At 39.9% G+C, this 127,945-nt stretch overlaps 3 protein-coding genes across 6 annotated transcripts; all 3 read right to left on the reverse strand.

The window, feature by feature from the left end:
* Positions 1 to 4,357: 4,357 nt before the first annotated feature.
* Positions 4,358 to 18,064, reverse strand: scaf1 (SR-related CTD-associated factor 1). 4 transcript variants are annotated; one of them, XM_044101381.1, is made up of 7 exons: positions 17,869 to 18,064; positions 14,414 to 14,501; positions 8,517 to 11,977; positions 7,945 to 8,027; positions 7,416 to 7,721; positions 5,704 to 5,832; positions 4,358 to 5,580 (listed from the first exon to the last, which is right to left on the reverse strand). In XM_044101381.1, the coding sequence occupies exons 3-7, from the start codon at positions 11,908 to 11,910 to the stop codon at positions 5,422 to 5,424; spliced, it is 4,071 nt and encodes a 1,356-aa protein (XP_043957316.1). In that variant the 5' UTR covers positions 11,911 to 11,977; positions 14,414 to 14,501; positions 17,869 to 18,064; the 3' UTR covers positions 4,358 to 5,421. The 4 variants fall into 4 exon arrangements, with proteins under 4 accessions (XP_043957316.1, XP_043957317.1, XP_043957318.1 ...); XM_044101382.1 differs by lacking the exon at positions 17,869 to 18,064 and adding an exon at positions 16,760 to 17,827; XM_044101383.1 differs by lacking the exon at positions 14,414 to 14,501 and having other exon boundaries at positions 17,869 to 18,051.
* A 2,099-nt stretch (positions 18,065 to 20,163) lies between these two features.
* Positions 20,164 to 94,355, reverse strand: abcc1 (ATP-binding cassette, sub-family C (CFTR/MRP), member 1). Its single transcript, XM_044099786.1, has 31 exons — positions 94,165 to 94,355; positions 87,301 to 87,477; positions 80,721 to 80,849; positions 79,933 to 80,070; positions 78,079 to 78,204; positions 77,337 to 77,398; positions 76,188 to 76,319; positions 75,386 to 75,613; positions 74,247 to 74,424; positions 70,261 to 70,422; positions 70,061 to 70,153; positions 69,745 to 69,948; positions 69,501 to 69,647; positions 65,896 to 65,983; positions 65,183 to 65,252; positions 64,917 to 65,043; positions 59,190 to 59,366; positions 58,478 to 58,645; positions 57,621 to 57,795; positions 57,337 to 57,409; positions 56,099 to 56,225; positions 53,435 to 53,642; positions 50,950 to 51,260; positions 50,647 to 50,846; positions 47,444 to 47,570; positions 47,215 to 47,316; positions 45,822 to 45,968; positions 45,569 to 45,727; positions 41,568 to 41,734; positions 28,449 to 28,643; positions 20,164 to 23,207 (listed from the first exon to the last, which is right to left on the reverse strand). Exons 1-31 carry the CDS (start codon positions 94,210 to 94,212, stop codon positions 23,099 to 23,101), a joined length of 4,554 nt encoding a protein of 1,517 aa, XP_043955721.1. The 5' UTR covers positions 94,213 to 94,355; the 3' UTR covers positions 20,164 to 23,098.
* A 4,134-nt stretch (positions 94,356 to 98,489) lies between these two features.
* LOC122821604 (dentin sialophosphoprotein) lies at positions 98,490 to 111,308 on the reverse strand. The gene is made up of 6 exons (XM_044099679.1): positions 110,698 to 111,308; positions 108,093 to 108,213; positions 107,800 to 107,975; positions 106,615 to 106,703; positions 99,647 to 99,779; positions 98,490 to 99,304 (listed from the first exon to the last, which is right to left on the reverse strand). The coding sequence occupies exons 1-6, from the start codon at positions 111,159 to 111,161 to the stop codon at positions 99,274 to 99,276; spliced, it is 1,014 nt and encodes a 337-aa protein (XP_043955614.1). The 5' UTR covers positions 111,162 to 111,308; the 3' UTR covers positions 98,490 to 99,273.
* Positions 111,309 to 127,945: the final 16,637 nt, after the last annotated feature.

Raw genomic sequence — 127,945 nt, forward strand, 5'->3', positions numbered from 1 at the left:
ACCCCAGTTTCGCAACTTTGACATCCAAAATGGTCACTGTCTATAGGCATTTGTGCTGCTAAAATGTACAACTACAACAACAAAAATTGATACAGAATAGGTATTTTGGCTTTCCAAAGCCATAAAATGTGTTTTGTTATGACTTATTCAATACAGAGCAAAATTTAATGTGATCACACCTGCTCAGTAAAATGAAACAATTATTTCAATACTTTACTTTTGAAAACTGATTTTCTTCTCACTCTTTTATTGTAACACACAGTTTGCTTTGTGAACACTGCCATATTTCCAAAATGGCAATAAATAAATAAATAAATAAATAAAATACACATTAAATGTACTAATATTCAATTTAACAGTATGCTATTTGACTAATTTGAGACTTGTTTACAAATGCAGATGCTACTAAAAAAAAAAAACATCTCCTTTATGTGACTAAATGTTAGTTTGGTATAAAGTGCAGGTAATGTGCTAACAAAGACTAAGTTAAGGAAACACAAACATACAGCATATAGAAAAAGCAGAAAAAAAGGTTTGATGCCACATTGTGAAAAATAAAGACTAATGGATCAAAAATGTCCTTTAAAAAACTGTAAATGTGACTTTATAAACCAAATGTTACAAGAAATTCATAAGAAACTTTGACATCAATTTTCTTCCCCTTTAGCCTGAGAAGAACATATTTGTTTAAAAATTATGATATCTCTCTAAAGAAAATTTCTTTGTGGTCCGCACCCACAAAGAAACTGAAATATTAGTTTGATATGTATGAAGTGCTTCCTGTAACAACTTTTTTGCTAAAGAAATTCAAAAATGAATATCAATTCTTGTGCTCTTTGTGACTGAGATTGTGAAACAATGCGTCTTTTTTTCAATTGCAACGTCACTAAAGTTTTTAGAAAGATTTTCAAAAGTGGATATTGCACAAGAAATCTGTTCCATCCTTAAGTTTTGATAGAAAACAATTTGGTCTAACAGAGGATGAAGAGTTAAATTATGATGTTAATGATTTAATCCTCTGGCTGAGTTTTTATTCACAAATAACGTTTTCTAAAATTTCTCCCCATCTTCAAGTTATATAATTTTATTTTAGAGAGCACTTAAACATCTCAACATCACAAAAGCCCAATCTTTATATCAATATGTTAACAGCTTCTTTTACTTTCTTCACAGTTAGTGTGACTATTCTTTGTTTCTTCTTTTTTCTGTTCTGTTTATGTCTAACTCTTTTATTACTAATAGGCGCAGGTGTTATGCCGAGAAACGCATGCCTGCTGAGTATTGCATCCCCTGTCGTGGGAGCGCGCATTGCTCTAAACTCTTGCATATCGATGAGAAAACGGACTGAAATATGACCCGAAGATGAAACTTTTAAAGATACCCGTAACATTATCCCGCACTGTAAAAAATGAACTTAGGGGGTTATCAGATTACAAAAGAATATCATGTACTTTTAACTAAATAATTTAATGTTTCAAACAAAAACGTGATACAATCATGTTAGATAAACAAAAAATTCAACAACTTCACATTTATGAAATTTAATCATGTTGAGATAACATGATTCATTATAGTCAGACTGATATAGTGCTGAAGCCAAGTGAGATCACGGGATGTCACACGAGTTCACGCGAGACAATCGTTTTTGTCTCAACTTCAATACGTTATTCAAGTTGAGACAACTTGACTAAGACTAAATTGTGATTCAATTTAGTCAGATTCATTTCCTTCCGAAGAGGGTCTAGCGAGATCAGGGGATCACGAGAGATCATGCAACATCACTGTTTTGCGCCTGGAAAGACTTAGTTACACATTAAACTATAGATATTTGTTTTTCTCTGCGGGGCACTATTGGCATTTAAGAACTGCACTGTATCAGTGCAGTTCTTTCTTTCAGCATTTAAGAACTGTAAAAAAAGTATTTAAAAAAAAAAACACTTTTTAAGAAAAGTCTTTTAATTAACGTTATTAAATCATGGAAAGGATTTCCACATGATTAAATAGCTTTCTTTCAGCATGAAGCATGTTTGTTGAGCTAACTTAATTTTCATGAGTTGGATCAACTTAATAATTATTGTGAAGGTATCACTGTAAGTTGGTTTCTCCAGTGTGCTGTGGTGGTGCAGGGGTTTAACACACTGCACGTTTGGAGGCCATAGTCCTTGACACAGATGTTGCTGGTTCGACTCCCGGTCCTGGCAACTGTCTCCTCCTCCTGTCTGCCTACTGTCTCAAAAAAAAATAGGAGCCACTAGCGCCACAAAAACTCTTTGGAGAAAAAAAAAAAAAGTTGGTTTCAACTAAATTGCCATTAATCTTAGTCAAGTAAATTATTTGGTCCGAAGCTTTGCAAATTAGTTGGGCTGGCTCTTTTAAATTACATTGGGTCCAACTATAGTGAATGAGTTGAATCAACCTTAATAAATTAAATTGAGCCAACACATTTGCTTTAAATTGGAAGAACCATAATAAATTAAGTTGATCCATCACTTAATAAAATAACCAAAATAACATAAGTTGAGCCAACACAATTGCTTTACCTTGGAATAACCTTAATAAATTAAGTTGACCTAACACATTTGCTTTAAATAGGAATAACAGAATTACATGGTGCTAAAATAAAACAAAGTAATCAGGTGGAAATCATTTCTATGATTTTTTTATGTTCATCCAAAGAGGTATTTTTTTCAGTGCATATGGTTTGAAATTTACGATTTTCTTTTAATACCATAATAGTTTATAGGATTACAAAACAGAGGCCCATTATGTAGAACATTTTATATCATCCTTAACTGTCTAGTCTATTAATATAGGGGGATGCATTTTAATTACTGAGCCTGCCAATATTTGTATCCCCTGTCTATTGGCCTGTTGATATGAAACTTATAGAGGTAGCTCAGAGAACAAGTGTCATTACGTAGAAAAGGTGAAAGCTTAATTAACTCTTTATTTCTCCATTTTAGCAGGGAGATACATTTTATGGCAAAGCCTATTATTAGCCTGCCGATATCTGCATGCCCTCTCTATTTTCCTCAAATGTTATGCTATTGATATGAAACTCATACCAGCAGATGGGAACATATGTAGAAAAATTATTTTACTTTTAACTCTTTATTTCTCCATGTTAGCAGGGGATGCATTTTTTGGCAATATGAATTTTGTTCCTGCCAATATTTGCATGCCTTCTCTATTTTTCTCAAATGTTATCCTATTGATATAAAAATTATACTAGCAGTTAAGGGAACAAATGTGATCATGTAGAAAATGTTATTTCTTTATTATCGCTATTGCAAGGATACTGAAGGAAATAAATCTGACAAAGCTCCTCCTGACACCAATACATAGAACGGACATATTTACCGGGCCGCGCTATTTCTTGCGCGGCCCGGTACCAATTGGTCCGTGGCCCGGTGGTTGGGGACCACTGGCTTACAAACGGGATAATGTTACGAGTATCTTTTAAAGTTTCGTCTTCGGTCATATTTCAGTCCGTTTTCTCATCAATATGCGAGAGTTTAGAGCGATGCGCGCTCCTGCGACAGGGGTGCGATTCTCGGCAGGCATGCGTTTCTCGGCATAACATTGGCGCCCCAGCTCACTTTACGGCCCTGCCCGTCCGCTGGTGCCGCCAGACATTTACACAGTCTGCATACAACTCTGACAATCCGTGACTGACATCTCTCTGTGCTTATACATGCAGACAAAGGTACAAATAAAACCTACAGCATTGAGATCTGGATCAAATCTATAAGGCTCCAGATCGCATAACAGTCACCCAAAGGTTTACGCACATGTGGCAGCTTCGGGTAGGGTTGGAATCATGAACCGGTCTGACTTTTGAAAAAGGCTTCTACTCTTATCCGGTCCAGGTCTGAACCAATTCTGCCTAAAAATTAAATGAGATTTCTGTATTTGTCACCTTTTATAGAAATGTGACGATGTTTTCTTTCTAATGGCGTTGGGATGGAAAAAAAAGGACATCGGGTCCATGTCGGTTTACAGGTCCTGGCCAAGTGCTCACCCACACTTTGCCCAGAGCAGATCATTTTTGCTCAGCTCGAAAAATAATTGCGTGAATCTGTTTTTTTTTTTTTTTTTACCCTGTGAGCAGTTCCGGCAGGTCGAGCGTTTTGTGTGTGTGTATGTGGTTTGAAGAACTGAAGAGCTGACGGGTCACCCGGTTGGACAACTGTTTAACCCGCTACAAACACGGTGTTTTTTATACCGTCGATCTCTGTATACAGCTGTTCTTAGGTTGGCTGCAGGCATTTATCAGTCTTTTACATTTTTCCAGACTCCAGTTTTGAAAATGGAATAAAATCCATTCTGCCATCTAAATGATCTATGTAAAGCTGCCTTCTGCATGTTCCCCACTGACAACTTGACAGAGCCACCCTTCACAGTAGGAGGCACAAAAACAATGAGTTAAGAGGCTAATACTTTCAGGTTATATATATTAACTTGGCATGCCATTGTGTGGGCAATATCAAATTAGGTGGTTCGTGAGTGTCTGTTAAATGAGGCAAGTAGTCCTCAGCCTGAAAAAGAAACACTGTAGTAGAGGGTGCGAAATACACAAAAATATCATAATAAAATGACCACAAAAAGTTGCAAAACTATTTTTTTACATTCCATAGGATAACTCCACTTTCTGTTGGTCCGCTACATAAAATCCCAATAGAATAAGCTGGAAGTGGAGATTGCAGTGTGGATAAAGTTCAGAGGAAATACATACTTTTCCAAGGCACTGTAGATCTTTTTTTTTTGATACTTCAATAAATGCTCTACAAAGTCAAAATGCTGGACAAAAGCCAATGGAGAAAACAGCGCGTTATAATTTTAGTTAATTTAAAGAGACTTTTGTGTGCGGACCTGAAATAGAAAAATCAAACAGTACTGCACAGCAATTCTCAAGCAATGTTTATATTTGGGAATCCAAGTTATTTTATAAAGACATTTAGTGATTTTCCTCAACTTCTGAACCACATGCACACAATACATAGAATAAAAAGAAGTCAGACAATACAATGGATCTGAAGTGTCCAGCTCAGAGAGGTGTGATATTGTCTGTGTGAAGTGTATCCTTGAGCATTGTCCAACTGATTATTGGTGAGTGGAACAGAGTGGTGGAATATCTCCCTTCTCTATTAAAAAGCCAGAACATCTGCTCCAATAGATAGAGGCAACAAAATGTAACTTTCATAGAAGTACTGGACTGCAGCTAATCACAGTCAGCAGAGTTCACTTCCAGGAACACTTCATTCATGATCAGGACGAGTCATCTTTACATATAACATAGAAATAAGAGAACAGGTGGCATGAATGTGTAGATACAGTTTCCAAAACAATAATAAAATAAATGAAACCAGTCACAGTAGTGCTCAGACGCTGAACTGGATGGTTGTTACAAACAGACTTCTCTCAGGCAGAGGAATGCAGTGTTCCCTGCTCCCTGTCTTCTCGCTCTTCTTCATCCATTTTGCGTCCGTGTTTCCGGAAATATTTGTAGCGCTGAACGTACAGTTTTACGAGGTTGCTGACTTTGACTGGGTTGATTTCTCCAGTACGGCTATGGCAAATCTGAGAGAAAAGCAGATAGTTAACCCTGGTTTTAAATGAATTAATACCACAAAACTTTACAATCTTGCAAAGATTTAAGAGGTTTCACTTTTTTCATGCAGTGATTTGGATGCTTACACTGACCTTATGCACAGCCTTTCTGAGGATGTCTTTATACTCTTCCTTATTGATGTCTTTGCGCTGGTAGTAAGGTTTGATGGCAAGCTTCACCTCCTCCACTGCCCGCTCTTGGGTGTGCAGCTTCTTCAAATACTTAGAGAACGAAGTAGTAGTCATTTTAACAAAGCTGCAAAATTTATGGAATACAAGCATTGTAGATTTTACTAATCAACACTGTCAAAAATAGAAATACTCCAAGGAGTACATACACTCTACCAATATTTTACAAAAATAATTTAATCAATTTGATGGGAAACAATTCACAAAGTCCCAAAGATGGGTACAAAAGTTTTTGGTATTATTTGAATGTATGTGGTGTATATATACATTTGAATCTGTTTCCATATATGTAGCTTATTTAAAAAAAGAATTATGCTTATAAAAACATTAAAGTCATGTAATGTTGTTCAGAAATCTACTGAACATTTTCTGTAGGGTTCGTTTGGTATTAAAAATCAATCTGTCCAGTCCAGGACCAAAATTAAGTCCTTTAGGATTGAATAGGTAGATCTATTCAGTGAGTATTACCAATGTGAAATGGTAGAGAACTGTAGCGTAAAGAAACGTACAAAAAGCTGACCCTGAACTCATGCAAATACCCTAATTTTACACAAGACTTCTATTCCACATATTGTCTCCTGAGATCACGTAAGTGATTAGGAAGATGTGTCAAAATGTGTAAAAAATGTAGAAACATTTAAATAGCATTTTAATACAGATTCTCTAAAATAATGATGGACACCCTGGACAGAAACCCCAGGTGGTATCTGTCCAGGGTGTCCATACTATGTGCACTTGGCACCAGGACACCCGAGGCTGGAGTTCAATGATCAATTTTGTCATTTCGTTGCAGATCCAACATCATTCGTTGGATCTGCAACCACATGTCAAGGACATGTCAAGGACACTTGGGTGTCCTACACATGTGCTCCAGTGGTGGGGAGGATGCTGGTCAGACTTGGCAGGTCCAAACATGTTATGAGGGTCTGCTGGGAACACCTGGCAGAGTCTCCTATGAGACAGAGCTTTCACTCCCACCTTCGGGGGAACTTTGAACACGTTTCGGGGAAGGTTGAGGACCCTGAGTCTCAGTGGACCATGTTCCGCGCCTCCATTATCGAGGCAGCTTATTGGAGCTGTGGCTGGAAGGCTGTCGGTGCCTGTCGTGGCGGCAACCCTTGAACCCGTTGATGGACACATTCGGTGAGGAATGCTGTAAGACTGAGGAAGGTGTCCTATAGGGCTTTTTTGGCCTACGGGACTTCGGAAGAAGCTGATGGCTACTGGCATTCCAAACGGCTCGGATGGTTACTGAGGCAAAAACTAGAGCGAGGGAAGAGTTTGGAGAGGAATTGCAATTTGAATTGCAATCAAATCCAAACCCTAAAGATTATCTACCCTATTTCCTCTGCATTGTGCTTAAGCTTTAGTGATCAGAAGTTTGCGTCCACTCATCATGGGAATGATCAATGGTGAAATTAACACATAAATAAACCCTGTAGATCTAAGCATAACATTTACAATCAACATATTAGCTTTCTCAGTTGTAGGAATAATCATGGCATTCCTGTTCGAAATGAAAACAATTGTATCATGTTATACTTTTCTGGTTTTATTCTTTTTACTAATACTGTTAGTATTACTGCAGGCCACTGTATAAAACCACTTAGTCATACCTTATCTGAATCTTTGTTCTCATTTTCCCATCTGGCTTCACCAGAGCTCCCTGTCACTCCTGACAGCCCCACAGGTAGCATCGGCGGTGGGGTCTGTGCACATCCACCTCCTAAGGAGGGATGCAGGTGAGATGGGGGCGTTTTGGTGCATCCCACCAAAGGAAGAGAGCTGTGGAGGATGAACTGGGCTGGGCTCAGACCGGCTGGTGGAGGCACAGTGGGAGGTGGAGGGATTTGGGTGGATGAGGAAGTTGAGGAAGGAGGAACGTGATGCTGGGATTGGTTCTGGTTGGAATGGGACAGAATCTGCATATGCGAAACCAAATCAACGAACAATTAGAGGTTACTTGAATTGAACGTAAGAGTAGCTGTAGATAGTTCATTTTTAAAACTTTTCCTAGGTATGTTTTTGCCAACATCTTGAATATATAGTTTTTTTGATTTTGTTGAATAATCACATTTTTATATTGTACATTGCTTTATAAAGTTTATAAAAAACGACTGAACAGCAACAGCCTTTCTCACTCACCTGACTGGTTGCTTGAATGAACTCCTGTGCTTTTGCCCTGCTGGCAATATTGGCCTCCTCCATTTTGAAAAGTAGAGCCGTCACTGACAGAATAATAATTTACACAGGTGAGCATGTATTCCCAAATATTCACATACAAACATAGAAATATAATATTTAGAAGTTTAGAGTTTATAATTGTGAACTCTAACAACTCTTCTATGAATTATGATCATTGGGTGATGGTGCCTAAGGAGGTAGGAGTTGTAACTGGTATTATCCTGGTTCGAACACACGCTTTCTCTGTCCGAGTCGTTGTGTCCTTCGGCAAGACACTTCACTCGCCGTGCTTGCTGCTGCTGGTGGTCGTAGGGTGCAGATTGTGGGGCAGTCTACCTCAGGGCTGTTGTGCTAGAACGTAGCTCAGTGTGTGAATGGGTAATGTACTGTAGTAGTGTAAAGTACTTTGGAGTAGATAATGCTACATATAAGAACATACCATTTACAATGGTATTCAAATGTTCAAGATTCATGTTTCTGAATAATTCAGAAGAGCATGGCAAGGTTCTGCTCAGGCAGGAGTACAAACTTACATGCTAAAACACCTCCAGTTGTACAGTCCACTCCTGTCTGAAGACTCCAGGGCAGAGTAGTTGCTGCTAGTGGAGGTGGAGGAGGTGGTGGTGGCAGCTTACTGGCAGAAGAGGAGGATACTGAGGACGAAGAGGAGGGGTCAGTGGAAGAGAGCGACAGCGAAAGGGAGGTGAGGCCTGCTGATGAAGATGAGCAAGGAGGCGAGGTCAAAGATTTTGACACGTCTTCTGGAGGGGGAGGCTTTACAGTCTGCGTTGACAGGGTACTTCCAAGGCCAGCTCCCTGGGAAGTAGACAGGCTCGATGGACTGGAAGCTGGGGGAGAAGGGCTATTCTGATTTGGGCAGTCCTCAACTGGAAAAGCAGGCTCTGGTGTCTTACAACTACTGTCCACGGTTTGAGAGTCAGGGGAAGACTCTCTGGTGTCCCGCAAGGGAGCATTCGATGGAGGCGGTGTGTGTGGTGGAGAGGAGGAGGGTGGGAGAACACTGGTGGAAGAGGATGTAGAAGAGGAGGATGAGGAGCAAGGCGGAGGGCCAGCTTGACCTGTATGTGGATTGACTAATTTATTCCCCTCTCCAACAGCTGATGGAGCATCAAAGGAGGATCCAGTCCAGCCTTCTAATGTGGATTTTTTTTGGTTCCTTTCACCAGCAGTCATACCAGCTGTTCCAGCTTTTTTACTGTTTTTCTTAGCTAAGCGGCGGCGACGCTTGGTTGCCAGAGACGATGAGGGGGAGGATGCAGAAGAAGAAGTAGATGTGATGGAACTTGGTTTTGTTTTTTTGGATTTCAGTCCAGCAGGGTTAGCTAACGATGATGGCGGCCCCGACAGGCTGCTTCGTTTTCCCATACCAGCTAGATCTTTACCTCGGCCACCTAATGACAGGGGCTCTGAGCAAGGCTTCAGGAATGGAGACCTGCTTTCATTGTCTCTACAAAAGACTACAGCAATAGAGCCTCCAACCACTGAACCCCCTGCTCCTGCTCCTGTGCCCCCTGGACCCAAGAGATCCATGCTTAATTTTCCAGAACCAACAGAAGCTCCAGTGGTACTGCTCACTCCCTCTCGCACCAAGACCGACACTTTGGACTGAAGTTTACCTTTCCGACTGCTGCTGCTCTCTTTCTTGGATTTCCCAGAACTTATTAAATCTTTTCTGCTGCTTTTGTCCCGGACTTTATCCTTCCCTAGTTTTCTGGCTCTCTTTGCTGATGTGAGACTAGGAGTGATGGAGGTAGGACCTGAAGTCACTGTCAGTGAGGACAGGCACTTCCCTGTTGTTTTATTAGAAGAGGAAGGGGAATCTAACTTCTTTATTGTGTGAGACTTCTTTTTTGAATGACTTTGTCTGGCTTTAGGAGAAGGTTTTGCTTTAGGGCTTGGGATGGGTGGTTCTAAAGGCAGCGCAGTAGGAGGTGTATCCTCCAAAGATGGGTAATCTGAGTCCAAAGCTTCTCCATCTAAAGACAACATATCAATTTCCAATTTGGTGTGATCTGACTCATAGCCGTGATACCTCGGTGGGGAGCATGACCGTGAGCGGCCACAAACACCTTCTCGTTCCTCTGTGTCTTCATTTGATTGCCATTTTCTTCTTTTCCTCTCCTCCGTGGGACGACAAGGAGACGCTGCTGTAAGTCTTGGCGAGCCTGGGACTGTGGTGGTGGTAGTGGTAGTTGTCACTGTAATGGTTCGCTTAATAGCAAAGAGATCAGAACCATTTAGGTCTTGAATTGATGGCGGGACGACAGGGCGACCATCCCTTCTATGTTCCCTTTCATGCTGCCTGTCTCTATTACTTTCCCTCTCCTCCCTACTGCTCTTACGCTTCTTTGGAATGCCCCGCTCTCTGCTGCTTGAGTGCAGTTTGCCCTTCTTTTCCCTTTCCCTCTTTCTAGAATTAGAATCTCGTACTCTCTCATCTTTCCTGTGACTGTTGCTGTGATTATGATGCCGGTCTCTGTCCTTATCTCTGCCTCTATCCCTTTCTCTGTCTCGATGAATTTTTCTGCCCCTATCTTTCTCTCTTTCCCCTTCCCTGTGTCTTTCTTCGGACAGACTTGAAAAAGAGCGTCGAGAGTACATCTCTTTTCTTGAAGAGTGATAGGAGACTGCAGGGCTGCCATGTCGCCTCTTCTTTCCTTTTTGATTGCTGCTTCTACTGCTCCCCCTTGTTTTAACCTCCTTTCCATCCTTTTGTCCTCGTTCTTTCTCTTTGCTCTTCTCGCAACCCTCCTCTTTTCCCTTCTTCCTCTTTTTCCTTTTGACCACCTTTTCCGCTGGCTTTCTTTCTTTGCTTTTTTGTCTGTCGCAATCATTAGAACCTTTGGAGGACTTGTGATTCTTGCTTGTTTGCTCTACCAAGGGTGTGGCAGGAGAGGCAGACATGGAAGCTTGAGAAAGGGAAGGAGGCAGTGGTGGCTGAGAAGACAGGGGGGAAGAGGCAGGAAAGGACAGACATCTTTCCTTCCTCCTGCTGACCAACTTCCTTCTCAAATCCTCCACTGCGATAGCAGGCTCATCTTCAAGCTCCCTGTCATCTTCCCAGTTTCCCTCTGTGCACACAGACACAAACCCATCTCCATCTAGCACGCGCAAAATGCGCTCTGGTTTTGAACCAAAGAATGACATATTGGAAGAATTCAGAGGAAGGGGTTCCTCTGAGGGCCTCTTTTTAGCTCCATCTCTGTCGGCAACTCCAACTATCTCTCCCTCCTCTATCTCAGAATGCTCCGAGTCAATGCCTTCTCTTTGCCCCCAGGCTTTGAAGCTGCTACTTTTCACTCTCCTCCTCAGATGCTGTTGGCTGGTCAGACTGGGACTCAGTGGATCCATCAAAATCTCTGTGGAATCTGGAGGTTCTTCATCTTTCTTATCATTTATTTCAGCAATTTTCTCTAAGACCTCATCTCTGTCAAGCCCATCATCCACATTTGACTGTGGAGAGCCAGTTGGATCAAAAGGATCATATTTCTCCCCATGCCTCTCCTCCCTCATCAGATTTCTCTCTTTCTCTATATCACTTGGACTGTAAGGATTGTACATCCCTCCTTTCCCATCATCTTCTTCACAGCTATTGCTCGCCTGCATTTCCATGTGAGGAAAGCGTTGTACTGAGGCGTTATTGGACATAGATGTGGCAAGAGGTTGTGGGGAAGTAGAAGAAACCCTGGCCACCTCACTCAGACGCGTTACATTGTTTTTATACACTGAGGTATTGGCACAAAGAGAGGGTGATGAAGATAATGGTGAAGACGGCTCAGAAGAAGGAGGTGACGGAGACGAGAAAGCTGAGCAGGGAGGAGGGCTCCTGGCGGTTTCTCCAACTTCAACTGGGGAAAAGGAAGGTGATGACCTCCTTTTGAAGTTTGATGCTGAAGTTGAGTCCATGTGTTGGGAAACCCAGTAGTATAAAGGTCAGCCAAGGCCACACAGCATAAAAGGTCCAGGCAAAAACCTAGCAGAGAGCAGACATGATACTTAAATAACATAATTCTCTTTGTGCTTTGCAGAAGTATTTAAACTTTTTCACATTTTAGGTAGTGCATAATTGTGAAATGGAACAGAAAGATAGTCTTAAAAAAGCTGACAATTGTGATATGCAATTGTATTCTGCTTCCTTACTCTGATACCCATAAATAAATCAATCTAGATCGGCGGTTTTCAAAGTGTGAGGCGCGCCTCCCCTGGGGGGCCCAGAGCACTTTAGGGGAGGCGCGGTGCGAGGGAAAAAATAAACCGGAAAAGCTATCTGCTTGCTGTCTACTGATGTGAGAGAAACGTCTTTTACGCACACGATCAACTCTGTGGATTAAGGAAAAAGTTGGTACTGTGGGGTGCGCGTGTGGAGCGGGGATCAGTGGAAATGTTTCCCCCCTTAGAGGAAGTTTTGGCCAGTGATGTCAGTAACGTTACTGACGTCGGACCACTTTTTTCAGTAACGAGTAATCTAACGCGTTGCTATTTCAAATCCAGTAGTCAGACTACAGTTACTTATCAAAATCACTGTGCGTTACTATCTTCTATTGTTATTTAATCGTATTTCCTCTACTCGTCTTGTCGAGTGACCGACGTCTCTATGCGACAGAAATGTAAACAATGGAGGGAGATGCGCATTTTGTTGGTGGAAAAACTGGAACTATTTTGAGTTTCTGTCGCCAAGTCCGATTATTATAAGCGGCTTTGGGCTTCATTTTTTTTAAAGTCGCTTGAAAATTTAACGAGTTGCTAGTTGCGCCTTTTTGGGCTCGTTTTTGAACGTGAAGTTGCTCATTTGGGCTTGGGAATAAGCAGAGACTCACAATAAATCCCAGAATCTATCCGTCATTAAGGTAGTCTTACTCAGTCTCTCCCTGTCCATCATTTCCTGGATGATCCGTCCCGCTGTGTCTTTGTTAATGTCAAGTTAATATATTAACTCTGAATGACGTCGAGCTTCGCGTTGCGCTCCAGAAAACTGCAAACATCGAGACTAATATGAACAGCGCAATAAACGTGAAAACAGCCACGAATAAACGTGTCCGTAGTTGGCAATAATTATAATGGCAACTTAACGCCACTATAATTATTAATATTAAGATAAGTGTCACAAATCTGTGCAGCCATCTGAGTTGTGGAGCTACAGGAGGAGCTCAGTGCGCTGCGCTGACACCAAACGCAGGGCCGTAACACAGAATCTGGAACCTGGGGGGAGGGGGAGCTTTAAAATCCTTCTTAGAGTTTTCCAGACAACAGTGGACCACACAAATTACTCATGTTTTTAATTTTTTGTACAATCTCCTCTTCAGTTCAACCTTATCAGTGGAGACACATTGTTGATGTACCATTATAAAATAGCTGACAATTAAGTTTTGGCAAAGATCTGTGATTTTCACAGGAGGCAGAGTGTTGTTAGCAGCTGCTGAAAGTAACTAAAAAGTTACTTTTAATGTAACTTAGTTACTTGCAAGTCAAGTAGTCAGTAATCTAACTAAGTTACTTTTTCAAGGAGTAATCAGTAGTCCAATTATAGTTACTTTTTCAAAAGGGGAGGCGGGGGGGGGGGGCGGCAGGCATTGTGCTCCTTGGACGGGGCTCACCCTTTCATACTTTGAAAACCCCTGATCTAGATTATTTGTAAAGCACAATTTAGCAACAAGGCAGTTCAAAGTACTTTACATAATAAAAGCACAAAAAGACAAAGTCAGAGAAACATTACATTTTGCCAAGGCTGTCATTACACAACAAAAATGATGGTCAGTGTTTAATTTATTATGGTTCAAAAGCAACTCGAAATAGAATCCGATGCACCAAACTGAAGTTACTTCATAAAGCTTATTGATTGTTGATAAATTTGTCTACACTGGTATCTCTGACCACTCATTTTAACCCAAATCTTTGCATAAATCCTCTATCAGATTTAAATCAGGGCTCTGTCTGGGTCGCTTCAAAATGTTATGTTTTTGTTATTGGTTGACCATTTCTTTAAAGCTTAAGTTGTGTTCTGAGTCACTGTGACACTGAAGCCACTAATACTGTACAAAACCAAGTCTCTGCGGTTTTCTTGATGTTATTGCAGGCAATCTTGATTATAATCCCTCTTTATGATGTCGCTTTCTCTAAAGCAGCTAATCCTGTCGGTTAAAAACAAACACACACGAAGAATTGTTTCCACCACTATTCTTGACCCTGAGGATAGTGTTCATTAAGCAAGGCTTCCACTTTATATTAGCATAAAAAGCATTCATACCACTTAAAATAGAGTCGCTGAAAATTATTGAGAGCTACTACTACCATCTGAAGAAATGCACCTCTCCCAGTCAAACACTTCCAGAGCCTGGAAGAGCGTCTTAGTGCTGTTGATCAACCTCATGTTCTCACTGATAGATGTGTTAATGAAGGAGAAGCAACTTACCGTTCCAGGAAAATTGTTTATCCGCCGTCATCGGTGTCCATGCTAACTAGACTGAGCATTCATGGCAGCCTCAGTTGTAGTGAACCAGCTGTAGCATATTAGAGAGAAAGGGAGAGGTTGAGCAGAAGTTGGTTGACTGCGCTAAGACCCTCCTGCTCACTCTGACTGATTGTTTCTGACAAAGCAGTGCATTTGTTCAGATGACAACAGACCACAGGAAGAAGTTAGAGGGGCTCAATTTTTTCATAGATCATACTGTCACAACACAGGTTCAGTAAATATGCAAATAACATATTTTTAAAATAAGTTACACACAGCTGCTTTAAAGTTAACTTTAAATTTAACAAAAACAATTTCTTCAAACTGGAAGTATTATTGAAGTCTTGAAGTTGGCCCAGCCAGAGTCCTGACATAAATTTGGGGTATAGATTAGAGTGATGGCAGGGAGGCCATCCTCGAAGCCTAGCAGCATATCATCAACGATAAGCCACTCACGACCAGTGGAAATATGCAAAAATCTGATCAGCAATCATAAGAAGGATTGGAGCGCTGCGGTTTTCCAATTGATAAGAGGACGACAAGTTGAATTGCGTATAAAAGCATTTTTGAAAACAATGAATAGTCCATTATTTTATCTTTTGAGTGATGCCAGACTCATTAGAAGCAAACTTTATATTTTCAAAAAGGTAATTTTAAATCTAAATTTACAAAGGTTATAAATATTTTTTCAGGTTAATTGTGTATGTGCCAGAAAATTCCCACTGCATCTCACCCTAAACACTACATCCTCAGCCAGATCTAGAGAAACTCATCCATGCGTTTATCTTCAGTCGTATTGATTATTGTAACAGCGTCTTCACAGGTCTGTCCAACAAATCAATCAAACAGCTGCAGCTGATCCAGAATGCTGCTGCTGGAGTTCTGACCAAAACCATGAAGATAGAGCACATAACACCAGTTTTAAAGTCCCTCCACTGGCTCCCTGTAGCTCAAAGAATAGACTTTAAAATACTGTTGTTAGTTTATAAATCACTGAATGGTTTAGCACAACAATACATTAAAGATCTGCTGTTGTATCAACCTTCCAGACCTCTCAGGTCTTCTGGTTCTGGTCTGCATCCCCAGAACCAGAACCAAACGAGAAGAAGCGGCATTTAGCATCTATGCACCAAAAATCTGGAACAAACTTCCAGAAAATTGTAAAACAGCTGAAACACTGACTTCCTTTAAATCTCAACTAAAAACCCACTTGTTTAGAGTTGTATTTGAAATGTGATCAATTACAAATTTATTGACGGAATCTGACTTGATATTGTTTTTATTGTTGATTCTATGTTGCATTGTGTTTTTGTGTTTGATTTGATGTAAAGCACTTTGAAATGCCTTGCTGCTGAAATGTGCTATACAAATAAAGTTTGATTGACTGATTGATTGATCCTCACTCTAATACATGGTGCTGGGGGCAGGATCATGCTATGGGGATGTTTTTCTTCACTGAGGACAAGGAGGTAAGTCAACATAGATGACTAACTTCCTTGTCCTCAAGTGACCAATCCTGGTTTACTTTCCAGCAGGACAACCCTCCAAAAATACCACCATTCCTACATTGGAATGGTTTAGACCAGTGTTTCCTAACCCTGGTCCTCAAAGCACACTGCCCTGCATCTTTTAGGTGCATCTTTTCCATGCTTAATATGCCGGATTCAAATAATTATAGTTTAGCAAACATCTGTTAATCAGTAATAAGTTGAAATCTGCTGAATTGAAGAACACAACTACACTCAAGTAGTGTATTAATAAGTATTCTGAAGGTAAATTCAGAATCATGACAACATATTATATTGGATACAAGTCACTCAACTTTCAGGATGAAAAATTACGGATCAAAGGTCAAGCTAGTGTTCCTGCTATATTGCAATAGTAGAAAATGAGCAGCCAGATAGTTTTGCTAAAAGTGATGCAAAAAAGATTACTGTTGATTTGAATGTCAAAATAAATAAAATTGTACATAAAGAAAAAAATGGCAATAATAATGGGATAGACAAGAAATTTTAGATTTTATTATAGCATCAAAAGAGAATTTAGAAAATGTAATAGAATTAAAAAAGAAGATATTATATTGAGGATGACATTTGGTCATACAGGATTAAACAGTACTCTTAAAATAATCAAACATAGTACAGGTTGTTTTAATTATTGTGGACAAATAAAAACAGTACAATATCTTTCTTTGGAATGTGATTAAGAAAGAGAAATATTAATTGAAAAATTAAATAAAAATAAAAGTAAATTACATGTAATTGAATAATTTCAAAGATCATCTGGGTATGTAGTTTCTAGCAGCACCTTTAGTTTTTTGAAGAAGAGCAGGTATTTTGGGAGGAATGTATTTCTTCTTATAATAAAAGATGTCAACCATACACCAATCTCGAAGGTGGCAGTAATGCACCTTAAGCTGTTCGCCAACTGCCAAAAGAAAAAGAGAAAGAAAGAACAAACAAAAGAAAAAAAGAAAAGACAAACAAACAAAAAAAAACCCACCCAAAACATGCAAGGCAAGGTGCCTTGAGGACCAGGGTTGGGAAACACTGGTTTAGACCACAGCATAGGGAGGAATTATCCAGTCTTAAATCTAACTGAGAATCCAAAGTAAGACTTAAACTGATGTTTTTCAGATGTTCTCCAACCAAGCTGAGTGAACTCAGGTTCACTGGATTTTACAAAGAGGAATCTGAAGATATTCCGTTTACAGACGTTCAAAACTGGTGCAGGCAGCCCAAAGGAAGTGCAGCTGGACTTTCAGTGAAAGATAATGTTCCCAGGAACCACTGTCCTACATATTTTCGATGTGTCTCTGTCCTAGAACACCAGATTTGAGTGATTGCACGATCTCCTCTGTATGCCATCAAGTGCTACAGATGCCTGTTAATAGCCCAGTTACTCAGGTTAGTTGTGTAGCAGAAGGGAAACACCTAAAATATGCAGGGTAGTGGTCCATGAGGACCAGACTTGAGAAACACTGCCTTAAAGTATTAGCTCCGGAGGGGAGGGGGCGTTATACAAATACACCAATCAGTTGTCATTTTTATTGGCTAAGCATTGAAGAATGTTGTATCATGTTCCTAATAAATTGCATTACTTTCGGTGTTTATCATACTCCGTGACGGGATCATTACTTTTACTATTGGGGCTAGGGAACCTCTAGCATTTAGCAATACAGACACCGCTGTTAGCATCACTGCTGGCGCCGCCGGTTGTCGGCCTATTCATTTTCATAGCTAAATGTCGCATACATCTAGAAAATACAAATCTATTCCTACTGAAAAAAATAACTTCGTGGTTAACTGATTAGCTCCAATAAAACAATTCAGAATATGAAAACATTGAGCTAGCTGGGTAACCGCTTTACTCTGACAAACCCATGTAGTGAGAATGGCTGTGTGCTAACATGCTACCTTGACTCGAATAGTCTTTAGTCTGACGGCGAATCCTCCGTCGTTCATCCACCTGAACCATTAAATCATCCAAATGATCAAAGTTTTAATATCTAATGTATCAAAAAGCGGAGGAGCCCTGCTCTATTAGTCGCCGCCATCTGCCTTCCCCTGAAGCCGGACGACAAAGAATCATGGGAAACTGAGTTTTTGCGTGTGTGGTCGTCATTCCTGTTGGCTTCCCAATAAAATTTAAGCCCCAAATTAAAAGAAAACATTTCCTTATTACTATTAGACAGTAAAGTGGCCTTTTTGTTAAACAGTACGAATCTATCACTGTACTCAGAAATAGTCTAGGGGCTTATCCCACAGAAAATGAATAATAAAAAAATAGTTTTCTCTTATTCTTCCATCCTTCTGTAATTTACATTGAAGTGATGTTCAAGTTCACAACAGCCACTCTTTTGGAAAAGCACATTTATTTCTTCTCCAACTGTAGTCGGTGTTCGGTTGGAAAAGCATGTGCTTTCACAGTGTATGAAAGATAATAAATGTTTAATTGCGGAAAAAAACTGCATTTGCTATAAAAGCAGCCATATCATGCTGACTATGCTAGCAGACATAGCGTAGTGTGCTTGCAGAGGTTGGATGAGGAGCACAGCTATTTGCCAACAGTGGCCTGGAGCTAATCTTCTGAAAACAGCACTGTTAAGTTCATCCTTTGGATAACTTACATCAGCAGCAAGTACACAAAGTAGTGTGAACATTTAAGACCAAAATGACTAATAGAAATCACCAGAAAAGCAAATAACTGCATAATACTGCAGCTATCACTCTGACTTAAACATCTGGAAACTACACTGGATTTTTCAGATTGGGTTAGTGAAACCTCACACTGAATTTCAAGCAACATGCATGCTGGTCCTCTTCACTCTTCTTCTGGGACCTTGATTTCCAAGTAAAAATACAAATGCTATTTGAGCTACTGAGCAACAGTCCAGTTCTATTTCTCCTTAGCCTAGGAAAGACAAACCCCATGTTGAAGACATCTGTTCTATGTCTTCTGTGTTGCATATCAGAGCAACAGCTTATCTATAGCTGAGAGCCATTTGAAGCTATTGCAGAACTGGAGAGCTCCTTCAGTGACAGACTCTACATCTTAGGTGTACATATGAGCATTACCACACATTCTTTCTCCTCATAGCTGTTAGACTTTATAACCATCACTGCTCCAAACAAACTCAATAACCTCGCCAACTCTGAGGTTATTGATGTTTTCATACACCTCTTCTTGCTCATCTTTAACAAAAACAATGACTATCTTGTAGATTTCTTAAAAGCAGCTTACACAGCTGCACATTTATTATTTTTAGAGTATTTTTTGTATGTTGTAAATTTTCTTTTATTGTACAGTCACTAATTTCTATTTTTTATGTGAATGTGCTTTCTTCCATCTGCATGACACTCTGCTGTAGATACACTGTGGTGGAAAATTACTACAAGTTAACATCTGCTGATCATGTTAATTAAATGCTTGTGAACTCTCACTAAAATAACTATTTGGGTTACAGGTACAAAGTTGAAAGTTGTTTTCAACAGCCTCATCAGAACCAGACTGTCTCGCCCCTTGTTTTAGAATTCCTTATCCTTGGTATAAAACTCATGTGTTGTCTCTGCCAGGCAGAGCTTTCTCACCCAGACCTTCTTCATTATTGATTGTCCAACAAGCGCTCTGTATTGTGCACAATATATGAATAAACCTGAATGAGTGATTTCACCTGACAGTGGTTGGTAAAATTGTTTTTTTCCACAGCAATTTGGTGCCATGACCCGGATCCCTCGACTGGACATCCGAGGACGTCGACGAACAGCATTAAGGAGCCGACCTGGACTAAACTCCAGCCTCAAACCTCATTTAGAATTTGAGAGAGAAGAGGGCTGTTGGTCGGCTCCACGGCTCCAGCACTGGGATCAAGGAACTCATAACCACTGTTATCAGGTGGGATAGTCACTCAGGCTAACAAATTAACTTTACCAATTCTAAATTATAAAAGCTAAAATAGTAAAGAATCCGATAAACCTTTCACCCTGCGGAATAAAGAGTGGTGTTATTAAAAGGAATAAATAGGGTTAAATAAATAAATAAAATAATAATAATAATAATAAAAAAGGAGTGGGTTAGAGTCACCCCCCAATTGGGTAGAAGTCCCAAACAGGTAAAATAGCTTTTTTCCATGACATACACCTTAGTGTACATGACAATGAATTCGTTTTTTAATGGTATGAAATGAACGTTAAACAAATCACTGTCAAGTATTGCTTGGAAACATGCTTTTATTAACTGCAGACCTAAATAAAATTCTCCTTAACAATTATGATTACAAAGCTTTGTAATCATAATTCCATAGGACCAATATTTAATTACCCAATCCACAGATGTTTCCTATGCAAAACACAGCAAAACGTTTTTCACACCAAATCTACAAAACTGTCAAAGCACAAAACTTACTTTGCCAAACAACAAAAAGGAAAGCAACAGAAAACCTTTCAACATAAATAACTAAAGTGTGCTCTCAGTGATCTGATGGCCGAGAGTGAGAGCAATAATCTACCAGTCTGACAAATAAGGACTTTTTGTAATTTTAACCCAGTTCACTGAGATAACAGAGCTCACTTGTAACAGAAGATACATTGGGGTCTTCAGAAGACAGAAGACTCTAATGTATCTATATCACACTATTGCAGAAAAATGTTACGTTTTTTTTCACACGAATAAAACAGAAATTTTAGACAGAAAAAAATTATTTAGTTTTTCACCTATATGGTATTCTAGAAGCTTTTTGACATGCTTTTAGATAACTTTATGTTCATTTAACTTCATGTTAAAACTGAAAGTTCCATGAGAAAAATAATTGTAGAAATTAGAAAACTATTTTTCTGTTTCAAAAGCTTTGTATTTTGTAACATAACAAAATGCAAAAATCTTATCATCTATTATAGTGATGGAAAATCTCTGAAAACCAGTTCTTTACTTGCTCCTGTTACCTTTTTATTATTAATAAAACATATCTTAACATCTGTAAACAATTCAATAAAATTGTATTAATGTCCTCTGTTATGGACATATTTGATACTTTTAGCCTACATGGAAACACTATATGCCATTGAAACCTTACACAGCAAATCACAGTGAATACCCCCTTCTTCCCCCCTGTGAAACATGGGGATGGCACCATCATACTTTCCTTCGGCAGCAACAGTGAAGCTTGACATCCTTGATGACATGGATCCTGTTATAGGCAGCAGAAGACTTGAGACTGAAGTGCAGGTTCACATTCCAGCAACATACAGGAAGAGGTACAACAAATGTATGTTTTAGAGAGGCTTAGTAACAGGCTACCCCTGTGACAGCCTGTAACTGTTCAAAAGTAGTCGAGACATGGTCAAAGAAAATTTGGTTCTACAAAGTGCTGACACAGGAAAGTAGACCACTCTACATTTCACATTCTTATTTTTAAAATCTTTGACAATCATCAGCCCCTTCCTTTTACTTCAAAATGTGAACATCTTTGTGTTAGTTTGTCACATAAAATTCCACTCAAATACATTAAATTTCGTGGCTGCAGAGGGAAAATCTTCAAGGGATGTGCATATATCCTCAAGACCTTGAATTGTGTAGAAGGGATAATAAAAGGAAATTAGTGAGTATCGTAATATCTCCGCCTTCTGATATCATTCTGAATTACTTTGATTCTAATCTTTGAGCTGTTACCTAATTGAGATACCTAACTGCATAATTAGATATTTCACCTCTCATCTTTGTCTTCAAGAAACAAGAGAAGTCCAGTTTTCTTGTACTTGAACATTTCCTAGGAGACTGAGAATCTGCACTAGAGTTAGTTGGCTTCTTCACATTGAAGCCGAATGTTTTCCCTTTTTGAGAATAAAGCAGCTGCTAACCTAGCTCACTTCTCCTGGTTGTGAGACAAATCTGATGCGATCACTCTTGAAGTAAAACACACAGGCATGTGATGGTGTATTCCATTTAACTAGAGAAGGTAGATTGTGTCAATTATGATCAGACTGTAAAAAATGTAGAACAGAGATCTCCTTTCGAGTCTGAGCCAGGGATTTCCAAAACGCTTTTCTGTAAAGTCCAAGTTAAGTAACACGTTGCTGATGCCGGAGTCATTTTCTTTCATCTGTGTCAATATCACAGGGTATCAGACAAAACAGAACATGATTGAACTAAGACCTAATCTAACACAAAGACATCTTTAAGAAAATAAGTTAACATGCATAAAGCTGTTTTGGACTCCTGTGAGGATATTTTGAAAAATGTTAAGTTGGGGTTACTTACCCCATTAGAACAATTACGGACAAAAATAGCAGAAATGAGTAGACACCTGTTAAAAGCCAAAACCATTTAACAAAGTTCACTTCAAAATAACTTAGCTTGATCATTCCAAGTAACTGACAGCTAATAAAAATAGATTGCTATGAAACATTAATAGCGTATGGTCCCTGGACATCCACAGCTATTATATCAAACTCACCTTTCTATATGCACATTCTGCAAAGGGCAACAGCTCAAGAGACTCAAGTCCCAAACCTCAAATACAAGTTAAGTTTCAAGACTTTCCTTCAGAAACTTATGTGCAACACAGGTCCATGTATTAATGTTCATCTCTAGTCTGAGATTTTCAAAGAAGATGAAAAAAATGACAGAAAGAATGATTGTTCCAGAATGCCCAAGAAAATTGATGCACTTATGGGGCTAAGTGAAAGCTGCAAGTGTGTCGCAGTAAACTTGAATGTATGTGTAAGGTTTTAACACAAAAGAGAGATCCATGTATTCTTTTTAACTATCATCTAAAGCTACTTAAAAACTAGGTTTTAAATTATATAAAGCCAGCATTTGGCACATATGGTCTCTGTAGCCTCACCTCAGCAGTGCTAGTGTCATTATGACAGGTCTGTCGGTAACGTGGTGCTCCTTATAAATGTCAGAAAAAAAATGAATTGGTCAAAAACCAGCAGAATGAACAGAGAGAAACAGGCATAAATTAAACCAAATAACTGATGATGAACCATTATGGTGAAACATGTTAAACAAAACCTTCTATCATTAAAATCACTTCACACCCAAATAACTATTTAATTTGCCTGCTGCTCTGAAAGAAAAACAATTCTTCCAGAGAGAGCCAGGGGAGCTGGGATGCTGCTCAAGAAGGTGGAGAGACTTCCGTCTTTAGACCAGTCCAGCATCTTTGGCCATCTTGTAAAATGCTCCCTTGAGAGCGATGAGATTGGATGGAGAGTCAAACTCTGCCATCTCTCCTTTATCCAACACCAAAACCCTAAATGATACAAAGAGTGAAGGTTTATTTTTCAAATTGTACTGTTTAAAACCAAAACAACAAACAGCCAGAAGTTTGTTTACATATTTCTAAAGTATACTAAAAAGAAACTTCTGAGAGTAATCATGAGAGACGTGGTGATCCATTCCTCTTTTAGATATTTATCTGCAACCTTTTTAAACTGTGATGAGACAACTTTAAAAAAATTTAATTTTGTATTTTTCAAGCCATTCAGTGGTGTTCCTTTAGGCTGGCAGTGGTTCTGGTCTTAGAAGTGTCTTTGTAGGGTTGTCAAAATAATTGTTAACTTGATAAGATTGCAACTAGGAAATCTATTTATTGAAAGGTATTCATTAAATGTCAAAATCGACATAAACTGACCCAATTATATTGTCACAATTACATTGCCAATTAAATTGTTGCACTTCTCTGGCAGCGATGCAATAAGAGACACTCAAACCCTCTTGTGCACCCAGCTGTGGCTGACCTTATTTAATATTGAAACTGTCAGTTTTAAACTCTTCTAACATGGTCATTAAATCAAGAATAAAATAAAAGTGACCAACAAAACCACTGTTAAAACGGACTATGAATCAGATCTACAGAGGTAAATTGCCACATGTTAGCTATGCTAATGCTATAATACCAATCTTTCTTTAATTGATGAAAGTAGTCAGGTTTTTATAATTTTCTTCATAAAGACCAGATTTTTAATAAGACTGGTTTCTGGTGCGATGCATGGAATACAACAACCTTTCTTTGCAGTAGGTGAAACATGAGGTGCGCTTATGTTCATAAAGCACAAGTATAGATTTAATGATCAAATGAAAATACATTTTTCATTCAGAGTTCATTGTAGTGTGTACACAAGGAATGAGGATTTATTCTTCAAAGTGCACAGTTTACAATCAGAACAGACACAGCTGGAAGGAGTGACACAAAGTGTGTTTTGCTGTGTGCAAAGTGAGAGTTAGTCTAATAAATTGAATAAAGAGGATGAAAATAAAAACTAAAGACTGGAGTATACACATTGTTTTTCTTTGGCTATTTTTTATTTCTTTACTCTGCTTTTATTTGACAGTGAATAGTGATAAATCTGGTGATTCTTTTTCTGTGTTGGAGATTCCTATGGAGTCTATCCTTAGGCTTCTCCAACTTCCTCAGCATCATACAGTCATCCTTTCAACAGTATACTTTTGCCAATAATTAAAGAAGAGCAGATCCATTTCACTCCCATGTCTGCATTGCAAATAAATCACACATTTGCAAAGCTGAGTAACGCTAGCCCTCTACCAACGTTGTATCAATCCGTAAGGCTATTACCAGTACAATGAAAAGAAACTACAAAATATATGGACACTCTTGACCAATGTGCAAGAGAAAGACGCATGAACAAAATCGATGCTGTCGGGATCGACCCGTATGAGACAGAGAAGGAAAATATGTCAGATAATGAGGAGAAGCTGCCTCTGATCTCATACTGTGACATAATTGGTGAACAGAAACAGTGGGTACACCATGGATGAGCTTCGTGGCCTGAACTCCATGGACCCATGCAATCAAGGTTTCAACAGATTTGTAAAGGACATACAAACTCTTCGTGAGAATTACAAGGTTCTGGTGACTGGCAGAGTAAGTACATGAAATAACAAACACATAGACTAAATCGCCATATTAGCTTGCAAAAAAACCATACTAATTTTGCTAGTTTGACAGTAAAATCAAATTCAAAAATACTTCATTAAGCTCAAAGGGAAATTAAATGTTGTTGTAACTCATTAATTTAGGTTCTTCAAGGAGTTATTGAACATGGTGATGGGTTAGGGGTTAGGGTTAGGGTAGTACAGCGGTTTGTACTAGACTGAACCTGAAGAAGCATCTGAGTGAAGATATTCTGCCTTCCCAAGACAGCCTGAGAAAGAGGGTGTCCTCACCAGGCTTCTCTTTCCTATGAAGAATCCTTCTTTGCATAATAATCTCCAGAGGGTCCACAGTCATTCTCAGATCAGAAACATATATAGACAAAACGCCTTAATATATATATATATATATATATATATATATATATATATATATATATGACGTGCGGTCAGGGGAGGCAGGTGTGGCAGAGCCTCACCTGTCATTATGGTAAAATACTATAAAGTGATAAAATCATTTATATTGCTATTTTCACTCTGTAGTTTGTACTATGAAGAACCTATTTTTCATTTAGTTTAACTAATTCTGGTTATTTCTTTCTTCAAAATGGCTGAATTTTCACAAGCCGGTGAGGAAGCAGCGAGTGACAGTATGACATGAGAGATAATCTGTGAAAAATCTATATCTTCTGCCTTCTCCCAGTGCCATCTAGAAAGAACTAATCAGAGACGAGGGAGTTTTAGTGCTGTCAATCACAATCTCATGTGGCTGCTCACCCCCTTGCTGCAGCTAACGCAGCCTGTTGTGAATGCTCAGGCAAAATATTTGTCTGCTGTCTAGCATAGACAGCAGATAAACATTTTTCCTGTAATGATAAGTTGTTTCTCCACCATTAGCACATTTAGCAGTGAATGAATAAAGTTGATTGACAGCGCTAAAGGCATCCTACTGGTTCTGATTGGTTGTTTTGGTTGGAACGTTGCATTACTTTAGCCAGTAATAGTAGCTCAGGGAGGAGGTGGAGGAGATTGATTGTTTTCACAAATTATCTGTCTCACAACAAACTGGCACGACATGGTGACATTTTTAACAAATATGGAAAAAACATATTCTTTATTAAAGTTATATACTGCAGCTTGAAGTCTAGATTGCTTCATATATATTTTGATGCTGCCTAAGACTGTTGCTCATGGGGACAGATATTTCAGTAATCTAAAACTAATAGAAAAAATGTAAGCAACTTGCATACTGTATGCGTACTGTTGCATGGAAAATTCATGAGCAGTAAATATTGTGCTAGTTATCAGTATTGGTTATCAGTTGCAAACCTTTAAAATTGTGAAGCTTTTGATGGGTCAGACAAACTCAAGAAACGGTAACAGCAGCTGGGCTGGGGGGCGCAGGGGCAATTAAATATTTTGTCATGGGTTCCCAAGATTCCTGGTGAGGAATCCTGAGGATTTACCCGGTGTAAAGCGGGTAAATCTACAGACAGTAGCCAGACTGTCTGTAGACAGTCATCTACAGAAGTACACTACTTTCTGATTAGCTACTTGTCACATTCAACAGGCTGCATTAACGCGCCCAGTCAGGGAAAACCCCGGATTTAGATCAGAGTGGCCACAACGAACACATCACACACTACAGGATGAACTACCTCAGGGGTCTCAAACTCCAGTCCTGGAGGGCCGCAGTCCTGCAACTTTTAGATGTGCCTCTGCTGCACCACCTGAATAGAATAATTAAGGCTCTGGAGAACTGATCTACACAAGGTGGAGGTAATTAAGCCATTTCATTCCAGTGTTTTGTATGTGTGGCACATCTAAAAACTGCAGGACTGCAGCCCTCGAGGACTGGAGTTTGAGACCCCTGAACTACCTGCACCAAGGGACAATCTTAGAGAACGTCCAAAGTTCTAAGATTGTCATAAGGGAAAAATCGGGGCAAAAAATTGTGTAGTGTGAACTATTGCATCAGGTAGTCAATGTGCCCATCTTCTCTATTTAAATCAAATGATTACTGAAGTAATCATTAGATGTACTGAAAATGTACTGAACTGAAGTACATTTTTGTTAATGGCGACTGAGAATCCATTTTATTTTTGGTTGTTTTGTTTATCAGTTCCAGTGTTAAGTGTTCTTTTGAAAATAAAGTATATCTATCTTTGGCAGAAAATCACATGCATTATTATGTCATTTCCATTAAATCAGTGTACAAAGGTCTTCAAACAATATTATTATTAATTTTTGAGACAATTAATCACTCAGCAAAATTTGTTATTGTGACACACCTAGTACAGATTGCTACAGATAATCTTTCCTGCCAACAGCCATCACGATCTTCAATAACTCTTTAAAGAAATGGGGGGCTGCTGTGATGGTGCAAGGATTAAGCACAACCCACATAAGGAGGCCTTAGTCTTCGATGCGGCCATCGTAGGTTCAATTCCCAGCCTTGTGACCTTTGCCGCATGTCTTCCCTCTCTCATTACCTACCTTCCTGTCAAAGCACCTTCAAATAAAGGCCACAAGAGCGAAAAAACAACAACAACAAAACTCTTTAAATAATCTTAATTAATGAGTTACAACAATATTTAATTTCCCTTTGGGATTGATAAAGTATTTTTGAAGCCTTGTGCCTAAAATTAACATTTTAGCTAAGTTTTGATTTATTACCTATGTTTTTCATACTCAATGGATTAGGGCAACGTAAATCAACATTCTGGTGATACAACACATGCTACTGACAGCATATAAGCTAGCTTTAGCATTTTGCCTAATTTTAGTTTATAAAGTAATGTTATCATGCAGAATGGATTAAATTCACGTTAATCGACAAGTAATGATACTTCCCATGCTATAGACTACATTTTACATTTTAGTTAACCTAAGCAATGTTGCTAATTTTCAGCATCAGAATCCTGCGTTCAAACCAACAAGCACTCTTTGGTAGGCCCCTTTTAAATTTCCTGAAATTTTCCAGTTGAGCTTACTACATTGTTTGATAACCTATGTCAACTGGAATGTATGCATGATTGCATACTGCAACTTAGGAGAAATAACTGCTGTACTTTGATTATTTTAATAAACAATGACACTTTTTTGATCTGGGTTTTGTAAGAGGCGTGATACTGGCATAACAACAGTGCACACATCTGATGTTCACAGTGGTCCAATGGATTATCTGGGAGTTTCAGTGTGAACATGTATTCAAAGCCTCACATACATTAAAAATTTGTTACAACAGTGGTGAGAAAGTGGCAGAACTCTACCAAAGAGTTGTGTTGAACTCTTAGATTATTTAAAGGCATGTGGAGTAAGATTACATGTTACAATAGCCATCATAAATAGTGACCTGTGTGATCCTAGTTGTTTGAGGGTCTACCTCATGAAATATATTTGGGTCATCGAATTTGTGACTTAAGTAAAATATGGCGTTTTATACTGTCCTAACTGTCAATCCAGCTACAGAAAACAATCCACAGGACTTATTTTCAGGGTTGGTGTAATCTACAGGTTCTTATGTTGCACAAACTGGAATACACAAATGTACACATCCATCTCAAGCCTTTTAAAATAGTGTAAGTGGTATGCATCAAACCTTGTGTAGTCCATGATGGTGTTAAGGCGATGGGCTATTGTCAGAACAGTGCAGTCGTCAAACTGTGAGCGGATAGTAGATTGGATCAAGTTGTCTGTCTCCATGTCTACAGCAGCGGTGGCCTCATCCAACACCAGGACTTTAGTCTTCCTTAGCACAGCTCTGGCAAGGCACAGCAGCTGCCTCTGGCCCACGCTAAGGGGATACACACATGCAACAAGCACAGAATTCAGCTGGTTGAGCTCACTGTCAATTAGAATGGGCTCCCAGTTACAGTGACATGTAAAGATCTACACATCTACACCTGTTCTCACATTTCATCAAATTAAAACAACAAACGTCCATTTATTTGAATAGTTTAATATGACAGTGAAAGTAGAACATAACTGAGAAGTGGAACATTTTTGACCTGTGGAAATCTAAAAGTACTAGTCTGAATCTACCAAATAGAAAATGGTTGAAATAATAGGCTCATAGATTATAAAAAGCTTAACTAAATAAATAATGGTTTCCCACGTCATACCTTTTCACACTTGTGTTAGCAGTGAAGCTCAACTGTCCACTAAAAATTGAAAATGTTTGCTCCCTTCATGAGACTAATTGCTTATAAATGATTAATCTCTGCTGACTAAGCATGATGAACAACTTTTGAGTAGATTCTTTTCATTATTTCTTTGGATTCCTAAGTAAGAAAATTTAAAACAAGTTTATATCTCATTTTTACCAAGCTGCATCTAGCCAAAGTTGGTGCTTTATAACTGGATGATTTATTTACAATACTTACCATAGACCTACCAAACTTTTTCTTCTTTCATTATTGTCACCAGCATGTAAACTTAAATTTTATTTCCAACAAATAAAGCATATAAAAGATGAGGAGACAGTGAAGAAGATGATGAAAAGTCAGGAGCAGGAAGAGGATCACTGAGGGCTTCTGTGAGGCTGCATCCAAAGTTGGAGCTGTGGCCTCTCCTCCTGAAGAGCCACCCACATTAAGCAATGACAAATAAAAAAATTGTTCACAATCAAATGGATTGTGAACACTTTCACATACAAGCAGAAGTGAATGTGTTCTATTTGATCCTTAAGGGTTACTGTCTTAAAATATTTTTATTACTATGAATTTACATATAAAAAAAATTCCAAAGAAGGGAATATCTTTGGAAATCGCTATTGGAAGAAACGCTGTGGCAAAGATTATAAAATATTAATAACTTCACAAGTATCAAAATTGTCAGAAGAAAAATTGTATATTTTGATATACGTGTCAAACGGCACATATACAAACACATTAAAGATAACCAACAGCAGGAACCGACAGAGTGACTTGCCGAGATCAAGGTGCGTTTAACGCAACTGCCTTGCCCTGTTAGCAGAGCTATGCTGCTCCGAAAACTCAGGAGCAGATTTCAAAGAAGTCTCATTTTGAAAGACCTGAGTGAATAGATAAAGCTGAACTATACTGGCAGAAGTATTTGCTCACCAATCCAAATCATCAGAATCAGGTGTTCCAATCACTTCCATGGCCATAGGTGACAAACATTTGTGAAAGAATGGGTCGGTCTGAGGAGCACAGTGAATTCAAGTGTGGAATTGTGAGAGGATGCCACCTGTGCAACAAATCCAGTCGTGAAATTTATTTCTATTCCACAGTCAACTGTCAACTGCATTACAATAAAGTGAAAGTGTTTGGGAATGACAGCAACTCAGCCACGAACTGCGCATATAAACTGATAGAGTGGGGTCAGCAGATGTAGACGTGCATAGTGCAAAGAGGAAAGAGGAACTTTCTGCATCAGTACAGACTTCCAAACTTCACATGGCCTTCAGATTAGGTCAAGTGTGCAGAGAGTTTCACAGAATGGTTTTCCAAAGTTGAGCAGCGGCATCCAAGCCATACATCACCAAGTGCACGCCAAAGCATCAGATGTAGTGATGTAAAACACGCCGCTACTGGACTCTAGATCAGTGGAGGCGCATTCTCTGTGACAAATTGCGCTTCTCCTTCTGGCAATCTGATCAAATCTCAGTTTGGCGGTTGCCAGGAGAACAGTACTTGTCTGACTGCATTGTGCCAAGTGTAAAGTTTGATGGAGGGGGGATTATGGTGTGGAGTTGTTTTTCAGGAGCTGGACTTGGCCCCTTAGTTCCACTGAAAAGAACTCTGAATGCTTCCGCTTACCAAGAGATTTTGGACAATTCCATGCGCCCAACTTTGTGGGAACAGTTTGAAGCTGGCCCTTTTCTCTTCCAACTTGACTGTGCACCAGCGCAAAAGGCAAGATCCATAAAGACAGGGATGGCAGAGTCTTGGGAGGATATACTTGACTGACCTGCACAGAGTCCTGACCTCAATCCAATAGAACACCTTTGGGATAAATTAGAGCCAGGCCTTCTTCTCCAACATCAGTATGTGACCTCACAAATGAATGATTCTGAAGGAATGGTCAAAAATCCCCAAAAACACTCCTAAACCTCGTAGATAGCCTTCCCAGAAGAGTTGAGCTGTTCTCACTGCAAAAGGTGGACCAACGTCATATTGGGCCCTTTGGATTAGGAATTTGATATGATTTAAGCTCATATGTGAGTTAATGCAGGTGAGTGAATACATTTGGCAATATAGTGTATGAGGATTAGTCCCCCCCTAAATACATCTTAAAACAGCTTTTTGTGACATATTAATAGTGTACTCAGTGTTGCAGTCTAGACCACCTAACCCGAGACCAAGTCAAGACCAAAACCAGAGTGCACAGAGACCGAGACAAGACCAAGACTTTTAAGGTCCGAGACCAAGTCAAGACTCAGACTAGCACCCCGTGCTACATGACATAATAAAATGTGAAACATGATCAAAATTGCTTCTCAACTTGATCTGAGAGATCCACATTCTCATAAAATTACCCAGATATTAAATACTTAGAGCTGAAATAAATTCTATCAATTCAAACACTTCTTTTTTCTGCTTTACTTGATTGGTCTTGAAATAAAATCCCGAGTCCTCAATGTCTGAGACTGAGACCAAATGACTGAGACAAGCTAAGACCATCTAAAACAGTGTTTCCCAACCCTGGTCCTCAAGGCACACTGCCCTGCATGTTTTAGGTATTTCCTTGCTTCAGTGCAGCTGATTTCAATTGATGACTGATTAACAGGCGTTTGTTGAACTGCAATCAGTTGAATCAGGCACATTAAAGCAGGGAAACCTCTAAAACATGTAGGACAGTGTGCCTTGAGGACCAGGGTTGGGAAACACTGATCTAAAAGACTGATCTCGAGCACTACAACACTAAGTGCACTCACCTCCATTTAATGCTTACACCTTTTGTCTTAACTGAGGGTCTGGTCAGATATGACTTATTATTTGTTCATCTCCCTCTATTGGTCTGAAGCACTCCCGTTTTGTGGAGCGAGTTTGCAGTTGTTTTTACTATTGGCAACATTTCTCCCTCTTGATGCTTTTTCCCATGATTGCAGTGTTTTATTTGTGATAGCAGATTTTTTGTGATGGTAGCATTTTGTGAGTGTGACGTTTTGCAGCATTTTGTTTGTGATTGCAGAATTTAGTTTGTGGTTGCAGCATTTTTTTTTTGCATTTGCATGCTTTGGAGTGTGCATCAGACATCTTTTTGCAGTTTATTTACACCTGTCGGCCACTGTAGAATCCTGGTACTTGAACATAATCTTTGCCATGTCAACTCGGTTGTCACTCAATTGTTACGGTGATCTGTGCTACCCATGAATCCATCCTACCTTGTGATAATCAAATCAAATCAAATCAAACTTTATTTGTATAGCACATTTCAGCAGCAAGGCATTTCAAAGTGCTTTACATCAAATCAAACACAAAAAACACAATGCAACATAGAATCAACAATAAAAACAATATCAAGTCAGATTCTGTCAATAAATTTGCAATTGATTACGTTTTGAATACAACTCTAAACAAGTGGGTTTTTAGTTGAGATTTAAAGGAAGTCAGTGTTTCAGCTGTTTTACAGTTTTCTGGAAGTTTGTTCCAGATTTTTGGTGCATAGATGCTAAATGCTGCTTCTCCTCATTTGGTTCTGGTTCTGGGGATGCAGAGCAGAACCAGAACCTGAGAGGTCTGGAAGGTTGATACAACAGTAGTAAATCTTTAATGTATTGTGGTGCTAAACCATTCAGTGATTTATAAACTAACAACAGTATTTTAAAGTCTATTCTTTGAGCTACAGGGAGCCAGTGGAGAGACTTTAAAACTGGTGTTATGTGCTCTATCTTCCTGGTTTTAGTGAAAACGCGAGCAGCAGCATTTTGGATCAACTGCAGCTGTTTGATTGATTTGTTGGACATACCTGTGAAGACGCCGTTACAATAATCAATACGACTGAAGATAAACGCATGGATGAGTTTCTCTAGATCTGGCTGAGACATTAGTCCTTTAATCCTGGAAATGTTCTTCAGGTGATAGAAGGCCGTCTTTGTGACTGTCTTTACGTGGCTCTGAAGGTTCAGGTCAGAGTCCATCACTACTGCCAGGTTTCGGCCTGATCGCTGGTTTTCAGTTGTAATAACTGAAGCTGTGCACTGACTCTAGATCGTTCCTCTTTAGGTCCAAAAATAATAACTTCAGTTTTGTTTTTGTTCAGCTGGAGGAAGTTTTGGCACATCCACACATTTATCTGTTCTAAACATCTGTTCAGTGATTGGATGGGTTCTGAGTCTCCTGGTGACATCGTAATGTAGAGCTGTGTGTCATCTGCATAGTTATGGTAGCTGATATTATTTCCTGTTATTACCTGAGCTAGTGGGAGCATATAGATATTGAATAAGAGGGTCCTAGGATTGAACCTTGGGGTACCCCACATGTGACCTTTGACCTCTTTGATGAGAAGTTTCCAATTGAAACAAAGAAATCCCTGTTCTTTATGTAAGATTCAAACCAGTTAAGCACTGGACCGGAGAGTCCGACCCAACTCTCCAGTCGATTCAGTAATATGTCATGGTCAACACTGAGGTCCAACAGAACCAGCACTGTGGTACTCCCACAGTCCGTATTTATATGGATGTCAGTGAACACTTTTACGAGGGCAGTTTCTGTGCTGTGGTGAGACCGGAAACCAGATTGGAAGGAGTCAAAGCAGTTGGTTATCGTTAGGAAGCTATTTAACTGTTTACACACAACTTTTTCAATAACTTTGCTGATGAATGGGAGGTTGGAGATCGGCCTGTAATTCTGCAGTAGTGATTTGTCTAGATTGTTCTTTTTTTATCAGTGGTTTGATTACTGCCGTTTTCAAAGCCTGGGGGAAAACGCCTGATGAGAGGGTGGGTAGAACATGCAGACAGCAGGAACTGGAGCTGAGTTGACTTATATTTTCCTCTAGGGTTTTATAATTAAGTAGTTGAAATTGGGTCATTTTTCCTGTATTTGTTTTGTTTGGGCACAGTGTTAGTACTGACTTTATAGTGGATGTGCAGATTAATCCTCTGATTTTTTGAATTTTCTCTGAAAAGAAACTGGAAAACTGGTTGCAGGCAGCAATAGACTGAAATTCAGGTGGTAACGTGATAGGAGGGTTTGTCAGCCTGTCAACTGTTGCAAATAAAGCTCGAGTATTGTTAATGTTTTTGTTTATGACATCTGCAAAGAAGGCCTGTCTTGCATGTTTGAGTGTTAAATGATAGTAACGTAGTTTTTCTTTATAGATGTCATAATGAACATGAAGTTGAGTTTTACGCCATTTTTGTTCTGCCCTACGACAGAGTTGTCTTGCAGATCGAACTGTTTGTGCATTTCTCCATGGAGATTTCTTCTTACCAGACACAACCTTCATTTTAATTGGGGCAATGGAATCAATGATATCTGAAACTTTAGACTGAAAATCATTTACCAACTTATTTATGTCATTACAGCTTAAGGGTGAGGAAGACGAGTAGATTTGATTAAATGTTTCTGCTGTGCTTTCAGTGAGAGAATGTTTTGTGATGGTTGCTGTTTGTCCAAGTGGATTAAAGGATAAAGAACTTTCAAAGATAACAGCGAAGTGATCCGACAGGGCGACATCAGTTACAGAGACATTGGAAATATTCACACCCTTACTGATAACCAGGTCCAGTGTGTGTCCTTGAGTGTGTGTTGCTTGTTTGACATGTTGTGTTAGACCAAAAGTCTCTAAGATATTAGAGAGCTTTTTAGCCCCTCTGTCTTGGGGGTTGTCAACATGAACGTTAAAATCACCAACAATTATTAAGCATTCATAATTAATACATACGAGAGATAGAAGTTCATTCAACTGCTTCATGCCCCCAGCACATGGATGCTATGTCACATACTGCTTACTCAGCAGATTTCTTATCAATACATCCTACCTGTCGAAGTCTCTTTTCATGTGTTTTATTTAATTGAAAATAACGTAAGCTTTATTTAATTTATTTTATACCTAGCGTACATTAAGCTGTTGTATTATTTCACGATTTTAGTTTGCATAACAGGAAGCTTGTAAATATATTCATAAATGGCTTTAGTTTGCCGTCTGCAATGTTGTTACTAATCAGGACAAAATACGTTGTTTTGTGGGCTATTTTGTCCCTGTACTTTAAAATATTTTAGTTTCATTATACTTTTTATTTTTATTATTAAACCTTGCCAAGTACATGTTCGTAGCGATACTATATGGGATTGAATTTGTGTAATAGCAATATAATATTAGTGTTTATTAAGCACATCCTATCATTTCAGGTGAACAGTGCCCTGTGAACAGTGACATTGTGGCTGCGCTGCATCTTATAAAGACTAACTGTCAGGAACCAGGGTTTTGTCCCTTTTTGTGGGATCTGCTTTTGTTCCACATTTCCTACTCACCTTTTGTCCACTAGATGGAGCCAGACCCACCTTTTTCCCGAGAGGTGTGCCATTACCTTCCACACCAGTACTCAATCAGCTCATCAGTCCTGGAGTACAAGAGGGTCGCACCACCAATACTTTAACGCTGGAGTGTTAGCCTACCATGGTGCTTTGAGCCCCGACGTGAGCGACCTGAGATTCTTTCCTTGAAAGACCTTTGAGTAATTCCATGTTGTCCTTCCTTCATTTCAGCGTCTCCAGTTTACTCCAGCAGGCAGTCTTGCTACTGGTCTGTCCTCCTTCACGTCCAAGCCTACCTGTCTGCCCTCCACCCAGATCACCTGGAACCACAACAAAGTCGAGACTTCGGACCTCCTGACAAAAACCCCCAGACAAGTTCCCCACTCCACAAGTAAGATTGATCCATTACTGCTGTTAATATTCCCGTCTCCGATTACCTTGAACTCACCACCTCACTTCCCATCCTCCCTTAGTGTGCTGATTGTTTCCTGAGCCATAACCTCCTGGATCAGGACCGTTCCACCTATCCTTTGTTTTCTAAGAAATCAGTGAAGGCAGTCTTCACTGATTTCGTCTCCCCTGTTTAGTGTTCTGCATGTGGGCAAGACAAATAGAACCAAACATGACAGAACACTCCAGCCAACAAACCAGCCCAGCAGACGCTATCAGGACAACGCTATCCGAGCAGCACACTCTCCTACAATCCCACGAAACCGCTTTGCAAGAGCTAAGTACCCGTCAAACCGAAACCAATCAACGGCTAGCGGAACTCACTAATTTCCTTCAAAACTCTGTTCCGCACTCCCCGTCTCCGGAACCTGTATCAGCCCCAGAACCTGTCCAGTCAGCCCAGCCTCTGTTTGCTGAGATCCGACCCCCAACTCCTGAGAGGTTCTCCGGTGACCTGAGCAAGTGCAGAGGTTTCATATTACAGTGCTCTATCATATTTAATCACTCACCTCATAGTTTTACCCAGGACAGTGCCAAAATTGCTTATGTTCTATCTCTATTGTCAGGTCGGGCATTAGCGTGGGCGGAGGCCCGTTTTTTTTCCTCTGCAAATTATGGGTGCACGTTTGAGGCTTTCCTAAAGGAATTTAAGCAGGTATTCATTCAGGATGTGGACAAATCATTCAATTCATGCGAGCTTTGGAAAATAAAGCAGGGATAGCGTACGGTGGCGGATTTCGCTGTCGACTTCAGAATAAGAGCTGCAACATCTGACTAGAACGCCGCCGCTTTAAAAACTGCGTATTTTCACGCCCTGAACGACTATCAAAGATGAGCTCGCTACCTTAGACGAGCCGGAAACGTTAGAGGAGCTAATAAACTTAACCGTCCATCTTGATAACAGAGTCCTGTCCCAGACTAGAGAGAAAAGCCGGAGAGGTTCCCCGGCTAGGACCTATGCAGCCGCTATCTCTATTCCCTCGGTCTCCCCTCCTCCGACTTCCACAGACCCCGAATCTATGCAGGTGGGCCGCACTCGCCTCACTCCGGAGAAACGACGCAAGCGGATTACATCCTGCCTTTGTCTATATTGTGGCTCTCCGGGACATTTCCTTGCCCAGTGTCCGGTACGGTTAAACCCCCAGGTCCGCCAGTAGAGGCGAGGGGGCTGGTGGACCAGTCTATGAGGGATGAATGTCCTCACCTTCTGTTACCGGCCACTTTGATCAGCAATGGTCAGATGTTTCCGTTGTCAGTTCTTGTTGATTCGGGGTGCAAACAGAATCTTATGGATTCAGCCTTCGTTCAGAAAATGTCAATTTAAACTGAACCTTTAACCATTCTGTTAGGTTGGGGTTATTTTTCCTGTTTTTGTTCTGGGTTCTCTGGGAAGCTTCTATTTCCTTTCACAGCCACCTGATGTCACCATTGAGCGGAGCCCCTGGAGAAGTGTGGCGGCCAACCTGTAGATGCACCTGTGTCTAATCGTCAAGAGCTGCGGAGGCGCTTCATAAGGACCGCCTAGCTGACACTCCAGTGCCTGAGTGTTTGCCACAACTGGTAGACGTCTCCTTAAGAAAAGAAACCTTCTATGATCGCTCCTTGTGCTCTGATCGCTCCTCGTGTTCTGATCGCTCCCTGTGTTCCTTCTGTCAGATTTCCTTGTGTTTCCTCACGACGCCATTGGTGTTACCAATCGGTTGCCTTCCTCGTGCACTCACCTCCCTGGTCCCTCCCCGTGGATTCCCTACGCCTCGCCACAGGCTGGGCCTGCTGGCGCTTCATGTTCCGGGAGCAAATCACCGGAGCCCCGCTTGGAAGTCGACCCGCTCTCCTCTCCAACTACAAGGCTTACCTGCTCCCTCTCCAAACGGTAATCCATTTCTTCAGCCACCGACAAAACCTCACTCCGCCTCCAAGTAAGCACTCTCTGAAATATACTCAAAATTATTACCTTGGATCTGTCCCGTGTTTCACTCCGCCTATTCTCATCAACAGTCCGACGACCGTTTTCCTCCATTCCCAGGCTCCAGGACTTTTTCCCCCTGACCCCACTACCTTTTCCCAAAATAAAATTATTGTTGTTTCATACCCCTTCTCTTAGTGCAGGGGTGTCAAACTGCAGTCCTCGAGGGCCGCTGTCCTGCAACTTTTAGATGTGCCTCCGCTGCACCACACCTGAATAGAATAATTAGGTCATTAGCAAGGCTTTGGAGAACTGGTCTACACAAGGAGGAGGTAATTAAGCCATTTCATTCCAGTGTTTTGTACCTGTGGCACATCTAAAAACTGCAGGACAGCGGCCCTTGAGGACTGGAGCTTGACACCCCTGTCTTAGTGTGTTCTTGCATGTGGGTAACCCGGCTAGCACCCAACATGACACATTCCTCTACGAGTCACCGCCATTAATGGTAAAACCCTTCCACAAATACGCACCGGACAAAACCCCTGCAGTTAATAATTTCCGGCAACCACAGCAAACTCGCATCCTTTTTTGTCTTTTCCACGGTCAACTCGCCCGTAGTCCTGGGTTTCAAGTGGCTTAAACGGCAAAACCCTCACATTAATTGGTTAGACGGACATGTCGAGTCCTGGTCCATTACTTGTCATTCATCCTGTCTCCGCTCTGCCATTCCCCCAGGTCTGTCGCTGGCAGAACCACAAGAGGCGGAGCTTCCTGATCTGTCTACCATCCCGCCAGAATATCACGACTTGGCTCCAGTTTTTAGTAAGTCCAAGGCCCTTTTATTACCTTCTCATCGTCCTTACGATTGCTCCATAGACCTTTTGCCCGGTGCTCCACTACCCTCCAGTCGTCTGTATAATATCTCCAGACGGGAACGGGAAACTATGGAAAAAAATACATCAAGGATTCTCTGGCCGCCGGCCTCATACGTCCGTCTTCCTCTCCTCTAGGGGAGGGGTTTTTCTTCGTGGCCAAGAAGGATGGCTCACTACTACAGAGGGTTAAATAACATAACGGAAAAGAACAAGTATCCCTTACCTCTGTTATATCATCCGTGTTTGAGCCTGTTCATGACGCAACCATTTTTTCCAAACTAGACCTGAGAAACGCGTATCATCTACTCCGCATTCGTCAAGGAGACGAGTGGAAGACCGCGTTCAAAACCCCCATCGGCCAATTTGAATATTTGGTCATGCCATTCGGGTTGTCCAACGCCCCAGCTTATTTCCAAGCCCTGGTCAATGATGTGTTAAGAGACTTTCTAAATGTATTCATTTTTGTATATCTGGATAACATTCTGATTTATTCTAAGTCCCCAGCAGAGCATAAATGTCATGTCCGTTTAGTCCTTCAACGTCTCTTGGAAAACAAACTTTATGTTAAAGCAGAGAAGTGCGAATTTTACAAAGCATCTGTCTCCTTCCTTGGTTTCATCCTAGAGGGCGGACAGGTAAGGCCAACGGAGGAGAAGATCCGGGTGGTGTTGGAGTGGCCGGTTCCGGAAACACGGAAACAATTGCAACGTTTCTTTGGATTTGCCAACTTTTACCGGCGGTTCATCCGGAACTACAGCCAAACCGCCCTACCATTAACTGCTCTAATATCCACCAAAACCCCATTCAGTTGGACTCAAGAAGCAGACACCACTTTCAGTCAACTAAAGACCCTCTCCTCTAACGCTCCCATTCTCATCCAACCTGACCCCTCCAGGCAGTTCATTGTGGAGGTCGAAGACTCGGATACCGGAGTGGGGGCCGTACTGTCCCAGGTATCCAGTTGTGATAATAAAACTCACCCCTGTGCCTTCTTCTCTCACCAATTAACCCCGCCATAGCGTAGTTATGATGTGGGAAATCGGGAACTGTTGGCCATTAAGCTGGCCCAGGAGGAGTGGCAGCACTGGTTAGAGGGGGCGGAACATCCGGTTCTGGTTTGGACCGATCATTAAAATTTATCATATCTACAGTCAGCCAAGAGGCTAAATCCCCGCCAGTCTCGGCGGTTGTTGTTCTTTTCCCAGTTTAATCTCTCTATTTCTTACCGCCCAGGAACCAGAAATGTCAAGCCAGATGCTCTGTCCCGCCTCCATGCTCCAGATGATGCAGAAGAGATACCGGCCCCCATCCTTCCTCCCAGCTGCACTGTGGCAGCCATCACATGGGAGATCGAGGACCTCATCAAACAGGCCCAACAAACAGAACCACTCCCCGACTCTTGTCCACCAAACAAGATTTATGTTCCAACTTCTGTCCGAGCCCGTTTCATTCAGTGGATCCACGCGTCCTGCTTCTCAGGACATCCAGGTATCAGTTGATGCATTTCCCTCATTAAACGCAAATTCTTGTGGTCCTCTGTTCACAGAGACGTGAAGGAGTATGTCTTAGCCTGCACAGTCTGTTCTAGGAAGGGTCCCTGGCAAGGTCTATTCGGGGGTTCTGGAGAGGAGGGTCCGTCGGATTGTCAAACCTCGGATTCAGGAAGAGCAGTGTGGTTTTCGTCCTGGTCGTGGAACACTGGACCAGCTCTACACCCTCAGCAGGGTCCTGGAGGTTGCATAGGAGTTCGCCCAACCAGTCTAAATGTGTTTTGTGGACTTGGAGAAGGCGTTTGACCGTGTCCCTCGGGGAGCTCTGTGGGTGGTTCTCTGGGAGTATGGAGTACCGGGCTCCTTGACACGGGCTGTCAGGTCCCTGTATGACCGGTGTCAGAGTCTGGTCCGCATTGCCGGCAGTAAGTCGGGCTCGTTTCCAGTGAGAGTTGGACTCCGCCAGGGCTGCCCTTTGTCACAAATTCTGTTCATTACTTTTATGGACAGAATTTCTAGGTGCAGCCAGGGTGTTGAGGGGATCCGTTTTGGTGGCCTCAGGATTGCATCTCTGCTTTTTGCACATGATGTGGTCCTTTTGGCTTCATCGGGACGTGATCTGCAGCTCTCGCTGGATCGGTGCGCAGCCGAGTGTGAAGCGGCTGGGATGGCGATCAGTGCCTCCAAATCCGACGCCATGGTCTTGAGCCGGAAAAGGGTAGAGCGCCTTCTCCGGGTCAGGGGGGGTGTCCTGCCCCAAATGGAGGAGTTCAAGTATCTCGGGATCTTGTTCACGAATGGGGGAAGAATGGAGCGGGAGATCGACAGGCGGATTGGCGCAGCGTCTGCCGTTAAGCGGGCGCTGTACTGGTCCATCGTGGTGAAGAGAGAGCTGAGCCAAAAAGCGAAGCTCTCAATTTACCGATCGATCTACGTTCCCACTCTCATCTATGGTCATGAGCTTTGGCTGATGACCGAAAGAATGAGATCGCGGATGCAAGAGGCCGAAATGGGTTTTCTCCGTAGGGTGTCTGGGCTCTCCCTTAGAGATAGGGTGAGAAGCTCAGTCATCCGGGAGGGACTCAGAGTAGAGCCGCTGCTCCTTCACGTCGAGAGGGGCCAGTTGAGGTGGCTCGGGCATCTGGTCAAGATGCCTCCTGGACGCTTCCCTGGTGAGGTGTTCCGGGCACGTCCCATCAGGAGGAGGTCCCGGGGAAGACCCAGGACACGCTGGAGGGACTATGTCTCTCGGCTGGCCTGGGAACGTCTTGGGATTCCTCCGGAGGAGCTGGTGGAAGTGGCTGGGGAGAGGGAAGTCTGGGCCTCCCTTCTGAAGCTGCTACCCGCGCGACCCGACCCCGGATAAGCGGAAGAAGATAGATAGATGGATGGATGGATGGATGGATGGATGGACTTATAAAATATAGTGAAGTATTACAGAACATCACATTGTAATGCCATACAGTCAGGACTTTTCAGATGGGAACTACTCCACCCAGGAGGTCAAAACATCAAATGATTAGAAAAAAAACTACAAGAAGGGTTCCATACCTAAGGTTTTCTCCTCCTTCACTACATTCATGGCTGAGTTTGTTGGGTAGGCTAGAGACAAAGTTCTTGAGATGGGAAAACTCCAAAGCCCTCCATATTTCCTCATCAGAATAGGAGTCAAAGGGGTCCAGGTTCATTCTCAAAGATCCGGAGAACAGCACTGGGTCCTGAAAGGTAAGCAGATAGTGATATCAGGATACAGAAGGTGTATTTTTACAGAGTTAGCCTAGCCCTAACCTTTACCTAATCTCTCCTGGGAGGATCTTCATTTGAGTTTGTATGCGGTTTTAAGAAATTTGTCCAATCTAGGTCTGGCCAATATTACCAAAACCCATATTATAATATAACAGGTTAATATATCCCAATAATTGTTAGATTTTTATTTTAAAAATCTGAAATACTGCCAAAAGAGTGATGTGACCTTTCCAGTTTTGTTCATAGTTTCCGCTTGAGCTGTTGTACTCGTTTCTTCACTTCACACCATTGTTTTTTATTTTAATTAAGCAGTTATGAGGCACTGTGGAAAAATCTGAAACTGCTCAAGTTACTCTACAGCAGTGTTTCTCAATTATTTTCTGTCATGTCCGCTATAGAAATCATAACATTTTTTCACAACCGCCCAGTGTCATTCCTTCTCCCAAACTGAAATATCATTGCAAATTTGACAATATTTAATAACTTATTAAAAAAGTTATTAAATATTATTTAATTTAATAATATTTAAATTAAATATAAACCAATATAAACCAATAGTATTATATGACCCGATTACCAAAACAGCTGTTTCATTGTTCTCAGTCTCAAAACAATTTCTCTGTTCAGTTTATTGAGCCAATCAGTAACATTTAATCAAGACTACTAAATTTGAAAGAGAAAAAGTGCAAATGATTCATTGGATGTGTGTTTTTAAAAAATGTAAACATTGACTTCTAGGACTTCCTTGTCAGCTTTTTCAAATGTATTGTTTTTCACAAGATATTGCGTTTTTAACATTTATTGTGCAAAATTTGCAGCAATATTGTTTATATTTCAGCTTGTCAGCAGAAATGCATAACACATTGCATTAACAGTTAAAAGGTAGACTTTGTCTATTTCCTGGACTTTTTCTGCGAGCTACACTTACTTGCTTATGATGGACTAGGGCCAGACTAAGAGTCTTTTTGGTTTGTGAGTTAAATACGAGTAAAGTTGTACAAGAATAAAATCATAATTTTATAGTAAGTCTTCAATACCCTTTGCTAAAATTAGTAATATTGAGAGTATTTTTATTAATGTTTTATAATATGCTTGAAAATCTTTGTCAATACCTTCTATAATCTGTTTTCTAATATTTCTGTCTGTGGGTTTATTATTGAAAAAATTTATTGCGTTATTTGCTTTTTTTTTTGCAAGTAATTTTGTTGCCTTTGGCCCTGTGTCATAAAATGATAGTTTTAGGAATTTATATAGTTTTTCTTCATCTTCTTTATTTATATCCAAAATTGTATTCCTTATCTTTTGGATTTGTACATTGATTTGATCAAGTTGAGTTCTGATTTGCATGTTCTCCGATCTCCCGTTCTTTTAATTTCTCATCTAATTTGTTTAGTTCTTTTTTCCTTCTTTTTCTTAATAGCAGTGCTTAGTGATATAAATTGGGCTCTAATAAGTGACTTCAACATGTTCCACAAAATATCAGGATCGACTTTCCGTCGTCATTTAATTCTAGAAAGTATTTTATTTCTGTTATTATTTTTTTTTAATGACATTTTTATTATTTGGCAAGCTTGTATTTAGCCTCCCTATTGTTTTGTCCGTCTCATATCCGGTTAAGTGTTAAATATATTGCCGAGTAATCTGACAAGTTCTTAGTACAAATTTTACAGCTTTTGACTTTCTGTCAATCATTCCTAAGAACCAAAAAGAGATCTATTCTTGAAAATACTGTGTGAGTGGGAGAAAAATAGGTGATTTTTTTTCTGTTGGGTGCATCTCCTGCCAAGCATCCAGTAAATCAATATCATAAAGGCCCCTTTTTAGCAGTTTACTTTGTGGTGTGGTTGTCCTTTTGTTATTAGATGTGTCATTTTTATTCAAGACTGTATTAAATCCACCTGCACATATTAATATACCTTGTAAATCTGATTAAATAACTTCTAGGACTCAAAAATGTGGGGCATATAGATAGAGAGAAGGGTAATCAATTTCCTTTCAATCCTACCCCGAACCAATATATACCTGCCTTCACTATCTCATATATGCTTAATAAGTTCAAAATGTAGGGAGTTATGTATTAGTACTGCAACTCATCTTTTATGACCTGTCTTGAATGAGCTATGAAAACAATTCCTAAATCAAAATTTTTGCAATTTCTCATGGTCTGTTGGGGACAAATGATTTTCTTGAAGGAGCAGAATCTGAATTTTCTCCCTTTTTATCTTGGACATTACTCTGCTCCTCTTGACAGGGTTATTGAGTCCATGAAGCTGTTCTAATATCACCATTAGTCATATCAGCACACCAGTTTGTACATGCCGACAGTTTGAACACAAAAACAACAGAGATTTAGAAAACATAAAACAAACAGAATGACTTTAGGGCTCCACTATGCTATGCCATCCTACAACCTCTTTTCTTACATTGTAAGAGGAACAGCCCTACTCTAATTAGGAACTCCTTCTCTGCCAAAGACAAGTTCCCTCACCTTTGAGACAGTCATTTCTCCATTAATCATGATCAGAATAATGTTTTAATATGTGAGGGGTGGTAGGAGGGGACTCGAGTGTTAGAACTAAAGAAAGATTACAAGCGTGGGATTCAGATTTTACATAAGTAGTTAGGATCTGCATCAAAACAGCTATTTATACTTGTTCTCATTGGAATTCTTGAACCTCTTCTCGCACACGTTTGGGGCATAACGCGTGCCCCAAATGCTAGTGCGAGCTGGCCCCTTTGTTCCTGTGCATATCCTGGTTGACAGCTGGTTCTTAGTCTGCAGGGTTTGATCCCGGTATCCCCTCTTCCTTATGTCATCCACTGCTTCTGATGCACTCATGTACAGGCATGGTTTGCCTCCCAGTGAATCCTCAGCTTAGTCGGGTATGGTGTTTGGAAACATATTTTTTCCTCTTTGATATTCTTCTTGATGTTTTTGTATTCTTTAAGCTTGTTGTTAAGCTCTGTCGGAAGATTATGCGCAAATGACATCAATTTTACCATCATAGAAGATCTTCTTTCCCTATGACGCTTTTAAGATTTTATCTAATGTCATATCTGTGAAAGATCACCTGTTGTTCTGCTTCAGTTAGTCTAGCACCTTTATTTTGAACGTTCCTACTGACCTCCTTCAGCTTTTTGTTCATTTCACTCTTAAAGCTGATCAGATCCTGCTTGATATTATTTTTCAATGAAATAATGTTGTTTTGCATTTCTTTGATATTGTTGCATACATTCTGGATAGCCTTAGCAGTTGTTAGCTCGCTCTTCTCACTTGGGTCCATGGCCTGCATCATGCTGGCTTTGTTTTCAACGTTTGCTGTCACTAAAAGTCACAGCCAGGCAGGAACTGGCCGTGACTTTTAGTGACCCCTGGTCTCTTTTTTTGATTTAACTTCACGCAAAGTATGTCATTGTGAAGAAGAACTTAATCCCTTTATCGAGTTAGTGGAGTTTTCCTCGTCTCTGATTAGGACAAGTTAAAGATTTAAACCGCCATCTTGGAGACGCTCCTGGAAGTCCACTGGCACATCTTTTGTGTTTAGAATGATAATAACTACTTACATTACAATAGGCCTCTGCAATGGATTCTGTGAAGAGGGGTGGAATGACTCCTGCTTTAGTAAGAAGCAGACAATTTAGGGTGGCAGCCTGGGACAGAATCTCCTTGCTATTGGAAGGCCCGACAGTTGTACCATATAAACACTGCCTCAGCCTTTGTCTCCACTGTAAATCTCCACTGATGGCTGCTTTGCTACAGATGCACTGATCAGGTGAGATTGCGTTTTTGGGTCCTATTTACTCACCTGTGGGATGATGGTGATTCTGGAGCGCAGTTCATGGAGGCCTAGCTTAGCAATGTCCACTCCATCAATGAAGATGTGGCCTTCTGCTGCTTCAATGATCCGGAACAGGCCCAGTGTTAGAGATGACTTCCCAGCACCAGTCCTCCCCACAATCCCTATCTGTTGGGAACCAGCAGCACATCCACAATAAATTCCTACAATGTCCAGTCACAATGAGTACTCCTGAGCTTTTGAGAGCTATAATAAGATTCACCTTCTCTCCTCCGTTAATAACAATGGTGATATTACGAATGGCCAGGTCCAGGTCATGGCGATAGCGCAGACCAAAGCCTTGAATGTCTATGCAGCCCTGAGTGGGCCAGCCAGGGGGAATGGAAGGAGACTCATGTTGCCACTCTGCCTGCGGTCAGAGAATAGACATGAATGCAAATACTCAAATATTTTGAATCACAATCAAGCTCAGCCAATGTCCTAACATGGTTAGGTTTTCATTTGCCCTTTCTCATGACTAAACAGTTGACAGACTGTTTGTTGATGTCACTTTGTTACCTTTTCCAACTATGGTTTCAGAGCATGGTTGCCTTTGTGGAGTGCATATATACCTGAAGCAATGTCAAACTCAAATAGGCAAATTGGCTTAGAAGGCATCGATTTATCCCATTACCCTGAGCTTTTGAAATGATCTGCTCTTTTCTGACATCTAAACTTCCAACTGTTTCCACGCACTGTTCACAGACAATCTCTCCAAAACAGCAGGTCTTCCAGAACAACCTTTTTACATTCTGCTCTTGTTACTAAATGATAGAGTTTCAACAGTCCTGTTATTATCACTTCTGAAGATGGCAAGTCTCCAATTCTAAAAGTAACAGTAATCAAACCATGTCCCTGCATTTTACAAGGTTGTGCAGAAGCATTTCAAAGATCCCACGGAACTGAGGCCAGTGCACAGAGATTATAAAATTCATGTGGCACAATGAACTATGAACATTGAAATGAATGAAAACAACATTTGGAGATATGCATGTGTCTGTTGCATGTCCAGGGCATGATGACGTCGTAGAGTTGGAAAGATAGGTAATCTACTATTGTTAGATCAAGTGAACAATCTGAACTGCCTTGAGATCTCTGGGTATTTGAATGCTTGTAAGTCTTTTATGAAAATGTAAATGTGGTGAGAATAGCTGGTATTACAAGACTTATTTTAGAATTTAACTCAAACCAGAGGACAGAAAGCTCTTTACAACAGAAATAACTTTTTAAAAGGTTCAGGTGACCACTGACCCTTGTAATATGACCAAATACAATCTCTGATGGAAGTTGCAAGCCCATATCACTTGGAGTTGTTTTAATTTATTATTTTTAAGTGTAGATATCAAATTAGGAATGATGCATATAGCAGTTTATAAAAAATAAAAATTATACATTTTTCTAATACCTATTCTTTAATATGAAGTTTGTTTAATGAGATGACAGTAAAATCAATTAACAATATAAAACCCTGGTGGGAGTATTTATTTAAATGTTGCAGTGTTTGAGCCCAAAATCAAAGACAAACCACATAACCACAGAAAAGTAAAAAGGACAAAAGTCAAACCTTAAACATCCCAATGTACGGATAATTTTGGTCCAAAGATTGTTCAGTGTACCTCTTTCTCTGTGCAGCAGTATTCCTTCACCTTCTCTACAGCTATTATATTTGTCTCTACATCAGAAGACATTCTCACGAGCCACGTCAATGAGGCAGTCAGCTGCATACGAAGTAAACAAATAAAGGTTAGGTTAGGTTCTACAGCATATTAAACAAATTTATTAACATTTTGCAAAAAAACATTGCTCCACTACTGGTGCTGAGAACTACCAAAGTGGTACTTTTACCTGCAGGGCGTAGGAGATGGAGAGCCCCATGAGACCTGGGCTCAGTTTATCTCTGGCTATAACAGCAAACAGTGCAGCAAAGGAAACAATGCAGTTTCCTACAAACTCCAGGCGAATTGCCAGCCACCTACACAAATACAAGTTCAAATACAAACAAGAAATATTTACTAATTATAAAAATAGAGATGAAGTTCTGTGGCTGGTGACTTGAGCTTAAACTCGATTGGTCCTAACTAGAGATTGGCCGGTTGTAAATGCAAGAACCCAGTCTTCATTCAGTGATTGTACCTCACTCAGCAACACTATTCAAATTGGAAACTACATTGAAATTCTCTTTCTAGAGCAGGGGTCTCAAACTCCAGTCCTCAAGGGCCACTGTCCTGCAGTTTTTAGATGTGCCACAGGTACAAAACACTGGAATGAAATGACTTAATTACCTCCTCCTTGTCCTCCAGAGCCTTGCTAATGATCTAATTATTCTATTCAGGTGTGGTGCAGCAGAGGCACATCTAAAAGTTGCAGGACTGCGTACGTCAAAGACTGGAGTTTGAGATCCCTGTTCTAGAGAAAGAGAGAGAATTCAGAGGAAAGAAGCACATAAAGAAAGAGCAAAAAAAGCAAAAAATAAAGATCAGACACAGCAAAAGAATGAAAGAGTGTGCAAGATAAAAAGAAAGAAAGGCTTTTAATGGGTTAAAGTTTTATAATAATCCTGTGATGGCTACTGGCCTACTACAATTTTGTGCAAATTTTAGAAACAAAAGGTACTACTCCTATGAAAAATATTCATCCCCTCGGTGCTTTTAAAAATCAGTCTTGATCAAGAAAATTTTACTTTTTTGTACGATTTTTTTCTTACAAATCTAAAATTAATTTACTGAATTCTACAAAAATGCAGCTTTATAGTTTAAAGTTAAAAGCAGTGTCAGGCGGCCCTCACTGCTCAGGTATTCTGCCACCCCCATCATCACACTGTTCCTGCATCCGTGCACTAAACGGTCCAGTTCAGTATGAGTTCAGCAGCAAGTGTTTACATTTTGCTGATATCCGACCTACCAGACAGGAGTTATCACTTCCGGTTTTGCGGGGAATGTTTGGCGAGGACTGTGGGCTTTGGAGCACATTATGTTCTCAAGGTTTATTGAATATGGTTTTAATCTATCATGCAGAGAGCAGCTAAAGGGATCACTGAATAGTACTCAGTTTCTTCTCTCAGTGGGAGGGGCTTAAGTGATGGCATCAAACTACCACATCAATGTGAGTAGGAATGCTTCCTCTTGATGCACGCTCTCTGTCACCTGCTGCCGTGGCAACCTCCTGCACTCTGCAAACTGAGCAGATATTGCGTTAAGAACATAACACTCAGTCCAATATGATGTTAGGATTTTAGGCTTGATATCTATTTTGTGAGTATTAATAAGCGCTCCCCTGCACACAGCGGTGGTTGATGAGCTAATTTTAAACTCTTGTTCTGCTAAAGGCGGTATTTGAGTCGCCTTTTTTTTTTAAAATGGAAACGAAACACCCAGAATTGCGCAACACCTTGTTGAAACAACTATTACTGAGATTATTACTTTTATTGGGTCATTTATTTAAAAACATTTTGGTGATTTTTTTAAATTCTTTAATAAAGCTATAAATGTTTTGGATCTTAGTGAATAAGCGCATCAGTAGAGGACGTGCTGGTCTCAGCCTCCTGGCGGCGTTCAGTTTGTCACCTACTGCCGAGATGGACTCAAAACCTTCCTGCAATTGACCGCTCGATTACGATCGATGTATTGAGCACCCATGATCTAAAACATGCACGGCAGCGTGCCTTGACGACCAGGATTGGGAAACACTGGTCTAGCTAGATTTACACAAGCACTATATTCCTCCCCAAAATCTCTGAAGGTCTTAAATCCCAGGGGATGTTCAGTGCCACCAGGGCCATGCAAAGTCCTTTGTAGGGGCAGGGGCTCAAAGTTAAAAAAAGGGCACATTGAACAAGATCTTAAAACACCGTAAAACAACATAGCAACAACCCATGTTAATCAAGAAACTAATTGGATCATAGTTGGGTTTGTTCACAAATACATCACAGCAAATAACCAATAATCAGTGATTGATTTTAAACTCGGCCAATAAACCTGGTCTCCCTCCCACAGATTCACCTTATTAATATTTAAACATGCTAGTGATGCTGAGGTTCTTAGTAGGAAGGGTTTTAGGGGGCTTTGGGAATCGGGCATTTAGCAGCCTGATTAAGTTAAAGTCAGAAGTTTTCTATGCTGATTTCTGTGTTTAGGGACAAGGCGGGTTTTGTCCCACTATTGTGAGGACAATTATAAAAATATAAATAGAAACTGTTTTTCTAACATTAACATCAGACCTACGTTTTTACTTACAAACCAGTGTATGAAAAAACATTCTTGCCCATAATTTGGTAGTTAGAAACAACAGATCTGCCCCCTCCTCCTCACCATAGACCCAGTGCCTGAACAACATGGGGGCAGAGAAATTTATTAGACTGAGGGCAGCCAATCTAGTTTATTTATGCTAAATATTATTATATTTAGGTAAATATTATTGCTGAGGGGCACAAGCAGACCTCCTGACACACAGAATTAAAAGAAAATAATGAAAAATTGAAGAAAAAATAAATAAACAATTCAAAATGGGGACTAGGGACATCAAGGATAAAAGAGGCAGGGGCTCAAGCCCCCTTAGGCCCCTCCCCATGCCTGATGCCACATGTATCCAATCCCCTGAATTCTCAATTTCTCTAATTCTCTTGAAGTGTCATTTTGCCTTCATGCTGTAATGGTAGCCAGGAATACTAATTAACCAATGAATGGACCTTGCAGACCATAGTTTCTATATACTACAATCACTTGAGACACAGTCACTGCACTCAGATGACTTCCATCTCACCATTTAAGAAAGAAGAACTAATTGCCTGGACCTTTGTTAAATTCAGTCACTTTAAAGGAGTTAATATTTGTGCAATAATTTATTTAATGTTATATGTTTTTATTTAATTGACATTTTGTCAAAATCAGTTTTCACTTTCACATTAAATTAATTTTTCTGTAATTACTTTGATCAAAAAGCAAAACTTTATTTCTTCATGATTGGCTTGTAAAACCTATAAAAAGGTTCAAACACCGAGGAGAGTGCATTTAATAAGAACTAGAGAAGAGAAAAATAGCACGGCTCTTAACCTGTTAGCTACTATGTTGGGGTAGTAGGCCTTCTGGTTGTGGTCTACTCGCTGGTCACTCTCATGGATGAATCGCTCCTGCTCACCAAAAGCTCGAATGACAGAAGTGCCCAACAATGTTTCGTTAAAGTGGGTGTAGATAGGTGAACGGCTGACAGACTCCAGACGCTTTAGTTGGCGAGAAGTTGCCACATAAAACCTCTGTACAAAAACAACCAATATAATGTTAATCAATTTTAATCACGTCTAAGAACAAGTCAGAACTGCACACACAGCAGAAATACAGGATGTATTTTTAACTAACCTGCACAAAAAAGTAGAGCAACCCAAGAAAAGGAATGATGATAGCCACAAATGGTGTGGCAAACAGGATAATGACACAGGAACCCAAAACGTTGAACAAGGATCCCATGAACATTTTAATAATGCTGGGGATTACAGAATCGATGGTGTCCATCTCTTTGGCAAAGCGGTTAACCAGGTTACCACTTGGAGTTTTCTCAAAGAAGGACATGGGTGACCGCAGGACATCATATAGCAAGGACTGGTGGAGGTAGCGGGATGCCATGATGCCCCCAATGGACATGGAGAGGGAATAACCAAAGACTGCTACACCTACAAGGTAACAGTAAAAATTATGACCTTTTATAATGCTGAATGAATGACTTTAAACACAATTCTTTGTAAAGATACACATTAACCCTTGATGTTTTTTCCACCTTCTGTATCACAATCACAATGTGAGACCATGCTGAATACAAAGTCCAAACAGGATTATGTATGGCTTTCCGTCAACATTTGCTTTCTTTTGACAGTCTGTTCATGATGTAAAGAGTGACCAAGAAATTGTTCTGTCAAGCAATTCTACCACTTCAGCTGTTGATATTTTCAGCTCCCTCGCAGTTATTTTCAACCCTCTTTCTGATTCTGTGATTATAGTTCTCTATTCCCAGCCTGTCAGTTTAGACAAACACATTCAATTGGCACAGTTCTGGACCACGCTCAACAATCTCCTCCACTGTTCACAGCCAAAAAGTATTTCCATCGTCCTTTGACCCAAAGATTATAGGATGAGGAAAGCTACTGTTCTTTTGTACATCTACTCCTTAGTTTTCCTCCTGATTTGCAAAGCACTAAAACCACATTTGTTTGTAGTTTTATATTGTCCATCAGGGTCTTACTCTATCTTTAGACCATATCTCAGATTTTTTATTTTATTTAGTGGTAAATACTGAAATCAATATAGTTGAAAACTAAAGCATTCATGTTGACACTGACAGTGATAGCCAAAAGAGTATTTGTTAATAATCTTAGAACAAATTGGCTTTACTCAAAAAATTCTCTATCCTACTCACTATCCGGTTATAATAAATAACCTCCATGTTATTCTTAACCAGGATTTGGTAAGTCCCACATTGAGCAAGTTTCTAGGATCTCCTTCTTTCACCTTCAGAAAATTGCCAAAATTAGAAATATTATGTCCACAAATGATACTGAAAAATAGTTCTGATGGAAATAAAAATAGAGATCATACTTCTCCTATTACAGCTTCTTTTAAATGTCCACGTTCTATTGAATCCAGAATAGAATTTAAGATTCTTCTTCTCACATATAAAGCCCCTGTATGATGAAACTCCATCATCCATTTTCCTGTACTGCTTTTCAGTTTCCATTATTTGGTATTATTTGTTTTCTTAGTTATTTTTCTCTTCATAGAAGTTAAACCTGAACCTGGATGACGGCATCCTCCTCTCTAATCATCCTCCTCTCCTGATCTTAACTATTTTCATGAACATTGAAAATAATCCTACATCACTTCATCTGTTTCTTCTTGTGCCTTATTTTCAGATTTGTCAAAGGCCAGTCGTTCGCTTGTACTCAGCGACGTTCTGGTTCTAATTCTGCTGGAGGTTTCTTCCTGTTAGAGAGGAATTTTTTTCTCTCCACTGTCATGAATGTTCGGTATTAAGGATTGCTGTAAAGTCAACAATACAACACGAGGAACTTTTTCACTCATCCATGAGAGAATGCTGAAAGTCAATAACTCAACATAAATTGCGAGGTTTCCATAAGTTTTATTAATGGGTACTTAAACCTTTTAACTACTTTGAACAATTAATTGAGTTCACTGTACCCAGGCCTGTTGCGATAAACGATAAATCAATTAATCGTACGATAAATTAAAACTATCAATGTCATTTTAATTATTGGCTTTATTGTCTCTTCCAGCCTTTTTCTCTTTCTGTTGATGACACTGAATGAAAAAAGGCTTAACTCCACTGCTCTCCACTGACCCTCCCCTTCCTCATTTCCTTAGTGTAATGCTCAGCGCACACTACACAATCTTAGAGCTGTTGGCCGATTGTTGGCTCATTTTCAAAACCTGAGAGACCAGGTGGTTCAGATGTTCGTTATGTCTGCTCTGGAGTATGTAATATCTTCTCCCATCATCTCTTAAGGTAGCAGTATCAAAGCTACTAAACTAAATAAAAATAACTAATTGATGAAGGCTGTTTCTGTTCTGGGGATTGCTTTGGAACAATTGGAGAAAATGATGCAGGTGGGACTCTTCATAAAATGAAGAACAGTATGGCAACCCTGAGCATCTTCTTCATTAAACTGCTATACAATAACAGTGTCTTTAGTCAAATTCTATTGGTCTGTCACAAGAAATCCCATTAAAATATACTAAAGTATCAACAAAATTCAAAATCTTGACAGAGTATGAATACAAGGCACAGTAAATACTTAACTACAATGCAAACACAGAGCCTTATTTTCTGACTTACCTTGGGTCAGGCCAAAGCCACCGTACACAGCAAGTCTCCTATGTCTGTAAGGCTGAGTACCATTAACTAGCAGGTCATCGGTCCACAGGCTAAGCCAGTAGTTGGAGAACAGGGAGACCAGGTGATGGGTGAGGAACAGCAGCAGACTGATGCAGGACAGAAGTACACCGATGGCTTTCAGATAGGCCCAAAATACAGACAGCTTCACCTAAGGATGGAGAGCATCTAGAATCTGCCACTGATTGCTAAAATATCAGCTAACATTTATGGAAATACAGCCTCTTTCCACTCATTTTTTGTACAGGATGATTTTATGGGTCTCCTTGATAGAATTTAAATAAAATAACCACACCCTCTGACCAACAGGATTGAGGGTTTGATCATCCTTTTTTCCATTTTGCTGCTAAACAGCAATATGAAAATGTGAGCCTAAAAGTGCTTGTCAAGCAACAGTAATGACTATATGGATCCTTCTTCAATAAAATTGATTTCATTTAGTATGCTTGGTCACACTGACATAGTGCTGTGGAGTGTTTGATTACACTGCTGAAGCACTCAGTAACACTGTTTTCCGTTCTATAATAGACATTTGGTAACACTTTATTTGACAGGTTGTGAATGGGCTCTTTGCACCTCAGCTTCCGCGTTTGGGGAAAAGCGGCTCAATTGTTTCCGTTCTATTGAAAATGGCCCTTTACACTGGGTATTTGCAGGGCTTGTCCAAGGTAACAATTAATTATGTACATCGATCCGAAGCCCCAACAAGTAAGCTGGTGAAAGGTTTTAAGATGCAAGCCTCGTTATACGTTCACAGATATGAAAGTGAGTTTTACTTTCTTTAAACTTTGTGGCTAACATTAGCTTTAGCATATGCGAGTAGGCAATATTCTCTGACATTTTTCTTGTAAAAATGTGTTATTTAAGTAGCTAAACATTTTTCATCCATTCTAACGGACAATGATTTTACCTTATGTTCAAGTATACTTTATTGTTGTTAGTGTCAGAGACCAAGTAATGGGGGACTTTACGGTTCGGGCTTTTTGCTTCCGAAGCATGAAGAACAACAATACCATTGCTTAACAGCAGAGCAGCTCTGATGTCAGAGTTCTAGTTCAGCTGACTGTACAGGTTCAAAGTTGCTTGATTTAAAAAAAATATATGGTCCTTGTTATTTAGTTTTATTAGTTTTGCATGCTTCTTGAGAAGCAGGACGGTGTTTACAGCAATGTGTACAGGCGGATCAGTTGCTCGGCTGTCTGGCTCTGGTCTGCTCTCTTGTTCCTGTACACTCACTCTTTCATACAGAAGTTCTTCATGAAAATAACAAAGGGACAGCTCCTTTACCTTCCTCTTAAGGCTGAAGAAGCTGATCTGGAGTGAAGTGAAGGCTGTAAACTTTGCTGTGCAGCGTTAGCTTTAACTGGTAGCGACAAATATTTACAAGCCACCCTCCTCTTAATTCAGGATCGCTTGGAAATCCATGAAAACTTAAAAGCCCATTATATTAGGAAGACAACAAAGTGCATGGTATTGTTTTATTTGCGTCTGAAATACGACTTTGTCTTTTCTAGCTGTCATAGTAACTCAAAGCGGAAAAAAAAGAGCCGCATTTGCGCATGCGGTTGTGACGTCAGTGTGGCAGGTGCAAAGAGCCCATAAGACTGTCATGACACCGTCATAAACATGACATAACACCTGTCATGAACATGAGTTAGTCTTCATAAATATTTATGACTGTTGTTATAAAATATAATTCGATACATCATGACACTTTTAATACAAAGTTGACATTATTCAAAATGTCTTCGCTATGACAACTTGAGCAAAGAACTTGACCATTAAACTTTAGCCTTACTAACATAAAGCTACATAATTTTTAAAGTTTAATCAATAATACTTTTACAACAAATTTATGTCAGATCATAAGTTCTTGGTTAATGTCAAGTTGTCATAACAAAGATATTTTTGTCATGAGAATTTGTTGCGCTCATTACAGTTTAATGAACATCTGTACATTCATTTTCTTTCCTTCCTTAACAGGATAAGTTATGTATTCCTCTATTTCGACTATAAGTAGAACGACACAACTTTACTGGCCATTGTCTTTCTCTGTGTATTGTAGGTCTATTAAATGGGCCACAGAAGCCTGATCCACCATAAATTTTGGGGCAGGCTCAGGCTATAGATCTAAATTCTAGCGACTATTTTCAATGAGTAATTTGCTAAAGCACTTGAAGACTAATCTGTATGTCATGCTCTATTTAAAACAGTCAGAGGGACTATAGGTTTAGCATGAAGAAAAGCCACCCTGTTATAAATAAAATAAATTTGTTATCAAAAGTTATTGTGTGAAGTATAAGTACCAGCTTGTTAACTACTCTTTGGGTTAAGTGCCTTGCCCAGGGAATAGCAACATATAACAGGATAAAACTGACATTGAAGCTAACACCTTCTGATTGCAAGACAACTATGCTACAATTGTTGTTGTTAGGAAACAATGCAGTGTTATATGGAACAAGCTGCTGTCAATCTGAGGCTGTACTTACTCCGTTGTTATGGCCTAGTAACTTCCAGAAGACTTTTATACTGTTTTATAAAATATCATATTCAATAAAGGATCTAACCATTTATATAATACATATTGCTGTTTTTTACTCTACATACCCGCCCAGTACTGGCCTTGTCAGCTTCGGTCAGCTTCCCCATATCAGGGTTCTTGGTCTTCTTGTTCAGTTCTCTGGTATCATCAGTCTCATGGGGCTTTTGGGTTTCAGTCTTAACAGCCGGCTCACTACCCAGAAAAAGGAGTATACAGGTCAAAAAATTCTATATATCATGACAAATGTTTGGTAAAACCGATGTGCCCTAAAGAAAAAAGCAGAATATTGGGGAGATTTAAGGCAGTTTGTGCAACTCTGATATTTACATTCACTTATTATTGAAGAGATGTCATATTCATTTTGGTTGAAACCTGGACTCAGCTGGATGTTCAAACTAGACAATGAGCCCAAACACACATCAGGACTGGTTTTAGATTGGATCAAAGCAGGCTACATGAAGCTTCTGAAGTGGCTTTGAACTCAAACCTATTGAAAAATTATAGACCAGGTGCAAAAGCTACATCTATTCCAAGATATAATCCAGTTCATATGTACCCTAGCATTTCTGGTAAGAATAGTGGTTATGTATCCAGCCAGAACTGGATACATAATAGTCGACACATTTTTTTTTAACCGATGCCTTAAATGTTAATTCATGCTGATGGATATTAAAACGAGGGTTAAACATTACCGTTTTGCTGCTGCGAAGGAAACTAAACCAGGGCTGACGGCCAGAGTTGGAGGAATGAGTCTGCAGTTGAGTACTTAAGTAAGACGCTGTGAGGCTCATCAACGGTGCAGTTACTTCTTTGCATCCTGGTTGTTGCCAAAGAGGTGAATATATGACTTTGTAGGCAGGCCTTTTTCTTGTAATCCTTTCAGTGAACAGCCTTTCTATCACCCTGGATTTTCTGCAGGCAACTTCCTGCATGCAGTCTGAAACTGTCCATGTTGTCAGGGTCCAGGCCCGTTCTTTTTAGAGACATCTTTCTTCCACCAATGCAATGCTACTCATTTCACTGCTCATTTCCATGATTTTATAGACTCCTGTCCTGCAACAGCATCCTACATGAACTGTGCTCCCCTGACCACGTCACCCCGTTCAATACCAGACACAATACAAACTACTCCTCACTTACAAAACCCTCAGTCACCTCACACCCCAATCCCCCAGATCTCACTGACCATTAAACCTCACTAAAGGGCCAAAATAAAAAGACATTAATGCCTGTAATGCATGGATGTAAACCTCAGGTCAGAACTGCATATATAAAGCTTTTCATGTTATCCAGACTCACTCACCCAATAAGAGCAGGTAGATCACCATTTTCTACTCCTTTGGATCCACTCTTTGGTGCAGGGGCAGTTTTTAAATCTAAGACAGGAAGTAAAAGTGAAAACTTCGTAATGGACGGTTTACATATAAATTAGGCCCTTCTACAGACACTACAGGAAGCATTAAGATTAATAACAGAAATACTACTGAAGCCTCCAGATGGCAAAATTAGCAACTTTCTCTGGAGAGTAAAAAAACAACTCCTAGAACTGGCAACTGGAACATGTTGAAATGATGAAATGTTGCTTACCACCATCTTCAGTTTGGTCAACAGTGGCATACGTTCGCAGGAACTCAGCAAAGGCTCCCTCCTGGTCCATTAGCTGTTGGTAGGAGCCTACTTCTGTGATCTCCCCATCTACCATGACCAGGATAAGATTGGTTTGTGGTAGGAAGCTCAATCCATGAGTCACCAGCACACGAGTCTGTACACATACACATTGTTCCAATTAATTCTGCTGCCTATTAATGCAGATGTTTTTGTTAAAACTAAAGGAGATAAGAAAGGACACTTCTAATCAGAAGTTTAAACACTAAGGACATGAACAGCATTAAAATTATGGGCCTTTTGGTTAGTTATCACCATTTATCTTTCATAGATGGGCAAATATACAGCAAACAATAGCCATACGTTTTAAAACCAAGACCTGGCTGCAAAAGTGAAACTTTTGGACTTGTGAAAATTTTTTGCAGATTTTCACAAGTCCAAACAGCTTAAAAAGCATATTATAAAGAATGACACGTATACTTAGATCCTGTAATATTTATTTAAAAATCCAATATCACAAGGTTTTGCAGTCATCAAAAAGGTTCCATTAAAAATTCTGGATGGATACACCTAGAATCGTTTCCATTAGGGACCAAAATGGCAACATTTGCTAAATTTTTCAGCTGGAGTGGTTTGCTTTCACACTGCAATGTGGCAAAACCACAAACCAAGCGCTTTGAAATCCCTGTTCTGTCACACACCTGTGGTGGCACTGCACAAACAACGAATGAAGGAAACAAAATCTTTATAACGAACCTATAAAGAAAACATGAGTGCTTCCTTCTTCATGAAATGTAAACAAAAATGGAGTGGGCTCAGATTCAGGTTTGTTCACCCACCTTGTCCCTCAGTATGCCCTGTGGGCCGATGACATAATCAAAGATGTGCTTTCCAACATGAGCATCAACAGCAGACAGTGGGTCATCCAGTAAGTATACAGCACGGTCACAATACACTGCCCTGGCCAGACTCACTCGTTGCTTCTGGCCACCAGACAGATTCACTCCCTAAACACAGAATGAGTAAGGAACTAAAATGAAAACATCTCAGAGGCTACACAGAATTAATTATTTTTGGCTTTCGTATCACATAGAAAAAAAGAGGGACATAAGCCTGGAGCTGCTTAAATTTGTTTTTCAAAAGACAACCTTATGTGTGACTTAATTAAAAGCTCTTCCTATTGATGATGAGCTGTAATTGAATTGGAGAATATAAAAAGCATTATGTTACTGCTTACATATGAAATCAGCTCCAGAATGAGCTACATTAAAAAAACTTTAACTGAACAAATGCCTAATATTTCAGATAGTCAAAACACCTAAATGAGTACAACCCAGACATTCCTGCAGATATTTAAGTACATTTTTTCAAGGGACAACACTGACAAAAATGACACTTTGACATAATGAAAAGTAGTCTGTGTGCAGCTTATGTAGCAGTGTAAATTTATTCTTCCCTCAAAATAACTACATATACAGCCATTAATGTCTAAATACCATATACTATGCTATTTTAGAGTGATTAATGGACAGAGGGATCCTCAGTCAAAACCTTCTCTCCAATCTCTGTCTCATCCCCTGCAGGGAGAATCTCCAGGTCAGGCTGGAGAGCACACACTTCCACCACATGGTTGTACCAGTCTTCCCTCCTCTTCTGACCAAACACAATGTTTTCTTTCAGTGTGGAGTTCTGGATCCAGGCCTGCTGTGGAACGTAGGCAACAGAACCCTGAAAGCAACATATATGTACACAGATTCATATTAAATCATCTCATTTTCATATTAAGTCTCACATTATTATGTCAGACTACAACCTTCCCTTTAAACCCAGGACATCATATACAGTGCTTCACAAAAGTAATCATAGCCTTTACACATTTTTACACTGTCACATTCCTACACAGAATAGTAGTACCACAAACCTACTTTATTTTATCATTTAATTTTTTTAACAGATTTTATCAAAAATCCTGAAAAGCAGCCTGTGAAGCGTTCATCCAGGCAAGGCAGGGGAATTCTGACATATGTCCTGCTCTCTGGGTGAAATTTACTAGCCAATCTGCCTTCTGCTCTACATTTATGCAAATGGCTGGTCCATATGAGTTTACTGTTGAAACACAGAGCTAGACTCTCTAACTTCTTAATTTGAAAGATTTTTCTGGGTCCATTGAAGAGATGGAATCTTATGGAACAGATCACTGTTGTTTAAGCTTGGTGCCACCTCAAATCTGCTTAGATATTCTTTTGGTACAGAGTTGGTGAAATCATCAGAATGCAACAAATTAAAACAAGAGCCTAGGTGGATGTTCCTTAAGGATAGTTCATTAACCACGTAGGTAAATGTCAATATATCCCTTCTGGTACCATATCTGGTCAAAGACCCCTGTTATATCCATGGGAGCAACACACTTCGTCACTTCTGTCAACGGTGTTCAGAATTGTAAGAATATTGGCTGTACTGAGGTATAGCTTGATTATTAGATATGCCATTATGATGGAACAGACATACTCTTTTATACTCTTTTTTGTGTGCTTTGTTACCTGAACATAATTTTGTGGTTGTGACAAAATATCAAAAAGCTTAAGAGGTGTGAATATTTTCACATAATAAAATAAACTATACATACTGCTACAGACTACACAAAAAGCCTATAGACTACACACAATACTACAGACTACACACAAAACTATAAACTATACACAATACTATAGCTGTGATGTCAAGCACATGAGATCCCACCCACTCACTCACCCCCTTCTGGAGGGCAAAATGCTGCTTGCCGACAATGACTACTATTAGTTTTAGCTTTTAAGTGGTCAATATAACGCATTAAATCTTAAATGTACACCTGATATATAAAAGAAAAAGGGATGCAGTGATTTGCTACTTATTGTCAACACTACAACAACTAGATAACAAGGTCAGGAAAAAGTTTTAATAAAAAAAATAAATTGTGAGGGTGAAGGTAGCTAAGTTATGATAACTTCACTTTGACAACCTTAACATGTAGATATTCTGCAAGAGTTTTGTGTTTCAGTTCAATTAAGACAAAATAAGCCAACTCACACACCAACTTTATGACAGTAGAAAAGGTACTTAAATTAGCTAGCTGCTAATTGGTAGTTAATCTACCACAGTGATCACTTATTAATAATTGTAAATAGCAAAATAAACATCAAGCTAAATAAACATACAACAAATGGGCTGAATGTTGTGTTCTTTGTACGATACTCACAATAAATTAAAACTATCGACCTCATTTTAATTATCGGCTTTATCATCTCTTCCGGCCTTTTTCTCTTTCTGTTGATGACACTGAATGAAAAAAGGCTCAACTCCGGTGTTCTCCACGGTCCCTCCCTTCCTCATTTCCTTAGTGTAATGCCCAGCGCACACTACACCATCTTAGAACTGTCGGACGATTGTCGGGCCATTTTCACAGCCTGAGAGACCACACATTAGCCGACAGAAATCCTAGGTATAATGGTTCGATTGGGTTCGTTCGTGCCGTGTGGTGTCCAACAATGGGCACATAATAATGGCTACAAGTCCTCCATCCATCCATCCATCCATCCATCCATCTTCTTCCGCTTATCTGGGGTTGGGTCGCGGGGATAGCAGCTTTAGAAGGGAGGCCCAGACTTCCCTCTCCCCAGCCACTTCTTCCAGCTCCTCCAGAGGAATCCTGGAGGATTCAGCCGAGACTATGTCTTCGTCCTGGTCGTGGAACACTGGACCAGCTCTACACCCTCAGCAGGGTCCTGGAGGGTGCATGCGAGTTCGCCCAACCAGTCTACATGTGTTTTGTGGACTTGGAGAAGGCGTTTGACTGTGTCCCTCGGGGAGCTCTGTGAGTAGTTCTCTGGGAGTATGGGGTACCGGGCTCCTTGACACGGGCTGTCAGGTCCCTGTATGACCGGTGTCAGAGTCTGGTCCGCATTGCTGACAGTAAATCGGGCTCGTTTCCGGTGAGAGTTGGACTCCGCCAGGGCTGCCCTTTGTCACCGATTCTGTTCATTACTTTTATGGACAGAATTTCTAGGCGCAGCCAGGGTGTTGAGGGGATCCGTTTTGGTGGCCTCAGGATCAAATCTCTGCTTTTTGCAGATGATGTGGTCCTTTTGGCTTCATCGGGACGTGATCTGCAGCTCTCGCTGGAGTGGTTCGCAGCCGAATGTGAAGCGGCTGGGATGAGGATCAGTGCCTCCAAATCCGAGGCCATAGTCTTGAGCCGGAAAAGGGTAGAGTGCCTTCTCCGGGTCAGGGGGGGTGTCCTGCCCCAAGTGGAGGAGTTCAAGTATCTCGGGATCTTGTTCACGAATGAGGGAAGAAGGGAGCGGGAGATCGCAGCGTCTGCCGTCAAGCGGGCGCTGTACCGGTCCGTTGTGGTGAAGAGAGAGCTGAGCCAAAAAGCGAAGCTCTCGATTTACCGGTCGATTTACGTTCCCACCCTCATCTATGGTCATGAGCTTTGGGTCATGACCGAAAGAACAAGATAACAGATAAAAGCGGCCAAAATGGGTTTTCTCCATAGGGTGTCTGGGCTCTCCCTTAGAGTTAGGGTGAGAAGCTCAGTCATCCGGGGAGGGACTCAGAGTAGAGCCGCTGCTCCTTCACGTCGAGAGGAGCCAGTTGAGGAGCATCTGGTCAGGATGCCTCCTGGACGCCTCCCTGGTGAGGTGTTCCAGGCACGTCCCACCGAGAGGAGGCCCCGGGGAAGACCCAGGACACGCTGGAGGGACAATGTCTCTTGGCTGGCCTGGGAACGTCTTGGGATTCCTCCGGAGGAGCTGGTGGAAGTGGCTGGGGAGAGGGAAGACTGGGCCTCCCTTCTGAAGCTGCTACCCCCGCGACCCAACCCCGGATAAGCCGAAGAAGATGGATGGATTGTTTATCACAATAATTTTTGAGACAATTAATAACAAAATTTGTTATCGTGAAAGCCTAATTCTAACACACACTGGCATGCAGATTGACACAGCAGCAGCATGTCTCTGTTGCCGCCCCACAGGCAGACGTGCAGTCATGTTGTGTTTAAAGGTGGCTCAGAAAAACATGTTTAAAATGGATTAAACTGTTGTAAATGGTGAAAAAAGTGCGGGAGACCGATACAGGGAATCTCCTGCTGTATCAAATTGACACAGGACTAATAGAAAGTGAACCACTCTGAGGTAAAAAAAAAGTCCAGAGCGGGCATGTAATATAAATACAATGTCTCTATTTTAATGTGTCGTGTTCTGTGTTTTTCTGTGTATTTATTTCTAGTTTCCTGTGTGTCTGAGTCTCTGTGTTGTCCTGTCTCCCCGTGATTAGTCCCCAGGTGTATCTCGTTCCCTGATTTCCTCTTGTGTATTTAGCGTCACCTGTGTGTGTCTGTCTTCGTCGGGTCCTCAGTCTGTGTACGTCTTGGTACGTCTGGTTACGTCCGTTTTCGTCAGTCACGTCTAGTCCTCGTAATATCCTGTTGCTACCTGTTGTGAGCTTTAGCCTCCCGCTCAGCAGTGCTGCCAGGCTGTGGACTTTGTTTTTGGTTTATGGGTCTTTATTAAACTGCATCTACACCATCTGGGTCTGCTGCGTTTTGCCTCACCACCACCAATCCACCTTATGACATAATGCTCAGTACAAGGACCACAATGAGCTCAAGATTATTTAGTACACGTCACATATATGAACCAGCAGTACAACACCAGGATCTGGTTCAATGTCCACTGTCTAGTGCAGTGTTTCTCAACATTTTTTGGGCCAATGCCCCCCTATCCATTATTCAAGTTCCTTATAAAAAACAAAGCAGGTTCTTAATAAAATCCTAATGAGTCAAATTGAAAGTCTCATGGAGTAATCAACCTCATGACATTAACACCAACATGAAAAATAATATTGAAGAAATAAACATATAAAATTTAATTAAAAACATAAATGAGTGATAAGTTCTTTACAGTTATCGTCTATAAGATATATTTCTTCTTAGTACTAGATGTGGTCTCAACAAACCCATAGCATTCAACAATATTATCTTACCTTTAATCTGAAAACAGTGTCGGTTTGTTCTTGCCATACAGTCCTCTGTATTTAATTTAGTTTCTTAGTTTATTCTTGCATTTTGTTCTTCATTAATTTCCATTTAGTTTTCTTTGGTTAGGTATTATCCTCTCTTGGTTTATTGTTATGTTCTCTTTAGTTTCTTTCTTTTTAGTTTTATTTTATTGTTTATTGATGCTCACCACCAGTAATCTTCACTCATCATGAAGATTAGTGAAGTAATCTTAGTTACTAACCCTACACCTAATCATCATGTGTTTCACATCATGTGTTGATTTGCTCCTCATATGGACTGTTCCACTGTTCAGCGTCAGAGTCTCCGTTTTTATGCCACGATTCACATCTAGTTTGTCACTCCGTTCTATGTTCCGGTTCTCCGGTTTCTGAGTTTTGCACAACGTGCGCATCATGATTTTTTTTTTTGTACCCCATACGGCGCGGAGATGTCGGGAAGCGTATTGATGGAAAAAAGCAGACTGACATAAGCTCTTTAGAACAACAGAAAAAAATCCTGGTATTCTGATGATTGCAATTCAAAAATGTGTGGAGGTACTGTTTCATACCGGATTACAACACCAATGTTAACTGTAAGAGATGGTATCACCCATGGAAGGACTTTTTTATTATTATTTAAATGGGTTCATTTTTCAGAGGGATTCAGTGAAGGTATTGCGATTTTAGTAATTACATGTTTATTAGAGCAATATTCCGTTGTCCTTACATGGAAGATCCAGACGGACAATGAAATATTAAGTTGCTGCTTTCACATGATCACAGCACTGCCAAAACATATGTACAAAAATCTTCAATAAAACATAAAATATTTGAAAATGAGACACCAGACAAGTGAATCACAGCAACGTCCTCAGCTGTTGTAACACTGAATTGATGTAGTGAAGCTGCAGGAGCTAGACTGCGGAGCTAGACCGCGGAGCTACGCCAAGAAGCTACAAACACTGAAGAGAAGGAGAGCTACCATCGATACAGTTGTAGCCAAGCATGTTTTAATGTTACACAATACAATTTTAACAAGTTGCTCAAAGTCTAAAATGGTATTGTTGTGCATTTAAGAAGTAAAGTTTACCTTCGAGCAAACGCCTCCCAAAAGAATCACAGATGGACCCAAAATTTCCGCCAGCGTCCCCTGCCATCCTCTGAACGTCCCCGTTGAGAAACGCTAGTCTAGTGTATATGTGTCTTTGCTTTGTAACAGTGTGAAAGAGTAAGAGCACCCACCTTCACAACCACAGATCCTTCAACTTTGTCCATCTCCCCCAGGAGGGCAGAGAGCAGAGAGGACTTTCCTGAGCCAACGTGTCCCACAACTGCTACCAACGAGCCTTCTGGGATGCACACATTCAGCCTAAATATAAACACATATACACAACCATAGATCCATCTTCTCAGTTCACTTTTAATCAGGAAATTCTCAGACTCATTTGTACATTAATTAAATAATAAAAGCTTGTAGGTTTCCCATACTCAGGGTAAATGGGACCTACCTCTTGAGTGTTGGTGATTCAGCTCTGGACCACCTGAAGATTCCATCTACTATAGAGATGCTGTGTGGGGCTGGAAAAGAATATCTACATAAATGAAGTAACTTAACAATAAATAAGATCCCTTTCCTTCAAGATTGGGTTGGAGAAATATTGCATTTTTTTTAAATCAAATTTTCTTCTCCAACATGAACTTGGTCCCCCTGGTCAATTTTGTATACAGTGAAAACTTCAGATATCTCACAAATGAGATATTAACATACATGGAAAATCTTACGAAAACCTTATATTATAGCAGAAATATGGTGGCCACTGTAAGAAAGACTTTCAGTATTTAAATAAGCTGTATCAACTGATCAGTACATTATTGCAAGAGAATGAAAAACTTCTGGTGAAATAAAGCAAAAGGAAAAAAAAAATCTTCCATATCCCCCATGGGGCTCTGTTCTATATAATACTGCTCTTTAGTCATATGTCAAACTGTTTCTTAAGACTTTATTTACATAATTTTCAGTTAATCCTTTTACAAGACTAAAATCGAAAGCATATCTTTCGATTTTAGTTGAAATTGAATGCAATCCACCCCTGAGTTCCAAAATTATTTACTAATAACGGTCAGCTTGGTGTGTAATCCTAATAGTATAGGTCTGTAAAATCTTAAAGGTTTGTATTTTCTTCCATGACTAGTATTAGACAACACATTTGGGGAGACTTACAGCCAGCCATTGTTTTGTGCTCCACACTGTCTTCTTGCAGCTCCTCATGTGACAAAAATATTCTTAGCCTCTTCAGAGACACACTGACCTGAAAACAGACCAAATGAAGGAAGACTACAGTCAAGATTGATTAAGTTTTACAACATTCATTCAAGCCTTGAGGTAAGAATTGAACCAGTCTTTCTTGCTATAACAGTTACATCACTGTGCAACAATGTTCTCATAGTAGGGGTTGCACCATTAAATATATATTTTTTTTCTTTGAAGTTTTTTTGGCTCTAGTGGCCTTAATTTGAGAGTGGTTAGACAGGAAAATGGGTAATGAAAGAGAGGGAAGATGTTCTGGGAATCAACCCTGTGATGTCCACGATGAGGACTGAGGCCTCCAAATGTGGGTTGTGCTTTACCCCCTACCACCCCTGTCCTCAGCCTTTTAAAGTTGAGGACAATGTAATAAAAGTCGAGTTGACTAGTGGCTGTCATGTCATAGAAACACCAATGACATGCTTCAGAGACGAAGACAACAAACTGAACTGTTTAACGCTTGTTTCATTTGTGGACAACATGGACATTGACTGAGGGACAGTCTGGACAACTCAAGATCCAACACCAGAACCAGTTTGACTGACAGAAAGCTGGAGGAGAGAGAGGGGGAGGACTACTCTGCAGTGACGCCAGCAGCAAAAGGAGTGAGAAGTGAGACAGCAAGGAGACATCCAAGATACATTATACACACACAGCTGTTATACACACACTGCTACTGCAACGAAGACTTGCTTACTGACTAACCCTGTTCACATATAGAAATGATCTAGCCAGAAAAGAATGTCTCAGAGGCTTTTATGTTCAATATTAGGTAAATTCTCTCAGTTTGTCCCTGTTAACTCTGAGTCCTGTACAGATGGACCACTGTTAAGGATCCTCTTAGTGTCCACGAGACATAGGTTGGGAAACCGAGAAGGAAAAACTGCAATCACTAAAGTTCAAACAAATGTTTTCTTTTTCCTTTTTGAAGGAGTAGTGCTGGCAATAATATTATTCCAGTAGTGCTGGCATAACATAGTTTGAAATATTATCCCAAACTAATATTTAATTAGTTTGGAATTAAATTAAATATCTTTAAGCAGGGGCACCGCCAGAAATCTTGGGTTAAGGTTACCCATTAAAAAAAAAATCACCCCCCCTCCCCCCTCATGGAGCTGCTATTTAAATTTTTTGAATCTATCTGACCCATCAAAAGCGTCACAATTTTAAAGGTTTGCAACTGATAACCAATACTGATAACTAGCACAATATTTACTGCTCATGAATTTTCCATGCAACAGTACGCATACAGTATGCAAGTTGCTTACATTTTTTCTATTAGTTTTAGATTACTGAAATATCTGTCCCCATGAGCAACAGTCTTAGGCAGCATCAAAATATATATGAAGCAATCTAGACTTCAAGCTGCAGTATATAACTTTAATAAAGAATATGTTTTTTCCATATTTGTTAAAAATGTCACCATGTCGTGCCAGTTTGTTGTGAGACAGATAATCTGTGAAAACAATCAATCTCCTCCACCTCCTCCCTGAGCTACTATTACTGGCTAAAGTAATGCAACGTTCCAACCAAAACAACCAATCAGAACCAGTAGGATGCCTTTAGCGCTGTCAATCAACTTTATTCATTCACTGCTAAATGTGCTAATGGTGGAGAAACAACTTATCATTACAGGAAAAATGTTTATCTGCTGTCATTGGTAGCTATGCTAAGAAGACTGAGCATTCACAACATCCCTATGCTGCGCTAGCTGCAGCATAGGGATGAGCAGAGCAACAAAAAGCAATGAGGACAAACTGAAAATTTGACCTGATCAACTGTTTTGAATTTCTGTTTGTGTCGCTTTTCATGGTATGAATGAGTGTGTGATTATGAGAACAAACATACTGCATTCAAGAACTGAGTAACTGATCAAATTGTTAATCATTTAATATTTAAAAATCACATTGTCAGCTGGTCTGAAATGCAAAGTTAAGTGAAATTTTGATATTTTAACCCACTCTAGTAGATGTAACTAGTTTCTCTAAACTGGTGATTGTGAATAAAAGTAAAATTTTCTAGACTAAAGTTTAAAGTCTTTAAACTTTACATTACATTACATTATTAAATTTATAAAGAAATATTGAATTAAAAGGATTTGAGATTTTGGTTTAGTTTCAGGATTGTCATTTTTATTTAGAAAGAAAGATTTGATACTTATTTGATCCCTGGAAAGGATTCATCAACTTATGATAAAGTCACCTGAACTCCCAAAGAAGAGCAGTTATCTCAGAGCAGTAGTTGCAGAGGAAAAAGCCGTCTTTGCTTCATGTGATTTTGTGAGGTACTCTCCCCTCACAGTAAATGTACCTTATGCTGTCTCCAGCAATCATTTAGAGTATAGAAGCAGCAATGTCATCAATAGTTAAAGACTGGGCCAAAGTAGGGGGAAATTATACTGATAGAAATGATCAAGACCCACTTCCCTACCCCTAGAACGGCCAACTGGGAAACGAATATGCAGCACAGTGGGGAAATCTTTGTGAAAGAGTAAGAACAGTGTTCCGCAAAAGGGCCAACTACAGCCATCTGGCAGGAGTAAAACAGAAGTGTTCCACCTTAATGATTTTGACAACATCCACAGGGAATCCTGTAACAAAACGCCTCTTTGCTAACAGATGACATTGCTGTATTCTGAGCAGCAATCGGGCCTCCAAGAGCCAGGTGGATCCTTTGTACTGCTGTGACTGCAGCATGCCTACTGTTCCGTTTGGAGGAAGAGCAACCTCACTTTCAGCAGGTCAAAGAGAGAAGCAGACCTGTCCCCCCTCCAGACCCTTCCACACGACTACAGCACCAAGCTATGCTGCATACAACTCTGTACTCAGACCAGGGAATATGTCTGATGAAAAACAGGTGTCTCTATGGCCTGAGTACAAACCCAGGACACAACTTTTCATCAGGAAGGAACAACAGGTGAACATTTATATTGCTATTTTCACCCTGTGGTTTGTAATAAAGTACCCATTTTTCATCTAGCTTAACCAATTCTGATTCTTTTTTCTTCAAAATCGCTGAATTTTCGCATTTTCCAATTCAAATACTCGGAAACTAAGCCGGTGAGACAGCAGCTGGCTGAGCCTCACCTTGGTTTGTGCATCCTCTTGCTAACTGCACTGGCTGACATTCTATGAGGGCATGCTCCTCCTGTCTGTACGTCACCAATAAAATGGTTTAAAAAACATTTAATATATGAGCTGATTTGACATAATTTAGCTTATTTATATAATGTACAGTGTTTTCTGTCACCAACTGCACTGTAAAAAATGAACTTAGGGTTTATCAGATTAACAAAAGAATATCATGTACTTTTAACTAAATAATTTAATGTTTCAAACAAAAATGTGATACAATCATGTTGGCTAAACAAGAAATTCAACAACTTCACATTTATGAAATTTAATCATGTTGAGGTAACATGATTCATTCTAGTCAGACTGATATAGTGCTGAAGCCAAGTGAGTATTAATTTTTTCAGTGCAGCAATGAGAGCAAGCCAAGAGGAACAGAAGTGCACCAACCTGCACAATGCTACTTATGACCATCGGCAGCATGTTGAGAGGAAACCGCAGAATATTGAAAAGTGCCAGCGACACAAAGGCCTTCTGAGCATCGAGGACGTTCTGATCGTCAATCAGCACATACACAGCAAAAGTGGACAGGGCAACCTGCAGAGCAGCAGAAAACACTCAGATTATTTTTAATGTTTTTATTGGCAGAGAAGAAGTGGAAAGATGAACATTATTCTCTCAGAGCAGGACTCACCAGAAAAGGAGCACAGACCCAGGTGAAGGTGGACATAGCGCCCAGGTAAGCCGTCTTCTTCAGCACATGCAGCTCGCTCTCCCGGATTTCTGACACCTTTTCTTTGAAGGCCAGCTCCCATGCGTAGAGCTTTAGAACCTTTATGCCATTCAGCATCTCATTCATCAGCTTAATGCGACTGTCCTTGCTTTTCATCTGAGCCACCTATTCAAGACATGATTACAGCTAAGATGAGCTTAACCATTCCATATATTTATTGATGTCATGTATTTATTGTGAAGAGTCATTAGGGGTGGGGAGTTGTGAGATGGTGTACCTGGTAGGTTTTAGTTTTCATGGCAATCACGGCATTAATTGGAACCATCAGAACCATCACAGCTACTCCTGCTAGGACAGATGGACCCAAGTTCTGGACAAATAAACAGATAAAATGAGAATTTGCCCTCAAGAAAACAGACAGAAAAGCATCAGCAATCAATAATTTAAACAGCAGCTTTACATTCTCTGTAATTTTACCTGCCAGAGAAAATAGAGGGCTAGCACCACTTGCAGAGGGGCAGACCAAACCATATTGATGTATGTGACCAGATCCATGAAGCGCTGAGCATCCACAGACATCAGATTGACAATTTCTCCCACAGTTGATGTGCGCCGTGCTCCGTTGCTTATGACCAAGGCCTGAAAAAGCAAGTCCACTAAGTCAGTGGTCCCCAACCTTTTTAGTACAACGGACTGATCAACCCTTTGTAAATTTTCGTACCCCATCTGCTGCATGTTGGCACGCAAGACATAATAGACAGCATCCGGTTTAGGATTTTTAAAATAAAAGCTCCCCCAGACTCAATAAATAGAACGGACATTTTTCTTTTTTTTTCCCCACCAGGGGGTCCTTTTTGTGGGCTCTAGTGTCCCTTATACAACAGTAGGCTGACAGGAAAGAGGGAACGAGAGGGGGGAAGACATGCGGCAAATGTCGTCGGGTCCGGGAATCGAACCCACGACGGCCGCGTCGAGGACTGAAGGCCTCCAAACGTGGGGCGCGCTAACCTCTACGCCACCGGAGCACGCCCCAGAACGGACATATTTAATTATTTCTTGCGCGGACCGGTACCAATTGGTCCACGGACCGGTACCGGTCTGCGGCCCGGTGGTTGGGGACCACTGCACTAAGTGGAGGTTAAAGTATAGTGCTTAGCACTCTATGTATGGACATGAAGGACAAGAAATGAATACACAACAAAAAAGCACTTGAAAGCATAGGATTCTCTAAACTGAACTTATATTAAGGCATACAGAATTTCAAGAAAACAGCCCCCACTGAAGAAGAAAATAACATAATTATTCTGTATGTGGCAGAATTATCTGAGAAACTAAATTAGATATTTTGTAGAAATAATATTCTGGTGCATTTTAAACCCATCAACATTCTCAAAGATTGGTTCATCCCAAGGACTGAGAATCCAAACAAAGCAAAGCAGTGCAGTACAGTGCCTTGCAAAAGTATTCGGCCACCTTGAACTTTTTAACCTTTTGTCGCTTTTCAGGCTTCAAACATAAAGATCTAAATTTTTTATTATTTTGTGAAGAACCCACAAGTGGGACACAATTGTGAGGTGGAACAAAATTTATTGTATATTTTAAACTTTTTTAACAAATAACATACTGCAAAGAAACCATGTTGCTTGAGGTCCAGTCTAGGATTTCCACAGTCATTGATGGTTTAGGTGCCATGTCATCTGCTGGTGATGGTCCACTGTGTTTTCTGAGGTCTGAGGTCAAAGCAGCCATCTATCAGGAAGTACTTCTTGCTTCCTGTGGCTGACCAACTTTATGGAGATGTAGATTTAATTTTCAATAGGACTTGGCACCTACACACAGTGCCAAAGCACCAGTACCTGGTTTAAGGACCATGTTCTTTAAGGACTCTGTTCTTAATTGGCCAGCAAACTCGCCTGACCTCCACACCATAGAAATTCTATGGGCGATTGTGAAGAGGAAGATGTGATATTCAGACCCAACAATTCAGAATAGCTGAAGGTCACCATCAGGACAACCTGGGCTCTGATAACACCTGAACAGTGCAACAGACTGATCATCTCCATGTCACACCACATTGTTGCAGTAATCTGAGCGAAAAGGAGCACCAACTAAGTACTGAGTGCTGAACATGCTCATACTTTTCATGTTCACAATCTTCAGTTGGCCAACATTTCTAAAAATCATTTTTTGTCTTGGTCTTATGTAATATTCCAATTGTCTGAGATACTGAATTTGGGGTTTTCATTGGTTGCGAGTTATAATCATCAACATAAAAAGAAATAAACATGTGGAGTATATCAGTCTGTGTGTAATGAATGAACATAACATACAAGTTTCACTTTCTGACTGGAATTGCTGATTTAAAAGAACTTTTTCATAATATTAAAATTTTTTTGACCAGCACTTGTACTCTTCCCACTCTGGCCAAGATGCAGAGAATGCATTTGATCGGGTGGAGTGGGAATATCTATTTGCTGATTTAAAACTTTCTCTCTTGAAATAAATGTAACCAGACATGGAAAAATAGATAAGATAACTAAAATATAGCATTATCAAAAGATAGTACCTTTCTCTTTACCTGCAGGATGAAGAAGTAACGTACTTGGGAATTAAAATTACTAGGGGTGTATGATAAATATTGGCCTAATAACAATAAATTATGATGTCATTCTTATCGGTCTGATATGACTTATCAGTCACGGCACCGATAACACTTTGGTGCCATGGGTGTTTTTTTAATCAAACACTCCCACTCCCAGTGACGTGCGGTGAGGTTCATAGCTGGTGAGGCACTGACGTCATCAGAATCAGATTTGCAAATAGATGCATAGATTGACAGCAGTTTACAGGTTATGTTTCACTTCTGCATCCTTACACATACAAACTGTAGCTCACAAAACACACATTTCCTTAAAAAACAAAACAAAATAAATGTCGAAAGTCGGGATAAGCGAGAGGAAAAAAATCACTATCTCTATTATAATCTATCGCTGCACTTGACTTGCTTCCCGAATCGTTTAGCCTAGCTCGCTGTCACTTACTCGGCAGTTGAGGAGTGAACAAGACGAACGTCTGGGATCTTGAGCGCCCCCTGCCATGAGGCAAGAGAACTGCCTGCCTCACCTTGAACCTGTTCTCTGCCGTTTATAATCGCTCATTACACGAAACACGTTACACAAACACAGTTGGTGACAAAAAGCACTGTACATTCTATACATAAGCTAAATTATTGGAAATAAGTTCACATATTAAATTTGTTTAAACCATTTTATTCACGCCGTACAGCAACATGCTCTCTCCGCTTAGCAGCCAGCGCAGAGCCAGGGGTTGCGCAATCCAAGGTGAGGCAGAGCTCGCTGCTGCCTCACCGGCATCGCTTCCAAGCATTTGAATGGGAAAATAAGAAAATTCAGCGATTTTGAACAAATAAAAATCGAAATTGGTGAAGCTACATGAAAAATAAATATTTTTTAGTACAAACCACCGGATGAATATAACAATTTAAATTACTTTATGATTATATATTTTCTTTCTTTCCATGATGGCTGGTGAGGCACTGCCTCACCAGCCTCCCCTGACCGCACGTCACTGCCCACTCCTACATAAGACCTGTGCGAAGTTCAAGTGGCGTGAGTATAATTGGAGAAAACAACTCTCCAACTGTAAATAAATCATGTTAAAATTCCCTCATGTCAAAAAACTACTCAGTCATAATTAAATAATAGCTAAAAAATAATATACCAATTTCAGCAGTACGCTACACGCAAACAACAGAAACATTAACAAAAAAGCTCACAAATGACCACAAACTGGGAACTCTCAACGCCATGTGAATGCGGCCCAACTTCTCAGTAAACAAAAACCATAAACGCTGTAGTTTGGAACTTCTGTAAAGTTTCGGAAGAGATAAATATGCTGGCTTTGTTTAACAAATGTTGAAAGAAAGTTCCACGAGAAGCAAAAACAGCATGATCTTTAACATGTCAAATTTGATCAGTCACTGTAAACATAACCATTACTTTGACAAAGTATTCAAAGGGTTTGAGGACACCCACAATGCTAAAGATGGTAGCAACACGGCATCCTAATACAAGCCATCAAGACTGAAATCCATCAGTGAAGTTTTAAAAAAACTAAACTTTTCCAGAGGGGATACAAAGATCTCATAATGAAATTTCGGCATTTCACAACCAGCTGTCTGCCCTCGTTGAAGACAGGGGGCTGTTGTTGGCTCATTAGCCACTACATATGTTGGTCTGTCACATAACAGTCAATGACATGCATTGAGGTTTGTGGCAAGACAAAATGTGGAAACAGTGGAAATTCAAGAGGTACCTCAAGTATTCATCTACACTTAAAGTAAACTCAATTTCATCCTTTTTCTGGACTTCTTTTCCCATTAATTTATTATACAGAGAAGATTCTACAATGTTTTTGAAGCACAGTGCTGCTGTTGCCAGTACCTTCCTGTAGACAGCTCCGATGATAGCAGTCCGCAGACGCATGCCTGAGACAAAGCAGACATGAAAGTACCTCTGAAGAATCAGCGACTGCACACACGTGCATATGAAGAGTAAAGCAGTGTAAAAATAGCCCTGCCAGGAGAGGGCGCTGGAGTCATTCACAAAGTGTATAAGCAGTCTGGTGGAAGCAAGAAAAAAGACACAAAATAATGGCTACAATGAATAAAGGCATTGTTCTTTACATGAACAGTAATTTTTCTGTCTTGTTCTAAAGGACATGTACTATGAACAACCATAGATTCAGTCGCAAACTTTCTTCATCTTACTTATTGCAGTTTTCTAGCCGATTACCAATCTTTAAACGTGTTGATTACGATTTTGACCAATATGAATTTCTTTGCCTGAAATGTTGCTAAATATAGCAAGAAAGTTGTGAGTTGGCAACCACTATTGTTAAAATAGTGGTTGAGTAAGACATGTCTGGATGTCTTACTCAGGCATTGGCTCAACAAACTCTTTCTACTTAGCATCAGCTACATATGCGACACATTTTGGAAATTGTAGTCAGTGATTTTACAAAAGGCATATGGATTCAACACTTTCAAATGACAAACTCAACTTCTGATGAACTTTGCAATGCCTTAAGACCTCTAGTGGAGCCAGCTGTGCATTGTCCACAAAGGCCAGTGCCTCCAAACAAGCACTTTGCTGCAGCATACTAACTGGTATGGCTTGTGTGGTCCAACAAAAAGTGTATTTATTATATGCATTATATAAATTTAAAAAAACTGATGTATTATTTTTTGTAATTCTAATATGGTCAATTATATCAGTGGAAACCAAGAATGTAACTGTTCTGACATCTTTATTTCCTTCTGGTTCTTGTTCTGAAATACCTTACATAGCAATGGAAGGTTTTAGAATCGCCTTGTCCAACCAGCTCAAAAAATAAAATTTTATAACTCCATCTATAAGCTTGATATAGAAACACTCGCACACTACACGCACTAATACTTTAAGTGTGATTAGAAAAACTATCATGCAAGCCATTAATCATTAACCAAGCAATGCTACAAATAGAATTTCATTGTAGAAAACTGTAAATATCAAGTCAAAAACTTGATATTTAATCTACTCACCTTAGGATCTCGGGACCAACAAACATGAGAATGTCCTGGATTATTTTATAGAGGCAGGAGATGAGGAAGTAGGGTCCGAAGGTCAAGCACAATGCCCAAAGCAACGAAGGCTCTTTTGTTTTCCTGGGAGACTTTAGGAGCAGGATTTCAGACTCTTCCACAGGTTGGCCCTCTCTGTTCTCCCCATGTACAACCCGTTTAGGGGAGTATACCATTTGTTGCTCGGTTCTGTTGGAAACAGAACGGATGGGTATTTTATTATGCACTACCTTGCAAAAATATTCACACTGTTTAAATTTTAGTTATATTTGTATCACAACTAAAAATATCAATGTCAATTATTAGGATTTTAAAAGACAGAACAATTCCAAGTAGTGCATAATTGTTAATTGTGGAAGGAAAATGACACATGGTTTTCAAAACATTATTAAAGATAAAAATTGGTAGAGTGTTGTGTTCAGCTACAAAGTAAGTAATTTGTAAGATCATCTTTCAGCTACAGATATTTTGAGGTATGTCTGAACTAGCTTTAAACATCTCCAGACTGATTTTGCCCCAAATCTTTTTTGAACCTGGGTGAACCACTGTAACACATTAATCTGCTTTGATTTAAACAATTCCACTGTATGCTAAGGGTCATTGTCCTGCTGGAATGTGAACTAACTAATTAAGGAAAATAATATGTCTTAGGTTTACTGAAAGACATTGAATACATCATGTAGAAGGTGCTGAATTCATAAAAAATGGATTACTAATTTAGTCCTGCTAAACAAAGTTAAACCTCACAGTTTATCTTGCTGACCTCTTGACTTCTTGGCACTCTGAGTTCCAGCGATGCACCAGCTGCGGTACCACTCTGTGGGAGCAGTCATCAGGGTTTAAAGACCAAAGGTCTTTCTCTTCCAGGGGGCGTCTATATCCAACCATCATCAGCCTTGGAGAGAAAATGACTCCAAAGATGAACACAAATGATCTAAAGGTATAAATTCTTCATTCTTCTTTATACTACATTGTACAAGTCTCCAGAGGCGTAGTGAATATCATTTTTTGCTCAGTTCCGATTTAGTGAATAATTTATCTAGTTTTAGTGTACTTCAGTAATCACTTGCACACATTTCAGTCCTCTGACCATTTATTTTAGTCCAGGGTTTCCCCCAGTGTATATTATAGGCCTGGTTGGCGTCATGCTTGATGTGTCCCCCCCGCCAAGTGTTGTTTGTAAATTATTAAAAAAGCCAGACTGCAAGCATCTCTTCTGCAGTGAGCATTTCACTGGCAGGGCAGAATTATTCCTGAAAGAAAGATGGGTTTGCATTTTTATAGTTTTTAAGAGTTGATTGAATAGGGAGCGTGCACCAGTCAGACCTCTGGCGCCTCTGCGTGTTGACTGCTTCGCGCGCGCTGTTTTGGCTTGTTCTGTTTTGGCTTGTTCGCCTATATCAGCGCGGATCGCTCATATAGGCTCACCTATATGGACATTTATAACAAAAATCCAAAATTCATTCCTTTCTATTTTTTATATGTAGAAAAATCTCAAGGTACGTACACTGAATACAGCCATACAGCTGTAAGCACTATTGCCCTCTGATAGTAAGCAGGAACCCTTGCGTCTGCGCATAATTCTGAACTCTAACCCTAGAAAAGATTACTACGTTTTATACATAAAGCAATTTATTTTAAACATTTTTATAATTTTTCTTTAAAATTTTACATATAAGCAATTACTTTAATGTAAAATTATTTAATTACATATTTGTTTTGGCAGTGCTCCCTGATGACAATTGCTATTTTTAGAACTTGCTACTCCGGTGACTGACAATGTACCTTCGGGCGACCAAGTGCCACAGGGCACCATGTTGGTGACTCCTGGTCGTGGTGGTTGGACCACCAAGATAACCAACAAGTTAGCACTACATTCACAGTACTTTTTCTATGTTTTCTGTGTGCTTACCCTGTGATCCACCAGAAAGTTATCCTGGAGAGGAAAGAAGCTCCAGGCTCAGGACAGGGATTCTGTGGGAGGAAACCTTACACTTTACAACTAGAAAGTATGTGATGATTGTTTGGACTTGGATTCAGGAAGCCAGACTTTGGTAATATTTTTGATTAGCTATCAATTTGCAATAATTGCCCAAATATTTTTAAATGACACAATAATGTTATTGCAAACTTTCTTTAACATTTTAAATCTGTAGAATTTCTAGCACGATGTACCATGTCAGAAGGTAACGTTTTCAGGAAAATTCTAGGATTTCCCCCCCCCTGTTGCTAGTTCTCGGAAAGAAGGAGAAGAAAACGCAACAACCAAACTTTGATAACCTTCAAGCTCTAAGACAACACTTCATAGTCGGTTAGGATTTTGTTCAGAAGTTAGTATCTAACATGTGAGAGAGATCTACATAAGTTGGGAAGAAAATGATCAACAATGAAAACACTGATCTTTAAAAAAATATTATTTATTTGGTAATAAAACTTTTAAACTTCTGAGAAGTCCTAAAAGTTTTTTTCATTAAACCATAGAAACGAGTGAAAAGTCAAATTAATGAAGCCACAGAACCACATGAAACCACAGAGAAAGCTTTATTGTCTCTGTAAACCAAATATAAAGTGATAAGTATTGCATAATTTAACTGTGAAATAGCAGTGTGGGTTAGTGTTTACAGCATTCCTTAGTCTGTATGTGATTGTCTCACCAATTCCTTGACAGCCTGGGAGAAAAGCGGTGGTTGGTCAGTCAGGCAGGAGAGAACCAGAGCGACCAGAAGAAAAGCATAGTAGATGTAGAAGGTGGTGTACTTCCATATGCACACAGTCTCTGGCTAAAACAGAAAAAGAAAGAAAGTATAACTATGGTACAATCAGTATAGGGGGGGCTATGACAATTCTAAGTGCCCCTGACCAACAGGGGGCCCTCCACAATTTATTTATTTATTTTTTTGTTCATAGAAATAAAAATACAAAAATTGGGGCCCTGTCAAGTACAAAATTAATCATATTGTATTTTCGAAGATTGTTTTCAGCAGAATTAATGTTAAAAATTAATGTTTCCACTCCCAGACCACAAAACACACAGCCATATTTGCCCTGAACCCCCCCTGGATCTGCATGGAATGGTTCATTCCTGCTTAGAGCGCTTGACGGTGAGGTATTCACCAGCACCCAGTAGAAGACAGAAACGACTGTGGCAGTTACTATGCTACTAAGAAAAATTATAAAGTAAAAAATAAAAAATTGAGAGGGAGAGAGAGCAAAAGGCAAGAGTGTCAATTTATAACAGTTTTTCTCCAAGAGAGGTCAGTAGACTGTGTGAGATTATCAACCATTTAGCATAGTTAGCTTGGCTACAGACTACTGTTTGCCTCCATTTCACTAGCATCTAATGAATTAAGGAAAAAAATTACCAAGAGATATTTATATTTATATTTAACGTGTCCCTTGTACCTTTTACCACTTAACAATAGTTGAGTCAGTCAGCAGCAACCCTAGCCCACGTCCCTCCTGACCTGTAGTCTCCTAAGTTAAATTAAAGCTGCAGTATGTAAGTTTTATAAAAATATACATATGTTTTTCACATAATTGTTAAAACTGTCATCATGTTGTGACAGTATGGTATGAGAAATAATCTGTGAAAAATCTATTTCCTCTGGTTTCTCAAAGAACTAGAAACAACCAGTCAGTGGCAGGAGAGTCTTAGTGCTGTCAATCACAATCTCATGTGGCTGCTCATCCTTCCTCCCCCTCCTATGCTGCAGCTAACATAGCCTGTTGTAAATGCTTAGTCTAGTAGTCTATCAGTGACAGCAGATAAAAATTTTTTTCTGAAATAATAAGTTGTTTCTCCACCATTAGCACATCTAGCAGTGAGAGAATGAAGTTGATAGACAGCACTAATACCCTCCTCCTGATTCTGATTGGTTGTTTTAGCCGGAATGTTGCATTACGTTAGCTAGCAATAGTAATTCAGGGAAGAGGTGGAGGAGATTGATTGTTTTCACAGATTATGTGTCTCATAACAAACTGTCACGACATGGTGACAGCTTTAACAAATATGGGGAATTTTTTTTAAATTAAAGTTATATACTCCAGCTTGAATAAAATGCAACCACATAGCATTTTTTGAGAAGTCTGGATTTCTTCATGTATATTTTGCAAGTTGTCTAAGACTGTTGCTGGTGGGGAAAGACATTTCATTAATGTAAAACTAATAGAAAAAAATTAAGCAACTTACTTGCATGCTGTATGTGGACTGTTGGAAGTAAAATTCATGAGCAGTAAATATTGTGCCAGTTATCAGTATTGGACCAAAGAAAGCAGGGCAGTTGCAAACCTTTAAAATAGTGAAGCTTTTGATGGGTCAGACAGACTCAAAAAATTGTAACAGCAGCTGTGCGGGGGGGCCAGTTTAATTTTTTTTCATGGGGCCCAAGATTCCTGGCAGCGCCCTTGGGTACACTGGGTAATTTCTTAACTGTATAAATAAAATCAATAAACATATCCTTGAACAATTCATTTTCTGGTGGAAAATGTACAGAATCTTTTAAACTGACCTCATTCTGCGCCTGGAGAATCTTTGACCTAAAAGAGACCGTGGCACACAGCAGAGCTAACAGCCAGAAGATTAGCAGAACTCCACAGGACTGCACCCCTTTTAATCGTTCATATTGAATTATGAAGGTGGCCAGCAGCTGGATCACAGACAAATTAAAGCACATTTACATTAATTAATTTCAGCAAACTCATCACAGTCATGCAAAATTCTACAACCATCTAATCACTGACAAAATATCTGCAAGCCTCTTAGAATAAAGGTTGGGTAGCACATTATTTGACAGGGTGTGCATAAGGCTGACATGACACTGTCATAAAGATGACATAAGCTCTGTCATGAACATGAAAGAGTATTTATGAATGTCAATGACAGTTGTCATGAAGTGTAATTCGGTAAATAATGATATTTTTACTGCAAAGTTGCTCTAAAAGTTGCATTGAAAGTGCCAACCTTGCATCAAAGTGTCATAAAAAAAACACAAGGCAAAGTTGGTCATTTCAACGGCCTTATAATGCAACTTTTAAAGCAACTTTGAATTAAAAGAGTCATTATTTACTAAATGACACTTCATCACATCAGTGAGACATCCATAAAGACTCCTTCATGTTCATAACAGATGTTATGTCATGTTTATGACCGTCATTTTAGTCTTTTGCACACTCCGTCAAATAAAGTGTTACCAAATATTTTTATCAAATTTGAACAAACATATTTAATTATAAATACCATAAAATATTTTCTCTGCTCAACAGGGAGATGATGGATAAAGATCAAATAATCTCTCACCATTGTGAGGCCAAGTAAGGTAGGACTGACGAGGTGGACAGGTGCAGTGGAGCTGCTGCTGTGATTCCTTTCCCAGAAAGAATAGAACACATCTGACCAGCAGATGACCCACAATAGAAAACCTACCACCTGGAAAAAGGAACAATTCTGGACTTCAGAAAAAGCAAAATCTAAAATTGTGGAAATTAAATCACACAGCTTGTACATTAATGTTAATAGTTTCCCTGGATTATTAAATAGTCACTACTGAAGGCAACAAAATTCATTTTTCATTCTAAGGACCAAAAGTTGAGAAAAGTAACCCCCTTAAGGTTTTAAATATCAGGACATGATGAAAATTATTTAGCCTTGAGAAAATTCTGACATCATGTATTATAAAAATACTAATTTCACAACAGTATTGTTTTCCCTCCATATATAAAGCCAAATTGCAACTCCCTCCCATTACTGCTTCTACTGAATTTTATCATAAAAAAGTAATGGTAGTACTGATAACAATTAAAACATGCTTAACTGATTGACTGTGTCAATCCAAACATGCTGTCTAAGAGCATATGGTCTGAATTAGGACACCATCAATATAGTACCAATTTCTTCTACTATTAAACAGAGTGAAACAATTGTAAAACATTTAAAACTCATGCCAATCTTCCTAGAAGTGGGCCAAAGCAAAGCAGAGAAGTATTTAAGAACAATTGAACCTTTTGTTTAATTGTTTTTCAATTGAGAATCGATATATACTTGTTATTTCATTATTAATTTTTGCGTGAGATTCATAAAATATAATGCATCAATTTTTTGGTATTTCGGGTACTCAACTGATTTTGAGATTTGTTTTTGTAACGTCTTGTGTAATACACTTTTCTGCTGAGAAGATCTGTCCCCCCATGTCAGATGCACCCAGTGCAGCCAAAGAGGTGCAGTGACAGAAGTCTTTTTCAACTTTTGCCATGTTTAGTTTAACTTGTGGTTATCAATCATCCACCATGCTGATTGAATTTAGGGAGTACTAATTTTTAAGAGCGAACTGACTGCAATTTTCTGACCGATGGTCGATCTTTAAAGAGAGGGTGCTTTCCACAGCTGGAGACACCTTAAGAAAGAACAGTCAGACATGACTGGCGGAGCAGGAATCAAATCGGATACCCACAAACTGTGGGATGAAATCCCATCACTGTCAAATTAGCTAATTATTTAAGTACCACGCATTCAAACTCTCTAGAGACACTTGTTTAGTGCAGCATAAAACAAGTTACTGACGGTAGAGATGTGGTAAAGTCATTGGGAAACTACAACAAAGTTGTCTCGATATTAATACCACAAATGTTGACCAGCAGTTGCTTCTTCATCAAAATCTTGTTGTTGAGATGGAAATAATGAATTTTATTTTATTCATTAGCTGAAGACAGTAATTAATCTGGGATGCATATTGATTATAAAACAAACCAAGTTAAGAACACAGATTGCATCGAGGAAAGGCCACAGTCCCCTCTACTTTCTGAGGCAGCTGAGGTCCTTCAACATCTGCCGCACTTTGCTCAGGATGTTTTGAGTCTGTGGTTGCCAGTGCTATCCTGTATGCTGAGGCAGTGGGCTGAGGGTATAGAGGACACCAACAGACTGAACAGGCTGATCTGCAAGGCCAACTATGTTGTTGGAGTGGAGCTGGACTCTCTGGAAGGAGTGTCAAAGAGAAGGATTCTGTCCAAGATGCAGGTCATCTTGGATGATGAGTCTCATTCACCAACAAATGTGCAAAAGGATACAAGTTCTTCCACAAAGAATATATCCACAGCTATCAACGTAAGAAAAGACATAGCTTAGCAAGCTAACTGCTAGCTACAAGATGTGAACTACACAAACATGGTAATGAAGCCTAACTTAGTTTGATATATTATGTGGAATATTGAAGATAGACATAGTTTAAACTTTTCAAATATATTTTGACATTCTGAAATGTATTTGCCAGTACAGTTTGTGAAAATAAGAATGCTAGAACTTAGTTATGAGATACTAGATGACGCTTGATGTTGAAATTATGCTTTACTTCTGCAGCCTGTAGTGTCAGATAATGTCCAGGGACAGCTAGTTGTCAGAGCTCGATGCTTCAGATCCACATATATTACAGTAAATTGCATATACTGTCATATACATGATCTTAAAATAACAGTACTATAGATATGTACACAATTTATTCCTCCTTTGATTGTGTCACGCAGTCATTTAGGTTCCTTTCCCACTTGTATTTTATAAGTGCCATATAAAATTTGTTGTAATGTCATTATTACTTGTGTCAAATATAATTTCTCTCATAATTTGTTTGGAAAATGTATTTTTGTAGGCAGTAAAAAAAAAAAAATACAGGCTCAACTGCTGCCAATTAGTTTTATTTGCAAGTTGGGTAAAAATCTAAACTGCCAAATCAGTCCCATTATGTCCTAACAAATTGCTCACCCATCCCTTTATTTGTTCTTTAGTTTGAAATCTTTCTGTGTATTTCTTGTAAGGGGAAACATCCTGAACCTGTCAGCGACGTCACTGACAGGTTCAGGATTGCAGTGTTTGCAGTGTTGCAGTGGAAGCCCAAAACTATGGGGAAAAGATATCAGCACTCTACACTTTACAGAGCATACACAGGTATACCTTTTGGTTTATATTTTTGTATCTATGTTTCCTTTGTCAAAACCTATTATGATTATTATGATTTTGTCACTGATGTTTGTAGGCCCACTTCCAGATCCCGACATTCTGGCATCAGGAGAAAAACTACGCCAGCTGCAGTCCCAACCACTTATGGCCCTTGGTCTTTCAAATTTGGAGCTGGTTCCATCCAGATTTGGGCCTGTGCCACAGGGCTCACCAATGTCTTATCAGTGCCCACCAGAGAAGTCATCTGGCAGCATCATTCTGCACCACATGGCTCCAGACTTCCCTTTTCTTCCTTTGATGCTGGGTAGTCTTCCGAATATGTGCTTTGTGCCCACACTCGGTCAACTTATGCATCTTCAGTCTCTGCAAGTGTCACTGGAAATATCTTATGAAATAGAGGCCAGAACAAGAGAGCATATACAGTGGGGCAAAAAAGTATTTAGTCAGCCACTAATTGTGCAAGTTCTCCCACTTAAAAATATGAAAAAGGCCTGAAATTTTCATCATAGATATACCTCAACTATGAGAGACAAAAGGAAAAACAAAAATTCAGAAAATCACATTGTCTGATTTTTAAAGAATTTATTTGCAAAATATGGTGGAAAAGAAGTATTTGGTCAATAACAAAAGTTCATCTCAATACTTTGTTATATAGCCTTTGTTGGCAATGACAGAGATCAAACGTTTTCTGTAAGTCTTCACAAGGTTTTCACACACTGTTGCTGGTATTTTGGCCTATTCCTCCATGCAGATCTCCTCTAGAGCAGTGATGTTCTGGGGCTGTTGCTAGGCAACATGGACTTTCAACTCCCTCCAAAGATTTTCTATGGGGTTGAGATCTGGAGACTGGCTAGGCCACTCCAGGACCTTGAAATGCTTCTTACAAAGCCACTCCTTCGTTACCCGGGCGGTGTGTTTGGGATCATTGTCATGCTGAAAGACCCAGCCATGTTTCATCTTCAATGCCCTTTGTGATGGAGACCAGGGGCTCCATCCCTATTAATTGATATTTATTTATAGAACAGATACTTTTTGTTTCATTTCTGTATTTCAGTTGTGTGTTGTGTTAATTGGGGTTTACCTTCCAGGTGTGTCTCCTTAGAAGGGTGGAGCATACCATGTGAGCCAAGAAGGATAATGCTCTAAAGTTATATTAAGTTGGATTTAATTTCTTGATTGACTTTAGGATTAGTTGTTTCTAAGTTGCATGCATGTAAATATTTATTTGTACCATTTATTTTGTGTTGAGTTTGTAAATAATTTATTGTTGTTTGTCACCCCTTCACCTGGTGTGGGTGGAAGTGGCCAAAAGATAAAGCCAGCTGCTGTGCTTTGCAGAGGAGAAATGGGTGTCGGTGTATGGGTGAACTGCAGCACCAATAAAACTTATTCCACCAAATCTTGTTGCGTTGCCTCACCTCCTTCTAAAGCAGCGCCGCCCTCGGAGAGTGACACCCTTGCTGATGGAAGGAGGTTCTCACTCAAAATTTGACGATGCATGGCCCCATTCATTCTTTCCTTCACACGGATCAGTCGTCCTGGTCCCTTAGCAGAAAAACAGCCCCCGAACATGATGTTTCCACCCCCATGCTTCACAGTAGGTATGGTGTTCTTTGGATGCAACTCAGCATTCTCTCTCCTCCAAACACGACGAGTAGAGCTTTTACCAAAAAGTTCTATTTTGGTTTCATCTGACCATATGATATTCTCCCAGTCATCTTCTGGATCATCCAAATGCTCTCTAGCAAACGGGCCTTGACATGTACTGGCTTAAGCAGGGGGACACGTCTGGCACTGCAGGATTTGAGTCCCTGGCGGCGTAGTGTGTTACTGATGGTAGCCTTTGTTACTTTGGTCCCAGCTCTCTGCAGGTCATTCACCAGGTTCCCCCGTGTGGTTCTGGGATTTTTGCTCACCGTTCTTGTCATCATTTTGACCCCACGGGGTGAGATCTTGCGTGGAGCCCCAGATCGAGGGAGATTATCAGTGGTCTTGTATGTGTTCCATTTTCTAATAATTGATCCCACAGTTGATTTCTTCACACCAAGCTGTTTACCTATTGCAGATTCAGTCTTCCCAGCCTGGTGCAGGTCTATAATTTTGTGTTGGGTGTCCTTTGACAACTCTCTAGTTTTGGCCATGGTGGAGTTTAGAGTGTGACTGTTTGAGGTTGTGGACAGGTGTCTTTTATACTGATAACGGGTTCAAACAGGTGCTATTAATACAGGTAATGAGTGGAGGACAGAGGAGCCTCTTACAGAAGAAGTTACAGGTCTGTGAGAGCCAGAAATCTTGCTTGTTTGTAGCTGACCAAATACTTATTTTCCACCATATTTTGCAAATAAATTCTTTAAAAATCAGACAATGTGATTTTCTGGATTTTTTTCCCTCCTTTTGTCTCTCATAGCTGAGATATATCTATGATGAAAATTACAGGCCTCTCTCATCTTTTTAAGTGGGAGAACTTGCACAATTGGTGGCTGACTAAATACTTTTTTGCCCCACTGTATAAGAATAAGAATTATTTTCTGTATTCCAGCTAACAGAATGCTTCTGGACAGAATTAGTTTGTAAAAAATGTAAATTTTCTTTAGTTTTGTCTTTAAATTTAAGAGCACATTGTTGTGCCACTGTTCAGGTGTACTTTTGAAGTGGACATGTTAAGTGCAATTTGAAATATGAAATTTAAAATATGATACAAAAAAATACCTTTTTGTGTTTATTTGATTCATATTCAAGACACTTTGACAAGAATGACTATGTATTTAATATATATTGACTATTGACTATCATTTGTTTACATTTTTGGTTGGTAGTGTGCCTCGTGATTTCTTTCAATGAAAACAATGTACCTTGGCTCAAAAGAGGTTGAAAAACACTGCAATAGACCATACAACACTCAATGTCTTTAAATTTAAGTTTGCTCTTGACTCACTTGTAGATTTATAAATTCACATACAGTATGGATCTATACATTTATAGATTTACATAATCTATAAATCTATAATCTATACTGATTGAACCGATGTAGTCGTGGTATTGGTATGCCCATACATTAAGCTGACAAGTTGAGGGGGTTTTCATACCTCTTGAACTTTTCCATAGTTTGTCACATTACAACCACAAACATACAGTACAGACCAAAACTTTGGACACACATTCTAATTGAATTCATTTAGAAAGTGTGCCGAACCTTTGGTCTGTACTGTAAATATATTTCATTGGGAATATATTTATGACAGAGCAACAAAAAGTGGCATACAATTGTGCAGTAGAAAGAAAATTATATACGACTCAAAATATATTTTACACATAAAAAACTGAAAGGTGCTGTGTGCAAAAGTATGTGAAATTGACATGTATTTATAAGTATTTGTAAATCTTTCAATAGAAATGTCCTTTAGGCTCACCATTGTAGATCTTGGATGTTGTTTTTTTTTCAACTCAAGTAAAAGATACTTTAAAAAAAAACAGAGTTCCCACTGGTATTTAGAAAAAAATTCCATTACTTTCCTATGACTCTTCATGACCTTCAGTATAATTTTCCATGACCCACGTACAAAAGAAAGAAAGAAGCATGTATGACTGAAAAACCTAATCCCACCAAGTTGATCTATAGCAAGCATGTAAAAGTGCAGGCAGATAGAGAGGAAACCTACATTACAAAAATGTGGAAATGAAGCCCACACAGACAAGTATGAATTAAAAAGTGTCAATATAGTGACTGAGCAATCATATGATAATAATGTCATAAACAAAAACATATTAGCAGTATGCAAACACAAGATTGTACATGTAACTATAGTTAAAAAAGGTATTTCTAACTAAAGTTGAAAAAAAAAAAAAAAAAAAAAAAAATAAAAAAAAAAACTTTTAACTTTAGTTAAAAGCAGAGCAGAAAATAAGACCAAAAGCTTTGATGATCACTCACAGTTTTTGCTTTGTTGAGGTGACTTATACATATGTAGCCACGGTCATGACTGTTGAGGTAGAGGAGGTAGATGGGGGCACACATCCACAGGTAAAAGCATGGCACCCACACCAAGACAGTGTTTTGGAAACACCGAGTTAGGTCTGGATTAGATGTGTTCCACGTACTGTTCCAATCCTGCCAGAGACAAAAGGATTGAAAAGGATTGGAAAAGGGCATGGTAAAACCAAAAAGCAGTGAAAAGTTTGGTTATGAATAAGTAGCAAGGGAAACTATTAATAAAGATGGTCGTCTTGATCAAAATTAACAAGTCAGCACACCACCTGATTATCAGGAATTAATAGCCTAACAGCTCTCTGTCTCTCTCAGTTTATGAAGAAAGGAGTAAATTTATGCACTGGCATCAATTTGGGTTTTGGGGTCCTCAAAGTATTCCTTGTAGTAATGCTGAAAACTATTTAACCAATAAGCCTTAGTTGTACATAAAAAGAAAAAAAAAAAAACACTTGCATTGATCTCCTCCTCTCTCAGCTATCACTGAAGAACAGATATTATCCTTCACCTGATTTTTACTTGTGCCATTCTTTTTGTTGTTTTTGTGCCAAAACAACAAAAAGCAAATCGATGCTAAGTCACATAGTGCTTACCCAGCAGATTTCTTATCCTCATTGCATCCCAGAGATTGCAATGAGGATAAATTACCTCTGAAGTTAACATACAAAACTTGCTAGATGTTCAAACAACCAGTCCAAAATACAGACATAACAAACATTAAGCTAGGCTTGCCCCAAGTATTCAGTCAACTGATTATCAATGCTGTTTTCCTTAGTTTTGGAAGATCTGTGATTGGCCAATACTTGCATGAGAAGCTGAGTCATTGTTTGGCAGTTAATCAGGACAAAATACGTTGTTTTTTTGGGCTATTTTGTCCCTATATTTTAGTTTAATTATATTCTGTTTTTATTATTAAACTTTTCTAAATAGATTTTAGCGATACTATGAGGGACTGAAGCTGTGTAATAGCCGTGCAATATTAGTGTATATTAATCATATCCTATCATTTCAAGAACACAATGACCTGCGCAGCTCGGTGGACACATTGTGGCTGCGCTGCATTTGATAGTCTGTCATACAACATATTGTAAAGAAGGTTCAACTTTATTAGACCTTAAGCTTGGTTTTGTATTTTTTAGTTTAGTTTTCCGAGCCTAAGTTAGGTCAGTAAATGCAACGCAGTTCGAGAGAAAAGGCTAGTATCGCGAGATTCGATGTTAATGTTCTGTTGTTGTTATGGCTCTCACCGCTCACTGCACGGACATAGCGAAGTGCTGTCTGTGCCAGAGCTAGTGGCCAGAAGCCACACGGTTCTTACATGAGAACAACTCGGTCGTTGCAGTTCATCTGTTGCTGAAAGAACTAAAGTTCATGGAAGAGATCTTTCTTTTTTTGTCGTGTATCGTCACCTACACAAACGCCTCCGTTACCCTGGAAACCAAAAGTGTGACAGTATTAATGCGCAAAAACAGTTGCGGTGATCTGTATTGTTTCCCCTGTCTGTTACTGTTTTATTCTTACAATAGGGTGACCATATGTCCTCGATTTCCGGGGACAGTTCCCGTTTTAGGTGACCTGTCCCCAGTGTTGGTATAGTTACTTTGAAAAAGTAACTTTAATCGGACTACTGATTACTCCTTGAAAAAGTAACTTAGTTATATTACTGACTACTTGATTTGGAAAGTAACTAAGTTACACTAAAAGTAACTTTTTAGTTACTTTCAGCAGCTGCTAACAACAACGCTCCGCCTCCTGTGAAAATAACATTGATCTTTGCCAATACTTTTTTGTAATTTATTTTATAATGGTAACATCAACAATGTGTCTCCACTGATAAGGTTGAACTGAAGAGGAGATTGTAGAAAAAACAGTACAAAAAAATAAAAAACCTGAGTAATTTGTGTGGTCCACTGTTGTCTGGAAACTCTAAGAAGGATTGTAAAGCCCTCCCACCCCCCACCTTCAGGTTCTGCGTTCTGACCCCTGCGTTTGGTCTCAAAGCTCAGTGCCCAGATCTCCTCCTGCAGCTCCACAGCTCAGATGGCTGCACAGATTTGTGACACTTATCGTAATATTAATAATTAGAATGGCGTTAAATTGCCATTATAATCATTGCCAACTACGGACACGTTCATTCGTGGCTGTTTTCACGTTTATTGCGCTGTTCATATTGGTCTCGATGTTTGCAGTTTTCTGGAGCGCAACGCGAAGCTCGACGTCATTCAGAGGTAATATATTAACTTGACATTAACAAAGACACAGCGGGACGGATCATCCGGGAAATGATGGACAAGGAGAGACTGAGTAAGACTCCCTTAATGACAGACAAATTCTGGGATTTATTATGAGTCTCTGCTTATTTCCAAACCCAAATGAGCAACTTCACGTTCAAAAACGAGCCCAAAAAGGCGCAACCCGCCACTCATTAAATCTGCAAGCAACTTTAAAAAAAATGAAGCCCAAAGCCGTTTATAATTATCGGACTTGGCGACAGAAACTCAAAATAGTTCCAGTTTTTCCACCAACAAAATGCGCATCTCCCTCCATTGTTTACATTTCTGTCGCATAGAGACGTCGGTCACTCGACAAGACGCGCAGAGGAAATACGATTAAATAACAAAAGAAGATAGTAACGCAAAGTAAATTTTGATAAGTAACTGTAGTCTGACTACTCGATTTGAAATAGTAACGCGTTAGATTACTCGTTACTGAAAAAAGTGGTCCGACGTCAGTAACGCGTTACAAATTAACGCGTTACTGACATCACTGCCTGTCCCCGGCTGAAGCCGTCCCCGGAAAAGTCCCCGATTTTAGTGTTTTATGAATAATTTAAAAAAAGTTTCCTAAAGATCGTTATCACGGTACCCGGAGACTCCATATGGATGGGAGTAGAAAGTGCGACTGAGCGTGTTGCGCGCACTACTGTTTAGTTGCTCGCGCTACTGTTAATGTTCCAGAGAAGAACAGCAGAGCCAACAGCCAATAAAAATCAAGAAGAGCCTCGCGTGCTGAGGAGAGCTCGAGTTTTGACCAGCTTCGAAGGGGAGCTGACCTGATACTGTATGTGTTAATCAACGTGTTTTGTTTGAACTGGGCTAATCCTTAATCTTACCGTCATAAAGCTTTGGTTCACTGTAAAAATAAAACTAAGCTTTTCTTAACAATCACAACGAAATGAGAGTACAATGAACAGCTACGGAATTAGCCAGAGTTGGAAAAATAACAGAATGGTAAAAATAAACTTGAATAAGCATGAACTGAAATTGATGAGGATGGAGAGATCATTTCTTCTGTTCGTTTTTAGTCCAAACAATTTTCCGTGTTTTGATTTTAATATAACCCATGTTTTTAATCCAAACAATTTAAAATGCCAATTTTAATATGGCATTTTTGAGATTTCATCAGCTGATGAAAAAGGCTCATATTTGTACTCGGACTTCAGCCTGGAGGCTCAGTCCGGCTGAAGTCACTTCACTCATGTCGTTGTTTTGGCCTTTATTTTGTCTGAATGTTGCCATGTTCCCTAATGTGTCCTCCATCCATTCATTTTCTTTACACCCTTGTCCTTAATGGCGTCAGGAGGGTTGCTGGTTCCTCTCCAGCTACGTTCCGGGCGAGAGGAGGGGTCACCCTGGACAGGTCGCCAGTCTGTCACAGGGCAACACAGAGACATACAGGACACACAACTATTCACACACACACTCACACCTAGGGAGAATTTAGAGAGACCTATTAACCTGACAGTCATGTTTTTGGACTGTGGGAGGAAGCCGGAGAACCCGGAGAGAACCCACCATGCACAGGGAGAACATGCAAACTCCATGCAGAAAGACCCCGGGCCGGGAATCGAACCCAGGACCTTCTTGCTGCAAGGCAACAGCTCTACCAACTGCAGCCCTCTAATGTGTCCTTTCCTCTGTTTTATTTTATTTCGTTAAAAACTGTGGAGTACTCACTTTTAACCCAGAAAAGGAATTAGAACAAACTTGGAATACAGAGACTCTAGTTTATTAGTCACTCTTCAGCTTACATTTTAGAAAGTGTAGTACTGCCGAAGTAGATCAATATTAGATTATTATGCAGAAAGACTCCTATTATTGCAACCCAGAAAAGGAATTACAACAAACTTAGAATCCAGAAAAAATTCTCCCACAACATGAACATTTAGTTTTTATTATTACTTAGAAACTGTGAAGTACTCGTTACTTTTACAAATTTAGAGCATACTTGAAAGTCCAGAGAATACTCATATTTACAGTATCTGGCAACCCAGAAATCCAGAGGATACTTACTTACTTACACTTATTTAGCAACCCAGAACAGGGATTAGAACTTGGAACCCAGAAAAACTACCTTAGTAATTACTTTTTAGACTCCTATTCTCCCAACCCAGAAAAGGAATTAGACCAGAGGACACTTAGTTATTCTTAATTACCAACCCTGAACTGGAGTATCTAGTTTATTTACTTTGGATCAACATTATTACCGGTAGATTCTTTTTCTTCTTTTGCTCTTTCTTTTGGTTTGTTATTTTGTTTGTATTTCCTTTTAATTCTTGTAAAGCACTTTGTATTGCCTTGTTGCTGAAAATGTGCAATATAAATAAAATTACCAGTACCTTTACTAAGACTTTACTAGAAAGAGTCCGGATCCTCATCTCAAAATAACCAAATTCTAAAAGAAAACAAATCTAATTTGATTTATTAAATTGTACATTTTCAGTATGTCATATACAACCTAATGTTTTTGGAGGAGATTGTGATTTGTCTGTTTGAGAATAGTGGCAGACTGATAAAAGATGATGCAGGAGGAGAATATTCTGATAAATATATATTTTCTATGAGGAAAATGGGAAAACTGACAAAGCTGAAGAGAAAGATGAAATATAAACATATTATTTATTATCTTATATATTGCCTTTTAAGTGTTTCTCTTTGTTATCACCTGTCACCAGTCTGTTGCCCTGTGTGTTTCTCAGTTTTTCACATAATCTTTTCTGCTCTTATTCTATCCAGACCTCTATGATCATGTGGCTGATGGTTCTTCAGACTGAGGACGGTTTGCAGAACCAGAGATGAGCTCATGTTGGTGGACTTCCTGACCAGAGTTCACTCATCTCAAACACACACAGTGTCCTTAAATATCAGCTACATAACTTTACACACACACCTCATGTATTTTTGGACAGTTTATGTGTCCATTCATGCACAACATTCACAGGTGGACAAAGTTGTTGGTATCTTCTGTTAATGACTGAAAAAGCCACAGTGGCTCTGAAACAACTTGAAACCAACAAAAGTAATAAATGAAAATTTACTGAAAATTAACCAATAAAAATCTGACATTATTTTGAATTGAGGTTCAACAGAATAAGAAAATGGCAGACCAAGATGACTACTATTCTTTTAGTTTGATACTGAAAAGATTATTCTGAAACTTAAGGTCCACAGGACTGGAGTCGGTCTCTCTGGCTGTGGCTGCCGGAAGAAAATTGACAAATTCAAGAGAATTATGATATGAATGGTTACTAAAAGTTCAGAACAACCAAGTCCAGAAAGCAAAGGTGAACTTCAAGGTCAAGGTGGACTTGATGTGAAATGACCAAGGAGGAAAGCAAATCATAAAAAAGTGAGGCTGAATTTACCACACAGGTTCTGAGAGAAATGAGACCAAAGGTGCATCAGCTCTTTGGTCACAGACACAAAAATGCTAATAAGTTTTAGCTGCCATCATTTTAATTGAGCCACAATTTAAAAGCAGTGTCTGACTTTCATCAGTTTGTCAGTAAACAATTTTTTACTACTTTTGTCAGTTTCGACATACTTCTGTTACCACTGTGGTGCTTTTTGTTCATTAACAGAAGTACCAACTATTCATGTACGCTCACTTACAAAGAATGTACACAATTTGCCCCCATGTATCCAGTTTTAATTTTCTATTGCTTTTATTATTATTACTAATAGTATTATTACTACTGTGTGAAGAGATGCGCTCCTGCTTTTATATTTGATTTTTAATGTTTAAATATTAATAAATATGTAAACTGTAACTGTCCCAGTTTCTTCATTTTATTTTGATAAATTTGCTTTTTTTCTTTATCGCCAATGTCCCCAGATTTAGTCTTGGAAATCTGGTCACCTTATCTTACAAACACCTTTGTATTTAAAACATTTTAACAGGTAGGATATTCTAGTAAAAGGATTAGTGCATACATCTACAGCTTTTCATTTTAAACGCGTAGAATATTCAGATAAAGGAAGTGATCTTCTTGTGGTTTTGTCATGTATATAAATTGTTCCAATGCTAAGCTAAGCATATCTCCTAAACTTCCACTTCAGTCCCGTCACTCAAATAACGTTATCCAATATATTTAACATTAACACAACCCGCTGTAGTTTCTGCTTGTAAGCATGACGGCAGCAGTTTTGGACGCATAGCTATCTATTGGTGCTACAGTAGGAAAATCACAATAGTGTGCGTGCGTGTCTGCGTGTCACGTGCCTGGTTCAGTTGCCCAGATCAGGTTAGTTACATCATAAGCTTCAATCTCTCTTATACTGGCACTACATTAAATTCTGTTAATTAAAGTAGTATATAAACGTAAAGACTAAAGTAAATGGCTTAGAGTAGCTGCGTTCTGTGACAAAGACCAGCATTGACTCTGTCAGGACAACCCAAATCAAACTTCCCGGGGCCATAGCTACAGTCTGTTAGCATGTGCAACCCGGCGGCTAACGACTCGCTAACGACAGCCGACCGGCCGCAGACGACTTTAGACAGGAAATAAAGAGGGAACGAAAAGAAACTTACCCAAAACGGATCCGAACTGTCCGCACTGCAGAACCTTTCCAGTCCCATTCGCCGTCACGTTCAGCTCCCCACAGTTTTTCTTAGTTTTTTTTTATATTCAGCAGTTGTTTTGTAACCAGAAGGTAAACCTAATCTAAAGGTACAGCAGAAGGTTGTTGTTTTCTCATTTCTTCTTTTTGAGTAGTGAGAAAAGCAAGGTGCTGCCACCTACTGTCAAAAAGAATATGTATTACCGAGTATATCTTTTCAGGTTTTGCCCGACTATCCAACTGCAGTGCACCAAGACAATACGTCTTAAACTTTTTGACTTCATTGTTTTCGTTTATTTGAATTTTCCACAAGAATTAGGGGGGGAAACAGCCTCAGGGAAGACACATTATTTGTCTTTGTTTTGTAGTTTTTATTCTACTTGAAAATAAAAACGGCAAAAGTCTGCTATCAAGGTAAAATACTTGTTACTTCACACTGTTGTAGAGTGTGCACAAGCACAAAACTGGGGCACAGTTCCTGGTGGAAATATGTTTCATAAACAATAAAAACACAAACAGAATCCTTCAAGGTAATAGTGTACTTAATCGGCTACTTTGTCCCATTCCTTCATATCTGCAATTGGAAATAGATCTATTAAAAATGTGTTATTATGTTATACCACGGGGAGTGGATATAGGGGGATTGGTAAACAGCTATATCACTGTAGAGAAAGGTTAGATAGTCGGGGTCCAGTTGCTCTAAATTTTTGTACCCAAAACTCCTCTGACATTCCCTCACTGTTCATAAATAAAAGCACTTTCTGTTACATTCATTTTTGAAAATCTATATGAACGATAGATGATTAACATAACTCATTATGTTGTAATCATGTCTTAAATTTGAGCGTCTTTGCCATTTAGAATGGTTTTTTTTATTTAGATTTAGGAAAATATGAAAAAATATCTCAAGCTCGGAGAGATGAAGATGCTCCAGACCAGTGCAATATCTAATGGGGTGTTATTATGTTACCATGAGTTGATATGGTGACAAAATTTTAAAGACTGTTACTTTTTATGTCACTTTTTATTTTATTTATTATATTTTATTTTTGTGTCTTCATGAAGCAATTTGTGATTTCAATGTCTGTGATAGGTGCTATGAACTTACATTTTACCAACTTTTCTCAGAAAAATATTGTACACTCAACAGAAAACTATCACTTGCATTATGGTTAGTGGTTAGCTCACACTAGATTCTACTCTGCAGTAGAGTTTGAGCTCATTTGGATGGAAAGACTTTCTGAATCTCAACATTGTGGATGGAGAAGCCACTGAAGGAGATGCTTGGTGCTGCCAGAGGGCCATGCATGGAGTGGGAGATGTCAAGAAAAAGATGACAGCTTCACAACTATTCTGCTTTCACTGACCTTCACAGGGTTTCATAGGGGAGGGCACCCTATTATTATTACTATTATCTTTCTAAAGAATAAAATCCAAACATCATTGAAGTTTGTCATTGCTGACAAAACTTGAAAGAGATAATGCAGTATATAAATACATATACATATCCTCATCACACCACAGGTCTTTTACCATGTCTCATGACTGCCTGGATTTTGCAGGTGTACTTCAATATGCATCTGTGCTTGTTGATCTGCATTTATTTTAGCTACTAATACGTAAGATCTTTCACTTGTTATATTTTTTCAAAAGCCGCATTGTTGCGCTTCATTAGGAATTGGCATAATCTACAAATCTGGTTGAAAAATAGTTGCTGCAGACCTCTTACATAACTGGAAGGGCAGTCAACAGCAACAATTCTTTCATAAATTTAAACCTGTATTTCTGTTCTCCAAATTGCAAAGCATTAGAAATGTATTGGTTTTATGATAAAATTAAAAACCTTAAAATTATTTAGATCTTACATTAATAAGGTTTTTGGGACTTCATTTTTTCACCTGTGGAATATTGGCAAGATTAGGAATATCCTGTAAAGGAGTAACACTAAAAAACTACCGTAGTCCATTTGTTTCTTCAAGAATATACTACTGAAATTTGTTGCCATCAGGAAATCCACAAAATTCAGGTATTAGCCTTTAGCTGATCAAAAACAGCTGATGAAAATTAAAAAGAGAGATTATTTTTCTGCTGTTTAAGCTTCTCTTCATTGATAATGTTGATGTTAAATCTAAAAAAGAATTTAAAATTTTCCTTCACACAAATAAAACCATTATTAATCAAGTTCTAACAGAACAATTCACTTTCATACCACAAGTTTGCTAGTGGTTTCTAAAGGTTCTAAAAGTAGAATGGCAGATCTATTAGTTATCAGGCTCCTCTCCTGTGAAACCACCTCCCAGTTTTAGTCTGTGAGGCAAACATCCTATCTACTTCAAAAACTAGAATTAAAACTTTCCTTTTAATTGTTAGACTGGCTTAGTCACTTTTTCGAGAAAGTACTCTTAGACCAGTGATTCTATATTTTGTGTACATCTTCTGTCTTTTCAAACCCCTAGTTGGTCAAGGCAGATGGCTGCTCACACCGAGATCCTCAAGCTCCCACTGATTGCTGCCAAACACAATGCATTGTTGCTACATTCTCGTCCACAAGTTATCAGAAATCTGATAACTAGATCATTATGAATTTACATATTCAATAAATTAGAATATATGTTCCAAATGAGTCTTGTCAGATTAAAAGTACCTTTTGGGAAAAGTATGTTAAACATACTTTTCATTAAGCACACATCTCTGATTTTACAAATAGATTTTTGTTGGTCTGATGTAATATTCAAATTTTAAATGTCGTGTTCAAAATGTGTTCAAATTAACAGGTGTGATTTATAGACTTTCAATAGGGCTTTGGAGAGACCTTTGGAGGGGCAAGGGCTCAAATTTAAAAAGGGGCACATTGAACAAAATCTCAAAACAAAATCTTGTACAACAACAACAACAACAACAACAATCCATATTAATCAAGAGTCTAATATTTTTTAAAAGGTTTTGTTTGCTCTACTGGCCTTTATTTGAAAGTAGTTTGACACAAAAGAGGGTAATGAGAGAGGGGCAGCAAAAGTCATCAGGCCGGGAATCATACCTGCGACCACAAGGACTAAGGCCTCAATACATGGGTTGTGCTTTGCCCCTGCATCACCATGGCACCCCAAGAGTGTAATATTTAATCGGATCATACTGTATAGGGTGACCATATTTTCATTTGGGAAAACCAGGACACCTTTGGGGGGGGATACACCACGACGCGGGGGGGAGACACCGCGACACCTTGGATTAAGAACAGGGCTGCCCGCATTGACGCGGCTCAGGGATTACGTCACACGCAGTGCCGTGCACACTGCCCTAGTGCCCGTAAATTTAATGGTCCAATGAATGTAATTTAAAATGTTATTTCCTCACTTTCTAAAAAAAAACCTGGGACGCCCGGGACAGGACGTGAAATACGGACATGTCCCAGGAAATACGGACGTTTGGTCACCCTAATACTGTATCATTGTTATAATGTGGGGACAAAGCAAAGCATATTTAGTCTATGCTTCCCCTGATAGGTAGAATGTTGCTGTTTTTACTACTGGCAGTGCTGGAGGACTGTGTTGATCTGAGACTGTAGTTTTTAGCAAACCAGGAATTTAATCCAGCACTGGGGCAGCCTTATAAAAACTAAAGTCAAGTTTTCTCAGCAGCCAAACAATTTACTGTGTTTAGGGGCCAGGAGGTTTCCCCCCCTCAATTACAAGGACAATTATGAAAATAAATAGAAACAGTTTTTCTAACTTCAACATCAGACCTATGTTTTTATTCACACATATTTTATTCACGTTTTTTATTCAAGTGTATGTTAAAAATATCTATATTCTTGCATGTAATCTGATAGCTAAAGGGTGCAGTTCCACCACCCTCCTCCTTGTGTCTTAACAACAGATGTAAAGGCACTGAAAATCCGTTCAGAGATATTATTAGACCAAGGACAGCCAGAGCACAAGCAGGCTTCCTGACACATAGATAAAATAATAATAATAATAATAACAATAATAATAATAATAATAATAATAATAATAATAATAATAATAATAATAATAATAATAATAATAATAATAATAATAATAAAGTTTCTTTTATTTAAAAACTCAAGAAGGTATTTGGGGCATCAAAGATAAAGGGGCAGAGGCACAGACACAAAATTTTCAGCAACACTGCCAGGATTTGGGCATCCAAAAGCCTCTATCCACTGCATATTTAGAATTTTGTTCATACACAAAACTTTGATAACTCCAGAATTTAGACACACCAAAATTATAATAATAGAAAGTAGCAATAAAAACAAGATCTGGTCCTCAGGTGTCGTAATAAATAGTGAATTTATTTAGAATAATTGTCTAACCTTGGGTTACTCTGGGTCCTGCAGGCAATGTTCACAAATCAAAGTTTATATTGTTTCACAGATTGACATGGCAAATACAAAACCTGTATAATAAGTTAATATAAAATGTATGTTTAAACACACAGTTTAAACTTACAGTACACTCTAAACTTGTTTGTTGCGATGTCTGCACAATTTCTGGTTTAACTAATAATCTAATAAGGTGAAGTGCAAACTGCAATCATGTCATGATGAATTTAAGGGTCAAGCTTAAGTTTCCTTAGATGCATTAGCCTTTTGGGGGCCTAAACAAGGTTTTAGTTATACTGCAGATTTTAGGATGTGAAAGGTTTAGATCAGAAATGTCATGGTAAAGATTAAAATTGTTAGCTAAAAGTACAATATGCAGGATATGATTATCATTTATTTTGATAGAACAGTGTATCATATACTGTCTCAAACTGTAGTGAAAATTGATTATTATTTGTACTAAGTTTGAAAGGAACCAGATTCTCACTTTTCAGCATTTTATATGCAACACATTGATCACTAAGCATATCTTTTAGTTTTTTATTAGATATAATTCAGAGGAAATTAAAAGTAACATTTTAAAAGTACGGATTGACAAGTAACAACATTAAACACATTGCTTATTTTTCAGTTTTTGTTCAGTCATTATTAATCAAATGTATAGGGTACTCAAAAAAAAGACAATGAAGGTGAAATGTATTAGTTGGGCCACATGGTGGCAACATATGGTTGGCCTCAGTTATCATCAAAGACATCAGCCACAGTCCTGTGGGTACAGAGAGAAGAGTTTATAAGCTACAGGTTAGAAATACTTCAACAGAACTGGTCAGAGTCTTCAGTGAGGGTAAAAAGAAAGTACACTCCCTATAAATTCTTAGGTTTTTGTGCCACTTTAGTTTTTGGACTGCACCTAATCTTTCCACAGATTTCCAATTTAAAATAACAAATGGAAAATAAAATGTTAAAATGTACATTTTGAACACATGAGGTTTTATTTGAATAATACTTTAACCTATTAAACATCAGATTATGTTTCACATGAGAACCCAGAGTTGGTGAAAGGGAGTACTTTCTTTCTGGTGTGACTGTAAATATCAATAAGACCTACTTGTAGATTGATCCAGTTACTTCATCGACTAGTCCTCCTGGGGTAAAAAGGGACAAAGAAAAGTAACAACAAAGGCAAAAACCTCTGGTTATACAGAACAGCACTGTCCTTGCAATGCTGACTTGCTGTCTTACTTAAGCCAGATATATTCATGTATACTTCATGTTGTTTCAAGAGTCTTTGAAAACGTAAACGCACTATATAAATAAGATGTATTACTATTTACATAATCTGCATGTCATATTAATTTAGGATGCTTCATGATGTTTTTCCTGGTGGAATGATTATAATACTATAAATTTTAATTCATTTTAAAGAAAGGAGCTATGTTCACTTGCTTGAATTTTTTGTGGGTTTCTTATAATCCAAATAGGCACAAATATAAAAAAACACCACCTCTAATATTTGATGAAACGGTTATTAGCACATTGCAAACAAAGATCTAGCTTTTGCCATAACCTTGGCTTGGTTATGGCCATTTTCTATTCACCCTTTGTCCCTAATGAGGTCGGGAGGGTTGCTGGTGCCTATCCCCAGCTAACGTTCCAGGCCAGAGGCGGGGTAAACCCTGGACAGGTCGCCAGTCTGTCGCAGGGCAACACAGAAAACAGACAGGACACACAACCATTCACACACACACTCACACCTAGGGAGAATTTAGAGAGTCCAATTAACCTGACAGTCATGTTTTTGGACTGTGGGAGGAAGCCGGAGAACCCGGAGAGAACCCACCATGCACAGGGAGAACATGCAAACTCCATGCAGAAAGACCCCGGGCCGGGAATCGAACCCAGGACCTTCTTGCTGCAAGGCAACAGCTCTACCAACTGTGCCACTGTGCAGCCCTGGTAGTTGACCACTCCTAATTAATGTAAGGTATTATATGTTCATATATTTTAGTAAATTTTCTCTTATTGGACACACAGGACAGACACATAACATTGCAAATTAGCATTCATGCACATGTACATTCACACAGATGCCCATAACTTAAAGAGAGCCAAGTTACGAACCCTTCAGCTATAACTTGAAAGCTGAAGCTGATCAAGTTAATGTTTAACTTTATCAACTTTATATTAAAAAAGAAAAAGGGGCTCTTATATGTTCACGGGCCAAAGGATTTGAAAACGGGGAAGAAAATTCAAGCTACTTCTTCAAACTTGAAAAGCAAAGAAACAAAAATGGTATCACTAAACAAATTCAAATGACACAATTATTGATGAACCCAAAATGATTGCTAACAAATGTGAAACATTTTACAAATCATTGTATGAGTCTAGACGTTCTCCTGAAACAAGTGGTGACCAAAACAAAGCATTATGTGACTCTACAATCACACATGACGAAATTAAGAAAGCTATTAAGATTCTTAAATCAAATAAATCCACTGGCACAAATGGACTTACATCACAGGGTTTCCCCCAGTATATTATAAGCCTGGCCCACCAAGCTTATAGTACAACACCAGGTTGAGCTTTGCTTGTTTTTGGTTTTAGAAAAATAATTAAAAAAAAAAAACAAAAAAAAAAAACCTTTTTTAAAAATTTAAAACCAGATTGCAAGTATCTCTGTTGCTCTGAGTCTTTCGCTGGCGGAGCAGCTTTATTTCTAAAGGATACTTAATGCATTTAAAGCCCGGAGAGCAGAGCAGTCACACAGCTGGCACCTCTGTACGTAGCCTCGCGTGCTGCCGCTGCATTATCTCTGAAGTTACTTCAGTGCGGATCGCACACGCCTCTATGTGAACTGCAGGAATAACTTGTAGTCGCGTTTCAAAGGTGAGCGTTGAGGGAATGTTGGGAATGATTCATCTCTGTGCACAAAGCAAGAACGGCTCAAGCCATAAGCAAACTAAGTGGACCCTCAGGGCCGTGGGGCCGCTAGGTTCCCTCATAAGTAGAACAGATTTTTTTGGTAATTATTTCTATGTGATTATATTAACAATAACACACAAATTCATTAGAAAGTTGTGATTTTATTTCACAATAATATGCACCATGTTCCAAATTATTATGCAAATTGGATTTAAGTGTCATAAAGATACATTTTTTGTTGTGCTATTAAATTTATAGATGGTATTGTGTGTCAGGGTTCTTTGAATCACTATAATTAATTTCAGAGAGCTGGTTGTTTGTCTGGTGAGATCAATTAAAGGAAATCTACTTAAGAAAGATGTTCCACATTATTAAGCAGGCCACAGGTTTCAACCAATATGGGAAAGAGAAAGGATCTCTCTGCTGACAAAAATCATCAGATAGTGTAGTGCTGTATGACAAGGTATGAAAGCATTAGATATTTAACAAAAGCTGAAGCGTTATCGTACTATGAAGAGATTTGAGGCTGATTCAGAACAAAGATAGGTTTGTACAGATAAAGGCATAATGAGGAAGGTTGCTGTTAGACAAATTCATTGGTTAAAATGCCCTTACAATGCAGCAAACAGTTATTTGAAGCTGCTGATGCCTCTGGAACTTCAAGGTGGAGGATCCTCCAGAGGCTTGCAGTACATGAACCTACTACTCGGCCACCCAAAACCAGTGTGCACAAGTAGAAACGGTCGCAGTGGGCTCAGCCGTACATGAAGAATAATTTTCAAACAAACATGTTCACTGATGACTGCCGTGCAACCCTGGATGGTCCAGATGGACACAGTAGTGTATTGGTGGTGGATTTAATCAAAGTATGTCATGATTAAATTATTATGTCATGATTAAATTAGTGTCTATGTACTCCATCTTAAGTTGGGGTGCACCGATTGCAGTTTTCTGGCCGATCCTCGATTGTCAATCTTTAAAATGTCTTACCTGCCAATTTTTTTTGACTGAAATGTCACTAAATGTAGCAAGAGAGTCATTGAGTTGGTAACAGTGGGGTTTAAATTAATTGAAAACGTACAGACATGACCTGGTGGGCCGGCCTTTCAGTTAAACCTCTCACTGCAAAGCAGTGACCGTGGTTAATTTTTAAACCTTTGCTGAGGATAAGATTGGTAAATAAGATTGGCTTCACATTTAAATATCGGCTGATCACCCATTCAAATTCAAAAAATATAAAACTGTAACGGACTGAATGTTCTGTTGTGGTATTTCTGCGTACATTGTGTGGGATTTTTTTGGTGTTTTTATGTTAATTCCTGATACACTTGAACTTAATCTTTGCTCTTTCAACTCCTGGAGCGTTTGTCTGACGGTTGCCATGGCAACAAGTCTACATCCAGAGAGAATTCATAGTTTACATTTTCAAACATTGGCACTTTTCGCATCTTTAATATAAGCCACATATTAAAGAAATTGGATTAGCAATATGGAGACTATAACTATTATTTGTAACAGATTACTGCTTATTGGAACAGTAAGTGGTTTTGTGGACATGACTAATGGTGTCCGCCGTCCACAGGTGCACATCAATGGCTTTTGGGGCTAACAGCTGATGTCCAATCCAGTAACATATTATTATATAAATACAGGAATATGTATATATATGATATAGACTATATATTACTTAATTTCCGATTGGGATTAATAAAGTATTTTTGAATTTAAATTTGAATTGAATATATCAATGGTTACTCTACAACCCAACTTCCCCAACTACCCCACAAAATGTCCCACAGAAATTCTTGACGAGCAGAGACACAGATGTGACTTGCAGTGGCAGTTTCTGATATGGGTGACATGGTCAACTGCCCTGGGTGGCATGTTGTGGGGGTGGGAGACATAAGCTGAATTTTGTAACTGTTTTCAACTGGAGGCAAGCATTTAGCAAATATGCAGACTCATTCAATAAATTAGAATATGACTATATTCTAGCCTCTCCTTGGGCTGCCACATTATCGTGGTGGAGGGGTTTGAGTGCGCCAATGATCCTGGGAGCTATGCTGTCCGGGGCTCCATGCCCCTGGTAGGGTCACCCAAGGCAGACAGGTCCCAGGTGAGGGGTCAGACAAAGGGCAGCCTGAAGACCCCGATGATGTATAATAACTTTGGACTACGTGTTCCCTCGCCCGGACGCGGGTCACCGGGGCCCCACTCTGGAGCCAGGCCTGGAGGGGGGGCACGACGGCGAACGTCTGGTGGCCGGGCTTTTACACATGGAGCCCAGCCGGGCACAGCCTGAAGAGGAAACATGGGTCCCCCCTCCCATGGGCCCACCACCTGTGAGAGGGGCCAACGGGGTCGGGTGCATTGTGTTATGGGTGGCAGCCGAGGGAGGGGACCCTGGCGGTCCGATCCTCGGTTGCGGAAGCTAGCTCTTGGGACGTGGAATGTCACCTCTCTGGTGGGGAAGGAGCCGGAGCTAGTGTGTGTGAGGCTGAGAGGTTCCGGCTAGAAATAGTCGGTCTCACCTCAACGCATGGCTCTGGTTCTGGAACCAGTCTCCTTGAGAGGAGCAGGACATACTTCCACTCTGGAGTTGCCCAAGATGAGAGGCGTCAGGCAGGAGTGGGCATACTTGTTGCTCCCCATCTCGGCGCCTGTACGTTGGGGTTTACCCCGGTGAACGAGAGGGTAGCCTCCCTCCGCCTACAGGTGGGGGGACGGGTCCTGACTGTCGTTTGTGCTTACGGGCCGAACGACAGTTCAGGTTACCCACCCTTTTTGGAGTCCCTAGAGGGGGTACTGGAGAGTACTCCACCTGGGGACTCCCTTGTTCTGCTGGGGGACTTCAACGCTCACGTGGGCAATGACAGTGAGGCCTGGAGGGTCGTGGTTGGGAGGAACGGCCCCCCCGATCTGAACTCGAGTGGTGTTCTGTTGTTGGACGTCTGTGCTCATCATGGATTGTCCATAACGAACACCATGTTCAAGCATAAGGGTGTCCATATGTGCACTTGGCACCAGGACACCCTAGGCCGATGACTTTGTCATCGTTTCATCGGACCTGCGGCCATATGTCTTGGACACTCGGGTGAAGAGAGGTGCGGAGCTGTCCACTGACCACTACCTGGTGGTGAGTTGGGGGGGGGACTGGAGGGTGTGCTCCAATTATAGGGGGGTCACACTCTTAAGCCTCCCTGGCAAGGTCTATTCGGGGGTTCTGGAGAGGAGGGTCCGTCGGATTGTCGAACCTCGGATTCAGGAAGAGCAGTGTGGTTTTCGTCCTGGTCGTGGAACACTGGACCAGCTCTACACCCTCAGCAAGGTCCTGGAGGGTGCATGGGAGTTCGCCCAACCAGTCTACATGTGTTTTGTGGACTTGGAGAAGGCGTTTGACCGTGTCCCTTGGGGAGCCCTGTGGGGGGTTCTCCGGGAGTATGGGGTACCAGGCTGCTTGATACGGGCTGTCAGGTCCCTGTACAACCGGTGTCAGAGTCTGGTCCACATTGCCGCATTAAGTCAGGCTCGTTTCCGGTGAGAGTTGGACTCCGCCAGGGCTGCCCTTTGTCACCGATTCTGTTCATTACTTTTACAGACAGAATTTCTAGGCGCAGCCAAGGTGTTGAGGGGATCCGTTTTGGTGGCCTTAGGATTGCGTCTCTGCTTTTTGCGGATGATGTGGACCTTTTGGCTTCACCGTGACGTGATCTGCAGCTCTCACTGGAGCGGTTCGCAGCTGAGTGTGAAGCGGCAGAGATGGCAATCAGTGCCTCCAAATTCGAGGCCATGGTCTTGAGCCGGAAAAGGGTAGAGTGCCTTCTCCGGGTCAGGGGTGGTGTCCTGCCCCAAGTGGAGGAGTTTAAGTATCTCGGAATCTTGTTCACGAATGGGGGAAGAAGGGAGCGGGAGATTGACAGGCGGATTGGTGCAGTGTCTGCCGTCAAGCGGGCGCTGTACCGGTCCGTCGTGGTGAAGAGAGAGCTGAGCCAAAAAGCGAAGCTCTCGATTTACCGGTCGATCTACGTTCCCACCCTCATCTATGGTTATGAACTTTGGGTCATGACTGAAAGATCACGGATACAAGCGGCCGAAATGGGTTTTCTCCGCAGGGTGGCTGGGCTCTCCCTTAGAGATAGGGTGAGAAGCTCAGTCATCTGGGAGGGACTCAGAGTAGAGCCGCTGCTCCTTCCCCAAAGATATGCATGGGAAGCAAGACAGTGGACAGCTAATGTTTTTTTCTTTTTTAAAAAGCCTGCACTCATTCAATTTGTTTCTCTCTCTGCATACATAATTTCTCTGTTGTGAAATTATGGATGCATATGATAATCTTTGGAACATTCAGTACTAACAAGAAATATGAATACCTGCACACTATGATGTAAAAGTATGTTCCAAAAGCATAAGCAGCCCATGAACATATCCCATTTTGTTCATGCCCTACAAACCTCAATTTACAATAAATTAAATAGGTGTTTTGAGTCATAGAGCAACACAGAATATTGCATGTTTGTAAAGTTGAACAAAAATATTTTACAAAGAAAAATACAACAACCAAAGTTCCCCATGAGTTTTCTTCAAAAATAAAAAACTCAAAATGCACTGTTCCAAATTATTATGCACAGCAGATTTTCTAAACATTCTATGGACTATGAAGAACTACAAACGGTCATTCTTTGAATGTACTGCATTAAGTGGTCACATGTACTAAAATCAAAAGTTATTTTAAAGGAGCGAGTTACATGTTAACATAGGACCCCTTCTTTGATATCACCTGCACAATTCTTGCATCCATTGAACTTGTGAGTTTGTGGATAGTTTCTGCTTGAAATTCTTTGCAGGATGTCAGAATACCTTCCCAGAGCTGCTGTTTTGATATGAACTGCATTCCACCCTCAGATCTTCTGCTTGAGGAAACTCCAAAGGTTTTCAATGGGGTTGAGGTCAGAGGAGTTATGGTGACCGCACCATGAGTTTCTCCCCTTTCATGCCTTTAGCAGTCAATGACATAGTGGTATTCCTTGCAGCATGAGATGGTGCATTGTCATGCATGAAGATGATTTTGCCACTGAAGGTTCAGCTCTTCCTTTTTGAACCATGAAAGAAACTGATTAATCAGAAAGTCCATATACTTTGCTGAGGTCATTTTCACACCTTCAGGGACTCTAAAGGGACCGAGCAGCTCTCTCCTGATGATCTCAACCCCAAAAAATGACTCCACCTCCTCCTTGCTGACGTCACAGCTGTTTTGGGAGGTGGTGGCCATCCACCACCAATACACTACTGTGTCCATCTGGACCATCCAGGGTTGCACAGCAGTCATCAGTGAACAAGTTTGTTTGAAAATTAATCTTCATGTACGGCTGGGCCCACTGCGACCGTTTCTACTTGTGCACACTGGTTTTGGGTGGCCAGATAGTAGGTTCTTACCTTGTCATACAGCACTACACTATCTGATGATTTTTGTCAGCAGAGAGATCCTTTCTCTTTCCCATATTGGTTGAAGGAGCGAGTTACATGTTAATAACGTGGAACATCTTTCTTAAGTAGATTTCCTTCAATTGATCTCACCAGACAAACTAATCAACCAGCTCTCTGAAATTAATTATAGTGATTGAAAGAGCCCTGACACACAATACCATCTATAAATTTAATAGCACAACAAAAAAATGTATCTTTATGACACTGAAATCCAATTTGCATAATAATTTGGAACATGGTTTATTTCCCTGCTGTACTGCCAGATAGATAAGCTGCATGGTTCAAAACGTGGGGAAAAAAGTAATGGCTTATAGTCAGAAAAATACGGTATTAGTATACTTGAAATGAGACAAAACTAATTCATGAGAACCCTTTCAGCAAGATATAAAACTTATTTGAATAAATAATGACTTAATATTGACAAAGATATTTGTTTCTTTGGTAGATTTTTCCACTTATAATAATTGTACTTATTGCAAGTGCACTAAGATATTTTCCCTACAATCTAGACCAAAATTACTTGGCACGATTTTGTATTTTTGCAGGTGTAACTGGACACTTGTAGGATGTTTTTGTTTCAAACTACTGAGAATCTTATGTTCACTTTCTTTACCCTGGTTGTGCACTATTTTCTGTTGAACTATAATCCTTTTTAACTGCTATGAGCTATGTGGTTGTAAAATGACAAAATGTTAAGATGTTCAATGGATATAGTAAACTTGCGTAAGCCACTATAAAAGGGACTTACGTAGGAGGAATCAGCACAAAAATGTTATGGAAATGATCAATGAATGTTTTTATTGTGTGTCTGCTTGATTAAGCTTGTATTAAGGAATAAATATGAATATGGAATTTAACTCGTAATAAGAAGTTCTGTGATTTAAGTGTAAACATGACATTGTCTGACCTTTGGCTATGACTTTTGGGATTTCCAAAAGCCAAATATCATATGCCTGTCTGCTCACCTTGCAGTCATCACAGTGTTTAGATTTGTCTCCTTCTTCACAGGGACATTTATCACAGCTGTCACAGTGCTGGAAGAAAGATCAGCAGTTAGGAAGCAGCTGCAGGGTATGCAAATACCTGTATATTTATTTATTATTTACTATATATTGTCCCACACTGACATGATGTTTGTTCTTTAGACATACCTGGCAGAATTCACAATATGAGCACAGGGAGCCTTTGTGATAAGCATGCTCATCATCATCATCTGAAAAGATAGAAGAAAACATCTGACCTGGAAATTTTGAGAATGATATTCTTTTGATTCAGGATGTTGGCACTCATCAAAGCTCAGGCATCTTAAGCAAAAAGTATGTTTTTGGTTTGTTGGAATACCAAAACTATGCTCAAATTTCAACTATCTAGCTGTTGATTTGGAATGAAGGTGACAAATTCAGGATCCTTTTTATTGCTTATTTCATACACTTTATGAAATGCACCCTTGCTCTTAAAACAGGACATTTTCAAACGTCCTGTCATGGATTTTGTCACTGTGGTGAAAAGCAAAAATTCTGTCTCATCTGACTATACACCGTATCTTTAGAGGACATTTGGATTGCCTACATGAGAAGCCAGAGATTTCTTAAAGATGCTTATTTTCCTTTTTTTCCACAGTATGATCTCAGTACATGTTAATATAAAATTCCCCTTAACTTTTCACAGTGACATAGGTGTTTCAGAAATTTTCAGTTTGTGACAAACTTGCTCCTTGATGGTACATGAGTTAGTTTTGAACATTTTAACTAATTTACTCTCATTTGAGGTTGACAGATTGAGTAAGATGGTTACAAGTTGGACACAATTTTCAATTGTATAATAATTCTCAACACAAAAATTACAATTTCTGCAGTTATTTCTTAATATCAGTATGAAACAAAAATGGATATTAATTGTTGTCCATCATCTGTCTATCCACTACATTTAGAACTCCTGCAACCTGCAAAATTATCCAATTACTGCTCATGTCTTATAGATTATTGTCAAAACAATACTCACTGACTCAGATGGCCCGTGTCCATGAGCCTGGTCCTCACACAAACATAATAGATTTTTGTGCAGATCTGGGATGAATCATGCTCTCCATGCAGCTATGCAGCCCAGATTCAAAGCCCCTTTAGTAATGGATTTGCGCTGAAGCAGTTTGTGATCATTTGATTTATTGAGTGAATGAAACAAGGGTTAAAGAAATATGGACAGACATGTTTTCTACATGATATTTAACATATCACATCTTTTCTTTACCAAAGAAGAAAAAAAGCAGACAACCCTGACATCTCTTTACAATTTGATAAAAAAAAAAAAGACAAACAAACAAAAAAAAAGAAACAGAACTGTTGTTTCTCTCTTTTCCCAAAAACTCATTTCCTGAAAAATCATCAGCAAAAATACTGTGGAAACATTTTACAACAAATAAATTCATATTCTGAATTCATTTATCCTTAATGTTTAGATGAAGACAAATCTGTGTAAAATATGCTCCTAAAAGCAAGGGGTTAAAAGCATTACACTGAAAAAAGACTGAATTTAATGCTGTGAAAGCCTTGATTCTGAAAAACAGAGTTTTAGAAAATGAAATGAGGTATACCATAACAGTGAACACAGACATATTGAGCAAAGTTCTTGTTTCCTGTAATTAGCAGTTTGACATGTACACACAGCAGAGTTGAAAATGAAATTCAGTGCATAATATGCCTCCTTAATGATCAGCAGTATAAATGCTCCACAGAGAAAGAAAGAGACTACAAGATATGGGGAAAGAGAGAAACTTTAAGATCTAACAGTAATTTAACTTGTAAATAAATTTAGGTATTGGCCCTCCTGCACCTCCCCTCGCGCTTTATTCTCCTTCTGTCTGTCTGTCTGTCTGTCTATCACCCCCATCTCACTCCCTATACCACTGTCTCTCTTTCTTTCTCTGCAGATTCACATAAAGACACAGATACATGTCAGTCTGATCCAAAACAAAAGAGAAAGGATGAACCATGTTTTCAAATGAAACACAAATCAAAAGATCTCAGACTAGTGACCCCCAATGACTGAATATCAAGACGGGCTTGGCTTGTGGAATTGGTTTTTGGTTCTTTCTCTCTCTCTCTCTCAAATCATTGCTTCTGCAGTCCCCAAGTTCATATCTAGTGTACTGTACGAAGGACCTCGGACAGTTGGACTTCAGATGGGCCAGTTCAATTTCCCCAGACTGCTCATAACTCTAGTTAAGCAGGGAAAGAGAACAGAGTGTCAGAGACAGCAAGGAAAATGAACAGCTGAAAGGGGTGGAGGAGGGACTGATTACCAATGAGCTCTGACATATGAGATAATACAAATCGACAGAGATGATGAGGTTGTAAGAATGTTATGGAAAAGGGAGGGACTAATTCTTAGCCACTCCCCTTTGATTTTAGTCCTGTAACATACTGTTTTAGTGAACAATTGTATGTAATCTTATCACTGACTGTAATATCAGCCACTGTTGACAAACTTTCAATATGTTGAGGAAGAAAGTAAAATGTCTTCATGTCAGGATTTGCAATTTGAAAAACCAGTCAATTTCTGACAGGAAAAATTGTAGACTAAAATTTAGAAGTCAGCAGTGTCTGATGCTCCAGTTGCACCCAGCCTGCAATGTGCTGCAGGTCAAAGTAAGAACACATATAAGCAAAAACACAAAAGGCACGTGTCAACACAAACAGCAGCATCTACGCAGAGTCATCGTCGTCATCGCCGCCGCATCATCGCCGTCGTCGTAAATGCCGCCATTCATCATCGTCATCATCGTCATCGTTGTCGTCATCGTCATTGTCGTCATCGTCATTGTCGTCATCGTCGTCATTGTCGTCATCGTCATCGTCATCATTGTCGTCATCATCGTCGTCGTCGTCATCGTCGTCATCGTCGTCATCATCATCGTCGTCGTCATCATCGTCATCATCGTCGTCGTCGTCATCATCATCATTGTCATCATCGTCGTCGTCATCATCATCATTGTCATCATCGTCGTCGTCATCATCATCGTCATCATCATCGTCGTCGTCATCATCATCGTCGTCATCATCATCATCATCATCATCATCGTCGTCGTTGTCATCATCTGCCATTAGACCCTCCTCAGAGTGGAATGGCAGATCTTGGGCCTTTGCAGTGGGTGCCAGTGGGGTGTGGAAGGAGCAGAGTAGTGCAAGCAGCATTGCAAAGATCAAACTTCTTAATGAGGCCATGTTTGCAGCCAAGATTTAGTCAACTAAAGTGGAAATAACCTGGAATCACTGCAGGAGTCCAGTACTGCAGCTTCTGTACCTGTCTACCCAAAACACACACGCCCTGAAGGATTCAACCCCAGTCAGAGTTACACAGTCGTTCACCAGGACAGTCGTTAATGGACCCAAGTACTGAGCATCCAGAAATTTAAGGTCCTGTCCAGAGATTATAGATCCAGTTTAGATCTAGATACTTCCTCCAGTGTCCTGAAAAGAATATCCCAGAGAAAGCAGGAGATTAGTCTTGAATTTGGAGTCACTTAAAGACCCAGTGTCTTTTAGTCCAGTGTAGAATGTAAGTTGAATTAAGACTGCCGTAATACTCTGAGCAGAGAGCCGTCAGTAACTGGTCTATGATGGAAGCACAGACAAGACTAATCTGAGAACGACAGAAAAAGAAATAAGCTGAGAAGAAGGGGGGCAGTCATACTGACTGACAGGGGCAAATGTTTGTGGGCAGGTCTGTGCTATCCACAAGTAAAGATACCAGGGGAAGAGGGAGTGGTTGATGGTTATGAGGAATAAGTGGACCACACTTGGTTTTCATTATGATCAAATGTTAAGGTTTACTGAAGAGTTGCATTGTAAAAGAAAATTTAGGTGACAATGAGTTGCTTTAAGAGGGTGCACTACCCATTTAGACACTGAGCTGTGTGGAGTCTGTGTGTAGTTTCTAGTTTTAGTTTTGTCAGGTATCTCTGTAAGTTCTTGTTAAAGTTTTCTAGCAGTTTATTGCTACAAAACTACTACTGCTACTGTTCTTAGAAAATTAACACTGATGATTGCAAGGAATCTTGACCAGCTGTACCTGTTTGCCTACATTAGTCCTTTCAATTTATAAATTCTTGGATTTCTAGGGTGTTCCTTTAAAGATGTACAAGGTTTAAAGAGACTGGATGCCAATAACAGTGGAATCCAACACATGGTATAGATTTTATTATATAAAGAAATATAATAAAATCAATTTTTCTGTACACTGGCCATATAGTAATTTTCTTATTTAACAAAAGTTACCCTTTGTGAGTACTCTACATTTAATTCCTAATACAGCTTAATTCCTAGAGCCAATGACCAGAGACATTTTATGATCTAATGGGAAGACAGCCATTTGCACATCCATGGTCCTAAGGGGATAAATCCATGTGTTTTTAATGACTCTTAGGCCTTCTGTTACCCTGGCTAAATCATTATTTGATGTGTAATGTTATCATGGGTTGTAATGAACATTTCAGTCAAAATCTTGGCACTGCCACAGACACTGTTAGACTATGAGAAATATTTTTTAAAAAAAAGTTTTGACATAGAATGGGGCATGGTGACATAAAGTAAACCTGTTTTAATAAAGTATGTCTCACAAATCCAGTATTTCAGAATCTGCTGACAAGGCCATTACAAAGCTTCTTTGCCAATCAAAGACACTGATCCTCAACTCATCTTCTTTTTTCCCTCCACCCCCTACATGCTATCCCCAAAATAGAGTGATTTGTAAAGGGAGGAGTTGAAAACTGTTCTATTTAAAACTCTACACGGCCAGAGTCAGTGTAATTTGAGCCAGCCTGGCTCTGTCTGACAGACCAACACAATTTTACCCACCTTCTTTTAATTCTCACTTCCACATGCAGGCAAAAGTGGCTGGTGACAAGAACATCTGAGACACCTCCTTATCTTTCTTAACAAAAAAATGAAGAAATACCACTTTCCTCTGGGTTTGAATCCTGAAGAAAACAAATAATCATTTTCAGCATTTTGAGTGAAACAAAGCCAAAATTCTACTAGATGATTTAAAAAAAAAAGAAGTCATTTTTGACATTTTGTCAAAAAGGATTAAGTTTGGGTGAATTTATGATCCATGATGACGAGGTCAAGCTGGTACTTAGACAAAACAAACCTTAAGGTTCTATGACAGCAGATCAAAGTGAAAATATCAATATCAGCTGTCAATCCAGAGACAGTGGAGTAAGCCCATAAACTCAAACATTTGAGTTTATGTCAAACGTAATTTTCTGTTAAAATTACAATTGACATAATCTCTACTATCAGTTAAAATTTTAGGTTTAAATAGTATTTGATGATTTATTTTGATGATTAAATCAGAAGAAATTACTTTTTAATTTAAATTCTTGTTATATTTGAATTTCTAATGGTGAAATGTTAGTGGCAGCGAGGAACAGCTGAGGTCGACCTAGCCGAGGGCAGAATGAGACAGGAGATCAGGTCAAGATGAAGACTGCAAAGTGGCTGAAAGTGGAGAAGAGCTGATAGATGCCAAAAGCATTTCTTCTTTCCTAGCTTGAACCAGAAGCATGTTCACTCTGACCCACAAGGCCTGTTTAGTTAACTGCATATTCTAACATTTGCTAATGAAAATCTATCAGTTATCATCACATTAGAACATTAATTGATTCATCTGAAGTAAGATGTCAAAAAGTGAAAAATGCAGAGGTTAACAACACAAATGTTAATATCTGGTTTGAACAAAAAAACGTGTTGGAAAGTCTGGGGTGCGGTGAAGACATGACAGTGATTGCCCTGCATTATCACATTCATTAATCAAATCTGAAATTCCCCAGCAGGATTTGTTTTCCTCTCTAAATTGAATCCAGTGCCAAATTCATCCCAAACTATTCCCATATAAGGACTGCCTAAAGAGGGAAATCACTTTCCAAGATACAGTTACCCAAGGGGTGTGGTGTTTGTCGGGGTGTGTGTGTGTGTGTCCAGGCATGTGGTAGGGGTGATGCAGGGGTAAGCAATAATCTAAATGCTTAATGATAATGCTGTTCCAAAGATTCATCTCATACTTTTATTTAGGTTTATTTAATTCAGTGTTACTCCCTGTGCCATCAGGATACACTGGAAAAACATGTATTGTTAGGGCAGTGGTGATAGGAGTTAGTCCCACAGTAACTGAGTTGCTAGGTCAATCCATGCTCCAGGCATTTATGATGTTGTGTCCTTTAGCAAGACACTTTGCTTGCTGGTGGTGACCAGAGGGCCTTGTGGTGCCAGTGCATGGCAGCCTTGGCTCCGTGAGTGTGCCCGATAGTGGGTACACCACAACTGAAGAGAGAAAGACAGAATCTAAAACAAAAATCCAGAAAATCTCATTGAATGATTTGCATTCTATTGCTTAAAACAAGTATTTTTTTTTAATGCAAAGAATAACTTAATATTAGGTGAAACCTAATATTGCTTATATGGCCAGTAGGGGGGAAGGTTCATTAAAAAGTTAAATATAAAATGCAGTGACATGAGGTATGGTTCATAACTGGTGAGGAACTGACTTAATCAAAATCAGATTTATCAATACAGACACCCTGCATGTTACTGATTACACAGGTAAATTTTGTGCCGTACATAGCCGAGCTGCTGTGGCAGAACAATTCATTAACTCAATGAATTTTGGAAATGTAGGTATTATTAATTTAGTGCTATGCTCCACAGAAAAGGGAAAAACTGTTTAAGTACAACTCAGAAAGCTACACACTGACTCATTGCAATAACAACTGACAACAATGGCAATTTATGTTTAAGGATTCATCACCAAAACATTCTCAAATATTCCCCACACAAAGAACAAAACATTCAGTCTGTTGCTGTAGTAGTGTGTTTTTAGGCACAATGTTTATTATTATATGTCATCATGTTGGTGTCTAACTTCTTTACCCACACGCAGAATGACCACAGAAGAGACAGAAATCAGTAAAAATGACATTTATTGCAAACAAATGAGTAAACGGGTTCTGGAACAGGCTCACTGCGACGTCTGTTCACTGTTGTGGAGGATTTGTTCATCCGGGAGGGATGACACTGCAGGTTCGAGGCTTTGGTCTCCTAGTGTGGGTCCTTACAGAGATCCTGGTTCCAAGAGAGATGGTGGAGGAGCAGTTAATAATCCAGTCGTGGTTTCTGCGGTGGAGGGCAGACAGGTAAGTTCGAGTGTGGTGGGACAAACGGAGGAGCAGTCCGACAGCCAGCTGAAGGTATGTAGAGTCTGCTAGGGATCAGACGGAGGAGATGACGGTGTGGCTCAGGCAACCAGTGGGTATTGTTTGTTACTGCGCAATAGCCAGCCCCGCCCTCTCCTCACAACTCCTCGGGCTGACTACTGAACCAGTTCTCTGTCTAACAGGTCCGGAGAATCTCTAAGACCTGGGTCTTACCCTGAACAAGATCTATAAGAGATAATCTATTTAAAAAGGGATTCGTCTAGCTCTGACTACCTCCTTATCCAGAAGTTATGACCCTTCCCAGTTAAGGAACAATCAACCGAGTAGCCCTCACAGCCGCATAGTTCCAATAACCACTTCTGTTAACGGTAGTTCCCTTTCTAAAATTGTAACGTGCACTTGGTAACGGCTAGATAATTTTTAGTGACTAAGACTAAGATAATCACAGGGTCATTATTTTTCTCTCACCAAAGGAAAGTCTGAAGCCACCACATTACTAGAATCATGAATACTGATTTTACTATAAATAGAAGCACTTTAATTCAAATGACTCAATTAATTTCAATGTCCACAACCTAATCAGAATTTTTAAAATATATGAATTTATTAAGCAAGCTTTAGCAGGGAAAATGACAGGCATACAGAATTTACTTGTGATTACCATACAAAGAAAATCAATATAGTTTAGATCAATTCAACCTTTACCTAACAACCTCCCTACACTGTCATCTATCTATCAAATAAGGCTTTGGGGTGTGGCACAACTCATACCCATCGATGGTATCGGATCTTGGCAACAGGAGTCCTTGTAGTCCTTGGTCAGAGTCTTTGACTTTGAATCATAAATCCTCTTTGGAACCGAAACAAAATGAACTGTCTGCTTCATCCAGCCGAACAGCCCTTGGTCGATCCTGTGACTTTTGTTCAGTTCCCCAAGTCCGTTGCGATGTGGTTTTGAGATCGCTGGGTAGAGTGCAGAGTTTGGAAATCCAATGAGGAACCAAGAGATTGGGTCGGTGGATCTCGCCCTTTGGTCCGGCGTGAGGAGCTCCGTTGTCCTCCTTGTGAGGCGCTTTTCTTGGTTCCAGGGCGTAGTCCTCTGCTGGTCTTCTTACCACACTTGTGTAGAGTCTCAGCGCCGGCGACGAAGAACATCGTATCACCTCGGTCTCACATTTTTATACGTTTCTGCACTTGTGGGCATGTACCCCAGATAGAGAGAGAGCAGGGGTGCTGCTTGCGTTTGCCCGCCTCTACACTCAGGCCCCAACCGTTGTGGGAGATTGCACACCACTCTGGTGACATTCGTGACTTGGGTCATATTGACCCTGTTGCGAGATAACGTGCTTTTGACACCTGCGACTATTGGAAACTTTCTCAAGTGGCAGGCATACTTGTGACCTGGCAGTTGCACAACTAAACCCACTCTCATGTTCTGACATTTGCAGTTTGCACCCACCTCAGCCTTCCTTCTCTTTCTTTGATTCTATACTCTTATCCATATAATTAACTTTAATCAATAAAGTTTGTTTTATATAAAACATCAATTCATTACATTAGATTATTTGATTTTGGTTCATCGTTACAGAAAACATACTAAAATACAGAGATTACACATTAAGCAATCACTATTAATCAACACACAAAGCTGTAGCAGTCTCCTAGGCATTTTTATAGAAAAAGAACATCTGTAAGCACATCCTCATGACTGCGCAACCAGGCCCCAACTCTTAGCTCAGGCCTTCGCCCTGGTTACTGTTGAAGGTTGCGAAATAATGCACCTGTGACACTTGTGACCTGGGTCACTTTGACCCAGGCACGTAGGACACGACTCCTTTTCCGAGAAAAGGAGCAACTGCATCCTCCAAACTCACATCTTCGCACCGAGAGTTGCTAAAGTCGCACCCACACCCCACTTTTGCTCAACAACCTGTTTCCAAATAAGGTGTTGACCATCTCTGCTCTCCTGTTAGTTCCTCTTTCTCCTTAACCTTTCACCTACAATCTACCTCCAACACATCAGTGATCTTTAATTGCAGTTACACCTTTGACACCATTTCAAGTTCAGAGTAAAAATCACATTTATAACATTTCAAGTTCAGAGTAAAAATCACATTTATAACTTCTTTTACTTCTCTGATTTATCATTCTTTTATAATGTTATGATAACCATAATTTATCAGTTACTCTTATTATAATCTTAATGTGAGTTATTACAAATGTTTTCTGTAAAGAAACCAAGAATAATCCATGATTCTTATTATTTGATATCAAAGTTACAGTTACTTGTTTTACTTGTAAGAGTTCCCACTAATGTAAGTGTAAGTGTAAGTATTATTACAAGTAAACCAATATTAATATAAGTATTTTACTTTGAATCTTATCCAATTACTCACAATCTTTAGATTTCTTTTTTAAAACTTTCATGCTAAGTAATAGTCTGAACTATTTTATAAATCTGCAGGCTGGAAACTTACTTCCTCTTTTTCCAGGAAACTGCTTTTCCTGTTTCATGACTCTCTGTCTTGACTATGATTTCTTATGATTAAATAGAAAAAGTAGAATTAAAGCAAAGTTTGCAGGAGACAGAAACAACACACACAACCAAATTGATTTTATTGACATTTAAGTCTACTGTTGGGTCTAGATTTTACTTGAATAATTAATTTTAAAGATAACTTTATTTATTGTTACTGTTAAACTAAAATCTCCAGCATGGGGAAGTGGGATGATTTCGGATTTTCTTGACACCCCCTCCACGAGGTCAGACCTTTCCCATGCTGGGAGTCCATCACCCTCCTGCAGTTCTGCGTCATTCATCGCCTGGAAAGAGAAGAGGTTCTTCTGGGATGTGAAGTTGCAGATTCTTCATCCTCAGTTGTCACAAAGGGCTCAGTGTAGTCATCAAAACTCCACCTCTCTTGACACCCCCTCCTTGGAGTTTTAATTTCCCCCATTAGGTGATGAATGTCGAAGAGAACTTGGATCGCTCTGATTCTTTCACAGGAACCTTCGCTGGATGAACTGTCGTTTCTTCAGGATGGGGGAAGGAAGAAGGCTTCAAAAAAAAAATCTCGAACATTCAGCAGAGCAAAGCAAAAAAATAAGCAGCATGACGCTTTCCTCGTAATCGTGATCCTTTTCCGTAGCTGTGGTCTTTAAGGGGTACTGGAGTTGTCGGAGGCATCAGGAATTGTCCAATTTAAAAAAAAACAAAACTGCAAAACTTACAGTGCTGAATATCCAGGACAGGTGCTCTAGATATCAGGACGAAACAGTTGCCAGATCCTTCTAGGTGTTGGGTCTGACTTCAATGCTTTGTTACAGGGTTGATCTTAGTGATTTTCTATGACGCCACTTCTTCCTCACGACTTCAGCCCCTTTTCCAGTTTAATCCATCAGTTTGTGACAGGAGTTCTTCTTTAGCATAGTCCAATTTCTTCACGGCCCTCCCAGTCCAAAGCCTTGAAGTTGTTCTTCTAATTACAACCACCCCCCCCACGGTGGCCAGTCCGAGATAGGGTGGAGTATTACATGATTCACTGGCCATTTCACCGGCTTCTGTTTCTCTTTAGTTAGGAACTGGAGTGAGCTGCTCGACTCCTTGGATCCCTTTCTTCATCTGTAGTACTGTGTTGCAGTTCAGTACTTACTTTACAAAATCTTGGGCGTTGAACCTCAGCTTCATCACCGTGGCTGCAGGCCGATCTTGACTCTCTGCCCTGTTTCCAATGACACTTTGAGCTGCAACTTCCCTTTTTCCTTCTCTGGGCAAAAAGGAGAAGTGTCTTCGCCTCCCTGCTTTCTGTGACGTGAACGGAGTTCCTCTGCAGGGGAAGACCTGCTCTTCTAGCAGCTGTCACTGTTACTGAGTCCATCAGAACCAAGAGGTATTTCTCACCTCTCTTCCTGTCTGCCCCCTGGGGCCCGCCACATCCCTGCAGACTGAGCCCCAGGGGACTGTGCTCTTGATGGTCAATCCCTCCAACCGCTGCCCTCGGCGACCTGCGTTGTATTGACCACACACTTCGCAGTCCCTCAGCACGCGTTGGACCTTTTTCACTGGGATCCAAAGCTCTTGCTCCTCCAGCTCCCTACGGGTAGATCGCACGCCTGCATGTCCTAGGGCCTCATGCACACTGCGCACAACCTCGTCCACGTACTCTTCTGGGACCTCCCAACCTTTGGGAGTACTGTCCCTCTTCTCGGTATCGACAAAGACAATCTTCCGCTCGTGGACATAACAGTCCACTCTTCTGGGACCTCCCGACCTTTGGGAGTTCTGTCCCACTTCTTCATTCCCACGCCAATGAGCTCCCTCATGCGTGTGCGCCGTTGATGCTCCTCGTCCGTGTTGTCCCCTGCGTCGTCGGAGCTGCTCTCATCCCGATGTCGTGGCGGTGCCGATGGTTTCCTCTCCGTGCTGTGAAGCGTCGGGCGAAACTCGGACAGCTGGGCTCTCCGCGACAACCAGTCGATCGCAGCCGTCTCCATCCCCTCCTCCTCAACCTTCCGCTGGGTGCTCCTTCCGCTTCCTCCAGACGGTCGGTCGAGGACTTTCCTGGGCTGGTGACGGAGCCGGTCGAGATGGTCCTTCGTCCCTCATCCGGCCAAGTCGATGAGGTCCGCCGATCCCAGCTCTCCGCCGGGGTCCCTGTCCTGCTCGGGAAACGGGATGGAGCCTCAGCGACGTCAGAATCCTCTCTCGCAGCTGGGGCTGATGCTGGTTCCCGCTCCTTCTTCTCCTTCTTGTAGAAGTAGTGATGATTGAAGAACATGCGCTGATTTGGCTCTGTCCTGGTGCCGAATCCATCACTGAGCAGCAGCAACTTCATTGGAGTTCTCTGTAGTTGGGACTTGGAGAGCTCAGACTGCTCCCTCCTCCACTTTGTTCCTCTTCTTCGTGGCCATATCAATCTTCTTTATTATCCATTCTTGTTCTTTGTCTTCGAGTTGTCTATCCCCCAAAGCCTCTTAACGTTATCGAGCAGGGATGGGTCTAGACCGGGTTGGCTACTGGCTTCACTGTCTGGATCTGGTCAGGTATCCTCAGTAGAAGCTTTCCCTCACCTGTATGCTATACAGTTACTGCAAGGGTTGTGACTGACGGCCCTGCCAGTCACCACTAGCTCCTCTCCCTAAGAGCTAGCCACTAAGTGAGCTATTCAGAATCACACATCTGTTTTACTGACTTAGTACCTGGGGCCCTCCTACTCCGTTGGACTTGGGCCCACCCAGGGACGCCATGTTTGTTACTGCGCAATAGCCAGCCCCGCCCTCTCCTCACAACTCCTCGGGCTGACTACTGAACCAGTTCTCTGTCTAACAGGTCCGGAGAATCTCTAAGACCTGGGTCTTACCCTGAACAAGATCTATAAGAGATAATCTATTTAAACTGGTGGCGAAAATTCGCCTAGCTCTGACTACCTCCTTATCCAGAAGTTATGACCCTTCCCAGTTAAGGAACAATCAACCGAGTAGCCCTCACAGCCGCATAGTTCCAATAACCACTTCTGTTAACGGTAGTTCCTTTCTAAAATTGTAACGTGCACTTGGTAACGGCTAGATAATTTTTAGTGACTAAGACTAAGATAATCACAGGGTCATTATTTTTCTCTCACCAAAGGAAAGTCTGAAGCCACCACATTACTAGAATCATGAATACTGATTTTACTATAAATAGAAGCACTTTAATTCAAATGACTCAATTAATTTCAATGTCCACAACCTAATCAGAATTTTTAAAATATATGAATTTATTAAGCAAGCTTTAGCAGGGAAAATGACAGGCATACAGAATTTACTTGTGATTACCATACAAAGAAAATCAATATAGTTTAGATCAATTCAACCTTTACCTAACAACCTCCCTACACTGTCATCTATCTATCAAATAAGGCTTTGGGGTGTGGCACAACTCATACCCATCGATGGTATCGGATCTTGGCAACAGGAGTCCTTGTAGTCCTTGGTCAGAGTCTTTGACTTTGAATCATAAATCCTCTTTGGAACCGAAACAAAATGAACTGTCTGCTTCATCCAGAACAGCCCTTAGTCGATCCTGTGACTTTTGTTCAGTTCCCCAAGTCTGTTGATGTGGTTTTGGGATCGCTGGGTAGAGTGCAGAGTTTGGAAATCCAATGAGGAACCAAGAGATTGGGTCGGTGGATCTCGCCTTTGGTCCGGCGTGAGGAGCTCCGTTGTCCTCCTTGTGAGGCGCTTTTCTTGGTTCCAGGGTAGTCCTCTGCTGGTCTTCTTACCACACTTGTGTAGAGTCTCAGCGCGCATTTAAGAACAACGATCACCTCGGTCTCACATTTTTATAATGCTTTCTGCACTTGTGGGCATGTACCCCAGATAGAGAGAGAGAGCAGGGGTGCTGCTTATGCGTTTGCCGCCTCTACACTCAGGCCCCAACCGTTGTGGGAGATTGCACACCACTCTGGTGACATTCGTGACTTGGGTCATATTGACCCTGTTAAGTAGATAACGTGCTTTTGACACCTGCGACTATTGGAAACTTTCTCAAGTGGCAGGCATACTTGTGACCTGGCAGTTGCACAACTAAACCCACTCTCATGTTCTGACATTTGCAGTTTGCACCCACCTCAGCCTTCCTTCTCTTTCTTTGATTCTATACTCTTATCCATATAATTAACTTTAATCAATAAAGTTTGTTTTATATAAAACATCAATTCATTACATTAGATTATTTGATTTTGGTTCATCGTTACAGAAAACATACTAAAATACAGAGATTACACATTAAGCAATCACTATTAATCAACACACAAAGCTGTAGCAGTCTCCTAGGCATTTTTATAGAAAAAGAACATCTGTAAGCACATCCCAGGCCCCCAACTCTTAGCTCAGGCCTTCGCCCTGGTTACTGTTGAAGGTTGCGAAATAATGCACCTGTGACACTTGTGACCTGGGTCACTTTGACCCAGGCACGAGGGACACGACTCCTTTTCCGAGAAAAGGAGCAACTGCATCCTCCAAACTCACATCTTCGCACCGAGAGTTGCTAAAGTCGCACCCACACCCCACTTTTGCTCAACAACCTGTTTCCAAATAAGGTGTTGACCATCTCTGCTCTCCTGTTAGTTCCTCTTTCTCCCTTAACCTTTCACCTACAATCTACCTCCAACACATCAGTGATCTTTAATTGCAGTTACACCTTTGACACCATTTCAAGTTCAGAGTAAAAATCACATTTATAACATTTCAAGTTCAGAGTAAAAATCACATTTATAACTTCTTTACTTCTCTGATTTATCATTCTTTTATAATGTTATGATAACCATAATTTATCAGTTACTCTTATTATAATCTTAATGTGAGTTATTACAAATGTTTTCTGTAAAGAAACCAAGAATAATCCATGATTCTTATTATTTGATATCAAAGTTAGTTACTTGTTTTACTTGTAAGAGTTCCCACTAATGTAAGTGTAAGTGTAAGTATTATTACAAGTAAACCAATATTAATATAAGTATTTTACTTTGAATCTTATCCAATTACTCACAATATTTAGATTTCTTTTTTTTAAAACTTTCATGCTAAGTAATAGTCTGAACTATTTTTATAAATCTGCAGGCTGGAAACTTACTTCCTCTTTTTCCAGGAAACTGCTTTTCCTGTTTCATGACTCTCTGTCTTGACTATGATTTCTTATGATTAAATAGAAAAAAGTAGAATTAAAGCAAAGTTTGCAGGAGACAGAAACAACACACACAACCAAATTGATTTTATTGACATTTAAGTCTAATGTTGGGTCTAGATTTTACTTGAGTAATTAATTTTAAAGATAACTTTATTTATTTTTACTGTTAAACTAAAATCTCCAGCATGGGGAAGTGGGATGATCTCGGATTTTCTTGACAGTATAATCCACGGCTTCACGAAGAAAGGGAATCCAAGAAACCAGAATGGAATCTTCTCGGGAACTTACGAGGAAACACCATAACTGGCATAACACTCAGGCGATGAAGTGCTGGCAGTCTGCTCCTTAAGAATCCCGGAGATGATGAGCTGATGCAACACAGGTGGGCTGCAGCGTGGCCTCTGGCGCCCTCTAAAACAACCAAAAACCCAGACCCTAACAGCCCCCCCCAACAGTCGCCACCTGGTGGCCAAGACGAACAGGAAGGGAGCGAAGACCAATAATTATCAATAAGGGAAGAGTCAAGAATAAAAGTCCCCAGGACCCATGAGCGTTCCTCTGGACTGTAGTCCTCCCAGTTGACAAGGTACTGCCAACCGCGACCTCACCGACGGCAGTCCACGATCCGGCGGACGGTAAAGGCTGGATGGGCCCCCACGATTCGGGCGGGAGGAGGAGTCTTGGAAGAAGGAAATAAAGTGATGGGCTGGAAAGGTTTAATCTGACACACATGAAAGACGGGATGGATACGAAGGAAAGCAGGAAGGCAAAGACGGACTAATGACTGTTTCAATGTCAAATGGACCAATGAACCTGGGGGAAAGTTTCTTGGACATGGATTTCAAGGGGATATCATGGGAAGACAACCAAACTTTCTGACCGGGTGTGTAGTTGGAGGCAGGAACTCTTTTCCGGTCAGCCATGTGCTTATTCTAGGCGGAAGTGTTATGGAGAGCGTTAATGGTGTCTTTCCAAATTCTTTTGCAGCGGCGGATGTGATGTTGGACTGATGTGACTGCAATATTATCTTCATCTGAGGAAAGTAGTGGTGGCTGGTAACCTTTGGAGATTTCAAATGGGGGAAAAACCGGTAGCAGCAGGAATGTGACTATTATGTGCATACTCAACCCATGGGAGGAATTGAGACCAGTCAGAGGGGTTGGTGGAGGTGAAGCAGCGAAGTGTAGATACCAGTTCCTGATTCATTCTTTCAGTTTGTCCATTGGATTGTGGGTGATATCCTGAGGTTTGGCGTTGAGTGCTGAACAAAAGGATTTCCATACCTGAGAAACAAACTGTGGTCCGCAGTCCGATAATATCTCCTGGGGGGTACCATGGAGACGGGAAACATGCTTGATCAGGAGCTGGGCAGTCTGGAAGGCGGTGGGGAGCTTTCTGAGGGGAATGAGGTGACATGATTTGGATAAATTAAGTTCATGCGCCAATAAATATCTGTTCATCCAATGCTAAGTATCCTCGACATCCCAAACTGGCTTTGAAAATGAGGTAGACAGTGCATATTTGGTGAATTAGCAAATTACTTAAGTCACAAAATCCCATCTGAGTCTACACAGTGCCACAATTTGAGAAAAGAAGGCAAGGAAAGCAGAAAAGGCAGTTTCTAGCAGGACATTCACAAAGCCAATCTATTCATGAACTTAATTTAAAAAGGTTTTCTAGTATGTAGCAAACCTTTCAGCCGGTGTTGATCTTCCTTTAATATTATATCCTGCTTTGATTGAAAATCCACTTTAGAAAACTGTTTAAGTGTAGAAATGTAGTCATCCATGTTCACTTTGGAAGACAGGACAAAACAATAAATTTATGGCTGCAGTTCACTTATTTACTGTATGGCTAGCTCACTGTCACTTACTCTGCAGACGTGGAGTCACAAGAACAATGTCTGGGATCATTAGCGCCCCCTGCCATGAGGCAGGAAAACTTGTACCCAATGTCACTAGACATCCCTGGCCAGTAACGGCACTGCCTCTCAACTCAGTGGTGCGCTCCACACTCTGGTGTCCATGTTCCTGATGTAAGTGTCAGAACATCTTGCTTGAGAACTAATGGCAAAACAAGCTGCTGTAATAGAAAATTTCATTTGGACTACTTAATTTTAATTTGATCTAAATTAGGATTAGGGTGTATATGAAGATTTTTCTTTAAAAAAAACATTCATATACACCGTATATGAATGTATTAGTAACTCATAGTTACTTTATTAGCAACTATGAGTTACTCATAGTTACTTTATTAGCAACTATGAGTTACTAATACAGAAAAACTAGAAGTTTCTGGAATCCATCAGAGATGAGGTTCCCCAAATATTTAACCTGTTGCCAAAAGGAATATTTTCCAAGCCCTACCTTCAGGTCCGAACTCTGAAGTCGAACAAGGACTGCCTGATGTAGACAGTCAATGTGCTGGGAGACTGAACCTGAGAAAACAATGATGTCATCCAAATACAAGAGAAGGAACTGGCACTTCTGGTACCCAAACATCCTCTGCATAAGAAACTAGAAGGTACCTGGGGCATTACACAGTCCAAAGGGCATACGGTTCCATTCAAAGTGTAAAGACAGACTGGACCACAGGTGTCAAACTCCAGTCCTCAAGGGCTGGTGTCCTGTAGTTTTTAGATATGCCACAGGTACAAAACACTGGAATGAATATGGCTTAATTACTTCCTCCTTGTGTAGATCAGTTCTCCACAGCCTTGCTAATGACCTAATTATTCTATTCAGGGGTGGTGCAGCAGAGGCACATCTAAAAGTTGCAGGACACCGGCCCTTGAGGACTGGGCTCAGATTTTATTAGAAGATAGCGCAGATCATGCACACTGGATTGTCAGCTGCAGCACTGTGAGGGGGGGTGGACTGCCCAGGGAAGAGAGGCACTGATGCAGGGCAGGTCATGAACTCCGCTTCGGTTCTTGAAGACGAACACCGTCCTCCTCCACGTTAAGTACAAAGTACAAAATCCAAATCCTTGGTCAGGCGGGCTGTGGCCATGCACAAAGAGGCAGAGAGCAGAATAGGTATTCGTGGGAGTGGGTGTGAGTGGGGTATTCGAAAAACAGGCATGGGTTGAGACCCATGCCTGTTTTTCGAATACCCCACTGGATCTCAATCCAGATGGGGAACCAGTGACAATCCACAAGGGCAAGGCAAATGGGTAAATCCAGGGAATATGAGCGTGGTTACAACAATGAGGGCAAGATAACAGTGCTGGAAAACTGCTAGCTGAAAGCATTCAACTATCTGGCAGCGTGGGCGTGACTGAGAGAGGCTTAAGAATGGAAACAATCAGGGAGAAACACAGGTGCAAGGAATAATGGAAATGAGGGACATGACATGATCAGTTCAAAACAAAAGACACAGAAATACATCACATAAAGAGTCAAAATTGTGTACAAAAGGCAGTTTTTGGATTATCCTGTTCTGTCACAGGAACCTTGCTAAATCCAGAGTGGAAAACCACTGGGCCCCAGAGAGATGGTACAGGCTTTTCTCAATGCGAGGCAATGAGAAATAATCTTTTCTCATCTTGCTGTTAAACTGATGGTAGATTACACAACCTGCGTATGTGGTTCAAAAATCAAATCAAACTTTATTTGTATAGCACATTTCAGCAGCAAGGCATTTCAAAGTGCTTTACATCAAATCAAACACAAAAATACAATGCAACATAGAATCAACAATCAAAACAAAACACCAAGTCAGGTTCCGTCAATAAATTTGCAATTGATTACGTTTGCCATCCTTCTTAACCAGAACAATGGGAGAGATTGTTGTACTATTACTTTCTTTTATTACCTGGTTCTGCTGGTTCTGTAAGAGCTGGTTGACATGGGATCATAGCTGCCAGGCAAGAAGGTATTTAGCTTTTTATTGGGGTTTTGTTTCTATCAATTAGGGAGATTGATAGAAACAGAACTGCTTCCATTAAGTAAGTAATGGAAATGTTTAGTATTATGAAGATGAAAATGAAGTCTGGAAACCCCAGGGATTCTATTTACTTAGACCACAGGTGTCAAACTCAAGAATCCCAAATTTGGCCTACCAGAGCTATTTATAAAGTCCTCCAGACTCAAAAGAGCTACATAATTAGAAGTTAAAGACAACCATTGTATGATTAAATATTATTTTATCAGTCAAATTAAAACAGGTTTAATTTGTATAGTGACAAATTACATCAGTGTGATGTAAGATATTAAATATTTAAAACAGCCCATGGGTTGATTTTATTGAAAGATATTGAGCTTATCCAATGATATCCCTCAGTCCCACTTGGCCCGCCCCTCTCCACCAAGGTTATAAATAGCGCCATTTCAGCCTACCAGAGTCCGAAAAAAGTGTGCGGATACAAGACGGGGCAAATCAGAAAAACTATGACAACAAAAGCTAAAAAGTGCATAAGCTCATTCACAAAAAATGTGTCAAACTAACTGATATGTTTACCAAACAAACTTTACCCGCTGGAGCAGATTCAGTAGTGGAGGAGGAGGGGGAATTAGTGATTGAGGGGATTCATTATCATCAAAGGAGGATGATGAGAGAAAGAGAAGTGACCAGGGAAAGATTGATCAAGAGTTCAGATTAGCTGCTGCTGCCCTCTAGGAAGGAGTGGAAATGTTCATGAAGAGGAAGCCTTCATGCAGGCAGGAGGACAGGTGTGTGTGAGTCCGGGAAGTGGAAGCCAACACTAAGCTAACAGGCAGTCAGAAAAATACTGTGATAACACAGGAATGATGACGGCCCATGGAATTAATAATGAATACTTTCTGAGATATTTTAGTAATAAGATTAATCATGAATTTCAATACATAAGTAAGGGAAACCAAATAGAACAGTCAGAAAATAGCTTTTGATGCCATTTAAAAATGTTTATAAATGACTTGACACATCTTCAATAAATACTGTCTGCGGCAATTGTAGTCAAAATGTGGAAATGTTCAATATTGGAAATAACTGCAAGAACGTTATGGTTGTGTAGTTAATGTTTGCCGTTACTAATTACTTCAAGTGCACTATTGCACTACACCTCTGTTAAGGTATCCATGCTTTATGTTTAATCAGTTTGTATAGGTACATATGTAAGGTAAACTTATCAGTAAATCAGTTTTCATG

The sequence above is a fragment of the Gambusia affinis genome, linkage group LG19 (genome assembly GCF_019740435.1).
Source record: "Gambusia affinis linkage group LG19, SWU_Gaff_1.0, whole genome shotgun sequence".
NCBI classification, from domain to species: Eukaryota; Metazoa; Chordata; class Actinopteri; order Cyprinodontiformes; family Poeciliidae; genus Gambusia; species Gambusia affinis.

Coding starts and splice junctions, on each gene's coding strand:
- scaf1 (XM_044101381.1), bottom strand. CDS start 11,910: ATGGACTCAACTTCAGCATCAAACTTCAAAAGGAGGTCATCACCTTCC. Junction 7,722..7,944: donor TCATTCAAGCAACCAGTCAG/GTGAGTGAGAAA, acceptor TCGCATATGCAG/ATTCTGTCCCATTCCAACCA. Junction 5,833..7,415: donor AGAACAAAGATTCAGATAAG/GTATGACTAAGT, acceptor TCGTTCTCTAAG/TATTTGAAGAAGCTGCACAC.
- abcc1 (XM_044099786.1), bottom strand. CDS start 94,212: ATGGGACTGGAAAGGTTCTGCAGTGCGGACAGTTCGGATCCGTTTTGG. Junction 57,796..58,477: donor AGGGCATACTGAGGGACAAG/GTGGGTGAACAA, acceptor GTATGTGTACAG/ACTCGTGTGCTGGTGACTCA. Junction 57,410..57,620: donor TGACCAAACTGAAGATGGTG/GTAAGCAACATT, acceptor TTCCTGTCTTAG/ATTTAAAAACTGCCCCTGCA.
- LOC122821604 (XM_044099679.1), bottom strand. CDS start 111,161: ATGGCCTCATTAAGAAGTTTGATCTTTGCAATGCTGCTTGCACTACTC. Junction 108,214..110,697: donor GATGACGATGATGAATGGCG/GCATTTACGACG, acceptor GCCAACATCCTG/AATCAAAAGAATATCATTCT. Junction 99,780..106,614: donor TCCCTTTAGAGTCCCTGAAG/GTGTGAAAATGA, acceptor ATCTGGCTTAAG/TAAGACAGCAAGTCAGCATT.